Source organism: Lactuca serriola, chromosome 2, assembly GCF_051521515.1.
Source record: "Lactuca serriola cultivar US96UC23 chromosome 2, Lser_US96UC23_V15, whole genome shotgun sequence".
Lineage (NCBI taxonomy): Eukaryota > Viridiplantae > Streptophyta > Magnoliopsida > Asterales > Asteraceae > Lactuca > Lactuca serriola.
The window spans coordinates 9,353,962-9,498,140 of record NC_136409.1 but is presented as its reverse complement, the minus strand read 5'-3'; the positions used below and the strand labels follow the sequence as shown (position 1 = coordinate 9,498,140).

The following is a 144,179-nucleotide window of genomic DNA, read 5'->3' as shown; positions in this document are numbered from 1 at the left end:
AATCGGTCTTTTCTAGCCGAGATTTTGGGGATGTCACAAGCCGGCCTTGGTGCCTTAGACCCCTTAGTATAGTGAGGATAACTCACCTCGCAACTATCATCTGAAACTAGAAAGCTCAACTCCCGGATCACCACCACAAACTCCACCAGCTATATCCGACACATCACAAAGTTCGTAGGTTTCCAAGATACTTCCAGAAGTCCAATAGTCAACCCTTGCCCAAAGTCCAAGTCAACTTTCAAGGTCAACAGTCCATGTTAACCTCAACTCATCGAGTACACTTAGCTACTCGTCGAGTTCCTGGCATGACTCGCCTAGTCACTTGAGTGACTCGTCGAGTTCCTTGTATCCGTGGACGTAACCCCTCGGCCAACCCATCGAGTTTTCACTTTACAGCTCGCCGAGTTCATACGTGTCCGAAGGTTAGGAAAACTCTAACTGACTCGTTGATTCCAAGGTAAATCTTCATCGGACTCGCCGAGTTGTTCATCCAACTCATCGAGTACAGGACCATCTTCATGTGGCTCGTCGAGTTGACTATGCAACTCGCCGAGTCTCTTCAGACCTTCATTCATACAGGTACTTTTTAAGCCATCTAGCCGCTCCATATTGCAGATCCAAGCTTCTAAGGCATGTTTATCACGTAAAGTTGTAAACTTTACGTGCATGCAAGGCCCTAGAGACTCTAAATGACCAATCTAAGCTTCTAATGGTGCTTTACACCTTAGGAGAGTCTCATTCTTGCAAAATCTAGAAACTTTACGGACTTAAAGACCCAAGAGAGTTCAGATCTGAGGTTGCAACCTTAGCTCAAACATAAGAAAGGCTTCCTAATTATTTAGAAAAGCCCTAAAATCCACCCAAAATAGATCTAGAATGAAAAGAGGTCAAGGTACCAACTTGATACCTTCTAAAAGATGCTAACTGAGGTAGATATCAGATCCCCACATGTTCCTTTCTTCTAGCCTCTTGCCCTCCAAGCTCTTCTTACAAAGATCCACTTTCCAAAGCTTAAAACACACAAGAATGAAGCACCACATGGATTAGGGTTTTCTGGACTCTCAAGAGACTGTAAAGAGGCTGAAGGATGCTTATGATTCTTTAAATAGGGTGCAAAACCCTGGGATTTAGGGTTCCATCTGCCAGCTCCTACTTGTCGTGTTCCTTCTTGGACTCGGCGAGTAGGTCACTAAAATATGTGGACCAACCCGCTGCTACTCGACGAGTAGGCCAATCAACTCGTCGAGTAGACCTCGAAAACAAAGAAATTCTTATTTAAATCAATACCTGAGAATTGGGGCTTTACAATTCTCCCCTACTTAAACTAGACTTCGTCCTCGAAGTCTGCCGTGACGAACAGTTTCGGATAGTGCTCCCGCATCTCTGTCTCTGGCTCCCACGTCCACTCGGACCCCCTACGATGCTCCCACTGTACCTTCACCAAAGGTATCTCCTTGTTCCTCAGAACTTTCGTCTTCCTCTCTAGTATGGCCACAGGCGTCTCCACATAATTCAGGGGTTCATCAACCTGAATATCATCCAGCGACACCACTGCCTCCTGATCCATAATGCACTTTTGCAACTGCAAAACGCAGAAAGTGTTGTGGATCCGAATAAGCTCCTCCAGTAGCTCTAGCCTGTAAGCCACCTTACTAACCCTAGAAATGATCCTAAACGACCCAATGTAACGGGGACCCAATTTCCCCCTCTTCCTGAAGCGAATCACACCCTTCAAAGGTGAGACCTTCAGGAGAACCATATCACCACCTGAAATTCTAACTCAGATCGATGTCTGTCGGCGTAACTCTTCTACCGACTCTGAGCGGTCTGCAATCGCTGCCTAATCTGCTGAATTTTCTCAGTAGTCTACAAGACTACTTCCGTCCGCCCCATCACCCTGTGTCCCACCTCACCCCAACAAACTGGGGTACGACATCTCCGTCCATACAATAGCTCGAAAGACGAGGCGCCAATGCTGGAATGATAGCTGTTGTTGTAGGCGAACTCTGATGGGTTTATGGCAACATATCATTCCTATGGTGTACATGCAAACCCTAATAGCTTTTGGATCTAGTTTGTCTAATGAACATGCAATTGAATATCCAAAGCTATAAACCCTAGATCTAGCATACAATTAATCATATTAACATAAGATTGGGGTTTAGATCTTACCTTGATTGTTATGTAGCAATAACAATCTCAAATCCTCCTTTGAATTGGCTTTAGAAAGCTTAAAGTCACAAGTGTCACTCCTCTAATGGCTCACAAACACCAAGAGCAAGAGGATGAAGAATGATAAGAGAGGGGGCACCCAAAAACGTGTAGAAACCCTAAGGAAACTCTTTACCACGTTTTTGGTGCTCTAGGGATCCTTAAATAGTGAGGCTATTAGGGTTATCTAACAAGGAACCCCTAATTTGATTGCTTAGGCCCTAAGCAACCCATGGACTCCCTCCTTAGAGGTCTTGGACGATTTTTAATGGGTTTCCCCATAAAATTCGTCCACTCCATCCTTTATGGAGTCCATTAGCCCAATATTTAACTATCACACAATTGACAGTTCTAGTCCCCTTTATTTAATGAATATCTTTTAACCACAAAATCAATTCTTATTAATTATTGACTAATACTAATTAAACAATATGATTTCTCCTTTAATATATTATTCTTATAATATTTTAATAAATCATAATTACTCCTCTCTCTCTCTCCATAATTCATCCTATCAAGTTGCTTTGGTGAAGGCAACCCAAAAGGACCATGCACCATCGGGTCAAGTACATACCAAAATAGTTATGGGCTTAGACACTAATCCAATAGTCTCCCACTTGGATAAGTCTAATAACTATTTTGCGTATGACTTCAGATCCTGATCTACAATCGTAGCTTTCAAAAACCGCTGTCAACTCTGATCCTATCAGAAGTGTGTCCTTTAGATAAGGGATCATATATTCCTCCATTCTAGATATCATATAGATATGAGACATGGATTTCAATCATTCTCTTTATACTGTTTCCTGATTTCCGATTTATGACGACTGAGAATAGACTATAATTGTGCTGGGTCAAAATATGGTTTATACTTTACTTTTCTGGGCAATTGTATTTTTCTGTAATATTTATGAATTTATGGTGTAGTTTACGGCTGAGTTTACGGCCATAAACACCTTACGGCCGTAAACTCATTTACGGGTCGTGTGTTATCCGGCCCATATTCCAAGTATAAATAGAGGTGTTAGGGTGAGGAGTAGAGATTGATGAACCCTAGAGAGTTTACGGCCAGAGAGACAGAAGAACTATTGTGTGTTAGTGTGTGTGTGAATCTCTTGTATCCGGATCATCATTCTATTCATTAATACACTGAGATTCATCTTATTCCTCTTCTTCTTCTCTTCTATTTTATCTGACATCATCCGTTTGATTGGGATTCCGCACCATCAAACGGATCTGATTGATACACAGGCAGATTAGGGACTTACAATTGGTATCAGAGCCAAGTTGTATCAGACAATTTTGTCAGATTTGGGGCATTATTTGATCTTATTTTAGAAATATTCTTGCGTTTTTGGATAGATCTCTGAAAAATAAGGGGGGTTTGTTCTTCGTGTTTTTCATAAAAAAAAGGTTTTTGATCGAGCTTTGGAGCTTCAAAGTCGAAAAATTGGTGTTTTTGGTCGGAGTTTGCTGCCGGCGGCTACAGTTTCTGAGTTCACGGCCGGAGTTTACGGCTAGAAACTGTTCACGGCCGAAGTTTACGACCAGAAATTGTTCACGGTCGCCGGAGGTTTGCGGCCTCGGCTCGGACGTTGCGGCTTGCGACTTGCGGCTCGGCTTGGTGAGATAAGCTCGGTGATCGCGCTTCATTAAAAAAAAAAAAAAGGAGGAGCGAAACTGTCGACGCCAGGAATCGAACCCACGGTCTCAAGTTCAACAACCAGCGCGTTAACCAACTCCTCTAGCCGATTACTTGTTCCTTTCCTCCGAATTTTAAAATATAACCCGTCTTTTTCGCTTCAAGTTTCGCATTTTTTACACTTTCAGCCCAAAATTCAATTCCTTTTAATTTAAATTTTATTTTCCAAAATTAAAAATAATAATAATAATAATAATAAATAAATTAATTAAATTAAATTAAAATTAATAAATAAAATTATATTTTAATTTTTGACTTTTATTTTTTAACTTTTGACCTTAAATTTTGACTTTGACTTCCAAGTTTGACCTTTGACTTTAAACTTTGACTTTTTTTGTTTAACTTTTAAATATTCAAATTTAACTTTTCGGTTTGACTTTTAAGTTTGACTTTTGAGTTTAACTTTTTAAATTTGACTTTTAAGGTTAACTTTTATAATCAAAGGGTTTGACTTTTAAGTTTGATTTTGGCTTCTAGTTGTGCTTTTTAATTGATTTTAAGGTCTACGAGGGAGTTGAACATGAAAGAGAGTCGTCAGGATATGTTAAGACAAAATTTCAACATTTTCGATTATATCCCTGGAGAAACCATCGAAACTCAGTTGTAGCGATTTATTACACTTACTACTGAGATGAATATAGCTGGGATCTTCTTGTCTAAATCTGAGATAAACAAAAATCTATTGAATTCACTCCAAAATCATGGGATATGGACGTGGCTATCATCAAGAAGACAAAAGATCTCAATCGTCTTAGTCTTGCTGGTGTAATTGAAGAACTTGATGCTTTGAAGTGTGGAAATACAATGAGATCTGCAAACCTTCTGGTCAATGAAGAGTCATGTTCTCATTCATGTGAAGTTTCATGTTCTCAATCATGTGAAGATATGATTAAATTTCTTCGGGAACAAATTGATTTATTAAAAAGAGAAGTTGAGGACCTGAGATATGAAGGATATCAGCTCAGGAAAGGACAGAAACCCTTGAAGGCTGAATTAGAGGCAAAAACCAAGGACTTTAGGAAGCTTCAGGAAGAGTATAGTAACAAGTGTGAAAATTATGACTATATTAAGAGACAACTTGCTACTGTAACTGAAGAACTTGACGCTTTAAAAATTAAGTGTGGAAAAACTGATGTCAGTTTCAAAAATTATATTGCGTCAAGTCAGACAGTTGAGTCCTTATATGAAACCCAATTAAAATTCAAAGAAAATCAAAAAAGGGTCTAGGGTATGATAGTGTACCTCCTCCTTATAATCATAACTACACATCCATACCTATGACATAGGACGAAACTTACAGGGAGCCACATCTTCGATATGGCAAACGAGCTGGATTTGTGTCAGGAGGAGTTATTAATGTTGAAAATACTGATGCTTCTGTTACATGTGCAGGTAAAGTAGCAGATGATGAGAACAAGGAGAGTTCTTCTGAACAAACAAACGACCCCTTGAACTCTAAATCTGTTGCTTCTAATCAACTTGCCGTTGGTAAATACAGGCCACCATTTCAAGCTAAACAGAGTGCCTGTTGCAACTGTGCGTGTGGGAAAAGTAAGAGACAAGGCAAGGTTACGCCACCAGGGGCAGGAAGAAATAACTTCACAGTGAAGAAAAAGACTTGTTTTCACTGTGGAACACCTGGACACATTGCCCGAAACTGTCCAAATCGCACTTACGTTCCCTACAACGCACAAGGATGGAAAAACGCACCAAGTGGGAGATACTTCAAAAGAAACCCTTCCAGGTCATGTTCAGACAATGGTGACTGGAATGCGCAGAAGGCTAAGAATCAATCCCACAAGGCCAAGAATCTAAATCCCAAGGGCAAGAAGGAAATGTCAGCCAACAAGCCCAATCCTAGAGATCCTCCCGTAAAGCCAAAGTCAAAGTCATCTCAACGGCCGACATCAAGATCAAAAGCAAGCACTGAGCCACCCATCAGATCGAAAAAGAAATGGGTTAAACCCAACTACAAATGGGTTTCAAAGGCTTAATCTCCTAATGCTTCTAACGTTTCTACATCTTCTATTTGTGATAAGCAGGATATGTCATGGGAGAGAGTATCGTGCGTTGATGACAAAGGTCGACCCAGTTTCAAAATGGACTGGGTTCCAAAGACCAACTGATCCCGCTCTGTGTCAGAGCAGCTATGGAGGCATATCATCATACTTCAGTTTGTTGGTAGTGGTTGTTCCAGGCACATGATAGGAGACATCTCTCAACTGTACAACATTCAGAACTTTGTTCGAGAGTATTTGTCCTTTGCGGGAAAGGAAAGAAGGGAAGAAAGGAAGGGATCACTCATGGGGTTAGTGCTTAATAATATGAAGAATTTTCGGATCTGTTCTGAGATTACGCGTGCTGTTCTCAGACCTTCTGGATGCAATTTCAGTCGGTGACTTACGGTTTGAGTTTTCTTCTCTATACTCCTGAGTTTATTTCTTAAGCTGATTCGCTTTAAAGACAAATTTTTGTTTTAGGATAGTTTAAATTTGCGCATTTACTTTCGTTTCTCTCCTATGCACAAATTTAAGGGGAGAAATAAAAACAAAACAAAAAAATTAGAAAATTTTAATTTAAAAAAAATCCAAAAACATTAGAAAATCAAAAAATCAAAAAAAAAATTGGTTATGAAATGTGCCTGAGGGAGATGTTTTGGGAAGTGATATTATCAAGTGATAACAGGCAACCTGAGTCTGCGTAACATACCCGAAGTTGAAGGGTCTATGCTCTGGTTTGATGCGTCGGTAGGCACGAAAGATTCTAAATGGACATGACTAGGCAGAGCTGAACTTAGGAAATTTATAGACTTGACAAATTTTGACCTAGTTAGATCCATTCAGCCTGACAATACGACGCTCGGAAAGGTTGAGCAGGGAGATATATATGGGAATCCACTCGCCACATTAAATGAACCCGTACTTGGAACCGTGGTTTAACTTTTCCTTGATGTGCGGATTCTATCCTTAATTCCGGTTGGATGGGGCGACTGGTAAATTCCGATAAATTAGGTCTGTAGAATATCATTTTCTTTCTTTCCGTCTGTTAGTCATATGTTGTCTCCTTTGCATGACTTCCAATCCGACCTGGTACATAACATTTGCAACTCTATTTCTCTGCAGGTTATATAGGTGAAATACTTCTTATCTGTTAGCCATATGTTGTCTCCTCTGCGTGACTTCTAATCCGACCTGGTACACAGCATATGCAATCTTCTTCTTCTCAACCCCTCTGAAGTAATAAGTAATAGAATTCTGAATCTATCCTCTCTCTGAATGGTTGTCTGCTCACCCGGTGTAAGGAGTACTCTGGAAGTTCTTGATGGCTGGGGCATATCAGGAAGCGGGAAACACGTTCCAGTACACTTAAAATTGAACTCATACAGATTGTCTATAGATCTCGCTGCTCAATTTAGGTGGACAACAATATCCCTGGTCGTCGTCAGATGAATGGTCCTTAAGATATAGTATCTAAGGAATTAGGATCAGATATAATTTTTAGGAACTTAAGTTCACCTTGACTTGTATCAAATAGTATGTCCTAAATCAGTCACAATTTTTCGTGTTTAAGTGGACAACAATACTGGCGATCGACCAGACAAAGACGTGAAGATAGAAGGTACCAACAAGTGGATAAAGGCAGTCTAAAAACTTTGATCCCAAATCACTCTTAAAGTTAGATATCATTTTTATTTTTGTTAAATTTGTCATAGTTTCTTCTAATTTAAATATTAGGGGAGAATTAAAAATTAAAAACAATATTAAAAAAAAATCAAAAATTAAAAATCCAAAAAATAGTGTTATTTCTGTTTTTTTTTTTTCTTGTTCAGAAAAATCAAAAATCCAAAAATATTTTTGTTTCTGTTTTAATTTGTGTGCTAAGTTTTCTTTTAGCGTTGTTTTGTTTTGAAAAGTGATTTCAGGTATAGATAAGACTCATGAAGTTTGTGTTGAAGATTTCTGAGCCAAAGCCTCGTCCGTAAGCATCGAAGAATTCTTATTGGAAGGAGCAAGAAATGAAGATTATTCTTTTAAATTCAATCTTTCAATCCCCAGAAGCAAGGTGAAGCTGAAATTGAAGATTATGTGACGGATTGAATTGAAACCTCATCAATCAGTCTGCTGCTATCTTAAACATGCTGAAGTGATCCAGAAGATTTGTTCTCTCTGAAGATTCTCAAGCTGAAAGCGCCATCTTTCAAGAATCAGTACGTCAAGCCTCCTCACCCAATGTGCGTTCAATGCCAAATTCTGAAGAAAACCTCAAGTGCTCAAGATAAAGTCATTCATTGAAGATTCATATGTTCATCCTGATGCTGTGAAGAAATCGAAGGTTAAAGCTGAAGCCAAGCTCCCATTGAAGATTAACAAGAAGAGCCAGCTACTTTTTAGGGGGAGCTTGTTGGGTCATTAAGAAAAGAAACCTATAAACCAAGGGGGAGATTGTTGGGTCAAAATATGGTTTATACTTTACTTTTCTGGGCAATTGTATTTTTCTGTAATATTTATGAATTTATGGTCTAGTTTACGGCTGAGTTTACGGCCGTAAACACCTTACGGCCGTAAACTCATTTACGGCCCATGTGTTATCCGGCCCATATTCCAAGTATAAATAGAGGTGTTAGGGTGAGGAGTAAAGATTGATGAACCCTAGAGAGTTTACGGCCGGAGAGACAGAAGAACTATTGTGTGTTAGTGTGTGTGTGTGTGTGTGTGAATCTCTTGTATCCGGATCATCATTCTATTCTACACTGAGATTCATCTTATTCCTCTTCTTCTTCTCTTCTATTTTATCTGACATCATCCGTTTGATTGGGATTCCGCACCATCAAACAGATCTGATTGATACACAGACAGATTAGAGACTTACAAATTGAACACATCTGTTGGGCTGAAGATTATTTTGATGTTGCGTCTTTTGGGCTCGATAGTTTAGCCATGTACACTCCGGTTTGGGCCTGTCCAACCGAGAGCCTTTTATGTATTGTATATAAGTTAATGCTTGCATGCATATTAGGGCAACGAGATAGAGGTTTACGATTTTAGAGATTTTACGATTAGCGATTCATCTAGAGTAAAGCAGGTTTCTTTAATCGTTCTTGTAATCTTTCAATCCTCTACAGTTGATGTTCTTAATCGAGCTCTTCTGAGGATTTTGTTTAAATCATTCGACACGTTTGATTCCATCTTGTCTTGTTCTTATTATTGCATTCTTACTGTTTTATATTCATATACTTGTTCAAAATCTATTCGATCTTTATAGATTAATAGTTATTTTAATCCCATCAATTGGTATCAGAGAAGGAGGCTGTGTAATCGATACACATCTTTTCTGTGAAAAAGATTTCCATTAGGGTTTTTCCGCAGTCATCGATATTTATTGAGTCGTCATCTTAATTGACGTATCTTGATATTTATTGTTTTGCCCTAATCTGCTTTATTACAAGTCTGATCTTTGAACAGGTTTTTACGATCATAATGGACGCGACGCAATCAAACCCTATTAATATTTCCAACAGCATCGGTTCGACGACAAAGATTCCAATCTTATACACCCATGACTATGAAGTATGGGCGCATCATTTTGAAGACTACGTGATTGGATCGGAGGACAATGGTTACCTCATATGGGAAGCCATCATCAATGGACCGTTTTCTCATTCTGCAACATCCAGAATCATTAAGACACAAAAAGAGTACAACGATCTACTTAAGGACGTGAAGGATATTGCACAAGATGAAAAGGACAAATTCCAGTGCAATATTAAGGCGTTAAGGTTGATCAGATTCGCCCTTCAGTCCGACACATTCAGACTGGTCAGCTCATGCACAACGGCGAAGGAAGTATGGGATAGACTTCGCAAACTGTATTCTACAGACGAAGATCTTGAACATTCTATCCAAACCTTGCTTCTATCTGAGTTTGGAGAATTCAGGCAAGGGGCCGAAGAAACGGTGACCCAGACGTTTGATCGCTTCAATCATCTTCTCAGCAAGATGATCAAACACAACATTGAAAGGAAGCTTATCGAACAGAAGGTTACTTTCTTGAACAGACTGAGGTCTGAATGGAGAGCAGTGGTTTCCACAGTCAAAGCCCATGAGCAGTTTAAATCATATTCATTGGCGAAACTGGTGGGTATTCTAAAGTCCCAAGAGAAAATTGTGGTGCAAGAGAAGAGCGTCGTTTCTAGTCTTGGTTCGTTGGCCCTCCTATCTAAAAGTAAAGCTGTAATGGAGGATGAAGAGCTCAATTGGGAGGAATATGACCTCACGTCTGAGGATTATGCCATGATGGTGTCCAATCCCAAGAGGTTCATAAAGAAGAGATTCCCCAGCAACAAAAACCGAAACTGGCAGGGGAGTTACAGCTCTGAAAAGGTGAACAATGAACCGAAGGCTGAGGAGCCCAAGAAGGAACTGAAGGCAGATGGCGATTCCGGAGTAAGCTGTTTCTACTGTGGTGGCAAAAACCACTATGCTAAGGACTGTGTTCTTAAGAAGATGGCTGAAAAGGACGATGTAAATGATGAGGAAGCCATGCTGCAGAAGAGACTGGATGAGTTGAGAAAGAAGAAGTCTACCGCTAACCCTTCTATTAATGCTCTTATTGTGCAGGGTTCGGTTAATGATGACGAGTTTGGTAGCACGGAAGTTTGGTCTACCGACTCAGAAGACGAAGAAGTGAGGAAGCCTACCCATGGAAAGGCTTATGTGTCTAAGGAGGAAAGCAGTGATGGAAAATGCTTCATCGTGACTGACGTATCTCAAATGAGGGGATACAACACCGATGGAGGAAGCGATGGACCGAAGGTACAGGAGGATATGTGCTTTACGGCCAAACCACTCAGCCAGCAGTTCAATGAGCTCGATGAACTGATAAAGAAGGTACAATCTGTTTTTGTTTCATCTAAAGTACCACCATCCTCATATGAGAAAGATCTAAAAAACGTTAATACAAGAATTTCTCATCTTGATAGTAGCTTAACTCAAACTCGAGTCACCAATTCTAACCTGACTGATCAAATAAGCAGGGTGGCGTCGAAGAGTGAGGAGCGGCGAATGTGGATTGAGTTAAAGGAGTCGGAATTAGTTAAAGTTAAAGACGAAAACATTTATTTGCAGAGAGACAATTTAAAATTGTTAAAACAGCGAAATGTTTTTTGTTTAATTGCTAAATGTTTATACTCTAATATTACTCAACTTCACTTGGATTGTGAGATAGGCCAAAGGATCCATCGCATGATTTTGCCCTTCCTAGAGTTTAAGGAGGATGAAATCGATGCCGAAGCCTACAATTGTGAGAGTGTGATATCGTCTGATGATGTCAATCCGACCTACATGTATGGACTGGACAAAATTGAGTCCTTCATTAAATCCAAAGACCACAAGGACATGCTCAAAAATCTTTTGGATGAAAATGACAGACTTAAACTGAGAACCGAAACCATGCAAAAATTTGACTCTTTAAACGCCAACGTAAGTTCAGAAAACAAAATCGATGTTGAAAATTCATCTGAGCTTAACGAGGACGAAAACATGAGTGAAATTTCTGTAGAGGACACGGTTGACTGCTCAGAATTTGTTAAAAGCAAAACTGAAAACCACAAAAATCTAATTTCTGAAAATTCTGTGGAGTTCGCTCGATTGTCCCAACAAAAGTCCCCGAAATTAGTAGAGAAAGCTGTTGTGTATCAAAAGGTCAGGACCACTCCGAATCAAGTATACAAGGTGACTGGAGTAACCGAACATCAAACAGCTGAACTCACAGCTATTGTTAACGAAGACAATGCTGATGGCTGTGATGAGTACTTCTGGGAAGCTCCAATTGATAATGCAAACGAAACCGTTGGATTGTCTGAAAGAACCTCCTGGATGAGCAAAGGAAGATACATCCCCGAACCATTGAACAAGCCGGATAATTTCAATGAGCCAAGTACCAGTGGTACGAAAGATATTCCTCAGGAGGATGATCGTTCGGCAAAAGAAGACATTCCCTCTACTCCCTCAGCTCAAAGTGGAACTTCCTCAGATATTCCTTCTACTCCCTCAGTGCAAACTGGATCTTCTTCAGATATTCCATCTGATCCCTCGGCTCAAAGTAAAACTCCTGAAGTTCAAAAGGAACCAGCCAAGGAGACAACGAAAACGAAAGCGAACGTTCATCATCAACCTAAGCAGATGAGGAATAAGAAGATAGAAAGGAACCAAAGATACAGCAAAAACCTTTCTGAAAGGAAACAATTCTGGCACTCCCAGAATGCATACTACTCACACCAAGACAAGAATCTGAAGTATGAAAACAATCCTGTAAGAAAGCCTGAATGTTCCAACAACCGAAAGCTAAGGTTCGGTTCACAAGAAAATACCAACCGAAGGCAAAGGTTCGGTTCTGAAAAAGACTTCAACCGAAACCAAAGGTTCGGTTCCAAGAACAACTCCAACCGAACGCAGAGGTTCGGTTCTGAAGTCAAAAGAGAACAAGACTCTAAGGTCAGTCCCTCCAATGATCAAAAGCAAAAGGGTCACCTAGAGTCACCAGCCAGGAAGTCCTCTCAATCCAAATCCTTTCTTTCTAATTCATCTCGTTCTTCTAATTCCTCTACTTCCACCGATTCATCTCCATCTTGCTCTAAAGCTAATTCCGCTTGTTCTCAAAAATCTCATTCATCAGCTGAACAAAAGGGAAAGCAGAAGGTCAATGAATCCAAACCAGAGTCTGAAACGAACTCACCCAATCTTAACAAAATAAAAGTCTTTACCATTAAAAAGAAAGATGAAACAAATCTCATAAAACGAACATATCTAGTTGACATCTCTCTTACAATTCCCGTTCCCATGAAAAGCTCACATGGACCCAAGAAACTTTGGGTTCCTAAATCTGCTTGATTTTTGTAGGTTATAAGTGGCGAGCAGTTTGACGAAGAATGGTACATCGATAGTGGCTGCTCGCGTCACATGACTGGGAGGAAAGAGGAGCTCAGGGAATACAGATCTCTTGCAAATGGTGGCAACGTCAAGTTTGGAAATAACTCTTTCGGCACCATAAAGGGATATGGAATGATAACAAATGGAGACTTCACTATAAGGAAGGTGGCTTATGTGGAAGGACTCCAACACAACCTCATCAGTGTATCTCAGCTTGTTGGAGGTACAGGTCTCAAAGTCTCATTCGATGATGAAGGTTCTGAAATCATAGAGAAAAAGACAAAGAAAGTGATTCTCAAGTCAGAGCGAAAGGGTGAAATGTTTCCTCTAAACATGAAACCCATCAAAGGAAACCCAGCCATATGCCTCTTATCAAAAGCTCAATCCGATGAAAGCTGGTTGTGACACCGAAGACTCTCTCATCTCAATTTTAAAGATATCAACCGACTTGTCACTGGAGGTCATGTTAGGGGTCTTCCATTGCTCAAGTTCGACAGAGAACATTTGTGTGCTGCATGCGAAATGGGGAAGCAGAGTCGTCAAAGTCACCCATCTGTAATCAACACAAAAGTTGTTGAACCACTTGAATTGCTTCATATCGATTTGTGTGGTCCTTCATCTATCGAAAGCATCGGTGGTAGCAAGTATATTCTTGTTATTGTTGATGACTTTTCACGATTTACATGGGTGTTCTTTCTAAAGCTCAACTCTGAAGCGACTCAAAAGCTGAAAGTGTTTATCAAGCAAATTGAAGTCCAGCTCAAGAAGGTCGTTCGCAACATCAGGAGCGACAATGGTCTTGAATTCAAGAACAGGGAGTTTGAAGAGTTTCTTGCAGAAAAGGGAATTAGTCACAATTTCTCAGCTCCCTACACACCACAACAGAACGGAATAGTCGAAAGGCGAAACCGGTCTTTGTGTGAAGCTGCCCGAACTATGCTAAGTTTCGCCTCCTTACCTCTTTATTTTTGGGCTGACGCTATTTCTGCTGCTTGTTTTACACAGAACAGGTCCTATCTCAACAAGCGATTCACGATCACACCATATGAGATATTAAACAATAGAAAGCCCAATGTGAAATTTTTCCATGTGTTTGGCTCAAGGTGTTTCATCTTTAACTCTAAAGAACACCGCAACAAGTTTGATGTCAAAGCCGACGAGGGAATTTTTCTGGGTTACTCGCTCACATCCAAGGCGTACAGGGTCCTAAACAAGCGTTCGAGAAGGATTGAAGAGACATACTATGTGACCTTTGACGATAGCTATGTCAAGAAGCTACAGGCCAAAGAAGACACTGCCAGGGAAATCTTTCCTCAAACTGGCCAAGTCACAGTTTCGATCGCCAATTTATACGAGAAATTTCTGGAGCTCTTTGACGAACCGGAAAAAGCTTCTCTCTCAGAAGAAGGTGCAGCTGATAATAAAGTTGATCATATGAAGCAGATTGTCGACGATGCTGCAAGAAGAATGCATGAAGGAGAATCGCCCACTGATGAATCTCCATCCAACAATGCTTCAGTCGAGGGGGAGCCAAGTTCTCATGTCGAGGGGGAGCCAAGCTCACAAGTCCAGGGGGAGCCAAGCTCTACAACTTCAACTGAAGGTCCTTCACCAACCGAAGGTGCTTCTCCAACCGAAGATACCCCTCCAAACGAAGGTGCTTCAACGCCTGAAAGTCCAGCACCACAAGAAACCCCTGAACCTCATGTTTCTCAAGACTCGTCAATTGAGGGGGAGCATGATGATATGACGCTTGATTACGATAGCCAATCTGAGCCAGAAGAAATGATCAACGTTGAACTAGACCCAGCCTTTGATCCGAATTACCCTCCTCTTACCAAATGGACCAGAGATCATCCTATCTCTCAAGTAGTTGGTGATGTATCTGAAAAGGTTCTGACCCGATCTCAACTGAAGGCAAAACAGACATCCTTATTTTCAAAAGTTGAGTTTTGTATGTTTAATTCATTCGTATCAAAAGTTGAACCGAAGACAGTGAACACTGCCCTCGATCACTCTGATTGGGTTCAAGCAATGCAAGACGAACTGAACGAATTTGAAAGGAACAAAGTTTGGCGCCTAATTGCAACTCCTCCAGATGCTTCGGTTGTTGGTCTCAAATGGGTTTTTAGGAACAAAATGGACAAGGAAGGTAATGTCATAAGGAACAAGGCTTGTCTGGTTGTTAAGGGATACTGTCAGGAGGAAGGGATAGACTATGAAGAGACTTTCGCTCCAGTAGCTAGGCTAGAATCTATTAGAATATTCCTGGCCTATGCTGCTCACAAAAACTTTGAGGTTTTCCAAATGGATGTCAAGTGTGCATTTCTCAATGGAGAACTCGAAGAAACTGTGTATGTGGAGCAACCTCCAGGGTTCGTGAACGAAAAGTATCCAAATCATTGCTATATTCTGGATAAAGCTGTGTACGGTCTCAAACAAGCTCCAAGAGCCTAGTATGAAACGCTTACAAAATTTTTAAAGATGTCTAAATTTAAACAAGGTTCGGTTGACCCAACCTTCTTTCGCAAAAAGGAAGGTAACCACCTTATGATAGTTCAAATTTATGTCGATGACATCATCTTTGGCTCCACGAATCCCAGCTTAACAGCTGAATTCCGAAAGCTGATGGAGACTAACTTTGAAATGAGCTCAATGGGTCCTATTAACTTTTTCCTTGGTTTAAACATAAGACAGGGACCCGAAGGCATCTTTATTAATCAGGAAGCTTACACAAAGACTCTCCTAGCGAAGTTTGGCATGATGGGAGACTCAAAAGTCAAAGTCCCAATGGCATTCGGCACCAAGCTTACCCCATCTCTAGACAAACCGGCTGTCGATATCACGCTCTATCGTCAAATGATAGGCTCACTGATGTATCTAACTGCTAGCAGGCCTGATATCATGTTTTCTGTGTGTTATTGTGCTCGATTTCAGGCAAACCCACGCGAACCTCACATGCTTGCAATGAAGAACATCTTACGCTATCTCAAGCGAACCACCTCCTTAGGTCTATGGTATCCATCCAACTCCGGCTTCTTCGTTCAAGCCTATTCTGATGCTGACCTTGGAGGATGTGGACTCGACCGTAAAAGCACAACTGGTGGCTGTCAATTCCTTGACGGGAAGTTGGTCAGCTGGCAATCTAAGAAACAAACGTGTGTGTCGTTGTCTACTGCTGAAGCGGAATACATTGCTGCTGCATCCTGCACATCCCAAGTGATTTGGATCCAGAGTCAACTTCAAGACTATGGACTCAATATGAAGAAGATCCCACTATATTGTGACTCTGAAAGTGCAATTAGGATCTGTCATAACCCAGTGCAACATTCTAAAACCAAACACATAGCACTGAGGTATCACTTCATCAAAGATCACGTGGAAGATGGAAACGTCGAAGTTCACTTCGTAAGAACCACTGATCAACTGGCTGACGTCTTTACCAAAGCTCTTCCTGAAGCATCATTCAATAAAATTTTGCAAGGGCTAGGTATGATGGAATCAGAGTCAGTACCTCACACTACCTCTCAACCTCAAACGTAAGAAGCGAAACCAACCGAACGTTCGGGTTCGGTTCAACCATCTGACTCGCTCATTACTTCAAAGGTAGTTTTTCTGTATTGTATATTTCTTGTACAATTTTGTTTTTCTTCGTGTTAAAAGTATTTATCTCTTGTATGTATAAATTCCTTAGTTTCTCAAAATTTTCCAAAACCGAAACCTACCGAAGGTTCGGGTTCGGTTTTCCAAAATTTTGTGGAACCGAAACCAACCGAAGGTTCGGGTTCGGTTTTCCAAAATTTTGTGGAACCGAAACAAACCAAAGGTTCGGGTTCGGTTTTTCAAAATTTTCCTAAACCGAAACCAACCGAAGGTTCGAGTTCGGTTTTTTTTTTTTTTTCCCACAGTTTTTTTTTAGTCTTATTTTTTTTCTAACTAATTTTTTTTATTTTTTATACATTTCAAAAACTCCAAAAATCTTTTATTTTTTTTGTGTGGTCTTTCGTTTGTGAGGATATATTTGCTGAATTACTTAAGCGTCCCTAGAAGCATGCTGCTGTATGTGTCCCAAGCCTCATAAGATTTTGAATAATAGCCTTCATGACCTGGTATACACAAACCTTGTCTTCCCAATAAGGCTAACACATTTATTCACATCGTGAGCTACCTCACTCTTTTCTCACATGAGTTAAGAGTTTCCTGCTTGGTCCTTATTTTCGCAGCAGAGGTACTATATTTTCTTACACCATCTCCATAACTTTTCTCCACTACATTCGTTTCATTATCGTAACCCTTGAGACTCTCAAAAACTACCACTGAGGTTTATGGTTACACAACATCTGTGTTTATGATCTTAGTTTCGTGCCACTACGAGCTGAGTAAAACCCAAAATTCAACACCAACGAATTGACGGTGACCAATTAATTTGCTCAAGTTTTCACCAATGAATTGACGAATGTACCTTCATGATATCTCAATTTTTCTTTTGCGTGATTCCCATGAAATTGTTACACACCATAACATTTCTTCCCAAGGGATCCAGTTTTAAATTTTTATCTGAGATTTTATATTCATTTTCTTTCTTATATCAAGAATAGAATTGATGCATCAAAGCGAAACCACCCTTAAATAGCCTAATTAAAAGAAGCCTTTCAACATTTATTAATAAGTGTTTGATCGTAATTCAACGGGATTCCACACTAACACTTTGAGGTCTCTCTTGACCTTGAAGGAAGAGATTCGTGCCCGGGATCATCAATTTCGTGTCATTATTGACATCACAGAATATCCTTAAAAGAGTTGCTTTGTTTCTTTTTCTTTTACACTCTTTGCACGAAAATCCTAGATTTTCCAAAATTCCGTTACTAATAATTTACAGGCTGGATTATTACTGGATGGTTAATAATGAAGTTGTGGTCAAAAACTATCCACGTGGGTCATTAATTCAAAACTGCCGTTTAAAAGGGATAAGACGAAAAGTTGCTGACTCGGCGGGAGTTAAAGGGATAAAAAATCAAACGACGGTAAAAAGGAGGCGCGCGTGAATTTGAAACGGCCGCGCTTTTCCTGACACTTATGGACGCGTGTGCGATATCGAAGCGTCATCTCTCTGGCATTAAAGGCGCGTGTGGAAATGGAAACGGTTCCTCTCTCTGAACCGGCGCTTATTGGGCGGCGTAATCCTAGGAAACTGACACTCTCTCTCCTACGTGATCATCACACGCCCCAACTGTCACCAATCAGTCACTCAAAAACCCGTTTCGTATTTCCATAAGAGATTTGAAACGACTTTTCTCTCTCCTATCACCCACTATAAAAAGCCGTCTACACCACCATTTACCTTTTTACAGCCTCCAAAATTTCCAAAGCACAAATACTCCCAAACACTCTCCCGTTCATCTTCTTCTCCAAACCTGCAACAATGGCTGAATCTTCTTCTGTTCATGCAACTTCACAGATTCTTCCCATCCGACCCCAACAATGTCTGGTCATTGATCTTAACCCACTGGCGTATGATTCCTACATGTCGCCGGTCATAGAATGCCTGAAGTATTCCCAGCTTGCACCTGCCCTATCCAGAATTGAAACTGTGCCAATGGTGGCCCTATCGCAGGTCTACGCGACGGCTTACTACGACAAGGTCGTTGACAGGGTATTTTTCGAGCTTGCAGAACACAAGACCTCCGTTTCACGCCAAAGGTTCTGCACTATGCTGGGGTTTGCCGTTGACCCTTCAAGAGTTCATCCGGATACGATTCCGATCGGCCATTTGTATAACATGTTTTACAACATGGGATACACAGAGGTTCTCACCTCTGTCGCCAAGTTTAAGAAGTCTTGCCTGCCGCCCCAGTGGAATGGTCTATTTACAGTCCTTTTCAAGGGCCTGTCGGAGAGGAGCTCAGGATCTGACGGTGCAAGTCGTCTTTTCCTGTCGATAATGTATCGGGTATACAACGGGATAAACCTGGACTATGGGTTTGTCCTATGGCAACAGCTCATTCAGAGCCTCTCTTCCTCATCCCGACACTCTGAGGTGTCGTTGGCCCGGTTCTGGATCTTGATAACAAGATGGGCCATGGACAAGTTTGATGTTCCAACTGTTGATGGTGCATCGATGTCTTCTATCGGTACGTTCCATACCAAGAAGATCATCGTCTCAGATGCATCAAAATTTTCCTTCATTGGCTCCATCCCGGAGACAATGTATGGTAATGTGCCCTCCGACAGTAGACTGATCCGGACGATCAAGGAGTTTAGGCCAACTGGTCCGAGGGAACTGACACCGGACATGCTAAGGTCGATTCATGATGCCGACAAACCGGTCGGCAGGGGCAAAAAGGCAGAGAAGGGGAAGCAAGTGTCCAAATCTCCAAAGGGACCTTCTCCCAAAAAGAGGAAACAACCGAAGGCTGCTTCATCCCCACAGCCGAAGAGAAGGAAGACCCAACAGAAGCGAAAGCTAGTTATTCCCTCTTCTTCAAGCGAATCTGAGGGTGGAAGTTCGGACTCTGAAGGATCTCAAGGAGACGAATCTCCTCAACGAGGCAACACACCACCTCGGTCCCCAACCCCAGAGATGGAACTTCATCAATCTCCAGTTCCTTCACCTCCACCAACTATTCCTATTTCCATTCCCACCATAAACCCCACTATTCCTCCAACCTCTTTCCCTATACCTCCACCCATCTTTACCACATCAACCGAAACACCACCAGTTACCGAAACCCCTCCAGTAACCGAACCACCACAAACCGAAACCCATACCACCCAAACTACCCATACTCAACCACCACCCAAATTTAACCCCCCACCCACTCAACCTAAACCAACCAAACCCACAACACCCCCAGCTTCACCACCCCCACCATCTCCAGAAGACGCCTCCGATGGCGACAACCAATACCTTGGTGGTGATCACATGAACTTCGATTCGGTCTACTATAGTCCGTTTCAAGTTCAAAGTGACGAGGAGGATGATGCTCCAGTGACAAAGAAGCATCTCCGAGAGCTAAACGAGAAGGTTGATCTACTTCTCGCCTCCTCCACCAACCAGCAGTCATCTCTTTCTGAAGCTGCCCTTCAGAAGATTGTTGACGCCTTCTCAAGGGCTCAACATGATTCGGTGGCCTCAGCAACTGCTGCAATCGATGCCTCCACCCGAGCCTGTGAGGCCGCGACCGAAAAAGTCGATAAACTATTCACCGACGCTTCCGTCCTGCTGAAGTCCTTGCAGGAGAGCGCCGACGCCACCAAGACAACTCTGGAACCGATTGTTCAACAATTGGCCAAGTTTGTCTCGACGGAGCTGTCTTCGTTCGCTACACTCCGACAACATATCAGCAACGACAACTCGGCACTTCGTGCCTCCATCGATGCCAGCCTGGCAAAGCTACAAGAGGATCTTGCAGCCGAGAATTCTCTGATGGACGTCTTGGTGAGTAAAACAACCGCCCTCAAGGTCAAGAGCACGCAACTTTCCAACTCCCAACAACAATTGGAAGCTCTTCGATCCGAAAGGGAGGTAATAAAGACGTGTGTTTCGGATGTCCACGCAGCGTTATCAAACATCCTGGAAGCACACGACCCCATCCTAAACCATTCGGTGAGGCGTACCCTCGCTGAAAAGCTCTCTCCAGCCATCGACCTTTTAAGCAAGATTGAGGGCCTACCGAGTTTCGTGTCCATTCCGAAACAAGGGGGAGATGAGAAGAAGGGATCGAAACCACCTCCTTCCTCCAAAGCTACTCACGCAACCGAACCACCCTCTGCTGATCATGCTTCGGGTTCGGGTGTGAAGAACAAGGGTAAAAACATAGCTGAGGAAGATGAAGATGAAGATGAAGACAAGGAGACCATTGCCGACATGTTAAAAAGAAAGAACAGTCGCAATGCTAAAGACGATGCCAGTCGTGTGGCGCGTGAGGCTGAAGAAGCCGAACGCAAGCAAAAAGAAGCCCACGATCTCCTTGAGAGCCGAAAGCTGCTCTTCCCTGCCTGGACCAGGGAACGTATGATAAAAGAGGCCATGGAAACTCCAAGCATATTATGGCTCGAGCCAGTTATATCATTCGACTGCAACAACACTGTCGATTCGCAGTTTGATATGCCGCTGACTCGAAAGGCGTTCATCTTCCACGCCTTCTTTAACATTTTTGAAGTCCCTCATCCCAACGATGAGCTTGACAGGGAGCTCATTGACTTCTACCTGGAGGCTGCTCGTCCTCAATATCTTACCTGGAGCGCCCAGAAGATTGTAAACGTTCGGGTGCTGAAGCCTTATGCCGTGGGGAGATTCACAAACGTTAAGTTCAAGCTCATTCGAGGATCTGCAAGAACTGCTCACATTATCTCCCTGGTGGATCTGCCCAATCTAAATCCTCATGATTGGATTGTCTTATACAATATCCTTTTGACTGATGAAACCGAATATGGTCCTATCATAGACCATGTCAAAAGGATGTTGGCCTGCTATATCATGGAGGTTGCCCTAATGGATCAGGAGGTCGCCACAGTTTTCAAAAGGAAACCGAAGATAGCACCTGTGGGATCGGCCAGTGATCTAAACCAAATGCAAATGGGCAAGATTGATCCGAGGCGTAACTCAGTAATGTTCACTAGAGCCGAAGGACAGAAATGTCTCTTCGCTTTAGCTGAAAAACACCTTTACACCACAGCTTGCTTGGAGCACGTCTTATCAATTATCAAGCGGTGTAAAGAGAATTCGGCTGATGACATCAAGTACTTCAATGATATGATCAATTGGTACATCCGGTTTAGACAGACCATCCTCTCCATAACCAAGTGTCTGTTTAGCACCGTGAAGAAGAAGGTACCAGCTTCAGCTGCCGGCCCAAGTAAAAAGTGAAGGTCTCGCTCCAAATTGACGCAAAGGGGGAGATTGTTGGGCTGAAGATTATTTTGATGTTGCGTCTTTTGGGCTCGATAGTTTAGCCATGTACACTCCGGTTTGGGCCTGTCCAACCGAGAGCCTTTTATGTATTGTATATAAGTTAATGCTTGCATGCATATTAGGGCAACGAGATAGAGGTTTACGATTTTAGAGATTTTACGATTAGCGATTCATCTAGAGTAAAGCAGGTTTCTTTAATCGTTCTTGTAACCTTTCAATCCTCTACAGTTGATGTTCTTAATCGAGCTCTTCTGAGGATTTTGTTTAAATCATTCGACACGTTTGATTCCATCTTGTCTTGTTCTTATTATTGCATTCTTACTGTTTTATATTCATATACTTGTTCAAAATCTATTCGATCTTCATAGATTAATAGTTATTTTAATCCCATCAACATCAAATTATTCCTGGCTTGGCCAAGCGCTTAGGTGTCATCACTAAATCATCGAGGGGCCCACAGATATCGCTTTCAACCCACTTTGGATAAAAGGAGCAGATAAACTTTGATTCAATGCTTGCTTGCACTCACTCATCGAATCACACACAACAATATGTTTTATGACACCAAGTTACTAGTGCGTTTACATATTATCAATGTGTAACCAACTCGCAAGATACAACTCACACATCTCGGTTTCAAGAATATAAGATATTATCGTCTCACCAATCACTCGTGATAAAATCCATGAAGTGATCCAAGTGAGCGTGGGTTTAATCCAATGCTCAAATCATATTCATAAGCACTCATGAACGTTGCAGCAAACATTTGCTTATGTCTAATACACTTTAGACAATCCACACACCAATTCACGATAGTCTTCATTCATACCTACTTCCAACATATGAACGACTGTGGTCTGTTCGAATAAGTTGATTGTTCTGAACCAATGTAATTATTCAGGAAGTCAAAACATGCAAAGTGAAACACAAGAATAATACTAATCCCATATGGCCCCAAACTCTGGGTATAAATAAAACATTTTATTTAATCACCATATTGATTACTCATTATTTGTTGTTTCGGGTAATCAACTTCTTACTTGAATTATAACTACCCTTGTCCCATGCTCTCAGCATGCACACAATGTTTATCTACGGTCCTTACTTTGTGAAATAGATCAAATGAACACATTTCTAATCATACTCATTTCACAACTCCCAATCCTTATCATAAGTATAAGAATATCAAATTCTTGTTACTTATTCTAGATTCCAACATTTTATGCAATGATTCTTTCGTTAAGTCATAGCTCAAAATCATCAAGACTTGGCCAATCTCTATCAGAAACAATTCTATAGATATGATGTCTCTCACTCAAAGTACATTCCTTTGAACATCCTTCTTGCATAAAAGTTTCTAATCTAGACATAGATTCTCAATATCCAACTCCCAATATGGAAATATTTCCATATTTTGCCATACAACAACTTATTCTTAATAGAATCTTATCTATTCATAATAATGTCGATATGGTCCATCCAATACCATACTTCCAACTACTCACAAGCGACCAATCCTCAATGAGCTTTTGATCGTCCTTTGATAGTTGTTTAATTATTTTAGTCAAAACCGATTCTTGTCCTTTTTCCCTCAAAATGCGCTAGACACTTGGAAAATTTTAGAATGGTCAAATATAATAGCACTGGCAATCAATCCTATACCCGAAGCGTATGGGACACGATGCATAATGTCTTACATAAAGATATGATACTTTATCAATCTTTTGTCATAATATTTTATGTGTCTTGTTCTTACAATTCGAACTATGAAGAGGAATACTGAAATCATAATCGAAATTTAAGAACACACTATGTATCCTTTGACTAAATTTATTAAAATTTCTCAATCTAAGCTTTAGATTTTGAAACGAAGTATAATATTCTCTCCCTTAATTATAGCAAAACAACTTTTCAATCCTTACGACTTTGCAAAGTATAACTCTTGTTTTCTATAATTAATACTACTAACTTGCAATACTTGCCTTAATAATCATACAAGCACAACATTTATGCTCCTACTATCATGATGATTATTATCATATAAGCATAACACTTATGCTCCCACTAGCTTTGACATGTATTCAGTAAACAACTAAACTTCCAGAAAACAATACCTATTGAATTTCTTAAGTTCATATTTCTAATACTTAATGCTTGGATAATCTTTTATCTAAGCTTCTTAATCTTATACACATTTGCCTTAGATAGCTCATATGTGTGTCTAAACAATTCAGACTAATTGCCAAATCTCACAATTCAGATTATGGAAAGGGATACCGTAACCATAATCGAATTTGAGAATAAAAATTCACAATCACTATCTTCTTAAAATCTCTCTTAGTGAAAGCATTTCCTCACAGTCATCTTCATGAAGGAGGGAATCTTATGACACTTATATTTTAATGGTGTATGTGTTCCTATCCATGCGAATTTGTCAAAACCAAAGTTTGCGACAAATCCAAACTCATATGGACCGAACCTTCTCAATCTTGATCTCTTGCCTTATAGTAACACGGCTACCCGCCATGTCTTCCAAGTAGTTAAGCAGTTCACCCTTTCCTATCAATGTACTTTTCATTGATCAAAGTGCTTGCCTTTTATGCGTTCAAATGAGAACTCATAGAACTCACATGCATAATTAACTAAATTGGAACCACAGAGAAACAAGATAGTGTCAACACGATAGGTTGTAAACCTCAAGTCGTGTGCTAGTGATGATCGATAAGGTTTATTCTTGATTAGTTCTTGAAACTTTTCAAGACCATTAAGACTCCCACTGGCTCCTTGACATATAAGATTCTTTTGTCAATAAACATTTCTCGACAAACAAATATTCAAGAGTTAGTGTAGCTTTTATCAAGACAAAATACTTCACAAAATTGGTCCTAGTTGGTCTTTGTCTTATCCAAGACATCACAACTTTCCAATTTCAAATGTGCAAGAATAAGAAAACCTTTTCAAATTCTACATTTGATGAATGTTATAAACCTTATTAAGACTTGTCACTCAATGTTACAATCTTAACTCTAAAACTTGTTTTTGGAACGAAGTATGATTGGCTTCTTGATTTAACTATTTCTTCAATTCTCGATTCCTCTTCTTAGAGGATCAATTGAGATATGGTTCTTAATCATTAAGACCTATCATAAAACATAATAAAAGGTACTCTCCCTTCTTCTTAGAATAGAGAAACTTTTATCTTTCTGCCTACTTGATTCTTCTTATTCATTCGGCGATTGATTGAAACTCTTTCAATCAACTGAGAATTACACTTAATCTCATAAGTATAATCATATTTACATAACCTTAGTAATCATGACGAATATCTTTGTTACTCTTGTGGTGGACTTGATCAACACACAACCTTGTGTACTCGATCTCCTAGTCCTTCACTTGACGCTTTGTCAACGAATTAGTTTAATTTCCAAATATGAAATTTCTCATTCATCATGCAACCAAGTTGTATGATTCCAAGTTTCTGTCCAATTGAAACTTGGGCGATGAGAAACTTTCCCTATTTGGTAAATTCTTGACCTTTCCACAAATAACACAATTAAGAATCAAATCCATTATTGCTAATAATAGACACTTACAACCATCAATTATTCATACACGCCATTGCAAGGATAAATAAATAATATAAAATCAAATTTTATTTTATTGCGGAAAAATTTGTCCTTACAATGCAATTCAATTGAAAAACTTTGTTAATACATATTTCTTAGCAATCTATTCTAACTCCAAGTAGTAGCTCAAAATCTAATCTTCAAACAATGCGATCGAAAACCATTTCTTCACGATTAGATTCCGCTCACTTCTTCCCTTAAGCTTCCTCTCTTTTCTATGATCCTACAAAACACCAAATGTAATCTTATCACATCATGTATTAAGAATCTAGAATGGGAAATTAAAAGAGTTAGTTAATGGATTTTACCTAAAATAGAGCCATACGTTTTGACTCTCCCATCTCTTAGATCTCTTAGGTAAATAGGGCAGCTTCGTCTCCAATGCCCTTTCTCTTGGCAATAAAAGCAAATTGACTCTTTTGGAACAGCACATGGAACTACTTCAGACTTTGTCTTTCTCTTATGATCAAACTTTTTGATCATGGCATGCCTTTCGTTGTTATTGCCTATATCCATAGAGGTCTGGAAGGCGGATTCACCAATCAACTTTGCTTTTCCAGTACGTCAAACCATTGCTGATTCAGCAACAATGAGCATATAGGTGAGATCGATGAGGGTCACATCGTGGTTCATCATATAGTACTCTCTTACGAACTTACTATATGAGTCAGTAAGCGACTGAAGAACCAGTCAACAGCCAGCTCCACAAAGACGATGGATCCCAACATTCTTAACCTATCAACGTGTGACTTCATCTCTAGGACGTTTGCACACACTGACTTTCCTTCTTCATGTTTACTTGCCAAAAGGTAATCACCCCTCCAGTGTCGTTGAAAGTCCGGGGTTTAGCGTTCGCAAAGTCCTTGTAGGTGCACGTTTTAGTGGGTCCTTGATTCGTCCCGTTGTTTGAACTTCCGGAGCCTTGCCCATTGCCTCCTCCGTTGTTCCCTCGGTGAAGTTGTGCCATAGCTGCGGTGACCGCAGCGGACACGGCTGCCTGGAAAGCAGTGGTGTCGACTTCGGGCGAAGTTGGCTCGGGATTTCCGCGAGTAGCTCGGCGAGGCATCTTTCTGTCATGAAACGGAGAGATGTTGAGTGTATGTGGTCTCTGTGAGGTCGTGATCCTACTAACTAGACGTATGGTACGAACCTAAACATTACTATCATCAAGCATACAATCATAACTTCTCAACACATAACAACTTGTAATATCATAGCAAAACACATAAAAGTTTATTAATATTATCCGCGTTTAGTACAAGAAAATTTGCTCGTAAGAGCATACATAAGTGACACTAATCCGACAGCATAACGGCTCCATGAGTAGTGTAGTCACTTAAACATAGAGCCGGAGTACACAATATAGTTCCTAATGTCCTACCATGATAAGTCCATCCCTAATCGCGATGTGTTGCGTCTGGAGGTGGTGCCGAAGATGTGGATGCTCCCTGAAGACGAGCCACTAGGCGTTCTGCGTCCTGAAGTCGAGACTCCCACCTTACCTGCCTCATGTGAAACTCCCGGAGGACGTCACGCGTCTCCTGCTCCGCACGCTCGACCCTAGTCCACAACTGGCGCACTTGATCAGCAGTGCCCTGAGCAAGGTCGCCGGTGTCCCGTAATCGTCTCACCATGACCGGTAGGGCTCGGTCGGCCGGTCCTCCGTCCCTCAGATCAAAGAACTCCCGTGACATGCCAAACGGGGGTCGCTGTCCCTGATGTCTGCTCCATCTCCAAAGATCGATGCCCCAAGGAGGGGTAGGTCCAGTGGGACCCACACGATAAGCAAGCACCCTGATCGGGTAAGGGGGGTCGATGACCTCGGACTCTGCGTCCGAATCACCCCCTTCGCTATCATCGAGCTCCTCTTCGAAATGCTCTTCGTCTTCTTCGGGTTCGGCAGGCTCGCCCTCGACTTCTGCCTCCGGTTCCCCGTCAGATTCTTCGTCGGGGTCTTCCTCAGGTTCCTCTTCAGGCTCTTCCTCAGGCTCCTCCTCCTCTAGCCACCTGTTGTTTCCCTGATTAGGGAAATAGGGGTCTCCAGGGTGATGAAAACCAGCCATGCTGTCTGCGCGAGTACGTAAATATGCTAACACTATTCCTAGGTTCTATGACTATTGTACAGGCCAAGCAAACGTTCTCTTGTTGATGATAAAGGGTATAGTTTTAGGTTCCCTAGCTATCCCGATCTCATCAAGACGTGTGTTAGTTTTACTTTGGAGAGAATGTAGTTGATCAGGCTACATTCACTCCTTGGTATCACCAAGAACAGTCCCGAGTTAACGAGATACCAGCATTATTGTGTTTGATTCGGCGTTAGGTCCTTATCCCTAATGCAAGCAAGCGTGTTTTATTTACTTGTTTTGTTCAGAGTTATGTTAGTCCCTCTTTTTGGTTTATAGTTGCATATCAATGTGTGGCTCGACATGCTAGCTCACTATAAACAAAGCTCTGATACCAACCTGTCACACCCCCAAACCAAGCGGCGGAAACGTTCGGGGGCTGTCGTGACTCAATTGAATACCATAACATTGAATATATATGAAACGTAACAACATTCGTCACCATGCATTAATATTGTACAACCAGTAAAGTTTACATGAAGCACATTGTTTAACCATTACATTCCCAAAATAAATTGTTCGATTCGTACATAAATAAACGGCAAGCCATCACTGAATATGATTTCCTTTGATTCACTGGTTCCCTGAGAATACAAGTATTTTGAAAAACGTCAACATATGAAATGTTGGTGAGTTCATAAGTTTTATTTGAAAAGCAATGTTTCGTATCATTTGAAAACCACCAGAAAATCCGATATTTTCTGAAAAGAGAAGCTTTTGAAAACGTTTGTGAAGATCCATAAGTATGCTTGTTTGTTTCTATACTTGTAAAAAAAAAAGGTTGTTTATTGAAATTGTAGGTATATCGAATCTGTATGTATTGAAAACCCTAGGAAAACCCGATGTTTTCCTAATTTTTTTGAATTCCATGAATTTACATTGAAACCATTGCAACGCATGAAGTTATCATTACCAGGCGACATTGGATTATTTTTGAGCATGATTATCTGCTACAAACACGCGTTACACAAACGACTAGTCTATAGCAATACTAACGATCCCGTAGGCGTCGTCCGTACTAATCACGTTATCCAACCGCCCTGACTACGTGTAGTCCCACATCCGAAGAGAAAGAGGACACGAAGGCCTCGATGACTCCATTAGCCGGTTGGGGATAAAAAGGTACGAGGGGTCCCAGACCCGCCTCGCATAAAAGGTAGACTCTACTAGCGACACCAAAGGACCCTTGGGGACCAGTAGTATACAAGCCATTGAAAGTCCGGTTACGTCGTGTCGGATCGGTAAGACCCAACACTTCGTAAGATAGAAGTCTTCGGGCCTTAAGATCAGGTCGTTGGGCTAGCTAGGCTCAACAAACAAGATTTTACACTTGTGGGGCCCAAAGATGGTGCGTAGACGTCTATGCACACTCACATGTATAATGAATTCCCAATCGTTATTTGTATGAATCGTAGTGTTGAAGTATCATAGTGTCGTCGTGTTAGTAGTTTCGGATTTTTATTGGTTCGAGACCGAACCAATTCGTTTAACAACGACTTTTGGTGTTGTAATGTATTGTATTTTGTCGATAGTCGTGGTACCATTATTTGGTCAAATTGCATGTATTGAATTAGTCTTGAAAATTTTCTGTTTTCAGTCCCTCCTTGTTTGTAAAATTTACTTTTTGAACCCTTTATTTAAATACTTTCCGGTTTGGTCCTTAAATCAATTTTCTTGACATTTTAACACCAAAAATTATTGAAATAAATATTTTCCAGCATATTTTTCATAGAAAACAGCTTAAGTCCCTGAAATTTTAGTTTTCTCGGTTATAACCCTTCTTTTTCGCAAGTTTGACAATTTTGGCCCAAATTGTAAAATTTTTGCAACTTTGGTCCTTTTTAAATTTAAAAAGCATTTTAAACCTTTGAAAAGGACTTGGATCACTTATGGTCCACTGTTTTACAAAAAAAACACAGTTTTGGCCCTCCAAAACAGAAAATTTCGCATAATGGGCCTCATTGGGCCAAAAATGTCATTTTTAGCCCATTAAGCTTGAAATTTATGTTTTTAATCCTCTAAATGAGTATATTTCCAGAAATTGTTTTATTGAAACTGTTTTGACACACTTCATCCATCAGAATTCGTGATTTGTCAATTTGGGCCCTTAAATTTTGTATTTTTCACATTTTAAGTCCAAAATTTGTGTTTTTAGCCCAAAGAAATTATTACTAAGCCATGTAGCTATTTTTCTAGAAACACATTGTATGTAGAAATATATTTGATGCTAAAATCATTTAACATGAGGTATATCACGGTTTTGAGGGATTTTATGGCTAGATCCAACATTATAACACACACAAAAGCACACATATAAGCATGGAAATCATACAAAGCATACAAAACGCATATAGATCTACACTTTCACTTGTATTCCCCCCCCCCCCCCAAAAAAAAAAAAAACTCATAAAAACAGAAAATAGGGGGTATGAAGCTCACCTTAGGATGTAGTTTCGGTTTTTGAAGAGAATATGGAAGAACACTTGGTGATTTTTGGCCTTAGCACTCTTTCCTTGAAGATCTCGAGTTTGAGTGTTTCTAGGGTGTAAGATCATGATTTTTACATGGATTAGGAAAAGATTTTGATAATAAAAAGAATCTAAATCATAGATCCAAGCATAATCTTACCTTAGATGAAGAATTTGTGGAAATTTCTTCTTGAATGCTTCCTAATTTTCGAGATTTTGAGTGGAGAGGAAGGGATGTTCTTGAGAGAGCTTGAGAGATTTTTGTGAGTGTGTGTGTGTGTGAGTATGGCCAAGAGTGAGAGAGAGAGGAGAGGATAGAAGTGATTTTGAAGTGATGTTGCATGGAAATATGGACTAAATTGCATGGATATCTAAGGGACAATAATGAGGTGGCATACTAAAGTCAACTCTCTTCTTATCTTCTTGGATTTGGGCCTTGGGCCGAGATTTTTGGGAGGGAAAGAAAAAAAATTGGGCCTTTGCCCCTAAGACCACTATTAGAGTTAATCTTGGGTATTTATTGGCCTTATAAAATAAAATTGTGATTTTTATGCTTTAATAAGCTAGATTAGGTTAATCATGGATCAAAGCTTTCAATTTATTTCATTCTAGGCCCAATATGGCCCATAATATTGAAATAAATGAATGTGGGTCCAATTAGAGCCCAATTAGGGTTCTAAGCCCATGATAGTCTAATTGGAAGCTTATTGGTCCATTTGGATCCAATAAGGAAGTCCTAGTCCAAAATGGTCTTAAACTAGGACTTCTAGGGTCTCCAATTGTTTGATGACTATTTGTAGTACTTGTATAATGTATTTGATTGAAGTTTTTGAAGTCATAATCATAGGTGTTACACATGTTCTTAAGTTTTTGATTCGCATTAGCTTGAATGTATAGATTACATGACACAAAATTTCCAGTTGTGACAACACCCCTTATAGACCAGCTTCATGAATGAGGCCTACTAACGGTAAGACTGACTGTTTACTCATACATATATAATACTAGACTTTTAATGTTATATATAGTATAGGGTGTATTTTACACTTTTAAAATACTAGGTGGTCTAATTTAATAAATTATACTTTTAATTTAATTAAATGTGAACCAAAACTTTATGGATTTATTAAATCTCTTTTAATTATACACCTTAATTAATTAATAAAACCATAAGGGTGTGATTTGAACTTTTCAAAACAATACTAGGGTTTTAGAATTTAACATTTCTAAATTAAATTTTTAATCAACTTTTAAATTCCAAAACTTGAGGGCAAGTTTTTGAAACATTTCAAAACATTAGGGTTTAACTTATTTAAATTTCAAAAACAAAACTTTTAAGTTCAAATTTAAACTATAAAACCTAAAGGGATTAATTTGAAACTTTTCCAAACTTTGTCAAGAATATTCTAGATCACAAAATTCAAACAAGGCAATTAACAATTAATTGGTGGTTATCTAATTTGACCTAGTCCAAATTCTAGCAAGATAATTCATCAAATAATCCAAATAATTAAATCTAATCATATAAGGAAATAATTATCTAACTAATATGAATTTATCTTTAATTTTGGCAAAGATAATCACCCAATATCATAAAAATCTGATTTATAACAGTATAAAACGTTTTGGTAACTATCCCACAGCCAAATAAGCACAAAATCCCGATTTTCCCTCTTTCTGACCAGCTGACTCGTCGAGTCAGGCATGGACTCGGCGAGTTCATCTATGGACTCGGCGAGTTCAGCCCCCAGAAACCCTAAATTTCGATCTTAAGCAAGGGTAATTCACAATAGCATCAAATACATCAAACAAACAGTCATGGCTCTGATACCAATGATGGGTTTATAGCAAAACATCATTCCTATGGTGTACATGCAAACCCTAATAGCTTTTGGATCTAGTTTGTCTAATGAACATGTAATTGAATATCCAAAGCTATAAACCCTAGATCTAGCATACAATTAATCATATTAACATAAGATTGGGGTTTAGATCTTACCTTGATTGTTATGTAGCAATAACAATCTCAAATCCTCCTTTGAATTGGCTTTAGAAAGCTTTGAGTCACAAGTGTCACTCCTCTAATGGCTCACAAACACCAAGAGCAAGAGGATGAAGAATGATAAGAGAGAAGGCACCCAAAAACGTGTAGAAACCCTAAGGAAACTCTTCACCACGTTTTTGGTGCTCTAGGGATCCTTAAATAGTGAGGCTATTAGGGTTATCTAACAAGGAAACCCTAATTTGATTGCTTAGGCCCTAAGCAACCCGTGGGCTCCCTCCTTAGAGGCCTTGGACGATTTCTAATGGGTTTCCCCATATAATTCGTCCACTCCATCCTTTGTGGAGTCCATTAGCCCAATATTCAACTATCATACAATTGACAGTTCTAGTCCCCTTTATTTAATTAATATCTTTTAGCCATAAAATCAATTCTTATTAATTATTGACTAATATTAATTAAACAATATGATTTCTCCTTTAATATATTATTCTTATAATATTTTAATAAATCATAATTACTCCTCTCTCTCCATAATTCATCCTATCAAGTTGCTTTGGTGAAGGCAACCCAAAAGGACCATGCACCATCGGGTCAAGTACATACCAAAATAGTTATGGGCTTAGACACTAATCCAACAAACTCTACAAGCGGTAGGTGGGAATCCCAACTCCCACTGAAATCAATGACACACGCCCTCTACATATCCTCAAGGGTCTGAATGGTCCGCTCGCTCTGACCGTCAGTCTGTGGATGGAATGTTGTGCTAAAGTGCAACCGCGTGCCCAGTTCCTCGTGGAACTTCTGCCAGAAATGGGAGGTAAACCTAACATCTCGGTCAGAAACAATGGAGACGGGAACCCCATGGCGGGACACGATCTCGCGAACGTACATGTCGGCCAACTTCTCAGCCAACAAACTCTCCCGAATAGCCAACAAATGGGCACTCTTGGTCAATCGATCCACGATGACCCATATAACATCAAATCCCTTCGCCGTCCTCGACAACTTGGTAATGAAATCCATCGTGATCTGTTCCCATTTCCACATAGGAATCTCTAAAGGCTGCAGCTTACCATGCGGCCTCTGATGTTCGGCCTTGACCATCCTGCAGGTCAAGCACCTCTCGACATACCAAGCAATTTCTCACTTCATACATGGCCACTAGTAACTCAAACTCGGGTCTCTGTACATCTTGGTGGCCCCCAGGTGAATAGAAAAATGAGACTTATGAGTCTCCTCCATGACCATCTGCCTGACCCCACCAGACATCGGAACCCAGACCCGACCGCATCGGGTCAATAATCCACAGCTATCCTGCACAAACCGGGTATTCTCACCCTTGATCCTCTCCAGCTTCCAATTCTCTGGTCGCATGCCCTTAACCTGGGCATCTCTGATCAAACTCACAAGCGGAGAATCCACCGCTATCCTCATACATACCGCTGGGGTGGAAGACCCAGCTGACTTGCAGCTCAAAGCATCCGCAACCACATTCGATTTACCAGGGTGGTAAAGGATCCCGTAATCGTAGTCCTTGACTACATCCAGCCACCTGCGCTGCCTCATGTTCAGGTTTGACGGATCCATGATATTTCTCAAGCTCTTGTGATCCGTGTATATGGTACAACGTACCCCATAAAGGTAATGCCTCCATATCTTGAGGGTGAACACCACCAGTCCCAGTCAAATCAAGCGTAGGGTATCGCGTCTTATGCAACTTCAACTGTCGCGACGCATAAGCTATCACTTGTCCCCTCTGCATGAGGACTGCCTGTAAACCTGTGATGGATGCATCACAGAACACCACGAAGTCCTCAACTCCCTCCGGGAGTGTCAAAACTAGAGCCTCACACAACCGCTGACGGAGGGTCTCAAACGCCCTCTGCTGCACAGGGCCCCATCGGAAATCCACCCCTTCCTCGTCAGATGAGTGATGGGTACTGCAATCTTGCAGAAATCATGTATGAATCTCTAGTAGTACCCTGGCAATACCAGGAAACTCCTAATATCTGAGGGAGATTTCGGAACCTCCCACTACATAACTGCCTCGATTTTGGCCGGGTCGACCAAAATCCCATCCTGGTTAACGAGGTGCCCCTGGTTAACGAGGTGCCCCAGGAACTGGACCTCTCGTAACCAAAACTCGCATTTCGAGAACTTGGCATAAAGTCGTTATCACCTCAGAACTCCCAATAACTCCCGCAGATGCTCCTCATGCTGCTCTCGGGTCTTGGAATACACCAAGATATCGTCGATAAATACTATGACCGAGCGATCGAGCATTGGTCTGCAGACCCGATTCATCAGGTCCATGAATACTGTTGGCGCGCTGGTGAGCCCAAACGGCATCACTACGAACTAGTAATGTCCATAACGAGTTCAGAACGCGGTCCTCTCCATGTCCTCCTTTCTGACCCTGACTTGATGATACCCATACCTCAAGTCTATCTTGGAAAACCAAGACGCACCCTGCAATTGATCGAAAAGATCATATATCCTCGGGAGTGGATAATGGTTTTTCACTGTTAACTTGTTCAACTCCAATAATCAATGCACATCTAGTGCGATCCATCCTTTTTCCTGACGAAGAGTATCGGTTCTCCCCACGGGGAACTGCTAGGTCGAATGAACTGCTTCCCCAGCAGTTCCTGTATCTGTGAAGATAGCTCCTACATCTCTGGTGGTGCCAATCAGTACGACGCCTTAGCGATAGGGGCCGTACCTGGCACTAGGTCAATCCTGAACTCGACCTGCCTCTCCGGAGGTACTCCGGGTAATTCCTCCGGGAATACATCAGTAAACTCTCTAACCACGGGGACCTCTGGAACTGGAGTCTGATCCCTATCCCGCATATCCATCACATATGCTAAATAACCTGCACACCCATGTTGAATGTACTGTCAAGCCCTGGCAGCCGAACAAAATCCTGATCCTACTCTGGTGCCCTCGCCATAAACAATCAGTTCTCCCCCACTTGGGGTTCGAACTACCACTCTTTAGCCCTCGCAATCTATCATGGCACCAAAATGGCTAAGCCAATCCATCCCTACGATCACGCACACCTCCCCCATAGGAATCAGTATCAAATCTATCGGAAAGGACACTCCGAAGATCTCCAACTCGCAACCTCGATAGATCGAGGAAGCAAAAACTCTGTGTTCGTTGGCGATAGAGACTCGCAACGGACACTCTAGCTCGCTCACTGGCACACCAAACTCCATACTAAAGGTCTGAGATACGAAATATCGACTCGCCCCTGAGTCAAATAAAACCAAAGCATGCAAGGAATTCACTAAAAATGTACCTAATCACAGGTACAACAGATAAGCATAAAACAGATATAATAAATGAGATAGAGGATAGAAACGTACCAGCAACCACATCTGGTGCTGCTCTGGCCTCCTCCGCTATAAGCTGGAAGGCATGCCCCTGAGCCTTTGGAGGCTCTGCCTTAGCTGGCCTCCCATCTATAATCCTCAAGGTAGCTGGAGCGGGTGTCTGCGCCGACTTAGCGACAAGCAACAGACAGTTGGCCTTAACGTGGCTAACCTGGTCGCAGTGATAACATAACCTCATACCCTGAATTGGGACAGCCTGGCGACAGTCCTTCGCGTAATGCCCCTCATTGCCACACTTGTGGCACCCACTACTAGCTCGATACACACCAGAATGACCCTTGTCACACTTCCCACAAGTGCGGCTCTGCTGACCCCCGGTCCTAGTATTAGTAGTCTTAGACCGCTTTGGCACTGACTGAGACTGTACCGAGGCTTGCCACTGCTCTCTCAACTATAGCTCAATCTCCAACTCACGCCATCTGGTGGCCTCCTGCAACTCTAGAAGAGTATTACATCGTTGGGTAGACACAAGCTGACGGATATCTGTCTTGAGTATGCTCAGATAATGGGTCATCTGGGCCTGCTCGGAAGCAAACTCTGGGTAAAACATCGCCCTCTCTGTGAACATATGGGTGATCTCCATCACCGATTCCCCATCCTGTCTCAAAATCAGAAACTCTTGTGCCAAACGTTCCCACTCGACCCGCGGAATGTAACGGGAGCGGAACATGTCCCTGAACTGCTCCCAAGTAACAACAGCTCTCTGATCATCAGTGTACGACCCAGTCGCAAGTCTCCACCAGTCCTTGACCCCGGACCTTATCAGGTTCAGAGCACACCTGACCTTCTGGTCAGTAGGACACGAGCAGGTGAAGAAACACCCTTCCACATCTGAGATCCACCTCATAGCCTTGATGGGATCCTGCGTCCCATCAAAAGTAGGGGGCTTCGTGTTATCGAAGTCCCTGTACTGAAAGCCCCTACCAACTCCTCCCCTTGTCACGGATACAACTAATGCAACTGCTGCGGCAGCTGTCTCTGCAAGGGCTGCGTAGCGCTCATCAAAGTACTCTACCATGGCGGTCTTAATCGACCTGAACATCTCAGGCAGTTGTGCCCGGAACGCAGCAGCAACCTCATCATGCAGGATCTCTCGAATCCTGATATCCAACTCCTCTGTACCCATCTGCACCACTGGCTCAGTGCTGTTGGCCCCTCCGTGCCTCGGTCTCCTGATCCTGATCCCGAACCGGATCCAGCCACAAAGCATCTCGTCATCACCATTCTGAAACATACCACAAGATATTAGATAATGAACATAAGTAACTGGGAGCCAACTCCCGACTAACCCTAGGAGTTGTGACTCCCTTGATACGCATATGGGTCCTGTGCTTTCAGTAGTACAAGCCCATACTACCTTCCACACCTACCCATATTTGTCTCAAGTATCACCACAACGCCCTAACTGCATACACAACATGGAGACTGCTTAATCCTAACTCCTAGAGGAATGCTAAATATCTCATAACTAGCCTCCCGGCCTCACACAACTCACCCATCCATGAAACTTCCACCAAACCTGCAATACTAGTGTATGCTAGCCATATATAACGCTGGACCCTATAGAATTTCAAATATCCAATCCTACCCTAAGCCCCAATCAATAAGAACAGAACATAGGGCTAAATCAAACATTCTCAGGCTATATGATCTTAATTATGTACGACCGTGATGCATACACTAAGCAACTACAGTAATGATGTCAATTTCATATAAGGAGAACCCCAGGTTATGAGGCATCATACAATCAGGCAATTCTATCATGCAATTCTTGAAGATCCCTAGCTTAGTACTATCATGTTGTTTTAATCACATTGCAACATCAAATAACTGTATGGTATTTTGGGATCTACTTACTGGCTCCGGCTGATCGTACACCCTGCATCCTCCTTTACTTATTTTGAAAACCTTTTGAAAAAATCATTTTTGAAAGTCCTTTCCTTGATTTGAGACTGTAGTTACACAAGTGTTCCACTAATTCACTCAAACCAAGGCTCTGATACCAACTTGTAACACCCAAAAGTTCAAGCCAATTTAAAATTGTTTAAGCAACCCAAAACCATTAGTTATTACAAACTTGTTTTCAAAATGTATAATATCAGAGTATCCCAGAAACAAAAACATAAATATGAGGAGCTATACGATCATGCCTTCGCCTTGCCGTGATCCCCTGATGTACCTGAAACAATAAACTGAAACTGTAGGCCCGAGAGCTTAGTAAGTTCCCCTAAAATACCGATACACTGCACATAACACATATATAAACAACAACATGTACTGGGTCCACAACTTTACAGACTGGATTAACCCCCTGGGCCCACAATATGAGTTTGGATTGCCTTACAGGCCCACAGCTCACATTTGGCTTGCCATTGAGCCTGCAATACGAGTCTTCCTCAGCTCGTAACTGGAATTCCCTCGAGCCCACAACATGAGTCTCCCTTAGCTCACATCTTGAATGCTCTTGGGTTTGTTGGTTACCGCACAGAGCTGTATCACCTCAACCCATACCACATAACATGTCCGCATATAAACATAACCACTGTGCATGCAAATAATCATATAACAACACAGGTAGTCCTACAGATCTACCTAACTGACATAACCACTAACATGCAACACTAACTCATATTCAACATCTAATACCACTAAAATAACATAACCAATGGGCCGGCATTGGTGCCTTAGACCCCTTAGTATAGTGAGGATAACTCACCTCACAACTGTCGTCTGAAACTAGAAAGCTTAACTCCCGGATCACCACCACAAACTCCACCACCTATATCCGACACATCACAAAGTTCGTAGGTTTCCAAGATACTTCCAGAAGTCCAATAGTCAACCCTTTCCCAAAGTCTAAGTCAACTTTCAAGGTCAACATTCCATGTTGACCTCAACTCGTCGAGTACCCTTAGCTACTCGCCGAGTTCCTGGCATGACTCGCCAACTTGTCGAGTCACTTGAGTGACTCGTCGAGTTCCTAGTGTCCGTGGCCGTAACCCCTCGGCCAACCCACCGAGTTTTCCATTTACAGCTCGTCGAGTTCATACGTGTCCGAAGGTTGGAAAAACTCTAACCGACTCGCTGATTCCAAGGTAAATCTTCATCGGACTCGCCGAGTTGTTCATCCAACTCATCGAGTACAGGACCATCTTCATGTGGCTCGTCGAGTTGACTAAGCAACTCACCGAGTCTCTTCAGACCTTCATTCATACAGGTACTTTTTAAGCCATCCAGCGGCTCCATATTGCAGATCCAAGCTTCTAAGGCATGTTTATCACGTAAAGTTGCAAACTTTACGTGCATGCAAGGCCCTAGAGACTCTAAATGACTAATCTAAGCTTCTAATGGAGCTTTACACCTTAGGAGAGTCTCATTCTTGCAAAATCTAGAAACTTTATGGACTTAGAGACCCAAGAGAGTTCAGATCTAAGGTTGCAACCTTAGCTCAAACATAAGAAAGGCTTCCTAATTAGTTAGAAAAGCCCTAAACTCCACCTAAAATAGATCTAGAATGAAAAGAGGTCAAGGTAACAACTTGATACCTTCTAAAAGATGCTAACTGAGGTAGATATCAGATCCCCACATGTTCCTTTCTTCTAGCCTCTTGCCCTCCAAGCTCTTCTTACAAAGATCCACTTGCCAAAGCTTAAAACACACAAGAATGAAGCACCACACGGATTAGGGTTTTCTGGACTCTCAAGAGACTGTAAAGAGGCTGAAGGATGCTTATGATTCTTTAAATAGGGTGCAAAACCCCGGGATTTAGGGTTTCATCTTCCAGTTCCTACTCGTCGAGTTCCTTCTTGGACTCGGTGAGTAGGTCACTAAAATACGTGGACCAACCCGCTGCTACTCGACGAGTAGGACAACTAACTCGTCGAGTAGACCTCGAAAACAAAGAAATTCTTATTTAAATCAATACCCGAGAATCGGGGTGTTACAAAAAGTGTCATTTTATTTAAAAATGGGCTGAAAATGTAAATCCTTACAACAATGAGCCAAAAATAATATTTTATATATATTTGGGCCATAAATGTAAATTTTGTGACATTGGGCCTAATATATCCACGACATGTCCATTTGGGCCTTTGTGTCCCATTTACATGTTTTTTGGGCCTAATGTGTTTATTACATGTTAATTTGGGCCTTTGTGACCCATTAACAGGCTTAATGGGCCCAGTCTATACATCACATGCTTAGTGGGCCATAAATGCTCCCTTACATGTATGTTGGGCCTTATACATTCATATACCTATTTTCTGGGCTTTGCAAATCTTAATTGTATATACAAAAACATTATACATAGCGTAATTCAATACTCGTGTGAAAACAATTAATGATCTAGTGAGACATGTTAGTTGACACCTCTAGAGTGTATGATCGTAGTCTGTAGTTATAACCAGAGTCTCCTGGAGGGAGAGCGAGAGTTTGTGTATAGATTTATACGGTGTAACACCCCACACCTGAGCTGTTCGCTACAGTTAGACTAGGCCAGTCTAGGGTGACAAACCTTACCGTAAATCAAATCGGCGCCTAAGAACGCCACGATAGGCGAACTCGTCAAAAATCAAGTATGGTTAAAACGGCTCACTTAGAAATCCTCTCCAACATAATTTAATAGAATACCTATAAAATATTGTGGATACAAAAACATACATATACTGTTATTCGATCTTATGGTTGAGACCATAACACTTTTATAAATAGAAAATATCGGATTTTCTGGGGTACCCGTTAAACAATATCTTTTATGTACTACAGAAAATACATGGTTTTATCTGGATCACATTTTTTTATACATTCCATATACAGAAAACACACATGTATTAATACTTGATTTTGATACATCACGTTCAAACCATTTTCAGAAAATATCAGATTTTCTGGTGTTTACAAATAAGTCAAAACTTTTCATTCAAATATGCTTATGAACTCACCAACTTTATATATGTTGACATTTTTCAAAATAACTTGTATTCTCAGAGAATCGTTAAGCAGAAAGGTCAGCAGGAAATAGTGGAATTTGTTATGTTTGTTATCATCATACATTAAATATTTTGAACATGTAATTTATGATATTGTACTTGATGTAAACAATGCTGGTTGTATCTTGATATGTATGATGATGGTGTTGTCTTGTTTCAGTTATATACATATGTGATGATATTAAAAGATGAAGTCACGTGCAAGCCCCCGGACGTTTCCGCCGTCTGGTTCGGGGGTGTGACAACAAAAAATACCTGTTCCAAACATTCAAATTCTCGGCCAAAAAAACCAGTCTTGCGACACCCGGTCATTTATTTCTTTTCCCAAAAATCCTTCACACAAAACGTATATAAGATAGGCTCTAACCGCATCATCGTCAGTAGCTTTTAAGAAGGGATGATTTAAAATAAAACTTTTCAAGTCACAGATTATCACCGAACTATTTGTATGGTTCGGAAATAGACGTTCACGCAATAAACATCTTTTTTTACTACTAACTTTTTTTTTCTGAGACTTTTTTGTCAATCATTTTGGGATACACGCCAAAATTAAACCCGGTTATCAAACAAAACTCTTCCGAGCCATAAACTATTTTCGTATCCCCCAATCTAAAATATACTGTTTTATGCCATCTGGGATAAAACGGCGCCTGACCGTATTTGATGAAGAAACATTTTATGAAACATCAATCTGTCCCCTTGTAATTGAGGGACGTCTAACAAGTAACCAAACACTGTTTGTCTAAAACTATCGCATCGTACACCATGTAGCACCTCCAATACTTCCTAAATGTTGCACTCCGATCATTTTAAGTTGACAATAGTTTTAACATTTAAATTTTTATTATCATGTTGAAAAAACAACAACATATTAGAAAACTAAACAACTATTTTCTTTAAAAATATTCGGATATTAAATGAAATAAATGATCCAACATTCAAATTACAAACATAAACAATGCATAAACCAACATTCAAACACTAATTTCTATATTCTTGCTGAAAAACAAAAATACCACATCAATCAAGTAAACAAACGTTAATTTAAAAAACTAAACCGCAAGTACATTAAAAAATGCAAATGTAATACCACATCAATCAAGAAAGAATCATTGTCAACTTATCAACAAAAATTTACTAAATGTACAACAACCCAATGTACACTTTACGCAATGTATACTTGTATATTCATACAACCACTAACCAAATAGCATCAAAACTTCAAGGCTACTAATAAATACTAGTCTATTTGTCAAATACAACACAATTACCCAATAGCATACAATATAACATGTTTTTTTTTTTTTCAAAAACTAATATAATAAATCCTAAATAAACAAAACCTACACTTGATAAATGTTGATTAAAACACAAAATGAGTTAAGATCTTACATTTTTTCGGGATTGTTAAAGAAATCGTCCATGATAGCTCTAAGGAAATTGCAAAGAGAAAGAGTTTCTCCAAGAAAAAGAATGAAAAATGAAGGAAAAAAAACGTTTTTATAATGCCAACCATAAAATCGGAGATGGACATCACAAAATCGTAGATGAACTTTTTCCATTTGCGAACATATAAGTGCGTAAAACACAACTATGCTTTAGGCATTTGTATGTTTGCAGATGGGAAGTGCAAAATCGCAGATGGACTTTGTCATCTGTAATTTTAGTGGCTAATTTTGTAATTTTAATTTTAATTTTTATTTTGCTACTTTCCGCAAAATGTAATTGGCTAAATTTACAATTTTCTCTTAATATAATAGTACTATAGTAACGTTTTTTGCTGGTAATTATGATTTTTAGCCGAGTCAAAGTGGTTTTTGACTTTTAAAAATGATTTTTTGAGGCTAGTTTCGAGTGTGAATAACATCAGTCTAAGGACCATTCTCTTAATAAAATGACAATAAATAGAAAAAAAAATGTCAGAGTTCCAATAAACACCCACGTTTTCCAATTTTTTTTTTAATACAAAACCCTGTTATCCTCTTTCTTTTTCCTCTTTACATTTTACAAGTCTGGAAAATATCGACTCGTTCTGTTCGAGCGAAAGATAGCAGGAAATTGAAAGCAAAGAGTAGCAGCAGGTATTCTCTTTTATCATGTATCTACGAGCATTTTCTACACGATTCGTGTTCTTCTGCGCTTTTTTTTTTTCAAACTAAACCTAGATTATGACATCCGCACTTCGTGATTCATAAAATATTGTATGAATTTGGGTTTCTGTAAGATTATTGGATGAACAGAAGAAGAAAATGTATGTGGTTTCCGAATTAAACCAATGTATGGTAATACTGGTCGCAAATAGAACCAAATTACCATTTGTTAATAGAGAGATGTTAAAAGGGGTTAAATGAAAATAATGACTACAAACTTTGTTTTCATTTATGATTTGATCTTTGAAGTTTGAAGAATACGAACAAATTGGTCGTCGTTCTAGATTATTGTCCAATCTAATCATTTTAGTGTTTTGTAATCAATGAACGGGAAACCATTTTTCTTGATTTAGGTTGTTATCTTCATGTTTAAAACTGTCAAGAGATTATCTTTAAATTCATTTCACACGTTACATAATTGGTCCATGGGCCAAAGGTATTAATGAACTTAATCAAATCCAGGATGCATGTAATTGCACAACTATAAAATTTCATAATATCCACTTTGTTAAATTGTTGACTACTATACTATGTAAGTTCTACCACAAGTAAGACTAAGATCCATTTGCCAAATCAGGGTGCTGATTTCAGGTCTTGTTGCCATGACAAAATAGAGATGTTTGCCTTATGATGGGAGCTGAAGCTACTTCAATTTTCAATCTAAAAGTCTTAACAGAAAGCAATAACACAAAGTTTCTTGTGCTATCAATTCATGACCTGTAATAGTATAATTGTTTTCAATTCTAGATGTTGAACTACCCAACTAAATCTACTATCACTCCCATAAAAATGTCAACATGCATACAAGTATACAATTGCAGTAGCACGATCTCAGAGTTTTTTTTTTTTTTCTTTTAGTGTGTTTGGCTTTCTTTACTCGCATATGTTGTTCATCATCAGTTAATGAAGTTGTATATACATTGAGCATTTTGTCTTTTCTCAAACTGTAACACCAGTGATTCATGATGCAAATAGGTTAGGAGGTATTTTACTTTGACTCGGAGGCGTTAAACTTATTGATATTATGAGGATAATTCATTGTTGAGGTTGAATTATTTGAAGAATAGAAAGTACAATGCTATTATTGAGAAAATTGTGTTGTGATATTTAACTCATCTTATTTGTCATTTTGACCTTAGTTGGAGTATTATTGGGGATTAAAATTAGAAGAGCCTTGGAGTGCTAAAAGTGGAGTTTTAGCTAAAGATTCAGCAAACATACCCCAAATTACATTCTTTGTCCATGAGTCATGTAATCAAAATCAAACTTCAAAAATTTTCTAATCATCCAAATATGAATGACAATCAGAAAATGAAACAAGAAAATTGAAAAATGCACAACTTACATTAATGAAAGACCCTTGGTTTTTGCATAAGTTACACTTTCTAGCCAAGCTAACTTCCCTCAAATTTTAAATAAAGATGCCATCAAATCAGTAGCGAAAATCCCTAAGTCAGATATATTTCTGAATAAATGCGTAGTACAAGAGAGAGTGAGGGTCTTAAATGTAATGAAATGAAAACAAATAAAGAATTAGAAAAAAATCTCACCAAAATCTTTTTAATATTTCTTGAGCAATGAACCACTATCACTGTGGTCTAGTGGTGATCCTTTGGTATGAAATACTTCAAAAGGCAATGAACCAAGTTCGAATCATACATACTTCAACTTTGAGATGACATTTGGTTAAAAAAATTATATCCAAGTCTCCAACAATGGAATGTCTTAGTGGCATCATAAACAACCCTAATTTTGCATAATTCATAGGAATTCATAAATTGTTTTTGGAAACCAAACACAATTTTGTAAATTAAATTAAGTCGTAAAGTCTGTATTACGATTTTACAAAATGTATAGCTATATATGATATCTTCTAAAAGAGTACTTGTTTTGGGATAATAAACATCACATTTGGTCGTTGTTTCTGTGATCAATCATGTTTAGGCCATGTGATATTAAAGGTGGTGCCATTCAACTTCTAAAAAGAATCCTTAATATTCCTTTAGCATTCTATTCAATTTCACGTATAAAAACACTAAGCAAAATAATTAAATTTCAATGGTATTTCAGAAACTTATATACGTACATTACTAAAATTTAATTTTAGTTTTACAATTAAATTCATATAATCACAACATATATGGTACAATAATTAAGCAACACATACCTGCTACCTACCCACAACCCACCCCTCAATTCGTTGTCTTCTTATTTATTTCATGACAAGTCTATATCAAAATTTAAGAAGGTTTTTTTTTCACACTTCAATCACGTCAGTATATGGTACAATTATTTTCTCTTGCTTGTTGGTGATTTTGATCATCAATGTTATTTAAGTGTAATGAGATTACTTTGTGTTGACCAAAAATGATCTTGATAAATATTAAACAAGTAAGGAAGGTGTGGAGTACACACTTGTTTAAGTTTGATCAAGTTTCAAAATACACTGTTATTTAGGGGCGAAGCCCCTGAACGAACGGGGTCCGGGGGCAGCGCCCCTGGGAGCGGGGTCCAAGGGGCGGCAGCCCCTGGCGGGGTCCAAGGGGCAGAGCCCCTGGCTGGCGGGGTCCAAAGGGTTTTTATATAGGGTATGTTACTATATTAAAAAAATGAATCAGAAAATTGATTTTCCAGATAATTGACCATTGGTTTGACCCTTATCCATATATCCGTTTTATGACAGTTTTTATGGTTTTATGACAGTTTAAAACTGTCATATGACAGTTTTCAGACAAAGTTGTTAAAAGTTGGTTTTGGTCTCATTTTCTGGTACATACGAAAATATCATCAAACATTCTTTGTTCTTGTCTCTCTGAGTCTTATCCAATTGAAGATTTGGGAGTACCACCAAATACTTCGATTTGAAAGTGATAATTATAATTCTCAGAATTTCCAAGCCTTTCTAAACCCAAATTTCTAACATTGCTGTCCTTTTTTATGCTCTGCTTTTTATCTTTGACAAACAAAAACCCTTTGCCAGGCTTTTAGTAAATAAAGGAGAATACCTTTGTGTGAATGTCGATATATATTTGGGGATATTTACCGAGATAACCAAAATAAGATCCGTCATCACCAAATAGTAATCACACTTTTGTAAAATTACTATAATTTGTGAAATTGTTTTTACTGGACATCTCAGTAAACATTGAATATTTTTGCAAACTAATGTAATTTGGCTAAATTTTATATTTTGTAAAGATCACTATTTAATTATGTTGCCATCATGGGTAAAAATTGAAGTACATTGCTCAAATTGGTAAAACTCCTTTACACATATATACATACCCACCCGACCACCCCTACATGAAACAAACGTATGTCTTTGAAGTTCCAAGTTCACAACTCTTTTCAACTATCAATTAGCGTGTGATATAATAAAAAATGCATTATCTTTTGGAAAGAAAATAAAAAATTATGTAACACATTTTCTAAAGATTTTCTTTTAAACGTCACATGAAAAAAATATTGTATTTGATTTGAATCAAATTCATAATATATGTTACTATATGGCTACAAAAAAGTTTATATCATTATATTCTTAATATATTTTTTTAATACTTATAATCCGATTGAATTTTTCTTATATAAATAGAATTTTCTTAAATTTTAATCAAAAGTCAGACAAATAAATAATTAATAGGAATCACCAAAACCTTTTGTGATATTTCTTGAACAGAAAAAAAAAATAGAATAAATACCAAAACCCTTTCAATTATTAAGCAACACATGCCTATTAGCCTATACCTACCCACAACCCCACATGGGCCCCACCTCTCATGACAAGTCTATATCAAAATATATGAAACTATTTTCTTCACCGTCTCAATTATGTCAATATATGGTACAATTGTGTTTTTTATCATTGACAAATATCATTGACATATTTTTAGTCTATATTATCATTGTTGTTCTTTAGAAAATTTATGTCGATATATAGTTGAAGATATTTACTAAGATAACAAAAATAAGATTTGTTCTCACAAAATAATTAATAATCACAGTTTTGCAAAATTGCTTTAATTTGCGAATTTTCTTATCTGGCCATCTTAGTAAACATTGACTACTTCTGCAAATTAATGTAATTTGCCAAAATTTTAGGTTCGGCACAACATTGCAAAATTCACTACTTAATTAGGAATTTCGTAAATGTAATTGTTATATTACGAATACACATTACTTTGCAAAATATGAGTTCTCTAGAAGTTTTGTACCAAGTATAGTTTATAAATAATTTTTTTATATAAAACTTGAAGCATTTTGCATCTAAATGGGGTAAATATTGATAAAATGAACTCCTACTCCCCAATATGTTTGTATTCAAAAGGGGTGTGTTACCATCCCACATTGGCCGAAAGCAATGACTTATAAGTCTAGGTGTTTAAGCTGCCTTTTTGTCATGGAAAATATTTTGGAAGTGATAATTATATCATGGAAAATATTGAAATACTAGGTATGGACTTCTCAAATTTTATGTGTGGGATATCTCAAAAGTTAGGTATGGACACCTTCAAATTACCATCGGGCCCTTTCCCTCACAAAAGACCTATATAATTTGCTTTTTGTCATACTTTTTATCTTTCTCAATAAGCAGTATCATCCTCCAAAAATTTTAATTCTTGTCTTTACAAGGAATAAGAAAAGAGAAGCATTCACTTAGAGGTATTCTCCTTTATTCACCGATTCACATACACGTACACATATGGGATTGTCTTGTTTGATACAATCAGTGGTTTCGTTAGTCCAAAAACACTTAACCCACAATGTCTCTTCAGTTTTCTCCTTTGATTTTCGAAATATTATATTGGTTTGTGTATGAACATTAAGTGATGGGAAGAAACACGCACTCACTAAAAACTCATATTTCTTGATCAAGATTGGAAAATGGAGAAACCCGATTGATCCTTTTGATTTTTTTCTAATGTAGGTTCTGATTGTTGTTAGTATGTTAATTTTTTGGTTCAATTTTTTTACAAAGTAATATTTTTTGATTTAATGTTTTTTTAGAAGAAATAAGTATTATATATATATATATATATATATATATATATATATATATATATATATATATATATATATATATATATATATTATTTCCTATTTCATCTATATATACAACCAATACCATCCGAACCAAACTCAATATTTCATCATTTATCAACAATCTATTTAAGTAAAAAGATACTTTATTTAATAGCTTCAAATATATACTTAAATATATCCATATTATAGTCAATTGGTATCAAATCAAAAAATAAAAATATAAAAATATTATTTATCTTCTTTGTAATAAATCTAATATCAATTAGAAGATCTATTTTATCACATGTCAACCTCTCATAAGTTTAATACTTGTCATTTTGTGATATTTTTTAAATAAATAGTATCTACATGTCAATTCTTAGATTTTTTTTTAAATTTAAAAATTAAAAAGCCACATAATATATATATATATATATATATATATATATATATATATATATATTAAATGTCATAAATATGATACAAAATCGCAGTTAATACGTTTTTTTATTTCTTATTTTAAAATTTTATTTTAAAAAATATTTATTGTTTACATTTTAATATTTAATTTTTTAATCAACCAATGTATTACAGGTTTTACACCTACTATAATATTATATTTTAAAAGTTTGAAACAAAAATAAAAATAAAGGACTAATGGCAACGGACCATGTGGCAGCTTACACCAGAAAAGGCGGGTGTGGTTTTTGGATTTTCAGCGATTCAAGTTGCAACCAGTTGAAGGTATTTATGTGTATTTTTATTTTTTTTAGAATACATGCAACAACTTACCATTTCTAGCAATAAAAAAATCTTAATGAGTTATCATGAATTAAAGGGGTGTTTGTTTTAACTTTAAAAAAATCTTTTAGTTTTTAGAAAAAGATAAAAAGTTAAAAGATGTTTGATAATCTTGTAAAAGTTATTTTTTAATACAAGGAAGTTAACTTTTTGGAAAAGTCAGTTAAACTTGACTTTTTACAATCTTTCCTAAAATGACTTTTGTCCTTTTAAAAGGTAAGTCAAACACCTCTTGAATGCGGTTAAAAATATTTTGGATCAAAAATGAAAAAAATAAAAACTTAGACCATTATGGATTAAACTTGAAATTTCCAGAATAATATAATAACACGTAACAATCTTTTCGATATTTATTACATAATAATTATCTATTTTATGGACAATAATTATAATGTACAAGATTTTTTTAAAGCGTATGGAAAGACCTATCTTCTGCTAAAAAGATACTTTGTGATATTATTTCATAAAAATTAAATTGCAAATTCTATTTTCTTATTAAATTTTTACGCATTCGTTTAGTGATATCCCAAAAGAAAAATGTTATCTTTTTGTAGCCCAGAGGTGTCGGACACTATAAATCATTTTATCTCTCCTTTTTTTTTTGTAATCTTTTATATATATATATATATATATATATATATATATATATATATATATATATATATATATATATATATATATATATATATATATATATATGGGTAAAGGGAATATGTGGTTGTTAGGTATGGAATGTTGGATATAAAACCCTCAATGAATCGTTTTGGAAGATCTTCTTTAGAATTGCATCCCAAATTTTTCGTTTTTCTCACCTGGTTGTGCCATATATCTATAATCTATTAAATTTTAATAAAATATGAGTACTAAATCCTTATTCTTTATCACCACTGCTCTGTTAATCGTTTTATTCTGCAAATTGTGCTTGAAACCCATAGTCATGAATCGTTAATTCTTAAATTTAAATCAAGTGTGTAAAGGTATGTGATTCGTTATTCAAAATTTAATGATAGAAATTTAAATAGCTAAATATCCTTTGAAATTAGTAATGAAATTTGCACATGACATAACAACACATATGTTAGCCATAAATGAAGAATGTGTCGAGGTGTTATCGAAGTAAAAAAGTTAGCATTTATCTTTTATTGAGATTTAATATGATGATAGTTTACATATATATTAGACACGATCTTGAAATTTTTGGTAAAAGATTTAATAGAATTTCCTTCAAAATGACGTAGTATCCAAGGTTCCACACCTAAGCTTACATGCATAACAGCCACATATTCCCTTTACCCTATATATATATATATATATATATATATATATATATATATATATATATATACACACACACACACAAAAGGTTGTTAAATCGCGGCTACGATCATACTATGCCACCTAAGTAAACCGATCCCTTATTTAGGTAACATCAAAGTAGGATTATAGGATCAAATCATTAGTATTTTAGTTTAATTTTTTAAATTCTAATTAAGGTCATTCGTAATACCCAACACTAATCAATATAATGGTAAATATCACATCATCACTACATCCAATCATTAAACACATGAGATACCTATCACTAACACAAAAAGTCTACATTACTTTTAATTAATTTTAATTCAAAAATACAATAAAAACTTAGAATTTTTTAACTACTTTTTCATTCAATGAAAAAAACATTACATTACTTAAAAATGAGAATAAAAAAAGACAAACAAACATAAGAATTCAAAACATTAAAAAAAAAAAAAAAAAAAAAAAAAAAAAAAAAAAAAAACTATTCTTCATTTATATTTCGTTGGTACAAATGTTCTGTGATATCATCTCGAAGATTGAAACACGTTTTACTATTATGAGTGTCAACTACTTGAGTTAAAAATTCAGTCGTTCCGGCTTTCCGGGTACAAATTATTCAATCGGGACAACTGCATCGTTTGGATCATACATGCAAATCGTTATATCTTGATTTTCAATAATCATATTATGCATTATAATACATGTACTTATCATTCGTTTAGTTTTATCCATATCACAAAGTTATGTAGCGCATTTAATTACATGTCACGTTTGTTTGAGGACTCCAAATCCTTATCGATATCCTTTCTAGTTGATTCTTGACTTTTTGTGAACAACTTTACATTTTCAGTTCAAGGTACTGAGTATGCCTTCATAATGGAGAATAATCATGTTATATCTCATCTCAAATGTAGTAACCATATTTGTACGGATGATCGTTCACCATAAACGACATTTCAGTTGTTTTGTATGTCCATATATCGTTGAAAATAGGGGACTGGCCAATAAAATTAGGGTCATTGTTAGACCCCGCAACTCTAAAGAACGAATGTCATATCCAAAAATCATTAACAACTTCTATTATTATAGTTGGATGACCTATATCACCTCTTATAATTGACCGCGCCACACAGTTGGACATTTTTCCACATAACTGATGGGTTTTGAGCATTCTAACACTCCTATGGTGTACATGCAACCCTAGAAACCTTGGATCTATGTTTTCTCTATATACATGCAAATTTGATTTTCTAAGGTTCACTTCCCAACTAGCATAGCATGGGGTATATGTAATATAAAAACTAGTAGGAATACATACCTTTATTTTTGCTTAGATTCCTTGATGACTTTGTGAGCCTAGCACCCCAAATATGATACCTCAAATGCTTCACACAACACCACAAATACTTAGAATAACTTGAGAGAGTATAACACTTATGCAATTTCGGCTAGCCCTCTTCTTCTCTTTCTAGTGGCCGGAAATGCTCCATAAAAGGTTCCTTTATAGTGTGTCATAAGTAGGGATACACCATGTAAACCCTAAATGACATGGCTTTTCATTTCTTATAATCCATGGGTTTATTATGCCCATGGACTATCCATGAAGCACCACATAGGTTTAAATCCAATTCCATAAACCATGGATCATTAGCTCACTATATAAGAATGGATGATTTACATAATCAACCTCATATATTTAATTAGTCTCCTTTTGATCACTAAATTAATTCCAAATTAATTCTAGACCAATACTAATTGAATAATAATATTAATATATTAGAAGTTATAATATATTAATAACCTTTAAGTGTCCTTTCTCTCATTATAGTCTACCCAAGTATTGCAATGTCATGCAACCCAAATGGAACATGCTGGGTCGGGTCAAGTACATACCAAATAAAGTTATGGACTTAGACACTACATCCAACAGTCTCCCACTTGGATAAGTCTAATAACTTTATTTGCATATATGCCTTCAGAATCCGACTAGCAATCGTATCTCTTTCAAAGTCTCTCGAAACTGAGATGATGATGATACGCCATTTAAGATAAGTGATCATATAATCCTCTGTTCTCAAGATATCAGCCGGACAAATACATGAAATATAGTCTTGCTCATTGTCCAGCATTTGTTTCTCGATTTTCGATTTGTTTCGACATAGAACTAAATTGAACACATCAATTAGGTTCTGACCGGGCTCGGTACATAAGTCAAAACCAAATCATCGAGGGGCCCAGATATCGCTTCTAATCATATAAGGAACAGATAAACTTCAAATCATATGCTTGTACTAACTACTTGTTGAATTATGCACAAAAGCACATTTTATAACATCGAGTTACCAATGTGTTTTCGTACAATCAATGTATAATCAACTCATATCTCTAGGTTTGAAGAGTTATATGATATTATCGTCTCACGATCACTCGAGATAAATTCCATGAAGTGATACAAGTGAGTGTAGGTTGATTCCAATAATCAGAACTTATGAGCACTCATGAATGTTGCAGCAACCATTTCTATGTCTAATGCACCTTAAACAATCTACAAACCCAATTCATGACAGTCTTGATACATATTTACTTCCAACATATGACCGACTGTGGAGATTTTGAATAAGACACACACACAGACACACACACACACACACACACACACACACATATATATATATATATATATATATATATATATATATATATATATATAATTATTCTGGAAGTCAAAACATGCAAAATTGAAACAATAGTAAACGATCAACATAAGATAGTAACACTTTACTCATAAATAAATAACAACTTTTATTTAATCATTAAATGTCAATTACATTTTACAAGTTTCAGAAAACTATCTAATTATTAAAACTAATATCATCCTTCATCCCGATGCGTCTTGCATGCTGCAAATGCTTAACCCTAGTCAGTCCCTTCGTGAGGGGATATGCTGGGTTCTCATCTGATGATACCCTCTTTGCCACGAGGATTCCTTCTTCTATTCAATTTCTAACGAAATGGTATTTTCTATCAATGTGTCTGGATCTGTCGTGATCCCTTGGTTCCTTGGCTAAGGCAACCGCACTTTCAATGTCACAAAAAATTTCCATCGGCTCCTTTATAGCTGGTACAACTCCAAGGTCTCCAATGAAGTTCTTTAGCTATATCGCCTCCTTTGCTGCCTCGCTTGCTGCAATGTACTCTGATTCACAAGTTGAATCAACTAATGTCTCCTGCTTGGAACTTTTACAAGTAATTGTTCCTCCATTTAGGATAAAAGACCTGGCCTGACTGAGATCGGAAATTATCCCTATCAGTCTGAAAGCTAGCATCGCTATACCCTACCACTTTCAATTCATCACTTCCACTAAGGGTAGGGACCCAGTCCTTAGTCCTTCGCAGATACTTGAGAATGTTCTTTACCGCAGCCCAGTGAGCCTTGCCAGGGTTCCCTTGATATCTGCTGACCATGCTCAAAGCAAAAGCCACATCAGGGCGAGTACAAGTCATAGCATACATGATTGAGCCCACAGTGGAAGCATATGGTACATGACTCATTTAAGCTATCTCAGCCTCTATACTCGGACTCTGAGTCTTACTCAGTTTGGCGTTACTCTGGATCAGTAATTCACCTTTCCTGGAATCCTGCATACTGAACCTCTTAAGTACCTTATCCAAGTAAGTACTCTGACTAAGTCCACTTAGTCTCTTACTCCTGTCTCTCAATATCCTTATCCCTAGGATATAGGTAGCTTCCCCAAGGTCCTTCATAGCGAAACACTTCCCAAGCCAGGACTTAACCTCCTACTAGGTTGGGATGTTATTTCCTATGAGTAGTATGTCATCCACATACAACACCAAAAAGCTAACTACTCTCCCACTATCCCTAACATATACACATGACTCCAAACTCTTTGACTTTCTCATCGAAGCAAAGATTCCATCTGCGAGATGCTTGTTTCAACCCATAAATGGATTTCTCAAGCTTACACACCCTATTAGGGTACTTTGCATCAATAAAACCCTCTGGTTGAGCCATGTAAACATTCTCAGCCAACTTTCCATTAAGGAAAGCGGTTTTGACATCCATTTGCCATATTTCATAATCATGAAATGCAACAATGGCTAGCATAACCATAATAGACTTAATCTTGGCTATTGGAGAGAAGGTCTCATCATAGTCAACTCCCGGAGTTTGAGTAAAGCCCTTCGCAACCAGTCGCGCCTTATAAGTGTGTACCTTACCATCCATGTCGGTCTTGTTCTTGAAGATCCATTTGCACCCAACTGTCTTACGACCTGGTACATTGTCAACCAAGTTCCAAACTTGATTGTCATACATGGACTGAATCTTGATGTCTATAGCCTCCTTCCATTTAGCAGACTTAGGGCCTGCCATGGCTTCCCTGTAATTATTAGGTTCATCCAAATCTATCAGTGTACTATCACTGATAAATGTATCACCTTCAGTAGTGATGTGATAACCATAATAAATATCAGGTTTGTTCCTTACTCTAGTGGAACGCCTTGGATGTACAGATTCATCTATGGGCTCAACAAGAGTTTCCTCCTCAGTTTGGTCCATAATGTTTGAGGTTCCTTCACCACTTGACTCTTGAAGCTCTTCAAGGTCAATTTGCCTCCTACTGTTTCCTTGGCCTATGAATTCTTTCTCACTAAAGACTCCTCTTTTTGCTACAAAGACCACATTATCACTGGGTCTGTAGAAGAGGTAACCAAAGGATCTTTATGGGTAGCCGATGAAAATACACCTCTCACTTCTAGGTTCAAGCTTGTCGTGAGTCTCACGTCTCACAAAAGCTTCACAACCCAAAATCTTGATGTGGTCTAAGTTGGGAACTTTCCCAGTCCACATCTCGTGAGGTGTTTTGGAAACCTTCTTAGTAGGGACTAGATTAAGGATATGGGCAGTTGTCTCTAAGGCATACCCCCAGAATGAGATAGGTAATGAAGCTCGAATCATCATGGAACGAACCATGTCCAACAAGGTTCGATTCTGCCTCTCAGCTACACCATTCAATTGTGGTGTCCTAGGAGGTGTCAATTGTGAGACAATCCCACATTCCTTAAGATAGTCAAGATAATCTAAACTAAGATACTCTCCTCCCCGATCAGATCGGAGCATCTTGATGTTCCTGCCCAGTTGATTCTCCACTTCCTACTTAAACTCTTTGAACTTTTCAAAGGTTTCTGACTTATGCTTGATTAAGTAGATATATCCATATCGGTTGTAATCATTAGTAAAAGTCACATAATAGCGATTAGCATCCCTTGTGGCAACTTTGAAGGGTCTACACACATCTATGTGTATGAGGTCCAACAAATCCTCACCCCTCTTACAAGTACCAGTGAAGGGTGATTTTGTCATTTTTCCAAGTAAACAAGATTCGCAACTATCATCTGATTTTAGGTCAAATGATTCCAAAACTCCAGCCTTTTGGAGTTGGCCTATGCGCTTCTTGTTGACATGTCCAAGACGACAATGCCACAAGGATGCTTTATCCAAACTATTTGAAGAATCAATACACAACACATTATTTCCTAGATTATCTACAACATTCACAACTTCATATACACCATCACAAGGTAATGCTTTAAAGTAAAATACATTATTGTAATAAACATTAATAGCACCATTATTATTATCAAAAGAAAAGGTAAAACTTTGTTTGTACAAGCCATGGAAGGAAATAATATTTCTCGCCATTTCAGACGAGTAACAACATTTATTCAAATCTAACATTAACCCATTATTTAGCAATAAATAATAAACTCCTATCTGGGTAACATGTGATGCTTTCCTATTTCCCATGACTCAGTTTATCTTCCCGTGCTCCACTTTCTCACTTCTTCTTAGGCCCTACAAATCAGTACAAATGTGAATATCACAACCTGTATCAAGCACCCAAGAGTTAATATTTAATGAGTTATTAGACAATATAATGTAAATACCTCCATGGGTGGGTTTAACTTTCCCATCCTTTACATCCTGCAAGTACTTGGGGTAGCTTCATTTCCAATGTCCCTTATCCTGGCAGTAGAAGCACATTGCTTCCTTTGGGTTTGAAGAAGGAGGAATGGAAGCTTTCTTGGTTCCACTTGAAGAGGAGCCTTCTGATGGGTTTTGAATATTCTAACACTTCCTAAGTGTACATGCAACCCTAATAAACCTTGGATCTATGTTTGTCTAAGATACATGCAAATAATTATTTTTCCAAGGCTTATATCCTAACTAGCATGGCATGGGGAACTTGAATCAAATAAAGCTAGTAGAAACACTTACCTTGTAGTTGTAGTTGATTCCTTGGAGTTTTAGAGCCTAGCACCAATAATGTGGATGCCTCAAATGAAAGTCACAAATCACCACAAACTTGGAAATTTGAGAGAATAGTCACACTTCTCTTGAAATCGGCCCTCACCTCAACATGTGTCAACTAGTATTCACTAGCTTGATTTCAAGAGCCAAAGCCTCCTTTATATAGTGTGGTGGATTAGGGTTACATCCATGTGAACCCTAATACCCATGTCTCTTCATTTCCATGAGATCCATGGGTTAAAGCTCCATGGAGTATCCATGGACTTCTCCATCCAAGCCTAGCCCATTCCAAATAAGCATAAGCCCACACTATATAAATATAGAAGCCCATATTTAATTAGTAATATCTTTGATCACTAAATTAATCCTAGATTAATTATAGATCACTACTAATTAAATAATATGATCTTATATTAATATATTAGAACTTATAATATATTAATAAATCATAACTTGTACTATTCTCAAATATTATCCATAAATTGTTCGGGTGAAGTGCAACCCAAATGGACCATGCCGGGTCGGGTCAAGTATATACCAAATATAGTTATGGGCTTAGACACTATATTCAATAGTCTCCCACTTGGATAAGTCTAGTAACTATATTTGCAAGTATAACTTCAGGAACCAATCCGCAATCGTAGCTCTTTAAACTCTGTTGAACTAGAACGCGCCATTTAGATAAGTGATCATATAATCCTCTGTTCTAGATATCAGCCGGACAAATACATGGAACATTGTCTTGCTTATTGTCCAGCATTTGTTTCCCGATTTCCGATTTGTTTGACATAGAACTCAACTGAACACATCAATTTAGTTCTGACCGGGCCCGGTACATAGGTCAAAACAAAATCATCGAGGGGCCCAGATATCAGCTTCTAATCCAAGAAGGAACAGATAAACTTCGACTCATATGTTTGTTCTACCACTCATCGAATTACACACAAAAGCACGTTTTATAACATCGAGTTACCAATGCGTTTACGTACAATCAATGCATAACCAACTCGTAAGTAACAAATCATATCTCTAGGTTTGAAGACTTATATGATATTACCGTCTCACGATCACTCGAGATAAAATTCCATGAAGTGATTCCAGTGAGCGTGGGTTGAGTCCAATGCTCAGAACTTATGAGCACTCATGATTGTTGTAGCCATGTCCAACACCTTAGACCTCTGCAACCAATCATGACAGTCTTGATTCATACCTACTTCCGACATATGACAGACTGTGGAGGTTTGAATAATATGATATACCAAACATAATTATTCTGGAAGTCAAAACATGCAAAAGAAATATAGTAAAAGATCGACAAGAGATAGCAACACTTTACTCATAAATAAAACACCTTTTATTCATCATCAAATGTCAATTACACTTTACAAATTTATGGGTTATCTAACTACTAAAACTTATATCATCCTTCAGCCCTATGCTCCGAGCATGCTGGAGATGCTTAACCCTGCTCAGTCCCTTCGTGAGGGGATCTGCCGGGTTCTCATCCGATGATACCCTCTTCGCCATGAGGAGTCCTTCTTCAATCCGATGTCTGATAAAATGGTATTTTATGTCGATGTGTCTGGATCTCCCGTGATCCCTTGGTTCCTTGGCTAAGGCAACCGCACTATTGCTGTCACAGAAAATCTCCATTGGCTCTTTTATAGCTGGTACAACTCCAAGGTCTCCAATGAAGTTCTTTAGCCATATCGTCTCCTTTGCTGCCTCGCTTGCTGCTATATACTCTTATTCACAAGTGGAATCAACCACTGTTTCCTGCTCCGTTTAGGGTAAAGACCCATCCTGACTGAGAGCGGAAATTATCCCTATCAGTCTGGAAGCTAGCATCACTATACCCTACAACTCTCAAGTCATCACTCCCACCGAAGGTAAGGACCCAGTCCTTAGTCCTTCGCAGGTACTTGAGGATATTCTTTACCGCAGTCCAGTGTTCCTTGCCAGGGTTCGCCTGATACCTGCTAACCATGCTCAAAGCAAAAGCTACATTAGGTCGAGTACACGTCAAGGCATACATGATCGATCCTACAGCTGAAGCATAAGGAAATCGGCTCATTTCTACTATCTCAGCCTCACTACTAGGGCTTTGTGTCTTACTCAATCTGGCGTTACACTGAATAGGTAACTCACCTTTCTTGGAGTTATGCATGTTGAATCTTTTCAACACTTTGTCCAAGTAGGTACTTTGGCTAAGTCCAATTAGCCTTTTACTCCTGTTTCTCAAAATCTTTATCCCTAGGATATAGGCAGCTTCACCAAGGTCCTTCATAGCGAAACACTTCCCAAGCCAGCACTTTACTTCCTGCAGGGTTGGAATGTCATTTCCTATGAGTAGTATGTCATCCACATACAGTACCAAAAAACTGACTATGCTCCCACTAGCCTTGATATAGACGCAAGATTCATCTTCACTCCTCGAAAAGCCAAATTCCTTGACTTTCTCATCAAAGCAAAGATTCCACCTACGAGGTGCCTGTTTCTATCCATAAATGGACTTGTCGAGCTTACACACTCTATTAGGGTACTCGTTGCTGACAAAACCCTCTGGCTGACTCATGTAAACATCTTCAGCCAACTTTCCATTAAGGAAAGCGGTTTTGACATCCATTTGACATATTTCATAGTCATGAAATGCAGCTATGGCCAATAAAACCCGAATAGACTTAATCTTGGCTACTGGAGAAAAGGTCTCATCATAGTCCACTCCAGGAATTTGAGAGAAGCCCTTTGCAACTAGTCTAGCCTTATAAGTGTGTACTTTACCATCCATGTCGGTCTTCTTCTTGAAGACCCATTTGCACCCTACAGTCTTACGACCAGGTACATTCTCAACCAAGTTCCAAACTTGATTGTCATACATGGATTGTATCTCGCTATCCATGGCCTCTTTCCATTTAGCAGCCTCAGGGCCTGCCATGGCTTCCGTGTAGCTGTTAGGTTCATCCAGACCTACTAGTGTCTCATCACTAATAAGTGTCTCACCTTCCGCAGTAATATGGAAACCATAGTAATGCTCAGGTGCATTCCTAACTCTCGTGGAACACCTCAGAGGTACAGGCTCATCAACTGGCTCAACAAGAGTTTCCTCCTCAAGTTGAGGGCTAGTGTTTGAAGTTCCTTCACCGCTTGATTCTTGAATTTCTTCAAGATCAATTTGCCTCCCACTGTCTCCTTGGCTTATAAATTCTCTCTCTCGAAAGACTCCTCTTCTTGCTACAAAGACCACATTGTCACTAGGTCTGTAGAAGAGGTAACCAAAGGATTGCTGTGGGTAGCCGATGAAAATACACCTCTCGCTTCGAGGTTCGAGCTTATCATGAGTCTCGCGTCTCACGAAAGCCTCACAACCCCAAATCTTGATGTGGTCTAGCTTAGGTACTTTGCTAGTCCACATCTCGTGAGGAGTTTTGGCAACTTTCTTTGTAGGGACAAGATTAAGAATATGGGCGGCAGTCTCTAAGGCATACCCCCAGAATGAGATTGGTAGCGTAGCTCAACTCATCATGGAACGAACCATATCCAACAAGGTTCGATTACGCCTCTCAGCCACACCATTCAATTGTGGTGTCCTGGGAGGTGTCAATTGTGAGACAATCCCACATTCCCTAAGATAGTCGAGGAACTCTGAACTAAGATACTCACCTCCTCGATCGGATCGAAGCATCCTAATGTTCCTGCCCAATTGATTCTCGACTTCCTGTTTAAATTCCTTAAACCTCTCGAAAGTCTCTGACTTATGCTTGATTAAGTAGACATATCCATATCTACTGTAATCATCAGTAAAAGTCAAATAATAACGATTAGCATCCCTTGTGGCATGTTTAACGGTCCACACACATCCGTGTGTATAAGGTCCAACAAACCTTCACCCCTCTCACACGAGCCTATGAAGGGTGACTTTGTCATTTTTCCAAGTAAGCATGATTCACAACTATCATCTGACTTTAGGTCAAACGACTCTAAGACTCCATCCTTTTGGAGTTGGCCTATGCGTTTCTTGCTTATATGTCCAAGACGACAATGCCATAATGATGCTTTATCCAAGTTATTATTATTAGTAGAATCAATACACAAAACATTATTTCCTAAGTTATCTACAACAGATACAGCTTCATACACACCATCACAAGGTAATGCTTTAAAATAAAAAACATTATTATAGAAAACATCTATAGAACCAACTTCATTATTAAATGAAAAGGTAAACCCTTGTTTGTACAAAGCATGAAAGGAAATAATATTTCTTGCCATTCCTGGCGAATAACAACATTTATTCAAATCTAAATTAAACCCACTTCTTAGCGATAAAGTATAAACTCCAATCTTGGTAACAGGTAAAGCTTTCCTATTCCCCATGATCAAGTTTATTCTTCCTTGCTCCACATTCTCACTTCTTCTTAGTCCCTGCAAGTCACAACAAATATGAATACCACAACCGGTATCAAGGACCCAAGATTTAGAATGGGGTGAGTCATTAGAAATGATAGTGTAAGTACCTGCATGGTTGGGTTTGACTTTCCCATCCTTCACATCCTGCTGGTACTTTGGGCAGTTCCGCTTCCAATGAGACTTTTCATGACAATAGAAGCATTCAGCCTCTTTTGGGTCAGAAGAAGGAGTGACGAAACCTTTCTTGGTTCCACTTGAAGAAGAGCCATCAAGGGTCCGAGCCTTGGTACCCTTCGAGGATCTCTTTCTCTTCCTCCATCGACTTTTCCCAATTGCCAAAACCGGAGTTGAGTTTGGAGTAGGAGTAATAGCAACCGACTTCCCCTTAAGACCTGATTCTGCGGTCTTGAGAAGTCCCTGAAGTTTGCTGAGTGTGACCTCTTCCTTATTCATGTGATATGTCATGCGGAATTGATCATAACACGATGGTAAGGAGTGCAAAATGATATCTATTGCAAGATCCTCAGGGAAGTTCACATTAAGCTTCAACAAACGATCCACATATCTTTGCATTTTCTGCATGTGGCTCGTGACGGATTCCCCATCCTTCATCATGGTTGTTATCATGGAGCAGATGATTTCATACCTCTCTTGTCTTGCACTCTGATGGTATCTTTCCATCAAATCTTGGTGCATTTCATAAGGGTAGAAATCCTCATAAGACTTTTGGAGTTCCGCTGTCATCGTGGCCATCATGATGCAAGCCACTTTCATAGCATCCCTTTCATGTGCCCGAAATTCAGCGATCTCCTGAGGAGTTGCAGTGGCCTCATCAATCTCCTTAAGCTCCTTGTCAAGGACATATTCTTTGTCCTCGTAGCGGGTAATCATCCTGATGTTTCTGATCCACTCATTGAAGTTGGATCCATCAAAGTTGACTTTCCCAAACAAGTTCATAAGGGTAAAGGAGCCATTAGGATTAGAGCCAGAAGCAGCATTGTTTGAAGACATCTAAAAAGAAGAGAACAAGATTAGTTTAGATACAAGAGAGTCCTTAATAAAACATCCAAATGTAATATCAAGGCTAGGATCCAATCACAATATAATATAACTTAGAAGAGGTATGCCGTAATCTAAGCTATACCATATTTGAAAGGTAGGTGAATGACGATTCACCAATTTCCACCACGAAAACCGAAATATTTAAGTATTAGGTTTTTGATTGGTTCTTAGAAATTCCTAGATTCTTTGAGATTCAATGAAATTTTCAAAGGCATGTTTCAATCTCGAGTGTGCCCTCCAAGTTTTGTGACTGGGATGCCGAGGATCACAAAACGAGGTGTGAAGTAACCATGCAAATCACTTGGTACCCTTTAAAGTTTATCACTCAATCGATGTGCCAGTAAACCGCACACGCTCCATCGATACTATAATAAACCTTTAAGTCACCCTTTACCTACCTTGTTAAGTCCAAGTTAGTGTGCCGGTTAACCACACACGCTCCACCAACGAATTAAACAAAGTGTAAAGTGTAATTTCATGGATTAGCACCTTATTCACATTTTTCCTAAAGTAACTAAGACTGGGAATTTAATAAAACATTTAGTTACTTTATAATATTCATCATACTTTGAATGAGAATTTATAAGTCCTTGTCTTACCCGTTCGGCTAACGACCCTCCACCAGTCAAGCAAGCGGTGGGTGAGAGTGGACACCCATTAAGTCACCATTTTATAGGCAACAACCTTATACCCACCTTATAGACCGGCTTCGTGAATGAGGCGTACTAGCGGTAAGACGACTTTGTTCTTATACATATATATAATTATTAAATCATAATAATATAAGTATAAGGGTTGAATTTTAACTTTTAAAATTCTAAGGGTTCGAACTAAAGTTTTAACTTGACTTTACTTGTTCCAAAACTTGAGGGCAAGTTTTGTAAACTTTCAAAACTTTTCATATCTTGTAACTTATGAGTTTAATAGAGTAATAAAATGAAGACTCTTCATTTTTCTAACTCTTGTGTTCTTTTAATGGTTTTCAATCCAAGAGACTTTTGGTTTTCCATAACTTGAGGACAAGTTATGGACTCCATTAAATAACATTATGATCAAGAATTAATCTACCACATAGGTTACAAATAATTCCTATGATCATCTAAACATCATAAGAACAAGATCATGAACATGAACACTTTCATATATCAAAATCACACTTTAATCTTTGTAATTTTGATAACTAGTTGTTGTAAATGAGTTAGAAAAGACATTACACCTTCTAAAACAAGTTTTCAAGTACCAAAACAGTTTAGGGTAATGTTTCTAATCCATTTCCAGCAACTAAAGTCGAAAAACTGCACTCTGTCGACCCTACTCGTCGAGTGCATGAACCTACTCGGCGAGTAGGTTGAAGATACAAGTGGACTTGGCGAGTCCCCCCATGGACTCGGCGAGTCCATCAGTCAGACAGCAAGATTTCGACTTTTTCAAGCATATTGCAACAAGTATCAAACAAACAAGCATAGGCTCTGACACCACTGATGGGTTTTGAGCATTCTAACACTTCCTAAGTGTACATGCAACCCTAATAAACCTTGGATCTATGTTTGTCTAAGATACATGCAAATAATTATTTTTCCAAGGCTTATATCCTAACTAGCATGGCATGGGGAACTTGAATCAAATAAAGCTAGTAGAAACACTTACCTTGTAGTTGTAGTTGATTCCTTGGAGTTTTAGAGCCTAGCACCAATAATGTGGATGCCTCAAATGAAAGTCACAAATCACCACAAACTTGGAACTTTGAGAGAATAGTCACACTTCTCTTGAAATCGGCCCTCACCTCAACATGTGTCAACTAGTATTCACTAGCTTGATTTCAAGAGCCAAAGCCTCCTTTATATAGTGTGGTGGATTAGGGTTACATCCATGTGAACCCTAATACCCATGTCTCTTCATTTCCATGAGATCCATGGGTTAAAGCTCCATGGAGTATCCATGGACTTCTCCATCCAATCCTAGCCCATTCCAAATAAGCATAAGCCCACACTATATAAATATAGAAGCCCATATTTAATTAGTAATATCTTTGATCACTAAATTAATCCTAGATTAATTATAGATCACTACTAATTAAATAATATGATCTTATATTAATATATTAGAACTTATAATATATTAATAAATCATAACTTGTACTATTCTCAAATATTATCCATAAATTGTTCGGGTGAAGTGCAACCCAAATGGACCATGCCGGGTCGGGTCAAGTATATACCAAATATAGTTATGGGCTTAGACACTATATCTAACACCTTCAAGGGACTTTCCCTTGGTACCCTTCGAAGGGGTTTTCCTCTTCTTCCCCTTTCCCTACCCAATTGCCAAAACAGGGGCTGCAGTAGGAGTAGAAGTAACAACTGATTTAAGGCCACTCTCAGCGATACTTATAAGTCCTTGGAGCTTACTTAGTGTTACTTCCTCCTTATTCATATGATAAGTCATACGAAATTGATCATAACTTGGAGGTAAGGAATGGAGAATGATGTCAATCGCCATGTCCTCAGGAAAATCCACATTAAGCTTCAATAGCCGGTCCACGAACCTTTGCATTTTCTGCAAATGACCGGTGAGGGACTCTCCCTCCTTCATGCGAGTTGTTATCATGGAGGATATGATTTCATATCTCTCTTGACGTGCACTCTGATGGTACCTATCCATCAGGTCTTGGTGCATTTCAAAAGGATAGAAATCTTCATAGGATTTCTGGATATCTGCTGTCATGGTGGCCAAAATGATACAAGACACCTTAGTGGCATCTTTCTCATGGGTAGTGTACTCAGCAAACTCCTCAGGAGTAGCAGTCGACTCATTAGGGAAAAGGAGCCTGTAGGGTTAGAGCCGGTAGCGTTGTTGGAAGACATCTGAAAAGAAAGAAGAACAAATTTTATTAGATAAAGTGTCCTTAATAAGTCACCCAAATGACATATCAAGGCTAAGACCATACAACCTACTTATAACTGGAAGAGGGATGCCGTAATCCAAGTTATAAAATAGTTGAAGGTAGGTAAATGACGATTTACCAATTTCCACCACCAGAACGAAATTATTATTAGGTTTTATTTGGATTTGAAATTCCTAGATCTTTTCAGATACATTGAACTTTTCAATGGCATGTTTGAACCTGGATTGTGCCCTCTTCAAGTTTGTGACTGGGATGCCGAGGATCACAAACAAGGTGTGAATAACCATGCAAATTGACTTGGTACCCTTAACTTTATCACCTAATCGATGTGCCAATTAACCACACACGCTCCACCGATCTATAATAAAGTCAAGTTACCCTTTGCCACTCTTACTAGTCCTTATTAGTGTGTCGGTTAACCACACACACTCCACTAACGAATTGGTAAGGTACAAAATGTAATTTCATGGGTTAGCACCATTTTCACATTTTTCCTAAAGTAACTAAGATTGAGAATTATTAAGTATAGTTACTTTATAATTTCATTATACTTTTAATGAGGATTAAGGTACTATCCTACCTTTTCGGCTAACGACCCTCCACCAGTCAAGGAAGCGGTGGGTGAGAGTGTACACCCATTAAACTACCATTTTATAGGCAGTAACCTTATACCCCCTTATAGACCGGCTTCGTGAATGAGACCTACTAATGGTAAGACTGACTTATTCTTATACATATATATAATAATTAAACTTTTAATATTATAAAAGTATAAGGGTTGAATTTTAAACTTTTTAAAAATCTAAGGTTTAATTTGGAATTAAAGTGTTATGATGTAAGACTTTACAAATTCCAAAACTTGAGGGCAAGAATTGAAACTATTCAAGACATTTCATTTTATAACTTATGAGTTTTAACGGTTCATAAAATGAAGACTCTTCATTTTTATGTAACCACCTTTCGTTAATAACATTTTAAAGAAGTGAATTTTGGTTACCCATAACTTGAGGACAAATTATGGACACCATCATTAGGCATTAGGATCATGAATTAATCAACCATGCAAGTTACAAATAATTTCATATGGTCTTTTAAAACTCATAAGAACAAGTGTTCACATCAAACAATTTCAAGAACTCATTTTAACACATATTAAACTTGAAATTTGATAATAGCCTTTGGAAATGGATTAACATAATCATTACAACATTAAAAAACATATTTTACATGTCCAGAATAGTTTGGGGTAATGATTCTAGCCCATTTCTAGCAACAAAGTTTGAGAAAATGCTCAGACCACTCCTACTCGTCGAGTGCATGATACTACTCGACGAGTAGTATGAATTTTACCTTGGACTCGTCGAGTCCCCCCATGGACTCGGCGAGTTCAGATGAACAGTGAGCAGATTTTCGATTTTTCATACAATTTGCATCAAGTATACAGAAAGCAAACCTGGCTTTGATACCACTGATGGGATTTGAGCATTCTAACACTCCTATGGTGTACATGCAACCCTAGAAACCTTGGATCTATGTTTTCTCTATATACATGCAAATTTGATTTTCCAAGGTTCACTTCCTAACTAGCATAGCATGGAGTATATGTAATATAAAAACTAGTAGGAATACATATCTTTATTGTTGCTTAGATTCCTTGATGACTTTGTGAGCCTAGCACCCCAAATGTGATGCCACAAATGCTTTACACAACACCACAAATACTTAGAATAACTTGAGAGAGTATAACACTTATGCAATTTCGGCTAGCCATCTTCTTCTCTTTCTAGTGGCCGAAAATGCTCCATAAGAGGTTCCTTTTATAGTTTGTCATAAGTAGGGTTACACCATGTAAACCCTAAATGACATGGCTTTTCATTTCTTATGATCCATGGGTTTATTATGCCCATGGACTATCCATGAAGCACCACATGGGTTTAAACCTAATTCCATTAACCATGGATCATTAGCCCACTATTTAAGAATGGAAGATTTACGTAATCAACCCCATATATTTAATTAGTCTCCTTTTGATCACTAAATTAATTCCAATTTAATTCTATACCAATACTAATTAAATAATAATATTAATATATTAGAACTTATAATATATTAATAGCCTTTAAGTGTCCTTTCTCTCATTATAGTCTACCCAAGTATTGCAATGCCATGCAACCCAAATGGACCATTCCGGGTCGGGTCAAGTACATACCAAATAAAGTTATGGACTTAGACACTATATCCAAAAATAACATAAGATGGGCTGGCCTTGGTGCCTTAGACCCATTGGTATGGTGAGAAGACTCACCTCTGATGAATGTTGAACTGGAACTATAGTCAAATATGTCCCACATGCTGCTCTAACTCAACCACCTAAAAGCATCATAAGATAAGCTTGTCATAAACCCAACCTAGTCTCATAGTCAACCCTAGTCAACCTTGGTCAGGGTCAAGGTCAATAGTCAAAGTCAACAGTCCATGTTGACTTCAACTCGTCGAGCGCATCTAGCGACTCATCGAGTTTCCTCCGAGTCCAGAAGACCCAGTCAAACCCTAGAAAACTTGTCGAGTTTTCTTGATATACAGAAAACGGGGAAATCCATCTCGACTCGTCGAGTTGCTACGGAAACTCGCCGAGTCCCCTTTCCTGTTTGCTTGCTGTGATAATACATCGAATACATGGATTCCAGGCCTTAGATCTGAAGCCCTAAGGTGCCTAGAAGGATAAAGTTTCCAACTTTACCTTCTAAAACCGTTCCAAATGCTCTAAGGTCCTTAGTAAAGGTTGGAAAGCTCCAAAGCCTTGTCATTTGGTCCAAGACCCATGGGATCTGAAATCCCTCCTTTCCAGAAAGGTTCCTAGTCCTAAAAATGTTCTAAAGATGGAGGCTTTATGGACATGCATGTCCAATGCATGTCCCTAGGTCAAAATGGCCAAAAAGAGGGAAATACGCCCTAAAACCCTTGCATTGGTATCCTTTCTTGACCAAAGGCCAGATCTAGCACACCTTGGGACCATTTTGCTCTGGAGATTCATAAAGTTGCAAACTTTATGAATCCCATGCATGCATTCAACAAGAAGGGTAGGAAATAGAGAGTAAAATCGAGATCTAGCCATATTCTTTGATAAAAATCGAGTCTCGAAGACTTACAACAGCTCACAAGATGATTAAGCTCAAGGATGGTTGCTTGGTTTGTTGGATCTCCTCACTATCTCCTTCTTCTTAAACTTCAAAGGCCACTATAGTTCACAAAAATGGAAGAGAATGGGGACTAGGTTAGCACTAACGTTCTTAGGGTTTGGAGGCTAATGAGAGGTTAAGCTCAAGGCTCATAAGGATATTATATAGGGTGCAAGCCCTAAAATTAGGGTTTTGTATTTATAGCACCTACTCGTAGAGTCGGCCTTCCAACTCGTCGAGTAGGGTGTAGATTCTACGTTCCTGAAATGACTTCTACTCGACGAGTTGGATTCCCAACTCGCCGAGTCCACACCAAAACCTTAGATTTTATATAAATTAAGTAATATTTGGAACAGGTGTTACATCCTTATCGAATACGGACTCTATCCTCTTGATGTCTATCTTCTAGAATAATTATACTCATCTTTTGGCTGAAATCTTCTCCTTTAAACTCCAAACCTCCAAAGTTCCGACCCTTGTCGCTTTTGGTCCTTTTTCTTCAAGAATGCTTATTTTGACTGCAATATAATTCACGCTTATAAGTCTCATAAATCTTTGCAAATAACCAAAATATTAATAAAATTATATTAAAATATTGCCTAAAAATGTGTAAAGTATAACATAAAATTATTATTGTTAAAAGGGTTAGAATGTTGGTGATTTTAGATCACTTGCAATTAAATATAATTGGAATTTATTTTAGTTTCAAATAAGAGCAAAATACTCCAAGTGCACATTTGCGTAGTACGTGTTTGAACCTGAGCACAACTAAATACGATCAAGGGCTTGTTTCTTGAGTGGTCTAAGGGCCATCCCCTTGGTGGTGGAAAACATGTTTAGAAGTGGTGAGTTAGACTATAGGGTATGGTGCGGTTTGGGACCGCACCTTGGTGCCACATCAGCAGGGAACACCGCCCCCAGGGTGCGGTTTCCTGCCATTGAGACCGCAGTGCGGTCCTTGAAGACCGCGATATTTGATTAGTTGGTACCGTTGAACGCAATTTCCCCCTTTTTTTTTTGTTTTTTTTTTTTTGTTTTTTTTTTCTTTCCTTCCTATATATATACACATATCAAACTCAATTTTTTTCACAATACAATCTTTTCTCTCTCAAAAAAAATTTTTTTTTTTTAAATCACCACTCTCCAAGTTTCCCCTTTATGTTTTTTAAGTTTATAGGGTTATTTAAATGTCATGTATGTGGTTTTTTTTTTTTAGTAACGCAATGTACTGTTTTTTTTATTTATTTTCAAGTAATGAAGAATTATGTTTTTTTTTATTAAAATAGAAGGTATATTAAATTAAATTAGTTAAAAAAAAAAAAAGTTTTATTAAATTAAAATACTTAAAAAAAAACAAAAAAAAAAAGAAATGCAAAGTGTGGCACCACACCCTTGGTGTAGCAAGAAACCACACTTAAGTGGTAAAATGTGATGTGGCGCTTACGTGGCGCTTACATGGCGAGGGAGGGAGTGCGGTTTCGGTGGCACCACTCCCTCCAGCCTTAGTGTAAAAGTTAAAACTTACACTAATACTAATAGTTGCACTCTTGACGGAGCGTGTTGTGCTCGGGTGACTATTGTGTGTAAAGTTGCGGTTTTCGGTTCACAGACTTGTAGACATATGAACCCACATACCTGTTAGACTAGTGGGGACCCACTGAAACCCTACAAAATTTTTAGAAAAACAGTTATAACTTTCTCATTACCGCAAATAATTTATGACTTATTTTAGAAAAATGGTTACAACTTTCTCTTAACCACATATAACTTTCTAAAATCGTACTTTGTCATACTTATCCTTTTTCACGAGTATAAATAAAGGTTATGCTCTAGTTTTAAAAAACTAATGAATATAATATAACTCTAAATATGCATTTGGTTCTTGTTAATTTATTGTTCCTAAGAACAAAAATGTTTTGTAATCATCTTTATCATGAGAAAATATTTATGAACCCCACAGATAAGGTACAAATAGTTGTCAAAGAAAACAATAAACACAATTAGATCACTATAGATGCAATCTACTTCTGCAAACACCATAATCTTAAATTCCACCAACAAATGAAAAAGTGATATATATTTTTTAATTTTTCTAAAACAGTTAAGAAACATTGTTTATTCCCTTTTCAGTTATATTAAACTTTGATATGGAGGATATCTACACTAATCAATAAAAAATCTTTTTTTCTACATGTTTCACTCCCATTTATTTTTTTCATATGTTATTTTATGATTTTTTTTTCTATTTTATTAAATTTTACATAGTATTTAAATGTAATAATAAATGGATATAAATTTTGTTAATGCAACATTCCTTATAATTTCAAAATTCATAAATTAAAGCCCAATTCTTTCATTTGTTTATTTACTTAAATTATTTGTTTAATTTTGAAAGAGAAATAAACACTTCAATTTCAATAATTCAATATTTTTCTTATTTTTCTTATAAATTCAACTTCCTAAATGATTAAATCCTCGTATTTAACTTTTTTTTTTAATAAATTTGTGTATTATACGAATCTCATTACTAGTTTATGATATTAGTTATTTAAATTAATGGTTATTAGTATTTTCCTAATTTTTTCATTGTATGGAAATTACATAGTTCATAACTTCGTATTTCATTTTCACCTTTTCTTTTTAAATTAAGAAAAGGAAATTCTAGTCATTTAGACGGGTTAAATGAAAAGGTTAGGGTTTAATGGTTTATGTTAAATGTTAGGGATAATGACTTAAAAGAGTAAAATACTTTTCGATTTACACATTTAGGCACTAATATATACTTTTCGATTTGTACACATTTAGTCACTGAGTTTTTTTTTCATCCATATTACTACTTAAACTTGTTTAATTGTATACATTTAGCCCTTATGACCGACTATTTCAAGTAAGCCGGAAAAAATGACTTCAAAAGGGTAATATATTTCTCATTTTGTACACATTTAATCCTTAATATTTTTTTGCACGGTTAGTATTTAATATTTTTTTTTGTTTGAAAATACGTCATTGTTTTTTTTGTACACATTCAGAAATGATGATCATTTTTTAGGTTTTTCCACAACATCCTATGCGGGAAAATCAATAATAAGGTGTCGGAGAATGTTCATGCTTATGGCCACCATTGCCTCAGCTACTTGGTTGCTTAGTTCTTGTGGTTTGATTTAGGTCTTGTGTTCTGAACGTCGAAACTTTTTCAAACGATCATGAATTTTAACAATCTTTATCTCCACACATTCGTATTTGAGTATACTACAACTTTTATTTAGATTACTCTCTTTAAAAATTAATATATTTTTACTTATGATCTTTATATCCATGCATTTTTGATGAATGTATGTAAGAACGCTTTTCTTATATAAAATCATAATTAAAAATATGTTGTTTTTTAATGAGAATAATATAAACGAAAGTTGTAGTAGACTCAAACGAATGCATGGATATAAAGATCGTTAAAATTAGTGGTCATATGAAGAAGTTATGATGTTCAGAACACAACACCTAAACCAAACCGCAAGAACTAAGCAACCAAACAACCGATGTCGCAGTGACCATAAACATGAACAACCCTAAACACCTTATAAATAATTGTCCCGCATAATGTCATGAGAAAAACATAAAAAACGGTCACAACAATGACTTATTTTGCAACAATAAAAATTTGAAGGACTAAATATGCAAAAAAATATTAAGGGTTAAATGCGGACAAATCAAGAAATATATTACCCTTTTAAGTCGTTTTTTCCGACTTATCTGAGCCGGTCATAAGAACTTAATGTGTACAGTTAAACAAGTTGAAACGATAAATATGAACGGAAAAAACTCAGTGATTAAATATGTACGAATCAAAAAGTATATTATCAAGTCATTATCAATAATGTGGTCACTATTACCTATTTGCCCTCTTATCGTCTGTCTCAATACAATTACCTATCTGCCCTTTTATCGTCGTCTCCCGGCGGCACGGCCTCTCCCCCCTTCGTCGCCACCGCTGTTCATCGGCATACCCACCCAGTCGCACCCTCTTCTCCCACCTCCTGACCACCGCCATTCATCAACGTCGCCATCCAGCCGCACCTCCTTCTCCTTACTCGTTCACGAATGTAATTCAAATATAAATGACTAACATTCAAGGAAACTGCTAATTCCAAGTTTGTCGAATTTAACATCAGGGATCAACAGACAACATGGTAAAAGTGACAGAAAGAGTCTCCATCCCAAATACGGTGGAGAAGCAAGTATTTTATAATAAGAATAATTTACATATACAACCCTTAGAGAATAAGGAAAAGTACAAGAAGATGAAAAATCACATTAAAGAATGGAAACGTATGAGAGACCTATGAGTGTCTAACATCCCCCCTCAAGCGAAATGGTGGCGGTTTGATGCACAACATGTCGCAGAAGAACTCAAATTGATGTCGGGGAAGACTCTTTGTAAAGATATCCGCCACTTGAAGCTTGGTAGGAACAAATTTGGTGTGAAGTTTCCCAGAAGAAACAAGTTCACGAATGAAATGATAATCCAACTCAATATGCTTAGCTCGTTTGTGAGAGACCGGATTTTGCGTGAGAAATAAGGCACTTTTATTATCACACAAAAGCGTTGGTCGATCCGGAGGTAGAGCATGCAGCTCCTGCAGTAAATGAGTGATCCATATTATTTCCGCAACAGTGTTTGCTAAGCGATAGATGGTGGGTTGTTTCTTAGCACTCCACGATACAAGGTTGCCGCCTAGAAAAATAGAGTAGCCATAAGTAGAATGACGTGTCTCAAGACACCGAGCCCAGTCCGCATCAGAATAACCAAGAAGTCCAGGGGAGTTATGGCGAGAAAATGTGAGGCCAAAGGACATAGTGCCCTTGACATATCAGAGAATGCGCTTGACACTCTGAAAATGAGAACGCGTAGGACTCTGAAGAAACTGACTAACTTGATTTACCGCATATGAAATGTCAGGACGTGTGATGGTCAAATATTGCAGCGCACCAACAAGAGACTGATTGTGAGTCGGGTCATCAAATAGCTCACCACTCGTGACAAAGGCAGCATTGGAAGCAAGCGGGGTGGTAGCTGGTTTGGCGTCAAGAAGAGCCGCTCGCTGAAGAATGTCATGAGCATGCTTAGATTGACTGAGAAATAAGCCAGTATCATTATAGGTAACTTCAATCCCGAGGAAGAAATTAAGGCGGTCGAGATCCTTGATAGCAAACGTATCGTGTAATTTGGTGATAAAAGACCGGATGACAGCCTCTTGATTTCCAGTCAAAATTAAATCATCGACATAGACAAGCAAGTACAAGATGCATGAGTCCCGTTTGAATACAAACAGAGAAGTATCCGCCTTGCTACAAACAAACCCACTAGCAATAAGAAAGGTTCTTAGCCGATGAAACCAAGCCCACGGATCCTGTTTAAGCCCATAGAGAGCTTTGTTTAGATGACACACATGATGAGGAAAAGTTGGATCCTGAAAGCCCGGTGGTTGCTCCTTGTATACCAGCTCATGCAGCTCACCATTAAGAAAAGCGTTGTTAACATCAAGTTGGTGGAGTTTCCAGTTGTTAAGAACCGCCAGTGAGAGCACAGTTCGAACAGTAGAGGCCTTAACCACCGGACTGAAAGTTTGAGAATAATCAATCCCCGGGACTTGACTGAACCCCTGAGCAACAAGACGAGCTTTGTGTCTTTCAATTGAACCATCGGCATGATATTTGGTACGGAATAGCCAACGACAACCCACTATGTTATGATGTTCACGTCGGGGAATCAATGTCCAAGTATTATTCCGGTGAAGAGCTTCCATTTCTTGATGCATGACAGTCAACCAATGTGGATGTTTTACAGCGGACTTGAACCCTTTTGGATCCGTGGAAGCAAAAAGCGCTGAATATAGCGCATGGGAAGAAGTGTGGGACAAATCGGCCCAATGCTTTGGTCTGAAAATCCCAGCCTTGGCTCGTGTGGTCATTGGATGTCCCGTGGGTGGAGGAACAGGGGTCGGAGTATCAACGGATGAATCTGACTGCAAAGGCATAGCATGTTCGTCAGAAACAATCGTGGGCTCGGGTGTAGCATGCTCGTTATGGAAGGTAGTGGGCTGAGTAAACACATAGTCTCCCAGAGATTCAGAGGAGACAGGTAGGCATTGTGTCTCATCACAAAGGTCGCAGGCAGGCAATGGCGAAGAAGAGGCCGGAGTTGACGGCGATGCTGGCGAAACAATCGGTGCAACAGGGGAACATGGGTGATCATCCAAGAAATTTGTCAAGGTTAACATGGTTGCCGGAAGTTGAGACGTAGCACCAGAAAAAGGAAAGCATTGTTCATCAAATTTGGCATGCCGAGTGATATAAATACGTGATGTCGCAGGATCAGGACATTGATAACCTTTGTAACGAGAGCAGTAACCAAGGAAAATGCGCGGGAGGCTTCATGGAGAGAGTTTGTGAGCGGCATAGTCTCGTAAGTACGGGTAAACACGACAACCAAATGGCCGAAGGTGATCATAAGTTGGAGCCCGATTAAATACAAGCTCAAAGGGGGATTTATTTTGCAACACCGAAGTAGGTAAGCGATTAATTAGATAGATTGCAGAACTAAATGCGTGAACCTAATACGATGGAGGGACGTGCGCATTAAATAACATTGCCAGACCCATTTCAACAATGTGTCTGTGTTTGCGTTCGACCCGAGCATTCTGTTGAGGAGTGTATGGACAAGAAACCTGGTGAAATGTGCCATTATCATTAAGTAATTTGCAAACACGATGATTCAAGAATTCGGTGCCGCCATCACTCTGAAAAACCTTTACTTTGCGAGTGAATTGTGTTTGAACAAACTTGAGAAATACATCCAAGATTGCATAGAAATCAGATTTGGTTTTAAGAGAATAAAACCACGTAAATCTAGAATGATCATCCATAAACACAACATAATATCGGTAAGCATCAACAGAACATTCAGGTGAGGTTCTCCACAAATCACAGTGCACCAAATCTAATATGTTTTCATTTATAACAAAAGGTAATCGATGTGCCTTAGCAAGTTGACAAGGAGAGCATACAACCGGGTTTGGTAAAAGAGAAGTAACCAACAAACGACCCTGTTTATTTAAAAGTAAAATGGTGTCAACGGACACATGTCCTAACCGAGAGTGCCACAATTCAAAGGACGCCTTCAACTTTGACTTGGTGGAGGCAAAGAACGACCGAGGACTGGTAGAGAGAACATATAAGCCACGTTCACATTGACCTTGAGCGAGAACTTGTCGCATTGATCGATCCTGAATGTAGAAATAAGGTTGAGAAAACAAAACATCCAGATTATTATCGATGGTTAATTTACTAACGGATAAAAGATTTTTGGTAATCTTAGGAATGACCAATACATCCCGAAGCCTAATATTATTATTAAAAGAGGAGTCGCCAACATGTAAGATGGGAAGAACCTGACCATTCCCAAAGGTAACCTGGTTGGTGCCCGAATAGGGTGCAGGTTGAGTCACCGACGAAGAACTAGATGTCATATGGTCCGTCGCACCGGAATCAACATACCAATCTGGTCTGGCGGAAGAAACATGACATTGGGCATGAAAAGCTTTGGCGAGATTAGCATCAGAGGCGGGATCATGGGTGATATAGGTGGCAAGACGAGGGCATGCATTAGCATAATGACCGTTTGTACGACACAATTGACAGTGCGGAGGACGGCGACCACGTCCCTAACCGCCACGGGAGGATCGACCACCACGACCCCAGTTAGAGATAGTATCACGAGACAGAGCGGTAAACGCAACAGGTGGGGCGATGGGCCCATGAATGGACTTGAGAAACAATTCGTGCCCCTCTGCCTGTGCAAGAAGATCCCGAAAGAGAAGGGGTGACCGAGAGGCTCGAGTAGTAGTTGAAAAAGTTTCAAAGGATCCACCAAGGCCACACAAAAACCAATGAACCTTATCAGATTCTTCAACGGGATAACCAATCGCCGATAACTGATCACAAATGGTCTTAAATTTACGACCATAATCAGTAACAGAAGAGGCGCCTTTAGACAGTTGGCGGAGCTGATCGCGTAGGTTTTGAATGCGCTTGACAGAAGAGTTGTTGTAGGTGGTCTCAAGGGCAACCCATATTTGTCAAGCTGTGTCCAGCCCAATAATTTTAGAGAAGGCCTCTTCAGTGAGAGAGGCATGGAGGATGATAACGATGCGCTGATCAGCAGCAAGCCATACCGAGAACGCCAGATTTGGTGAAGATTTGTCATCAACGAGGAGTTCTGTGGGTACAGGAGGTGCCGTCAATGTGACCCATCAGATTTTGATGTGTGAGGAGAGGAATAAGTTGACTCTTCCATAACAAATAGTTTGAGGGGGAAAGGCGAATAGTAATGAGATGCATAAGAGTGTTAATAGGGAGGAGAGTATCAGCGGAGGTGGAACCTGCCATGGATTAGAAGACAGAAAAAGAACACGTACAGAGAAGGAAATGAGAAAAAATAGGATCTTTAGACAAATGATACCATGACAGAAAGAGTCTCCATCCCAAATACGGTGGAGAAGCAAGCATTTTATAATAAGAATAATTTACATATACAACCCTTAGAGAATAAGGAAAAGTACAAGAAGATGAAAAATCACATTAAAGAATGGAAACGTATGAGAGACCTATGAGTGTCTAACAAAAAGTATTTGACATGAGGGAAGTGATCTTCAGTTTGGTAAAATCATTTGACATCGGGTTTCTTATATATATATATATATATATATATATATATATATATATATATATATATATATATATATATATATATATATATATATATATTTTCGTTTTTCGTTTTTCGGTTTCACAGGGATCAACAAACAACCTTGTTTTTCAATCTTGAAATGGATGCTCTCTTGTTTGGTTTGATTGGTTGGACGCATTTGTTCATTCGATGTTGGGCTTGCTAAATTAATTTCTATTAATTTTGCTTTGATTTTGAACCCTAGTACTTTCTTTGATTCACATATCTACAATTTGTATTTATTTTGTGTTGTTTATGCTTATGCTTTTGCTAAATACAAAGTATTCGTTTGCGTGACTTGAGTGGGACTGTGTGCGGTTGATTCTCAACCGGTTGTTTTTTTTGTCATTGTCTTTCCCTCCTATCACTCAAGAAGATGAAAATCATTGTATTACTGTTGATTTGGTAACATAGTGAAATCAAAATCAGAGTTATTTATTTTGTTATTATTGCATCATTATTTTTATAAAAAAGTTATTCTAAGTATTTTAATTTTTGTATATTTAGAACTTCATTTAATAGAAGTTATCAAATAATTTTTGTATAACATGGGTCATTCACTCTTTTTAATCAGATGGTTCAAAGATATGGTTGCAAATCAATAATCATGATGATCTCTAATAATATAATTACTAAAAGTATAGAACCAAAATAATCATCTTAGATTTCTAACCAGTTGGAAAGTTGTAAAGATTTGAATATATTTTGTTCAAATTCATCCTATTTAACAGGTTCTATGTTTGGGTTATTAGCAAAAAGAAATACAAGATATTTTCAACATTTTATCAATTCATTTCATGCAGCATGTTCTTTTAATCTCTAGTGTAACCAACTACTATTTTCTAGCATTTAATGTAACAAGCATACAATTCTTTTATCATTTTATTTGATGTTTTATATTAAATGTTCAAAACATTTTTGTTACCTGAGATACTTAAATTATGTTGCAAAAATTGGTTGAATGGTGAAGTTTTGTATCTTTTTGCAATTAGGATTTAGGACTACATATTTACCTAAGGATTTAAATATTAAAATAACCAAATTGGTTTCTAAACGGATGAAAACTACGACCTCTGCCGTCATGTTTAAAATGTCAAAACATTGTATTTATATCATTTTACATTATTAGACTAATTCTTTTTACATTGTAGATCATCAATATATGCTAACAACCTTACAAATTGCTCAGTGATAGATTTCCATTAATTTGCTAATTCGGTTGCTTCTAAATATGTAGGAGCTACTAAAAGCAAAAATATCGAGCAATGTCGGACCCAACGGGGATTGCTGGTGCCATTATTAACCCAATTGCTCAGACGGCCTTGGTTCCCGTTACGGAGCATGTAGGCTACATAATTTCCTGCAGAAAATATGTGAGGGTCATGCAGATGAAAATGAGAGAGTTGAATACCTCAAGAATCAGTGTAGAGGAACACATTAGCCGGAACACAAGAAATCATCTTCAGATTCCATCTCAAATTAAGGATTGGTTGGACCAAGTAGAAGGGATCAAAGCAAATGTTGCAAACTTTCCGATTGACGTCATCAGTTGTTGTAGTCTCAGGATCAGACACAAGCTTGGACAGAAAGCCTTCAAAATAACTGAGCAGATTGAAAGTCTAACGAGACAAAACTCACTGATTATCTGGACTGATGAACCTGTTCCCCTGGGAAGAGTTGGTTCCATGATTGCATCCACCTCTGCAGCATCAAGTGATCATCACGATGTCTTCCCTTCAAGAGAGCAAATTTTTAGGAAAGCACTAGAAGCACTTGAACCCGTCCAAAAATCCCACATGATAGCCTTATGGGGGATGGGCGGAGTGGGGAAGACCATGATGATGAAGAAGCTGAAGGAGGTTGTGGAACAAAAGAAAACGTTCAATATTATTGTTCAAGTGGTCATAGGAGAGAAGACAAACCCTATTGCTATTCAGCAAGCTGTAGCAGATTCCCTCTCTATAGAGCTGAAAGAAAACACTAAAGAAGCAAGAGCTGATAAGCTTCGTAAATGGTTCGAGGCTGATGGAGGAAAGAATAAGTTCCTCGTAATACTTGACGATGTATGGCAGTTTGTTGATCTTGAAGATATTGGTTTAAGTCCTCAGCCAAATAAAGGTGTCAACTTCAAGGTCTTGTTGACGTCAAGAGATTCACATGTTTGCACTCTGATGGGAGCTGAAGCCAATTCAATTCTCAATATAAAAGTTTTAAAAGATGTAGAAGGAAAAAGTTTGTTCCGCCAGTTTGCTAAAAATGCGGGTGATGATGACCTGGATCCTGCTTTCATTGGGATAGCAGATAGTATTGCAAGTAGATGTCAAGGTTTGCCCATTGCCATCAAAACCATTGCCTTAAGTCTTAAAGGTAGAAGCAAGTCTGCATGGGACGTTGCACTTTCTCGTCTGGAGAATCATAAGATTGGTAGTGAAGAAGTTGTGCGTGAAGTTTTTAAAATTAGCTATGACAATCTCCAAGATGAGGTTACTAAATCTATTTTTTTACTTTGTGCTTTATTTCCTGAAGATTTTGATATTCCTACTGAGGAGTTGGTGAGGTATGGGTGGGGCTTGAAATTATTTATAGAAGCAAAAACTATAAGAGAAGCAAGAAACAGGCTCAACACCTGCACTGAGCGGCTTAGGGAGACAAATTTGTTATTTGGAAGTGATGACATTGGATGCGTCAAGATGCACGATGTGGTGCGTGATTTTGTTTTGCATATATTCTCAGAAGTCCAGCACGCTTCAATTGTCAACCATGGTAATGTGTCAGAGTGGCTAGAGGAAAATCATAGCATCTACTCTTGTAAAAGAATTTCATTAACATGCAAGGGTATGTCTGAGTTTCCCAAAGACCTCAAATTTCCAAACCTTTCAATTTTGAAACTTATGCATGGAGATAAGTCGCTGAGCTTTCCTGAAAACTTTTATGGAAAGATGGAAAAGGTTCAGGTAATATCATATGATAAATTGATGTATCCATTGCTTCCCTCATCACTTGAATGCTCCACCAACCTTCGAGTGCTTCATCTCCATGAATGTTCATTAAGGATGTTTGATTGCTCTTCAATTGGTAATCTTCTCAACATGGAAGTGCTCAGCTTTGCTAATTCTGGCATTGAATGGTTACCATCTACAATTGGAAATTTGAAGAAGCTAAGGCTACTGGATCTGACAGATTGTGGAGGTCTTCATATAGATAATGGCGTCTTAAAAAATTTGGTCAAACTTGAAGAGCTTTATATGGGTGCTAATCGTCTGTTTGGAAATGCCATTAGCTTGACAGATGAAAACTGCAATGAAATGGCAGAACGCTCAAAAAATCTTCTTGCACTAGAATCTGAGTTGTTTAAAAGCAATGCTCAACTGAAGAATCTATCCTTTGAGAATCTTGAACGATTCAAGATCTCAGTGGGACATTTTTCAGGTGGATATTTCAGTAAAAGCAGGCACTCATATGAAAACACTTTGAAGTTGGTCGTTAACAAAGGCGAACTATTGGAATCACGAATGAACGGGTTGTTTGAGAAAACGGAGGTGCTTTGTTTAAGTGTGGGGGATATGAATGATCTTTCAGATGTTATGGTGAAGTCCTCTTCGTTCTACAATTTAAGAGTCCTTGTCGTTTCAGAGTGTGCAGAGTTGAAACACCTCTTCAAACTTGGTGTTGCAAACACTTTGTCAAAGCTTGAGCATCTTGAAGTCTACAAATGCGATAATATGGAAGAACTCATACATACCGGGGGTAGTGAAGGAGATACAATTACATTCCCCAAGCTGAAGCTTTTATATTTGCATGGGCTGCCAAACCTATTGGGTTTGTGTCTTAATGTCAACACAATTGAGCTACCAGAACTTGTGCAAATGAAGCTTTACAGCATTCCGGGTTTCACAAGCATTTATCCGCGGAACAAGTTGGAAACATCTACTTTGTTGAAGGAAGAGGTACATATATATGGTTTATGTTAATACATTTTAAACAATCTTTTCAACTAAAAGTTTCAGAATATATCTGTAATCTGATTGTATGAATTGTTAGTGTTTGGATGTGGCTATTAAAGGATGATTATTTGGCAGGTTGTGATTCCTAAGTTGGACATACTTGAAATTGATGACATGGAGAATTTAAAGGAAATATGGCCTAGTGAGCTTAGTAGAGGTGAGAAAGTTAAGTTGAGAGAGATTAAAGTGAGAAATTGTGATAAACTTGTGAATCTATTTCCACACAATCCCATGTCTCTGCTGCATCATCTTGAAGAGCTTATAGTCGAGAAATGTGGTTCCATTGAAGAGTTGTTCAACATCAACTTGGATTGTGCCGGTGTAATTGGAGAAGAAGACAACAACAGCAGCTTAAGAAACATCAAAGTGGAGAATTCAGTGAAGCTAAGAGAGGTGTGGAGGATAAAAGGTGCAGATAACTCTTGTCCCCTCTTTCGTGGCTTTCAAGCTGTTGAAAGCATAAGCATAAGATGGTGTGATAGGTTTAGAAATGTATTCACACCTATCACCACCAATTTTGATCTGGGGGCACTTTTGGAGATTTCAGTTGATTGTATAAGAAATGATGAATCGGACGAGAGTAACCAAGAGCAAGAGCAGGTATGGATTTCAATTTCACTCTCTTACTTAATTAATGATTAAGCCCTTGCTTTTTTAATAAAAAAGGGACAAACCATTTCTTGACGTAATGTTGCAATACAAGTCATGTATAAGAGTGACTAACTTTTTTTTATTTATAAAATAACTACAAAACATGTTTTTTTCATTATAGATCATGTGTAATTAATGATAAATCATTAGAAATGTCACTAATTACTTTTTAGTATTTATAAAATAAATACAAAACATGTTTTTTCATTATAGATCATGTATAAATCATTAGAAATGTCACTAATTACTATTTAGTAAATAATAACAAATTTAATAAATTATCAACTAAAAATGTCATTCCCTAACCCAAAAAAAAAAAAAAAAAAAAAAAAAAAAAAAAAAAAAAAAAAAAAACTATTTGGTCGAAAAAGCCCGTATTTCGAAATAACTAAAATGAAAATATTTGACATTCACTAAGAGCAATTTTTTTCTAAACAAGATTGCAAATGATTAAAACTAAAAAGAATTTTATATATGTTATACAAAATTAAAATTTGAAATTAAGTTTATAATTCTTGTATCACAAAGGGATATATATAGTACAATATTATTTTTTTGCAGTCATGTATAGTTGTATCTGTAAATGATTTGTTAAGATGGTAGGAGTGAAAACCACTCAATCTAATAGACTCATTGTCACATCAGCTTTACATCTCTTTTTCTTTCTCCTCTTTTTTTCATCTTTTCAAACTCATAACACATAAAAATAACATCTTTTCCAACACACTCAACTCACTGTCACATTATTATTTTTAATTTAATTAAATTAGAAAATATAAAAGTAAATAAAACATAACATTTTTTAATTAAAAAAACATTAATACAAATAAAAAGTACACGATAAAAAAAGATAATTAGAAAAAAACATAATAAAAAAAAAGAAGACAACAACATTAAAAATAAAAAAGCGACGATTAAAATTGAATAATAATCAAGAAAATTTTAAAACTCCTAACCATATTTTTATGTAATTTGTCGTTTCCGTTCAAACACCATTCGTAGAATCCCTACTGTCAAGTGATCATGCGGGTTGAGAAAAAACTACATCTCTCTTTCATGTATCTTCAGGTCCAACAATTTAGCTTTCCTTTCTTCATTTTTTTCGTGTAAGACGCAATCTTTCATCCCTATATCGTTTTCTCTCTTTCACCTCTACTTTGTTCACAATGTGGATGCCAATAATTTCGTTGACCAGATCAACGATTTAATTTGGTGTTGATGCTTCAGATGCTGCTTTCTTTCCTTTTCGTTGTCTCCGAGGCGGTGAGCTTGTTTTTAAATAGCGTAAAGCGCCCCAAAGCGCTTTAGGCTTTGGGAGCAAAAGCGCTAAGCGCTAAGCGAAAACGTCCGCTTAGAGCACACGAAGCGTCCGTTATTAAAATTTTGAAAATTATGGAAATTATAGATATATAAAAATAGCCTATACCGCGTATTGCATAAGGCATCAATTTCAAAACTGGCATCATGCATGGTGATAAAAAAAAAAAGGATGAAGTATTTTCTTAAATCTTAAATTTCTAATCCTTAATCATAATTTATAAAAACTGAAAAGTAGCAAAATGATCGTCATCATTGCCAACTTGGACAACATCATCTCCTCTACCATCACTTCCGGTAAATTCTTAACTGGGTCATTTGATCCACTCTTTATAGAACCCATTCTGTAAAATAAGATTATATCATAATAGATTAGTATACTACAATACATCACTACACAAGTCAATGGAATTAGATAATCAATCAGATTGTGCACAACTACAGATTTAGTGATTACAGAAAAATGATAGTCATGCATGTATTGTTTCGTTTCTAGTTTCTACACATGCAACATATCAGTTAAGACATAAGAGTACATCAAGATCAAGTGATTAACATAACATAATAGATGTTAGATAACTTGATTAAGTGTCAAACATCTAGCATAATTAATTAATTGATTACAGAAGAAGAGTAGAATAGTAGATCACTAAAAGTTATAGAATCGGTGAAGAAGAGATGGAGAAGCATAAAAGATTTAAGAAATTGTACCTTGTTTCGATCTTGATTGTTGATTCCAACAGTTCAGAGGATGAAGATGAAAATGGAGAAGAAGAAGCGTTTTCCCGCTACTAATGTTGTCTTTATTGAGCAACGTATGGAGTTTCACTTTAATAACCCAATGTATCTAATTAAAAATAGACTAAATCTGGCCCAACTAATTAAATAAGCCCATTATGCCTAAAGCGTGCGTAAGCACCACTTTACCTAATCAGAAAAAGCAGCAAAAGCGCCGATTTTAAGAGTCTGAGCGCATGAGTAATACAAAAGTGTTTTAGTTTTTCCGCCATGCACTTAGCGCTTTAAGCGGCCTGAAGCGGCGCTTTTTAAAACCAAGGCGGTGAGTTCAATTTTTAGTGTTGTTGGTCGAACCCTGGTGGAAATTGTGCATCTGACGATGTTGTATATGCATTGGATGAAGAAGTTTTGGTTCGTTTTGAAGAAGGAGGCGGGGATTCTTTCTCGGTTCTTTTTACTTGCAACCATTTTACATGGTATTTCAAAACATCCTAAGCTTTTTCCTGAGAAAAAGCTTTCTGGTTACTAAGCCTCTAATACTTGCTTTGTGCATCTTTTAGAGCATCTACCTCGGATCTCCCGCTAGCAAGACTGTTCATCTTACGATTAAAGATGCATTTGAAATCGTTGCATTTTTTAAAGATGTTTCCAATTTGAATTTACTTGATGTCATGTTCGATCCATACCACCCAACTGAACATTAAGATGTTCTAAAACCCGCTCCTAAAATACATCCAAACTTTGGTGATTTTTACGCTTTTTATCTTCAAAAACATCAACATAAACCCTAGCCGAAGCCACCTCTTCCTTTTCCACCCATTTTTTTTACTTTTGGCGCTATGTGTAGTTGCGTTTGTGCCCGATAACTAGTTCTGCACCTCGATATATTGTCTAGGAGCGGGATCGTCACTAGAATCTAATGATTCTAAGCTTTGAGTATCACGATAATAGGACACCTCGAGCGGAGAACTTTGGAATCTAGTTTCAGGAATCCCTTGATGATACTGCATGTATTATTGAGTAAAACGCATATTAACATGTGTAAGACGAAATGAGTTATAGCTTTGTTGCACTGGGTTTTGTTTGATTTGGATTTTGTTGATAGTGTTGGTATTGTTGATAGTTTGGGTGGTGTTGTAGTTTGGGTTTTGTTGGTAGTTTTGGGATTCTGGAGAATAAAATGGAATTTCTTGACTTGAACCGCCTTGCTTCGATTTGTGTTTTTGACAGGATCGTCTTTTTTGATTTTCCTATGGAATCCATTGAACGGAATTGAGGAGGTGCGTAATGGAATAAGATATATGAATTAAGAAAATATAAGAATTGATGAAATTAGATTGACGAATTGAGAGAAATATATAGGTAAAAAGCTAAAAAAAAGAAATTTATTTAACTCTTGACCTATCAATAGATCAAAGAGGACAATTGATATAACCCTTCATTGAGATTCTTCACCAAACTCACGGGCTACATAACCTGCCAAAGAGATAACTCGTTGTCCCATTTTTTTTGCTCGATACAAGCACCTGACGGTACTGTCAATACCGCCTACCTATTTTTCGTCTTCCTGAGCTACTTTTCCACCCTTATAGGTTTGTAGTCCACCCATCCTTTATTCCTTGTACCAATATGGGATGGAAACATTATTCATTAAGCCAAAAAAATAACATATAAGGGGTGAGTGACAAAGGTAAGTACTAAAGAGGACCAATCCATTTTTCTTGTACACACAACACACACAGGGGCAAATGTAGGATTTCATAGTAGGTGTTGCTGGTGGCACATAGGTGCTGCCTGTAACACCCCAAAATTATAGGGTAAAAGTTTCATTTTTAAATTGACCATAAACACCATTTATCCTTTTCAATCGTTTAAAAGTATAACAGAGTAAGAATAGTTATCAGAGTACAATCCCAAAATCATAAATTTGCAGAAACATGGGTGGATACGCTGCGATCAAGTCGGGCCCTTCCTTTTCGAGCCGGAAGTACATGAAACCATAACTATAAAACTGTAAGCACAAATATTAGTGAGTTCCCTAAAATACCACATATCATACATACAATGGGCCCCGCCCGACACAGATCTGTCAGTAACATGCGATGTGCCCCGCCCAACACACTCTTGAGTCCTCGTCTGGCATCATCAGGCCCCGCCCAGTATACATACAAACACATACAATACATCCAAGAATTATTAAGATATACATCACAGAGTACACTCATCAAGCCCCGTCTGGCATCGTACCATGCTCGGAATACATACCACATACCGCACATGCAATAGTCACACGGACAACTAGCATCCTAATCATAATAAAACATAGGCCGACATTGGTGCCCCCGACCCGTCAAACATAGTGAGGAGACTCACCTTAATCCAAGATAACCGAGATGCATGCTCTGCTGCTACCGGAAGCCTCATTGAACATAACCAATTATCTTTAATCAACAATTAAGATAAATTCTCAAAATCAAAGGCCTAAACAATATTCTATCTTCCTAAAGGGTAAAAGACCATTTTACTCTTTCCATAGTTGGTCCAACACCTCATGACCCAACTCCTAAAATGCCGAACGCCCAAAATGAATTTCTCAGGAGTGCGCCCCGCGTACAGCCCGTCACAGCACAATGTACAAGTCGTCGATGCCTGATCCATGCATTACGCTGAGCATACTTCTATATACACCCAACGTCCTCATCAGAGGGCCAAAACTCAAAATAAGCTCTTAATGGTTAAGACAAAAGCGTCGAAACACAGTTCTGACCCTTAAGGGGTGTGTTAAGTCTAAGGGCGGAACACAAACATAAAACATAAGGGGGCCGAAACTAAAACTTGAAAAAAATGTTATTTAATTCTCTAGTTAATGAAATATTTGACAAAGGAATTATGTTGACATTAGTAAGATTGGTTTACAAAAAAATTAATTGTATTTATTGACAGTAATAATGATGACTAACACCAAAAGTCAAATCTTTTTTTATGGTTGGGGTTTTTAACCATCTTATAGTCAGCATGTATAAAATAACACCACATAATTAGAAATTGTTAACAAATATATTGATTCTAAATTTTATTTAACTGTAACATCCCAAAAATACAGGCCAAAAAATTTATTTTTAAATACGTAATTATAAAACCAACAGTGTAATAAAACATTTGTAATATCATGTCATGTCAAAACCAAAGTAGAAATAATCAAACATGTTATCATAAAACAATATCAGAGTGTAATCCCAAGGATCTCATGTGCGGAAAACCATAGTGTGATGCGCTGCGATCAAGCCGGCTCCTTTCCTTTAAACATGAAGTACCTGAAACCAAAACTGAAAACCGTAAGCACGAAGCTTAGTGAGTTCCCCAGAGCATACCCCACACAATCCACATAACCATATAATCCTCATTAGCTATAACAGCTACATAAACCATATCAATCAGATAACTATATCAAACACATATACATATCAATCACATAGCCATGCATATAAACATATACGGATGTCGTGGGCTCCCCCCAAGGTCTTACTCCAAGATGCCATGGGCTCCCCCCATGGTCTTACACCTAAGTGCCATGGGCTCCCCCCATGGTTTTTAATAGGAAAGCCATGGGCACCCCCACATTGTCTTACATCCCTGTGCCATGGGATCCCCCCATGGTCTTTGCCTGAAAAGCCATGGGCTCCCCCACATGGTCTTAAATCCAAGTGTCATGGGCTCCCCCCATGGTCTTTCATGCAAATATCACATAAACAAATAACATAGCACATAACATATAACCAACTAGCATCCCACATATCGCTACAACTGGTGTACTACGTATCATAAAATGGGTCGGCCTTGGTGCCTTAGACCTATTGGTATGGTGAGGAGACTCACCTGGCACTGCTGAAGTCCCGCAGACTCAATCACACACTGTTGGAATCCCGTAGACTCAACCCCAACTGTTGGATGACAGAGTCTCGAACTGTCAACATCAAACAATATCCAATTAATAATTGGGCTCCACTACATAACCATAAGTACCTACTTTGGATAATTACTACATTACCCCCAATCTTGGCTTATATAAGCCCAAGGCCCAATCCATAGGCCCAAAGTCAACTAGGAATCAAAGCCCAACATATAGCCCAATTTTCCAAATTGGGCCAAGGCCTATACATGGTCTTATTCTAAGGCCCAACATCATATAATCATTAAGGACCAACTATGGCCCAATTTTCCAAATTGGGCCCAACCCCTTACATGGGCCTTACCCTAGGCCCATTAAATTATTTTAGTCCATATGGTTATTCTTGGATGACCCATTAATAATCCAATCATCAAGGCCCAAAACAAAGGCCCAACAATAAACCCAAGTGAAATTAGGGTTTCACATAAAATGATGATTAGGGTTAAGTTTCCTACTTAACCCATTAAGGACTTAATCCATTAAGACCAATATTGTTTAGATTAATCTTTTCCAATGATTATTATTTAATATCTAAAGTTATTAAATAATTCTCGTGTGTGTGACCCGATTAATTCTTAAAGTTAGGTTTTCATTGGCATTAGGGTGTTCCAATCCAAATATTAGCCCATTTATCAATTTGTTGGCCTTTTATGACAATTGGGGCTTTATTGGGCCTAATAAGCCCATTAAAATCTTATTAAGCCCATATGGGTTTTATTGGATCCATTAGAGTCCATTAAGCTTCATTGGGCCCATTAGAGCTCCTTTGATCCCATTAGGGTTTCTAGAACCCCAAACGAATCTATCACAAGAGGCAAAGCGCACCGCCACCCGACACGACGGCTAGTGGTGGTATGAGGCGGCAGCCACCACCCTACGGTGGTGGTTTTGAAATTTCATTTCATTATTCTGACACTATTACAATTACAAAGTACAATATCCAATACCACACACTCACACTAATGCTAACACACACACAACCACCTAATGGTGGCCGGCGGTGGCGCACGGCGGCAGAGAAGCTACAACCGGCGGCAACCACCATGGTTGGCTGCCATGGTGGTGCACATGCTCGGCGATACAACATCCCAAACACACTTAAACAAGCACTTAAAACACAATCACCCACTCACACAACTCACAACCACTAAATGACACATGGCGGCGACGACAGAAGCACAAAACAACGGCAGCGGCGGCTAAGGGCCACTTCCGGCGACAACAGTAGCATGAACGACGTCGAACACTTGAGATGGTCGTTCACAGCTTGACATTCTTCTTCGATCACGGCCCACGCTTGGTCTCGGTGGGGGTTTCCCAGTCGCACACGGCATTACCGCGACATCAGGCGGCGGAGAGACCATTCTTGTCGACGCGATAGCAGGTGGAGCAATAGCGCTACAACGGAGTGACTACATCCACCGGAAACAGCAATAGCGACACCCGCAGGTGTGTTCCCTCCATCCGTCAACTGTCATGGCAGTCCAAGGCGGCCTTCGTCTTCAGCAGCAGTGGTTCACGCCTCCAACGGAGTAGAACGACACTGGTCATCTTGGTTCTTCGTCTTCACCGTTAATAGAGAGGATGGGGGCTTCCGGCTTCAATCGGTGGAGGAATGGCGGCTAGAGAAGAAGGGGTGATAAGGTGGCAGCTGATGAATATGTGGAGTGTTAGGGTTAGGGTTCAATGATTGCAAGGCTATATACCCGGCTCATATGAAACATATTCCCATATTGACATAATCGGCCCCTCCTCCTCCCATTCCTTACAAAATGAGTCCTGATTTTTACCCTTTAAACCCTGCCCTCTAAAACCTTTACAATTTAGGTACAAAATTTACCAAACAGCCCCCAATATCTTAATCATGACATATTCAGCCCTTCCACCTCATTTCCTTTTAAATTAAATTCAAATAATTACCACGGAGCCCCTGTCTTCATAAATATTTATAAAATGAGTCCCAAAGTCATGCTTTTAATCCCCGACTTCTAAAAATGTGGCAATTCACTCCTCGAACCCAACACCCTGCATAAATAATTATTTATTTTAGGCTACCATTCGTTCATTAACTTATTTATTTAACTAATAAATAAACGGGTGTTACATTAACTTTTTGTTATATATTCATTATAGGAAATAAAATAAGGTGTGCCTTCAATTTATAAAAAAGATGAATAGGAAAACAAATAATAAACACACAAAAGTTGTCAAAAGAGCTTTTAACCTTTTCAGAATTCATGTTCACGTGTCTATGTTTAGATCTCATTAACCTTTACTAGTGAGAGTCTATTCTTATCTTCATTGGAGAGAGAGAGAGAGAGAGAGAGAGAGATAGGAAATGGAGTCACGTATAAGTCCACCGAAGAGGAGATTGAGATGTGCACGAAGGTCGACGGTCGGCGATGGTGAGCAGTTCGGCAAGGGGCGGAGACTGCATGAAGGTAAGCAGTAAGGCAGAGAATAGAGAGAGCAGGCACAAAGGTCTCTAGTTTGGTTAACAACGGATGTGTGTACTTTGCCATCGAAGATATCTAATCGTGGTAGGGATAATTGTAACATTCATAAAATTTAAACTTTTCAAAACAACCCTTTTTCTAATGAAGTGTTTACAAAAAACATTGTATCCAAAACGTTATTAAAAATCAGAATCGTGTTCGACATAGGTTCCAAAACATTGACATTATCAGAGTTTCCCATAAATCATAAGTAAAAAACGCGAGGATATGTACGGTCACGCCTTCACCTTGCCACAATCCACTTGAGTACCTAAAAACATAAAGCAAAACTGTATGCACGAAGCTTAGTGAGTTTTCCCAAAGTATCAACACACAACACAAAACCAGAATAATACAATAAAGAACATGTATACAGAGCCTTCAGCATGGCTGGAACACCCTACCGGCCTACAGTCCATCTGGTACGCCCACAGCGCCTTCAATCTGACTCGAGTGCCCCACCGGCCTACAGTTTATCGGGTACGCTCTTCGGCATATACAAAGCCTTCAATCTGACTGGAACGCCCCACCGGCAAACAGTCTATCTGGCACGCTCACAGAACCTACAACATGACTGGTACGCCTCGTTGGGCCTTCAGCCTATCTGGAACGTTCTCCTGGCCTTCGGTCTAGTATGCCCCACTGGCCTTCAGTCTATCCGAGACGCCCTGGGTTTGTTTTCCTTCAGCACAAAGCAGGACCACCTCAACCTAACCACACATAAACTGTGTCGAAACATACATAACAAATAAGCATACATATAGTCAACCAATAAACAAATAGATAGATCTCGTAGATCACTAAGCATAGCATCATCCTATATACCAGGATATCGCTCTAACATATCACTACATCATAGCAACATCCTATCTACCAGGATACCGATCTAACAAATCACCAAAACATACAAGCATACGATAAACCACTATAACAATCCAAGGGGCTAGCCTTGGTGCCTTCGACCCATAAGTATAGTGAGGAAAACTCACCTCGACAGTTGAACCCACGAATAATCTCTGATTGTAGATGCGCTAGAAACCATGCGCTATCAAACAAACAAGACCCAATTAACAATTGAGTTTCAAACCAAATCAATTAATCCATAAATGGTCCAACTAATCAGGCCCCTTAATAGCCCAAGGCCATTGGGCCCACTAAGGCCCAATAAGGAAAGCCCAATAAATAAATACAACTCTAATGAAAGTCCTCAGCCCAACCAATAAAGCCCAGAACTCAACCAAAACCCAAAAATCAAAGCCCAAAGGTCTAATGATCCAAAAAGCCAAAATCCCATCTGATTAGATGTACGCACGGCGTACTTCGTTGGTCCAAAAACGGGCATCATAGCTGGAACACACAACGTTCACAGTGGTATGCACAACGTTCCCGGCAGTCACCCAAAAGTCATTCCAATGACTTAATCCTTTAAGCCAAACATCCAAAACCTCAGAATAGCTAAATATAAGTGACTTTATCCATAAAGTCGAAGGCTTTCAAGGGAATTCTTAACTCATAAAGTTTCCAACTTTATGACTTAACATAACTCAATAGGACCCAAATCAAAACTCGAAGCCCCAAAATTCATCAAATGACTACCAAATCATGCATGGAAGGTTCATACCCATCAAGATCCAAACTTTATGACTCCATAACCTCAACAAGGACCAAATATGAATCTCAAAGGTTCTAGAGTAACTTCTACTCACAAAAACCACCTTAAAGGTACCAAAACCATAAAAAACAAATACCACTTAGCTAGATCTATATGAAAGAGTTGTCAATGTTGAGACTTTATACCTCCAAAAGATAGATCTAGGTGCACAAAGCCTGGATCCACAAGCTTCATGTCAAGCAATGACTCTTTAAGAAGTTCCTTCTTCCTCTTCAAGCACAAAAAAACACACAAAATCACCATGAAGCTCAAGAAGTACTCAAATGGAGGCTAGGGTTTTGTTCTTAGTGGTTAGAGAGGATAGAGGCCAGAGGAAATGAGGGTTGGAGGTGAGTTAAGGTCTTTAAATAGGGTCAAACACCCTAAAGTAGGGTTTTAATCTGGCCTGACGAATGCAACCCGTTCCCTTAGGGAACGCAGGGCATTCCCAAATGCACCCACATCAAAATTCCTGTATGCGCCATGTGTACCTCCCTTGTACGTCATGCGTTCCCGGTTTGGTCTAAACCCTTATAACTTCAAATGATCATAACTTTTGCATCCCTTATCCGTTTTTTACGTTCTTTATATCCACAGAAAGGTAACGAGAATCCCTACACTTCTATAAACTTTATTTAGTCTGGAAACCAACCAAATTAAATCCAAAGTTCATAAAAGGCCTGAACCAATGCGTTTACTGATACCATTGGGCTCCAAAACACAAACCGAAAACCTGGATAATCCAAACTACACCATCCACCTCCAAATGAGCCCAAAATCAATTATTCAAGGGTTCTCATCCTGCTAATACCTACTCCTAGATCACCACCCCGCAACGGAAAGCTCAGATAATCCTTTGAGTAGAAGACTTGACGCTGCAACGGTTAGACTCAAACGACAGCTACACAACAGGGTCAAATCTGTTAATCTGAGATCATTTAATCCAAACTGCAAGTGACTTAGCATTTCCCGAACAACAAGGTACTCCACCCACACGAATCCCAAATCACTAATACTGCCCAAAACATTGTGCTGCCTCCTAGCTGCTTTCCAAAAGCAGCCGACGCCTCCTTGGTCCCAACTTGTCTACCAACTATCTGAAATGCAGGATTCCTGCCCAACTACTGAGTCAAAAGGAATGACACTTATCCATCAAAATATCTCTTCAACTCCTAATGATGACGATTCCATGAACACAACGAGATACAAAATACTGACTTCCTCAACTTTCAGACCGATACACTGCTGCTATGAGCCTGAAACCTCATCAATTGACCGACCTTCACCAAGGTAGAACCATTCTGGATCACAGACACATAAGCTAAATCTTGAACCCTCCAGTGGATGCTTTTGAGATACTGATTTCTTAACCTATCTCATTCTGAATACAGACCTTGCACGGATACACTCGCGATCGCGAGTTTCCACCAAGAGCCCACTCGAAAATGGCAACTCATAAAACCTTCTCGCAGAACCTTCCCTAAAACTGATGAGTATCCATTTGAATCTACCCCTCAGTCCCTAACTGGGGCACTACCAGAAACACACAGAATGATCCTCAAAACACACCGACCGCGTACTTTAACCAAAAACCAAACCATTTGATGAACCAAAACCTTAAAAACCCTTGACTCTTTGCTATGCCATTACCAACCACTGCTCCCTTTATCTAACCAACAAATTTGTGACTCGTCCGACTCCCATCAGCGCGTCAAAATCGAAAGTGCTACAAGTAGAAGAAATGAATCACCATGATCACTAGGCCCACAGCCTATGACTGGAATGCCCCCGTTAACACACCAACCTTGTCGACACTCACACAACACTGATTGAGCACAACATAGCTGCTACCAAAGCAAAACCTTATGAAAACAAAGTCGCGCACGACCTGCGGATAGGATAACGGTTGCACTCTTGGTCCAATTCGAAAGCTAAAACCCAAAAGAACCATGCACATAATTCGAACCAAGAGCCCTAATGCCATCTTGCCCAAATCAAATGGAACACCCCTATACATATACTCAGGAAACCCATAATCTCATCCATGGAGAAAAGAAACACCATAAATAATCAAACTGTCACCTTAATCAAAACAGAAAACATCATCATGATCGGTCAAAACAAGACCCCATACTTAATTGAGATTGAATAGATTCCATCACTATATAACTAGCTCAAGAAGACTTCAAAGATGATCCTGCATGTTACCAAAACCTGGGTCTGCTATGAACCGAGTTCCCATTCCACCATTGAGGGTAAACATACCTGAAGACCGAAGGAACATGGAATATACTGAACTTGATGACAAGTTGGCCCGACCACTGAATCTCGGCTGACACAACTAAACTTTCAAGGGAACCTCCGCTGAATAATGAACTCCATGACTAGTGGTCAAGGACAAACTGACACTCAAACCAGAGAATCAAGACCCACATGGAACTCAACATAAAGGATCCATCGATCAACATCTGCCTAACTAATCCTAAGACAACGATCCAAAACAACGAACTGGAAGATCCCTCAACGAATAAAATACTCGACATGAGAATCCCAGTTCTCCCTTACTTAGGGCTTGAACTACCACTCACTAGTGCTGAAACCAAAACATAAATCAAACCAGCGTAAGCAGGTACTATCCTTTCTAACTTTGGAAGTTACGAGCCTACTCACTCTTCTCCGGACTTGGAAAAACTGAAAGGGCATAACCCTGGCCACAGATAACAACATTCCAATCCATCAATCAACTATCCCACTCCTAACTGCAAATACTTAAGCCGATCATAAACATCGCCCCCCTCTTGAGTCCCACGACTTGAATACCTGACCTCGAACAAAACCTCCGAGGCCTCAAAAGTCAAACCTATAAGCCCACTAGATTTGCACGAAACAACCCATAACGATAACACTGTTGGGGCTCAAAACAATTACTAGGACCATCCTCATGTTTGAGCAGCCACAACAAAAAGATCGACATGAATGGAAACACTGCCACGAATCATGGTATCCAACCATGCAACCTTCCCCGACTAGCCCTTAGAATCCCCAAAACCTTCCTTGATTCGAGTATGGATCATATGCTTCAGTACTACGGGCCCAATACTACCTTCCACACCTATCTATACTTTCCTCAACAATCATCTCGGGTCCTCTAAAAGCTAGTCACAAGATACTCCTGAAACCTGCTCAACTGCGAATTAACCGCACTAAAATACACCCTAGGCTATCCTAGAATTCCACACTTCTAGGCCATCAGTTGTTGAAGAACTCCTCACAATGTCAATTAGCTATCTCATGAATACAATCACATGTAACAAAGCTCAGATAATCCTTCGAGTAACAGACTCATCCCTACAACGGTTAAGACTCAAACGAGTTGCACAATAGGGTCAATTATGTCACTCTGAGATTATCTAACCTTTTTTACATGTGACTTGACATATTCACTTAATGGCTAACTCACACCACTCATGAGTTCCAAAAAGCACAAAGCAAGCAACATTCATGCATAGGATCCAATTGGCACTAAAATGCAATAAAATCTAACTGATCCTCCTACCAAATCCTCGATCTCAAACTCCCAACACCACGGGTGCACCTTCGCCCTGCTCTCACTCTCTCAAGAGTGGCTGATCATTACTTGCGCTGACCGCTAATAACTGAACCCATTCTGAAGAAACTATCGCCTCCTAATCCAATAACGAAACTGGCCGGCTAACCCCATACGACTCACCATACCACTAATCGTCACACGACTCTCCATTGGTGCCAGATGACTATCGCATGAATACAATCACATGCCCCACGGTTCAAACAATCTTAGGCTAAAAGATTCAATCCCATAACGATTGGACTTAGACAAGAGCTGCGCAATAGGACCAAACCCCTTAGCCTAAGATCCTTTAAACCATGTAGCATGTGACTTAGTGTATTCACTCAATAGCCAGTACACATGCAAAAGAGTCACACAACAGCCAAACAAGAGAACTCTAAGGCACCACATAATCAGGCAATTCTATCATGTAATTCTTGAAGATCCGTAGCCTATTACTAGTATGTTGTTCTAACATAACATAACATAACATAATCTCAAATAATTGTGTGGTAATGTGGGGTCTACTTACTAACTCCGGTTGATCGTACACATCACATCCTCCTTGATTATTTTGAACCATTTGAAAATTGTTTTATAAATCTTTTTCCTTAGTTTGAGACTGTATTCACACGAGTGCTCCTCCAATTCACTCAAACCAAGGCTCTGATACCAACTTGTAACATCCATAAAATTTAAAGTTTCCAAAACAAACCTTTTTCCAAAGAAGTGTTTACAAAAAACATTGTATCCAAAACATTATTAAAAATTAGAATCGTTTTCAACATAGATTCGAAAACATTCACACTATCAGAGTTTCCCAGAAATCATAAGTCCAAAATGCAAGGATGTGTGCGGTCACGCCTTAACCTTGCCACAATCCACTAAAGTACCTGAAACCATAAACCAAAACTGTAAGCACGAAGCTTAGTGGGTTCCCCTAAAGTATCAACACACAACACAAAACCAGAATAATACAATAAACAACATGCATACATAGCCTTCAGCATGCCTGGAACGTCCCACCGGCCTACTCTCCATCTTATACGCCCGTAGAGCCTTTAGTCTGACTAGAACACCCCACCGGCCTACGGTCTATCTGGTACGCTCTCGGGCATATGCAAAGCCTTCAGTCTGACTAGACCCCCGCCGACCTACAATCTATCTAACACGCTCACATAACGAGGGTTGTTCACTATTTGGATAAAACCGAATTTTCTAATTGGATTGGACAATTTGGTTCGGATATTCGGATTTTTGGATTGGTTTTCAGCAAAACCGAATTATTATTTTGGATTTCGGATTGGTTTTGGTTTATAAACTAAGGAACGAATAGTCCAAAAAACCCGAATAACAACTTATTATCTATTTCTCATATGTATCTTTAACTATTTATAAATTTACTAAATTATTATTTTTAGTTATTCGAAAATTTCATCGAATATAATACTTTAAAATTACTTCCTATCAAAAGTTTTTTGTCAATGAAATATTAACTATAATATATTTCTTAGTATTTTTTCATAAATTATAATTTATAAAAAAAAAAAGTTTCTTTATAGATTTTGCTAATATTCAAGTTATATATTTTTCAAAATGCCTTACCTCTTGAAAACCGAATTGTAAAAACCGATCCAACTGAATTGCAATTTGGTTGGATCGGATCGGATTTAAATTTAGTTTGGACTATTCGAATCAATGTTTTGAAAACCGAAATCTATTCGGATTTACTTGATTAGATCGGATCAAACCGATCCATTCAAACGAACACCCCTAGACAGAACCTACAACATGACTTGTAACGAACGAAAATACAACCAATTTAAAAATTTTCAAAAACAGCTCGATTCCATTAAATCTTTACAAAAAGGTTTTCAATACAAAACACTTAACGTATTCCCAGAATCACATTACTACAAAATCATGAGGAGCGGTACGATCACGCCTTCGCCTTGCCACGGTCTCCTGAAGAACCTGAAAAACATAAAACCACAACTGTAAGCCCGAAAGCTTAGTGAGATATCCCCAAAATACCAACCACATACACCACACACGCATATCATGCCACAACATATATGATCACAGAACAGTCATGCACTTCGGGTCTACTGTGTGACTGGTCCGCCGCACCGGCCTACAGTCCACCTGGTCCACCCTCTGAGTCTAGCCATAAACCTCGAGTCTACAGTATGATTGGTCCGCCCGCACCAGGCCTTCAATCCACCTGGTCCACTCTCCACATACATCGAGTCTGCAGTGTGATTCGTCCGCCCGCACCGGGCCTTCAATCCACCTGGTCCACTCTCTGAGTCTACAGTATGACTGGTCCGCCCACACCGGGCCTTCAGTCTGCCTGGTCCACTCTCCGAGCCTCGGCACGTCTGGTTCCCCCTCTTGGGGCCTACAGCCTATCCAGACCACTCGCTGGGCCTTCGGAACAACCGGTCCGCTCTGGGTATCTTGGCCTACAGCACAAAGCAGGACCCGCCTCAACCCAACTCCAGTCCAACAACCATGTGCACATATACATACAATCATATAGCAATTCACAGTCAACAAGCAGATCAAACAGATCACATAACATATCATCATCCTAACCAGGATACTGACCTAACAGGTCACTAGCATAGCATCTCCCTATCTCTCAGGATACCGATCTCAATCAGGTCTCTAACATATACCATCCTAGCTCTCAGGATGCAAACATATCACAACAACAACATAACAACAACTACCCGGATCTCAATCCGATAAGGGTCGGCCTTGGTGCCTTAGACCCTGTTGATATAGTGAGGATAACTCACCTCGAAACTGTCGGATGAAAGGATAAGATCCCGCTGCTCGAAGCTCCGACACGAACTCCTCCACTGAACACCAACACACTCAACTCAATAAATACCCTTAATTACTAAAATACCCCTGAAAGACAACTGGTCAACCCTTGGACAAAGTCAAGGTCAACCCCTGACTGACTCTACTCGCCGAGTCAACCCGATGACTCGCCGAGTCCCCATACTCAGAACTTCCCACAATCCACGACCTAACTCGCCGAGTCACTCCGAGACTCGTCGAGTCCAACAACTCTGAGTCCACTCGCCCACAACTCACCGAGTCATCCCTTGACTCGCCGATTCTCGACTCAACCAGAAAATATTGGGACTCTTTGACAAGACTCGCCGAGTCCAAGAACAGACTTGCCGGGTCTAAGGCTATCTTCAACCTACTCGCCAAGTTGTTCATACAACTCGCCGAGTTCAAGGCCATCTTCATCCAACTCGCCGAGTTGTTCTTCCAACTCGTCGAGTTCCGGCTCATCTTCAAGCAACTTGTCGAGTCCACCCATGTGACTCGCCGAGTACCACCGGTCTGAATCCATTCAGAAGCACTCCAGGCCATGAAATTGATCCAAAACATAGATCTAGCCTCCTACAACCCATCCATCACGTAAAGTGGCAATCTTTACATGAATCCAAGGATATCTAGGCCTTAACACTTTAGGGCTAGGGTTTGGGACATGATAGCTTCACTACACACTCAAACACAGGGACTTTCAGGCATTCCAACCCTTCTCCATTATAGATCTGAGGTAGCAACCTCAGATCTAACCTCTAAACTCCAAAACACCAAAAGATAAGCTCCCCACAAACCCTAAAATGATGAATCCAAGAGTAACAGCCCAAGGACGAGATATTACCTCCAAAAGAATGCCCCAACTGCAATGGAATTCGAATCCAAGCAAAGCCCCTTGCTCCAAGCCTCTTCTTCTTCAAGATCTCTTCAACAACCACCTCTCCAAGCTCCAATTCACTCAACAATGGGGTTTCTCCACGAAATTAGGGTTTCTGGGACTCAAGGGGTGATAAGGAGGCTTGGGAGGAAACATAATGTTCCTTATATAGGGCTCAACTTCCGGATTTAGGGTTTTCTCCATTCAGATCCTACTCGCTAAGTCCAATATACTAACTCGCCGAGTCGGCCACTTAACACGCGACCAAGTCGCGACTCTACTCGCCGAGTCCACCCATGGACTCGTCGAGTCTATCTTTCCCAATTTACCCTTTTAGCCCTTCAACTCTAATCTTGATATTTCGGGATGTTACATGACTGGTATGCCTCGCTGTGCCTTCCGCCTATCTGGGACGTTCTTCGGGCCTTCCGCCTGATTGATACACCTTACTGACCTTCAGTCTATCCGAGACGCCCTAGATTTGTTGGTCTTCAGCACAAAGCAAGACCGCCTCAACCCAACCACACATAAACCGTGTCTAAGCATACATATAGTCAGCTAATAAACAAACAGACAGATCTCGTAGATCCTTAAGCATATCATCAGCCTATCTAACAGGATACCGATCTTGTAGATCACTACAACATAACAACATCCTATCTACCAGGATACTGATCTAACAAATCACTGCATCATAACAACATCCTATCTACCAGGATACTGATCTAATAGATCACTACAACATACAAGCATACGATACACCAAGATAACAATCAATAGGGCCGGTCTTGGTGCCTTCGACCCGTAAGTATAGTGAGGAAAACTCTCCTCGACAACTAAACCCACAAATAATCTCTTACTGCATATCCGCTAGAAACCACGCGTTATCAAACGTACAACACCCAATTAACAATTGAGTTTCAAACCAAATATATTAATCCACAAACGGTCAAACTAATCATGCCCCCTAATAGGCCAATCCCATTGGGCCCACTAAGACCCAACAAGGCAAGCTCAATAAATAAATACAACTCTAATGAAAGTCCTCAACCCAACTAATAAAGCCTAGAACTCAACCAAAACCCAAAATCAAAGATCCAAGGTCCAATGATCCAAAAAGCCCAAATCCCATCTTATCATACGTACGCACGACATACATTGCATGTATGCACGACGAACGTCGCTGGTCCAAAAACGGGGATCATAGCCGGAACACGCGACGTTCCCCAGCGGTACGCACGACGTTCCCGATGGCCACCCAAAAGTCATTCCAATGACTTAATCCTTTAAACTAAACATCCAAAACCTTAGAATAGCTAAATATAAGTGACTTTATCCATAAAGTCGAAGGCTTTAAGCCTTTGCATGGCTTAATGAGGCTCAATCACCAAAGATGAACTCCAAAGGTTAAAATCAATCCAAAAATGTCTTAAAACTTCTTAATACCTTAAGACCTCAATCCAAACTTCCATATCTGATTTCAAAGGACTTCTTAAGTCATAAAGTTTCCAACTTTATGACTTAGCATAACTCAATCGGACCCAAATCAAAACCTTAAGCCCCGAAGTTCATCAAATCACTACCAAATCATGCATGGAAGGTTCATACCCATCAAGATCCAAACTTTATGACTCTATAACCTTAACAAGGACCAAATATGAAACTCAAAGGTTCTAGAGTAACTTCTACTCACAAGAACCACCTCAAAGGGACCAAAACCATAACAAAATACCACTGAGCTAGATCTACATGAAAGAGTTATCTAGGTTGATGTAACATCCCAAAAATCGAGACCAATTTTTTTTAAATTATGTTACTTATAAAATAGTTCACATAAAAACATCAGCGATATCATATCAAACCATAAAATCACAGTCACATGTCTCAAAAATCATATCATCAAATACTAATAATGTCAGAGTACAATCCTAGGGATCTCAAATGCGGAAATCATGTATGTACAATGTCCTGCTACCCTGCCGGCTCCTTCCCCTTTGACGAAGAGGTACTTGAAACCAAAACTGAAAACCGTAAGCACAAAGCTTAGTGAGTTCCCCCATCATACCACATACCATACAACATACATACTGTCGGGCGATTCTTGGGTGCCCAACCTACCAATGTCAAGAACTTCTATCCTACTCATCGAGTCTTTCAAGAACTCGTTGAGTTTCCCTTACACAGAATCGGGACCTTTTGCTTATGACTCGCCAAGTTCATCCTTGAACTCGTCGAGTCCAGCTTCATACGAGTTGGAGTGTTTAGTCCTTGACTCGTCGAGTTCTTCCTTGAACTCACCGAGTGCATTATCATATAGTTGGGACATTGCCTTGAACTCGTCGAGTTCATCCTTGAACTCGTCGATTCCTTCGATCTTCAAGTCCATAATCACGTCTATCTTGTTGAGTCCTCTTCTAGACTCAACCAGATTCCTCTGAAACAGAAAAGGTTAAGGAACCATTACCTGGCTCGCTGAGTCCCCCAAAGTCCATGACCATACATTCGATTTCCATTAGGCTCATTGCATCCAAAGCATAGATCTGACCTCCTAGGGTCCATATTACACGTAAAGCTACGAACTTGACGTCCATGCCTAGTGGATTTGGCTCAAATGACCTTAAAATGGGGTTATATGATGCATGGGACTCCCATGGCCCTAAAGTTGGCACCTTTATGCCATGGGAACCCTCAATGGTTCCAGATCTGAAGTTAACACTCCATAATATGTTCTAAACCCGAAGGTGGCTTAGAAATGCCCCAAAAATGGCAATATTCAAGCCTTAAAGGAGATCTGCCAAATGATAAGTCAAGGTTCAAGCATTTTACCTTGAATAAGCCGGAAATGAAGCAAAATCTCTGGATCCACTTGCTTCTTCAAGAACCCCTAGGCTTCCACTTCTTCTTTCAAGCTTCAAACAACTTTAAGCACTCAAAAATGGGTCAAGAACACTCAAAAAGCTTTAGGGTTTCGAGTTAGGGCTTTCTAGAAGTGAGAGGGATGATGGAGGCTGAAATGAGGCTAGAAAAAATGTTTAAATAGGGGGCAAACCCTAAATATTAGAATTTCATCCAAGCAGCCCTACTCGTCGAGTCGGGCTCCCGAATCGTTGAGTAGGTCACTTAAAACCCACGTCCATAATCTAGTCTACTCGACGAGTTGGGCCTCCAACTCCCCAAGTCCAAGTGCAAAACATGAAATTACTTAAATTGAAATACATACCAGGAACCGGGTGTTATAAATCTCCCCTACTTATTTTAGACTTCGTCTTCAAAGTCTGCTGCTAAATCCGGTAAAAGCTCGGGGTAGTGCTCTCTCATCTCATCCTTCGGCTCCTAAGTCCATTCCGAGCCCTTACGGTGCTGCCATTGCACCTTCACCAATTCCACCTTCTTGTTCCTCAAATCCCCCGACTTCCTGTCGAGGATAGCTACTGGCCGTTCGATGTAGTTCAGATTGTCATCCACCTGAATATCCTCTAGAGGCACCACTGCTGAATCGTCTGTCAGACACTTCCGCAGCTGGGAGACTAGAAAAGTATTGTGAGTCTAACTGATTTCGGCTGGCAAATCCAACCTATATGCCACCCTGCCCACCCGGGCTACAACCCTGAAAGGTCCAATGTACCTGGGGCCCAACTTGACCCACTTCTTGAACCAGATGACACCTTTCCAAGGTGACACCTTCAGGAGGACCATATCCCTGACATGGAACTCCAGGTCCGAACGACGCTTGTCGGCATAACTTTTCTACCGAATCTGAGCAGTCTGAAGCCTACTCCAACCTGTTGGATCCTCTCTGTTATCTTGAGTACCACTTCGGTACTCCCCATGATCCTCTGCCTAACCTCACCCCAACATATCGGGGTCCTGCACTTCCTCTCGTACAACATCTCGAAGGGAGGACGATCAATACTCGCGTGATAGCCATTGTTGTAGGAAAACTCTGCCAAAGGAAGGTAGGTATCCAAACTACCACCGAAGTCTAAAACATATGCCCGTAGCATATCCTCCAAAGTCTGGATGGTCCGCTCGCTCTGACCGTCCGTCTGCGGGTGAAAAGCGGTGTTAAAGTGCAGACGAGTACCCAACTCGTCGTGAAACCTCTTCTAGAACCTGGAAGTGAACCGCACATCTCTGTCGGAAACCACCGAGACTAGCACCCCGTGTCGAGCCACTACCTCTCTGATGTAGATGTCGGCCAACTTATCGGCCGAAATGCTCTCCTGAATAGGAATAAAATGGGCGCTCTTGGCTAATCGATCCATGATCACCCAAATCGAATCCACTCCCCGTGCAGTCATGGGAAGTTTGGTGATGAAATCCATAGTGATATCTTCCCATTTCCACATCGGGATATCCAACGGCTGGGTATTGCGATGAGGCCTTTGGTGCTCGGCCTTGACCTTCCTACAGGCCATGCATCTCTCAACATACCAAGCTACACCCCGCTTCATACAGGGCCACCAATAATCAGGACGAAGATCTTTGTACATCTTTGTCGCCCCGGAATGGATGGACAACCTGGATTTTTTTGCCTCCTCCATCAATACCTAGCGCACACCTCCATGATATAGGTGATGGGTTTTGGTCATAAGACATCCTATGTGCTCATACAAACCCTAATGCTTGGATCTAGGTTACTCTATTGTACATGCTTTGAATCCAAGACTATAAACCCTAATTCTAACATATGGAAATCAATATTAACATATAATTAGATTTAAGATATTACCTTGATTGTTATGTAGCAATAACAATCCCAATTCCTCCTTGAATTGACTTTGGAAGGCTTAGAGTCACAAGTGTCACTCCTCTAATGGCTTACAAACACCAAGAGCAAATGGAGAAAGTATAAAGAGAGAGGAGAGAGGTAGGAATTCGTCCTTAGGACTTCTTGGGAAGGCTTAGACGAATTCATGAGCCTTAGGGGGTTTATATAGGTGTAAAGATTAGGGTTTTAGTCCTTATCCTTATCTAGTTGCTTGCCCACCAAGCAACCATAAGATAAGTCTTAGAAAACCCCTATCTCTTGGACCTTGGACGATTTTAAGGATATCCTTATCCTTGAATTCGTCCATCCTTTAACAAGGATAACCATTGCCCTATTTTGCAACTATCACATAATTACAATTCAGCCCCTCTAGTTTAATTAATTACATTTGATCACAAAATTAATTCTTAATTAATTATTGACCAATATTAATTAAACAAATATGATGTCTCCTTTAATATATTATTCTTATAACATATTAATAAATCATAATAACCTCTCTCTCTCTCTCTCTTTATTTATTTCTCCAATCAAGTTGCTTTGGTGAAGGCAACCCAAAAGGACCATGCACCATCGGGTCAAGTACATACCAAAATAGTTATGGACTTAGACACTAATCCAACAGTCTCCCACTTAGATAAGTCTAACAACTATTTTGCGTATGACTTCAGATCCTGATCTGCAATCGTAGCTTTCCAAAGCCGCTGTCAACTCTGATCCTATCAGATACGCGTGTCCTTAGATAAGGGATCATATATTCCTCCATTCTAGATATCATATGAGATATGATTTCAAATCATTCTCTTTGTACTACTTCTCGATTTCTGATTTATGAAGACTGACTAATTGAACAAATCAAATTAGCCCTAGCCCGACCGAGTATTTACGTTTGTCATCACTAAATCATCGAGGGGCCCAAAAGATATTGCTTTTATCCTACCTTGGATAAAAGGAACGGATAAACTTTGATACAATGCTTGCTTGCACTCACTAACCAAATCACACACAACAATATGTTTTATAACACCAAGTTACTAGTGTGTTTACATATTATCAATGTGCAACTGATTCGCAAGATACAACTCACACATCTCGATTTCAAGAATATAAGATGCTATCGTCTCACCAATCACTCGTGATACAATTCATGGAGTGATCCAAGTGAGCGTGGGTTTGATCCAATGCTCAAAATCATATTCATAAGCATTCATGAACGTTGCAGCAAACATTTGCTTATGTCTAATGCTCTTTAGACAATCCACACACCAATTCACGACAATCTTTATTCATACCTACTTCCAACATATGAACGACTGTGGCCCGTTTGAATAATTCGATTATTCTTAATAAACTCAATTATTTTGGAAGTCAAAACATGCAAAGGTGAAACACATGAATAATACTAATCCCATATGGCCTCAAACCTTTGAGTATAAATAAAACACCTTTTATTTATCACCATATTGATTACTCATTATTTGTCGTTTCGGTTAATCAACTTCTTACTTGAATTACAACACTTGTCCCATGCTCCTATCATGCACACAATGTTTACTTATGGTTCTTACTTTGTGAAATAGATCACATTGGACACATTTCCAATCATTCTCAATTCACAACTCCAAATCCTTTTTCCCTAAGCAAAAGAATATCAAATTCTTGCTACTTATAGAATATGCTAGATTCTAACGTTCTATGCAACTTATCCTTTCGTAATGTCACTGCACCAAAGTCACAAAGACTATTGCCAATGATATTACAAAGTATTCTATCGGAGATTGTTGCAAGACAATTCCTTAGATATGATGTTTCTCACTCAAAGTACATTCCTTCGAACATCCTTTTGCATAAAGGTTTCTAATCTAGTCATAGATTTTTCAATATTCAATTCCCAATATGGATACATTTCCATATTTTCCATATGACAACTTATTCTTAATAGAATCTTATCTATTCGTAATAATGTCGATATGTTCCATCCAATATGGAAACATTTCCATATTTTCCAATACTATACTTCCAACTACTCACAAGCGACCAATCCTCGTCGAACTTTGGATTGTCCTTTGATAGTTGTTTAATTATTTTAGTCAAAACCAATTCTAGTCCCTTTTCCCTCTAAATGCGCTCGACATTTGGAAAATTTTAGAATGGTGTAACATTAAAGCATTTGCAATCGATCCTATACCCGAAGCGTATGGGACACGACGCATAATGTTCTATTTGCTATGTTCTCAAAATTCGAATTGTGAAGAGGAATGCCGTAATCATAATCGGAATTTTAAGAACACACTATGTACCTTTGACTAAATTTATTAACATTCCACAACCTAAGCCTTTAGATTTGAAATGAAACATAATATTCTCTCCCTTAATTATAGCAAAACAACTTTACAACCCTTACTACTTCGCAAGGTATAACTCTTGTTTTCTATAATTAATATTGCAAACTTGCAATACATGCCTTAATAATCATACAATCATAACATTTATGCTCCCACTATCATGATGATTACTATAAAACATAACACTTATGCTCCCATTAGCTTCGACATGTATTCTTAAAGGCGAAATGCACTGGAATACTGATGTGTACCATGCACCTGAATTTACATATGGTAATATTCATCTCTTACCAAAAACAAGTCATTTAACATCTTAACTTCCAGAAAGACAATACCTATTGAATATCTTAAGTCCATGTTTCTAATACTTAGTGTTTTGATAATCTTTTATCAAGGCTTCTTGAACTTATACACCTTTGCCTTCGATAGTTCATATGTGTGTCTAAACACTTAAGACTAATTGTCAAACCTCACAATTCAAATTATGGAAAGGGATACCGTAACCATAATCGAATCCGAGAATGCAATTTTACAATCACTATTTTCTTAAAATCATTCTTAGTGAAAGCATCTCCTCACAATCATTTTCATGAAGGAGGAAATCTTATGACACTTAGATTTAAACGGTGTATGTGTTCCTATCCATGTGAATTTGTTAAAACCAAAGTTTACGACAAATTCAAACTCATATGGACCGAACTTTCTTAATCTTGATTTCTTGCCTTATGGTAGCACAGCTGCCGACCATGTCTTCCAAGTAGTTAAGCAGCTCGCCCTTTCCTATCAATGTACCTTTCATTGATTAAGGTGCTTTGCCTTTTATGCGTTCAAAATGAGAACTCATAGAACTCTCATGCATAATTAACTCGATTGGATTGGCATAGAACCAAAATAATGTCATCATGATAGGTTGTAAACCTTAACTCGTGTGCTAGTGATGATCGATAAGTTTATTTGATTTGTTCTTGAAACCTTTCATGACTATTAAGACTCCCACTGACTCCTTGACATATAAGATTCTCTTGTCAATAACCATTTCTTGACAAACAAATATTCAAGAGTTAGTGTAGCTTTTATCAAAACACTTCATAAATTGGTCCTAGTTGGTCTTTGTCTTATCCAAGACATCACAACTTACCACATTTAATGAATGTTATAAGCCTTCTTAATACTTTTTCACTCATTGTCACAATCTTAAACTTTAAGACTTGTTTTGGAACGAAGTATGATTGACTTTTTTATTTAATCATTTTTTCAATTGTTGATTCCTCTTCTTAAACATACAATTGTACTTAGAGGATCAATTGAAACATGGTTCTTAATCATTAAGACCTATCATAAAGCATAAAAGGTATTATCCCTTCTTGTTAGAATGGAGAAACTTTTATCTTTTTGCCTACTTGATTCTTGTTATTCGTTCTACTATTGATTTAAACTTTTTCAATCAATTCAGAATTACACTTAATCTTATAAGTATAATCATATTTACTAAACCTTTAGTAAATCATGACGAATATCTTGTTACTCTTATGGTGGACTTTGATCGACACACAACTTTGTGTACTTAATCTCCTAGTCCTTCACTTGACACTTTGTCAATGAATTAGTCTAATTTCCAAATACGAAATTTTTCATTCATCGTGCATCCACGTTGCATGATTCCAAGTTTCTGTCCAATTGAAACTTGGGCGATGAGAAACTCTCCCTATTTGGTAATTCTCGACTTTTCCATAAACACCATAAATAAGAATCATATCCATTTGTTGTAGAAATATGCAAACACCAATTTTCATAACGATTTCATTGCAAGGAAATAAATAAATAAATAAATAAGTCAAACGAAAATTTATTTTATTTATAAAAGCAGCGGAAAACATTTGTCCTTACAATGCAAAATCCATTGAAAACTATGTATTTCAAAAGAAAAAATTTCTAACAACTCTATCATAACTATCTAAGCTCAAAATCTAATCTTCAAGTCCATGCGATCAAGATCCATTCCTTGTGATTAGATTCATCTTGCTCTTTCACCAAGCTTCCTTTCTTTTCACCGATCCTGTAAAACATTCAAATGCAATCTTATCACATTATGTATCAATGAATAGGAACTTAATGGAGTTAGATAGTGGATTTTACCTAAAGCGCAGCCATACTCTTTGACTCTCCCATCTTCTGGACTCTTCAGGCTCTTTGGGCAGACTTGTATCCAACGCCCTTTCTTTTGGCAGCAAACGCAGGTCGGTTCTCCTAGAACGTCCTCGGAAGCATGGTTGGTTGACTATCCCAACAAATACGCTCCATTGCTTCGTGAAATCATTTCTGATTTAGCAGCAATGAGCATATAAGTTAGGTCAATGAGGTTGTCGTCATGATCCATCATATAATACTTTCTTTTGAACTCATTATATGATTCAGGAAGTGACTACAAAACCCAATTCACAGCCAACTTATCTGGGAATGACACACCCAACATTATCAACCTATCAATGTGTGATTTCATTCCTAGAACGTGGGCACACACGGGTTTACCATCTTCATGTTTCATTTCCAATAGGGCTTTAGTGATATTGAACCTTTCAATTCTTCGATCTTGTGGGTTAGGGAGAACAATAGGAGGAGGAGGAGGAAGTGAAGCATGATTTCTCGTTCCTCGATTGAATCGTAGAATATCATCTTCATGTGGAATGCTTGTTCCACGGGATTTGGGAAGACCATAGTTTTCGAACTTTGACATCTACAAAACGGGAGAAAAACAAATTCAAGTTAGTTGATAGATTGAGTCCTTAGTAAATCACCTAAATGAAATACTAAGGCTAGGACCCAACACAATATTCTACAACTCGGGAGAGGGATGCCGTAACCCTAATTGAAGAATATTTGAAGGTAAGTGAATGACGATACACTAATTTCCACCACGAAAAACGAAAAAGAAATTTAAGTTTTAAATCTATGAAAACTCCTAGATCCTTTGAGATTCATTGAACTTTAAATGGCATGTTTAAATCTCGATATGCCCCTCTTGTTTGTGACTGGGATGCCGAGGATCACAAAGCGGGTGTGAATAACCATGCAAACTTACATGGTGCCCTCACATGTTACGGTCACCTATTCGATGTGCCGGTAAACCACACACCCTCCACCGAACCATGACAAACATTGAGTCACCCTTTGCTACCTTTGATTAGAACCATTTAGTGTGCCGGTGAACCACACACGCTCCACTAACGTCTTCGCAAGGGCACAAAGTGTAATTTCATGGAATTGCATCAATTCACTTTTGCCTAAGTAACTAAGATTGGGAATTTTATGAAACATTTAGTTACTTTCATACTTCATTATACTTATAATGGAAGGTTTTGTCCCATCGTACCCGTTCGGCTAACGACCATCCACTAGTCAAGAGTGCGGTGGGTAAGAGTGGATACCCATTCAATCGCCATTTTATAGGCAATTTCCTTAAACACCCCTTATAGACCAACTTCGTGAATGAGGCCTACTAACGGTAAGACTGACTTTTACTCATACATATATATATATATATATATATATATATATATATATATATATATATATATATATATATATAATGCTAGACTTTTAATGTTAAATATAGTATAGGGTGTATTTTACACTTTTAAAATATTAGGTGGTCAAATTTAACAATTATACCTTTAATTCAATTAAATTGTAAACCTAAACTTTTATGGATTTATTAAACCTCTTTTAATTATACACCTTAATTAATTAATAAAACCATAAGGGTGTGATTTGAACTTTTTCAAAACTATACTAGAGTTTTAGAATTTAACATTCCTAATTAAACTTTTAATCAACTTTTAAATTCCAAAACTTGAGGGCAATTTTTGAAACATTTCAACACATTAGGGTTTAGAATTTAAATATACATCAAAATTAAACCATTTAATCAAAATTTAAATTCCAAAACTTGAGGGCAAGTTTTGAAACCTTTTTTCAAAACATTAGGGTTTCAACTATTTAAATTTCAAAACAACAAAACTTTTGGGTTCAAATTTAAACTATAAAACCTAAAGGGGAAAAATATGAAACATTTCATAACATAAGGATCAAATAACAAATAATCTAAATCACATAATTATCCATATTTGATTTATTTAATGATTTCTTGCAAAACAATTTATCAATTTACTAAAAATAATTAATCAATTATCTTATAAGGAAACAATTATCTTATTAATTGATAAATATCTTCAATTAGATCAAAAATATTGTCAAATATATCATATAATCAGATTAATATTGATCTAACATGATAAGGTAACTATCCCAATGCAAAAACAGCAAGAAATCCCGAGATAAGCTCTATCTGACGAGTTGACTCGTCGAGTCAAGCCTGGACTCGGCGAGTTCAGCTATGGACTCGGCGAGTCCAGCCTCCAAAACACCAAAAATCGAATTTTTTAGATATACAATGCATCAATACAATTGAAACCAAGCTAGGCTCTGATACCACTGATGGGTTTTGGTCATAAGACATCCTATGTGCTCATACAAACCCTAATGTTTGGATCTAGGTTTCTCTATTGTACATGCTTTGAATCCAAGACTATAAACCCTAATTCTAACATATGGAAATCAATATTAACATATAATTAGGTTTAAGATATTACCTTGATTGTTATGTAGCAATAATAACCCCAATTCCTCCTTGAATTGACTTTGGAAGGCTTAGAGTCACAAGTGTCACTCCTCTAATGGCTTACAAACACCAAGAGCAAATGGAGAAAGTATAAAGAGAGAGGAGAGAGGTAGGAATTCGTCCTTAGGACTTCTTGGGAAGGCTTAGACGAATTCATGAGCCTTAGGGGGTTTATATAGGTGTAAAGATTAGGGTTTTAGTCCTTATCCTTATCTAGTTGCTTGCCCACCAAGCAACCATAAGATAAGTCTTAGAAAACCCCTATCTCTTGGACCTTGGACGATTTTAAGGATATCCTTATCCTTGAATTCGTCCATCCTTTAACAAGGATAACCATTGCCCTATTTTGCAACTATCACATAATTACAATTCAGCCCCTCTCGTTTAATTAATTACATTTGATCACAAAATTAATTCTTAATTAATTATTGACCAATATTAATTAAACAAATATGATGTCTCCTTTAATATATTATTCTTATAACATATTAATAAATCATAATAACCTCTCTCTCTCTCTCTTTATTTATTTCTCCAATCAAGTTGCTTTGGTGAAGGCAACCCAAAAGGACCATGCACCATCGGGTCAAGTACATACCAAAATAGTTATGGACTTAGACACTAATCCAACAATAGGACCCACACCCTACGGTGTAGCATCAACAATCTGCGGCTATCATAATCGAAAGAGGAAACCTGACCCACAATACGCTCACTCTTATGATGCTCCTCCTTCATAGCCTCCCGTCGGGCCTCTCGGATCCGCTCCAATAGTGAAGCCACCACTGTCATCGTCAAGTAAATATCTCTGATCGGGGATGCCTTGAGGCTAAGCACATCGACCACGATATTGGCCTTCCCTGGGTGGTAGAAGATCTCACACTCGTAATCATTCACCACATCTAGCCATCGACGTTGCCTCATATTCAGATTCGGCTGATCCATGAGGTACCTAAACTCTTGTGGTCTGTGTAAATGGTACAATGGACCCCATAAAAGTAATGCCGCCAAATCTTAAGGGCGAAAAAACCTGCCCCCAACTCCAGATCATGCGTTAGATAGTTCACCTCATGAGGCTTCAGCTGCCTCGAGGCGTAGGCGATAACATGCCCCTTCTGCATCAATACCACGCCCAAGCCCGAGATGGAAGCATCGCAATATACCACAAAATCCTCCACGCCCTCTGGAAGGGCTAAGATCGGCGCCTCGCACGATCTCTGTCTCAGTGTCTCAACTGTGGCCTGCTACTCAGGCCCCCAGCGAAAGACCACGACTTTCCTTGTCAACCGGGTCAAGGGTACGACTATCTTAGAGAAGTCATGAATGAATCTCCGATAATAGCCTGCTAATCCCAGGAAACTCCAAATCTCAGATGGAGACCTCGGAACCTCCCATCTCATCACGGCCTCTACTTTGGCCGGGTTGACCAAAATCTCGTTCTGCTTGAAAAGGTGCCTAAGAAACTACACCTCGTGCAACCAGAACTCACACTTGGAGAACCTGGTGTACAACCTCTCCCTCCTCAGAGTATCCAACACCTCTCGCAAATGCTCCTCATGGTGCTCATGCGTCTTGGAATAGACCAATATGTTATTAATGAAAACTATCACAGACCGATCCAACATCGATCTGCACACATGGTTCATGAGGTCCATGAATGCGGCAAGAACATTGTTGAGCCCGAAGGGCATCACCACAAACTCATAGTGGCCATAGCGAGTCTGAAAAGAAATCTTCTGCACATCCTCCTCTTTGACCCTCATCTGATGGTAGCCTGAACGCATATCAATCTTGGAGAACCAAGATGCCCCCTATAGTTGGTCAAAGAGATCATCAATCCTCGGGTGTAGGTAACAACTCTTCACCATTACCTTATTCAGCTCTCAGTAATCTATACACATCCGATGTGACCACTCCTTCTTCTTCATGAATAGAATCGGGGCTCCCCAGGGCGAACTAGTCGGTCTGATGAACCCTTTGTCTAATAGCTCCTGCAGCTGTGTAGACAACTCCTCCATCTTAGGAGGAGCCAAACCGATATGGTGCTTTGGCTATCGGAGCCGCACCACAGACCAGGTCGATCCTGAACTCTACTTGCCTCTCTGAAGGTATCCCAGACAGCTCCTCTGGGAATACATCCGCATACTCTCACACCACTGGTACATCACTCACCGTCGCCTTACCCGCCTCCCGGGTATCCAAGACATAGGAAACATACCCTGCTGGAGATAGCACCTAGCTCTCACTGCTGAACATAAAGTTGTTCCACGTTGTACCTCTCGCCTTGAATCACCAGCTCTCCCCCACTTGGGGTCCTGACCCAGACCAACTGTTGCGCGCATTCGATCACTACCCCATTGGCGCTCAACCAATCTATGCCTATAATAACCTTGTTCCCCCGTAATGGTATGGTAACCAAATCTACCAAGTAGCGTTGCCCGTACAGCCTCAATACACAATCTCTGAAAACCTTTGATGCTCGCATTGATCGGTTGTCCACAATCTCGACCTCTAGAGGGCAATCCAACATGCCCGAAGACTCAGGGAACCTCTTGCTAAGTGCAAGAGAGACAAATGATCAGGTAGCACCCAAATCGAACAACACCTGAACTGGGATACCGTTCACATGGAACGATCCTAAACAAAACATATAACATGGCACATCAATATCACAAGCGACATATAATAAGAGTTAGGGAAAAGAAATCATACCCATCACCACAGCGGGTGCGGTGCGTGCCTCCTCGGCAGTCAATTAGAAGGCTCGGCTCCTCACCACTAGAGCCTCTGACTTGACCTTCCGGCCATCCGTAATCCGCATGGTCACTGGAGCTGGCGCCGCTGCTGCTGATGACAATCTAGGGCAGTTAACCTTTTTATGGCCCTTCTGATTGCAATGAAAGCGAATCAGGTATGATGTCTGAACGATGGGGGTAGGGGCAGTACAATCCCTGCCAAGTGCCTAGTCTTGCCGCACTTGTAGCAGCTACAAGCTCCCTCATGCGACCTGTCGCATTTCCTGCATCGGCTCTGGTCCGGCTGGCGCTTCGACCTAGTGTCGAATCCCTTGGGTTTCTTCCCCAAAACCATAGTAACCTGCTCCGTCTCTGCCTTCCTCTTCCTGATGTGCTCTAAGTCAATATCCCTCTCCCTTTCCCTGGCAATCATGGAATCCAGGGTCGGACATGCTGAGTAGCTGACATGCTCCCGAATATCAACCCTCAACTTGTCATGATAGCGGGTCTTCTGCATCTCCTCATCTCCTACATACCGAGGCACCAATAAGGCCTTCTCTCGGAACTTGGCAGAAATCTCCGCCACCGACTTAGTAGTCTGTCTCATGTCAAGAAACTCCCTGGCCAGCTGGTGAAGCTCTACGGCTGGCGCAAACTCAGCCCTAAACCTGGTCACAAAGTCTGACCAAGTCATAACCTCAATGGTTGGGGCTCCCAGCGAGTCACCAACCGACTCCCACCAATCTCTAGCTCTGTCTCTCAAACAACCGGCAACATAGCAGACCTTCGACCCCTCCGAGCAGAAACTCGTCAATTGTGCAGACTTGATGTCTGCAATCCATCTCCTGGCAGTAATGGGGTCCTTCACCCCGTGAAAGTCTGGTGCACCACTTCCCCTGAAGTCCTTGAAGGATAGTGTGCGCATCCCTAACTGGTTGGACACCATGTTACTGCTGAACACCCTGAGGCGGTCCTTCATCAGCTCAATAATCCCCTCCTTGATCGACCTGAAAATCATCAGGGTCACCTCAAGGATGCCCCTTATAATCTCTGACGCAATGAACTCATATAGTCCGTCATCAACCTGCTCGGATTCCGCACCCGAGCCTGAACCTGATCCTGATCTAGAACCTAAACCTCCTGCCCCGTGACGCATAATCATCACCATTCTAAAACAAAATACATAAATTTCAGGGTCATTCATAATCTCGAGAGGTCTCACACACTCTCCAATTTCCCTGGTTCTATCTTAGCCCTCCTTGACTCGAGTACAGATCCTCTACTTTCAGTAGTACGAGCCCATACTACCTTCCACATCTATTCGTACTTTCCTCAAGGATTTCTTCGACTTCACTAAGTCCCTTATACTAATACTGCTCTCCAAGCTAATCTCATCCTAGGCTTGTCCTAGGGTACTTTCCGACCTACTCTCCGCCATCAGCTGCACAAGGAGTTCCCGCCATCCTTCGATAACTAGATTGCAAATACAATTATATATTCGTTTACTAGTTAGTTAAAGCTAGCTAGAACCCTTATAAGCACAAAGCAAGCAACATTCGTGCATCGAGTAACCATAACCAAGCATAACCTAATCAGGCTATCATACTGCTGACTAAACAGCCCTAGCATGCAACTCAAAAAGCTCATACAGTAGGCATATAAGGCATCCTTCCTAGATCCTTAGCCCTAATCTAGCATGCAGTTCTCATAATCATACAATATAATATAACATAACATAACATGTATGGGTATCTTGGGGAAAACTTACTTGAGCTCGACCAGTCGCACGCATCACACATTTTGTTCTTTCTCGAAACTCCTTATTTTTAAATTTTAGAAAACTATTTTCTCGTTAAAATCTTTCAAGCCCTCGATTTGAGTCCAGATGCCCCCGAAGGTGTGTTCGAATCCCTCAAACCAAGGCTCTGATACCACCTTGTAACATCCCAAAAATCGAGACTGAAAATTTTGTTTTTAATTATATTACTTAAAAAATAGTTCACGGAAAAACATCAATGATATCATATCACACCATAAAATCACAGTCACATGTCTCAAAATCATATCATCAAATAGTAATAATGTCAGAGTACAACCCCAGAGATCTCAAATGAGGAAATCATGTGTGTGCGATGCGCTGCTACCCTGCCGACTCCTTCCCCTTTGACGAAGAAGTACCTGAAACCAAAACTAAAAACCATAAGCACAAGCTTAGTGAGTTCCTCCATCATACCACATACCATACAACATACATACTGTCGGGCGATTCTGGGGTGCCCAACCTACCCATGTCAAGCAGTTCTGGGGTGCTGACCAACCCATGTCAAGCAGTTCTGGGGTGTTGACCTACCCATGTCAAGCAGTTATGGGGTGCTGACCTACCCATGTTAGGCCATTCTGGGGTGCCGACCTACCCTCCAGTCTATCTCAACCAGCTACGGGGACTGTTTCACCCCTACTACTACCACACAATAACATATCATAATCATACTGTTAGACATATCTGGGGTGCCCGACCTACCCTTCGATCCTAACAGCGGAACTTGGGGACTATTCCCCTCTTACTACCACTATCACATATAACATATCATGCTAGCACATAAGAAACATCAGGTAGTAGCAAACCTAGATAATTATCACAAAGACAATCATCTATAACCACTCCTACTGGTGGGCCGTCGTTGTGGTCGTAGACCCACCTCTACTGGAATGTAACTCACCTCAATGTCGTGTAGTATCTGCATTGTCCTCGGTACTGGGATCAACTCTTCTCAACTCCTCAAACTCTTACACAACAAATTTTCTCAATTACCATTTCATACTCATAACCCTTTCAAGGGTCAACTCAAGTCCAAGTCAAAGTCAAGGTCAAAACCATGGTGAAAGTCAACATTTGGTTGACTTAACTCGCCGAGTTGGTCCACCAACTCGTTGAGTCCCTTAATCCACAAACTTCAAGAACTTCTATCCTAATCGTCGAGTCTTTCAAGAACTCGTTGAGTTTCCCTTACACAGAATCGGAACCTTGTGCTTATGACTCGCCGAGTTCATCCTTGAACTCGTCGAGTCCAGCTTCATACGAGTTGGAGTGTTTAGTCCTTGACTCGTCAAGTTCTTCCTTGAACTCACCGAGTGCATTATCATATAGTTGGGACATTGCCCTGAACTCGTCGAGTTCATCCTTGAACTCATCGATTCCTTCGATCTTCAAGTCCATAATCACGTCCATCTTGTTGAGTCCTCTTCTAGACTCAACCAGATTCCTTAGAAACAGAAAAGGTGAAGGAACCATTACCCGGCTCGCTGAGTCCCCCAAAGTACATGACCATACATTCGATTTCCGTTGGGCTCATTGCATCCAAAGCATAGATCTGACCTCCTAGGGTCCATATTACATGTAAAGCTACGAACTTGACGTCCATGCCTGGTGGATTTGGCTCAAATGGCCTTAAAATGGGGTTTATATGATGCATGGGACTCCCATGGCCATAAAGTTGGCACCTTTATGCCATGGGAACCCTCAATGGTTCCAGATCTGAAGTTAACACTCCATAATATGTTCTAAACCCGAAGGTGGCTTAGAAATGCCCCAAAAATGGCAATATTCAAGCCTTAAAGGAGATCTGCCAAATGATAAGTCAAGGTTCAAGCATTTTACCTTGAATAAGCCGGAAATGAAGCAAAATCTCTGGATCCACTTGCTTCTTCAAGAACCCCTAGGCTTCCACTTCTTCCTTCAAGCTTCAAACAACTTTAAGCACTCAAAAATGGGTCAAGAACACTCAAAAAACTTTAGGGTTTCGAGTTAGGGCTTTCTAGAAGTGAGAGGGACGATGGAGGCTAAAATGAGGCTAGAAAAAAATGTTTAAATAGGGAGCAAACCCTAAATATTAGGGTTTCATCCAGGCAGCCCTACTCGTCGAGTCGGGCTCCCGACTCGCTGAGTCTCAATGCAAAACATGTAATTACTTAAATTTGAATACGTACCAGGAACCAGGTGTTACAAATCTCCCCCACTACTGAAGTCATAAAGTTCCTGACTTTGTGACTTTGCATGACTTAATGGGGTCCAAACCATAATCTAAGCTTCCTAGTCCACACACTTCTATCAACTCACTCTTTCCATAAAACTTTTCGAACTTTTCGAACTATCACTTTACGGTTATATCCTTGGGCTCTAAAACTCTAACCAAACTCTTGGATCACCTAATCTATATTATCCACACCCAAAGGGTGTCTAAATCTCTCCTTCACCAAGGCCCAAAACATTATTATAACTGATCTTCGGGTCACGACTCCGAATTAGGAAATGATTCGAAACAGGATGTTACATTGCCGATGACACATTTTTTTCTACGTAGTGGCACAATAGTACAAAAAACAAAAAAAAAAAAATTTGCGTCCGAAAAAAACAGGGGTTGCCGGTGCTACTATGGACACTATAGTGGAACCGCCCCTGCGCGCACACACATACACACACACACACATATATATATATATATATATATATATATATATATAGAGAGAGAGAGAGAGAGAGAGAGAGAGAGAGAGAGAGAGATATGTGATACTTCTTTTGGGAAAATGGGACATTGTCTTTAATATTGTATTTTTTTAATGTAATTTATATATTTAATCATTTTGATTTATAAGTCTTATATATTTTTGATATGAAAAAAAAAAGTCTTTTATATATTGGATTTAAAATAAAAATCTAGCAATATTAATCAACTGACAAAAAATATGGAGAATTTGTATCACATTATATCAAAATTTAGAGTAGAACGGTAAAGTAAAAGAATGACAACGAAACCAGGGTTAATGTAATTTATTTTTTTATTTTGATAATTTTTAATATTTTGTTGTGATCTACGCATTTAAAATTAAATAACAAACAAAGAACATAATCCAAGACCCTAAATTGCAAGCCTCACCCAATTTCTCTCTCACTAGTCCTCACTTACGATGGCGTTACATCGCTCTCTCACTGCCTACGATCTGCTGCTCATTACAATAACGAAAAGTTGAATATCCATATATTTGTAATTTATCGATCACTTCAAAGTTTTTGATCAAAAGGGTGAGTATTTGGAAGTGAAATCGAACGAATCTTGTCAAATTTTTGATTTTGTTGATGGATTTGAGTGGAGGTTTGGGCAGAACGGGAGTGTTGGTCTGCAAGTGGTTATAAACATGGTTGAAGATAAAATGGAGGTGTCACCGTTGTATTATATATCTCTTAGGTTCTTGAGTATGATTTATTACTATAATGCTTGGAATTACAATCCATCCATATACGTAGCCTCTTTACAACGGCCAACGGCCAAGGTTTCTTCCAGGTACCATTTGATCTTTTAGAATCCAGTTGTGTGAAACACCCTGATTTGGATCAAATATTGACCAACAACTCCTAAGTTCTGGATTAATCAATTGTTTTCTTTTTCTTGATCTTGATAACAAGTGGAATGATTTTCTACTTCAAATTGATAAAAATCTACTACATTATAATTAGATTAGCTTGAAAAAAAAGGTCCAGGTGCGTTTGGTGGATCTGTTCATGATGGTTTAATTTGTGGGGTGGATAAGTTACACCTGGGAGCGATGGGAAGGGGTATGTGATTTACAAAGGAGGTGACTTGGTTTATGGTTGGCCGAGTTTGATTTATATAAACAAATAAATATATAAAACAAGGGGTAAAATGGTCATCTTATATGTATTTAAGCGACCTCTTTTAATGGTGACCAGTTTTACAGTTTACTCTCTTTGTTTTTTAATTGTGATGCCCAAGACCGAACTCATTCATCTTCTTTTTTTTTGTTATTATTTTTTTATTTTATAATTTTAGAAGGGTACCACCATACTAGTGTCAGCTTCTTATTCCCAACCAGTCAAATAGGGACTTAGGTTGTATGGAAACAGTTCCGTGACTTGGATGGCAGATAAATTTAGTAAACTTAACCCTTCAATTAACCTACCTTTTTCTTATTAACTCAATTTCAAGCTAAATTCTGATTCTTGTTTGAAAATAAGTTGCATTTTTATGTTTGTATTATCCTGTTGCATAGGATCCTTAGCATCTTTTAATAATTTATTTGAAGGTGAAAGATCCAACTATTTTTTAGCTGTTGGCATTTTCCATCATTTGCAACTGTTTCTTGAAAAAAAAATACCTAAAATCAAAATAACCATTTTCAAATCCAAAATTATAAGAGAGAATTGTAAATGGACATGGAATCATAAATCATTAACACAGTTCAGTAAACAAGTTGCTAATTACATTTCTTGCTGTGCAGATTGAAATTCTATCAGAGAAAGAGACATTACAAGAAGCCACTGGCAGTATTTCAAATCTTGTATTCCCATCCTGTCTCATGCACTCTTTTCATAACCTCCATAAACTTAACTTGAACAGAGTTGAAGGAGTGGAGGTGGTGTTTGAGATAGAGAGTGAGAGTCCAACAAGTAGAGAATTGGTAACAACTCACCATAACCAACAACAGCCTTTTATACTTCCCAACCTCCAGAAATTAGTTCTAAGGGAAATGGACAACATGAGTCATGTGTGGAAGTGCAAGAATTGGAATAAATTCTTCACTCTTCGAAAACAACAATCAGAATCACCATTCCACAACCTCACAACCATAAATATTGAGTTTTGCAGAAGCATTAAGTACTTGTTTTCACCTCTCATGGCAGAACTTCTTTCCAACCTAAAGACAATCAGGATATATAGCTGTAGTGGTATTGAAGAAGTTGTTTCAAACAGAGATGATGAGGATGAGGAAATGACTACATTTACATCTACCCACACAACCACCAACTTGTTCCCTCATCTTGAATCTCTCACTCTAATAGCACTGTACAATCTGAAGTGTATTGGTGGAGGTGGTGCCAAGGATGAGGGGAGCAATGAAATATCTTTCAATAATACCACTGCAACTACTGCTGTTCTTGATCAATTTGAGGTATGCTTTGAACATATTCAATTATTTATTTAATTTCCTTGTTAATTTCCTTTTTTCTTTGCAATATTCTATAAATAATACATTTTATACCCACTATACTAAGATAATAATTACCTAGAGGGATGGATGCTATGACACAGCTGCTACACTTCAGAAACTCTAGTAAGGGCAGTTATGGAAGTTCAATAAAATGATAATGGCATCTTTTGATGGGTAATATAGGCAATTTAAGTTTTATTTCTGTTAAAGCAGTATTTAGCAAGTACTGGCCAGTAGGAGAGGAGAATATCACCTTTTGTGAAAATCTGGTCATTGTACCCAGAATTTAGTTAAATGTAACATTTTAGATATCAGGGGTCATCAGGTGACAGATATTGTAGAATAGAACAATATATAATATCACCCAAAACTATTTTTTCTAAGGTTATTCTGTTAAATATGTGCTTTCTTGTTTTCATTGAATTTGCATTCGTATATTTTAGGTGTTAAAGTGATTTTCTCTTCAATAAATCCCGAAATTAATTAAAAAAAAAACAAAAGTACATTTTTGATGTGGAGAGCACTGGTATCATTTAGTATATAAAAAGCTAGATTTTGAATTAACTTTCTTATACAAAAGCTGTGTATATAGTTTAATTAGTTTTACATCATTTTTCCATGTGGTGTTGCAGTTGTCTGAAGCAGGTGGTGTTTCTTGGAGCTTATGCCAATACGCTAGAGAGATAAAAATAGGCAACTGCCATGCATTGTCAAGTGTGATTCCATGTTATGCAGCAGGACAAATGCAAAAGCTTCAAGTGCTGTCAGTCAGTTCTTGTAATGGTCTGAAGGAGGTATTTGAAACTCAATTAGGGACGAGCAGCAACAAAAACGAGAAGAGTGGTTGTGAGGAAGGAATTCCAAGAGTAAATAACAATGTTATTATGCTTCCCAATCTAAAGATATTAAGTATTGGAAATTGTGGGGGTTTGGAACATATATTCACATTCTCTGCACTTGAAAGCCTGACACAGCTCCAAGTGTTAACGATAATGAATTGCTGGTCAATGAAAGTGATTGTGAAGAAGGAAGAAGATGAATATGGAGAGCAGCAAACAACAACAACAACAACGAAGGGGGCATCTTCTTCTTCTTCTTCTTCTTCTTCTTCTAAGAAGGTTGTGGTCTTTCCTTGTCTAAAGTCCATTGTATTGGTCAATCTACCAGAGCTGGTAGGATTCTTCTTGGGGATGAATGAGTTCCGGTTGCCTTCATTAGATAAACTTATCATCGAGAAATGCCCAAAAATGATGGTGTTTGCAGCTGGTGGGTCCACAGCTCCCCAACTCAAGTATATACACACAAGATTAGGCAAACATACTCTTGATCAAGAATCTGGCCTTAACTTTCATCAGGTATATATATATTTCTTTAATTGGCATCATCTAATTAAGAAAGATATCATTCCTGCCAAGTAAATTTACTTCAAACACATTCACACTGGTTTCGGTCTAAGTTTATGTTGTTCTAAGAAGGCCAAAATGGGAAAGCAAGATAGGGTAAAATAGTGTATTTCAGTGGAAAGGGTATTTTAGGTATTTTCTGTCAAAAGTTGTTATTGCAGGCTTTTTAGTACCTGGAAGAGCATGATTATTCTCGATTTGCTTGTTTCTTTATCATTTTTCTTAGCCTAGCATGATTTTCAATGAAATCTTTCGCTGTTACTCCATTTGATTGTTGTTCTTCATGGCTCTAAGTGAGTTAGTGGCTCATCTGTTACTTCTTTTGATTGTTATTTTCATAGCATGTTGTCACTTGAATCAAGCTTTTCCATTTTCAACAAGGACAAAAGGTCAAAACTAACCTACTTTATGAGATCAAAAATAGCAACCCATCGGATAACTTTTAGTTGGAGTTAATACTTACAATTACCATTGTGATTAATAATTATAATATCTTGTATTAATTCATAAAAATTGGTACAGCACATATATGACATTTCAAAGGTTTTTGTTTGACATATATATGCCTCTGGCGTTTTCTTTATTGGACTTGCAGACCTCATTCCAAAGTTTATACGGTGACACCTTGGGCCCTGCTACTTCAGAAGGGACAACTTGGTCTTTTCATAACTTGATCGAATTAGATGTGGAATCTAATCATGATGTTAAAAAGATTATTCCATCCAGTGAGTTGCTGCAACTGCAAAGGCTGGAAAAGATTCATATAGACTCATGTTCTAAGGTAGAGGAGGTATTTGAAACTGCATTGGAAGCAGCAGGGAGAAATGGAAATAGCGGAATTGGTTTTGATGAATCGTCACAAACAACTACCACTACTCTTGTCAATCTTCCAAACCTCAGAGAAATGAAGTTAGATGATCTAGATTGTCTAAGGTGTATATGGAAGAGCAATCGGTGGACAGCATTTGAGTTTCCAAGCCTAACAAGAGTTGATATTAATGGATGTGAATGGTTAGAACATGTATTTACTAGTTCCATGGTTGGTAGTCTATTGCAACTCCAAGAGCTAGATATTAGTTGGTGCAACCATATGGAGGAGGTGATTGTTAAGGATGCAGATGTTTCTGTAGAAGAAGACAAAGAGAAAGAATCTGATGGCAAGACGACGAATAAGGAGATACTTGTGTTACCTCGTCTAAAGTCCTTGATATTAAATGGCCTTCCATGTCTTAAGGGGTTTAGCTTGGGGAAGGAGGATTTTTCATTCCCATTATTGGATACTTTAAGAATTGAGGAATGCCCAGCAATAACCACCTTCACCAAGGGAAATTCCGCTACTCCACAGCTAAAAGAAATTGAAACACATTTTGGCTCGTTTTATGCTGCAGGGGAAAAAGACATCAACTCTCTTATAAAGATCAAACAACAGGTAAATCAGATCATTGTTGGTTTAATAATTCTTAAACTACATTTGAAAAGTTTCATGTAAGTTTTTTATTATTGTCAAAAGCCGCAACCTATATTTTCAACTTTATATTTATGTACTTTATGCAGGATTTCAAAAAAGCCCAGGACTCTATTTAATGTGAAGTAAATACTAGAAGAGGTAAATTCTATTTACATGTCTCCTGATTGCCTATTAATTAATGGCCTTTCAGTTCATGATTTTTGGATGTATTCTTCATGATGACGTGAATGTTTAAATACCCCATTAATTAATTGTTAGGTTGAATGTTGATGACCAAAGGACTATATGTCGGGAAGAATATTCAAGGAAAGAATTGTTCATCATATGAAGGGCATTAAATTAAGAAGAACATGGATGCTCTGAAGATGTTGGGAAAATATATGAATCAAATAACAAGCTACTCACTTATCTAAGTTTGTTGGTTGAGGATGTTGATTTTAATATTTCAAATTCATTGGTATCATTATATGGGTTTATCAGTAGTGTTAATGGGATAATGAGCAACTTAACCTTAAATTATGCTGTTGGTAAATGTTGGACTCAAGTATGGAAAATTAGGAATAACTTGTGAAAAATATATGCAAAAGTAGGATTGAGATTTTCAATGAAAAAAATTATGAAACTATACTACTATAGTATATAAATAAATTCAACTTACTGTTGGGTATATTGGAAGCACATATCATGAAAGTAACTAGAAGCAGAATTTGTTCCCATCTTCATCTACTTATAGTTTCCATTTCTTACTTGTAAAAATCTGATTAAACTTTAGAGTTATTTCTATTTTTTACCAACCAAAATTTTCATATAAAGGCCACAAGTAACTATAAGTAAAGAGATCATGGTTATATAAGAAAATGAGGTTAGCTCAGTAGCTTTGGAAAAGTAAATTCAAAAGATTTGAATGAGTTTCAGATGGTGAACAACTATGTTTCAGTTGAGAAATACAAAAGTGTGCTAAGATTTAACTTGTTGTAATTAATCAAACTTAATAACAAGTTAGAATACAGAGAATTATTGGATTCAACACTTCATATTACTGGTAATCAAAAGATTGCATAAATAGATAGGAACTCTGGCAGTTCGAGATGCTAGGGGTCTCCCAAAGAAAGTAAACTACAACTTAACTGAACGATCCCCTCACAACTGCTCTTGAACTGTATAAAGAACATAACTGAAAAAAGTAAATTACTTAATTGCCCCTGCTTCTCACGACTTGCTTATTCACATTTACTTTCCTTTCTTGCCCATTCTTGAATAAATAGATAGGATTTTTCATTCCCATTATTGGATACTTTGGAAATCAGTTACTGCCCAGCAATAACCACCTTCACCAACGGAAATTCTGTTACTCCACAGCTAAAAGAAATAGTCACAGATTCTGGCTCGTTTTATGCTGCAGGGGAAAAAGACATCAACTCCTCTATTATAAAGATCAAACAACAGGTAAACCAGATCTTTGTTGCTTTAATAATTCTTAAACTGCATTTGAAAAGTTTCATGTAAGTTTTTTTGTTATATTGTCAAAAACCGCTACCTACATTTTCAGCTTTATATTTATGTACTTTATGCAGGATTTCAAACAAGACTCTGGTTAATGTGAAGTAAATATTAAAGGTAAATTATATTTTCATGTTCCTAGTTGCCTATTAATTAAAGACCTTTTAGTTCGTGATTTTTGGATGTATTCTTCATGATGATGTCAATCTTCTAATACCCCATTCATTGTTTGGTTGAATGTTGACTCTATGTCAGGATGAATATTCAAGGGAAGAATTGTTCATCATATGAAGGACATTAAAGAAGAACATGGATGCTATGAAGATGTTGGGAAAACATATGTATCAAGTAGTAAGCTGCTTAATGATCTAAGTTTGTTGGTTGAGGATGTTGATTTTAATATTTCAAATTCATTGGTATCATTATATGGGCTTATCAATAGTGTTAATGGGATAATGAGTGACTTAACCTAAATTATGTTGTTGGTAAATGTTGGACAAGTATGGAAAATTAGGAATGACTTGTGAAAAATATATGGAAAAGTAGGATTGAAATTTTCAATGAAAATATTATGAAACTATAGTATATAAATAAATGCAACATACTTTTTGGGTGTAGAAGTATATAAATAAATGCAACATACTCTTGGAAGCACATATCATGAGAGTAACTAGAAGTAGAGTTTATTCCAAGGGTGTAGAAAACGTTAGACGTTAGCTAATCGGTGGACTGGGGTCTAGGGATTAACCGGTTAGGCGGGGATTAATCGGGGACTATTAATTATTAATGAAATTATTCAATAATTTATAAATCTAACTTTAATCATAAGAATATTAATAAATAAGCATAAAAGTTTAATAATAAGTTTAACAAACACAACAATTTATCATCCAATTAATAAGAAAAATTATTCAAATTTTAATATATCTTAAGAAAAGAAGTAAATTTAGGTATTTGCATATTAGAAAACATAGAAATTTTGACAATTTTGAAGAAAAACTTTAAAATTTAATTTTTAATTTTTTTTATATATTAGTTGAATACTAAAATACTATGAACTTTTGAACTTTTGAAAATTTTGGTTTAATATTTAAAAATTTGAAAATTTGGCCAATTAGGCCGCCTAGGACCGATTAGAACCTCTAGTTCCGACTTTGACCAAAATCGATTAAGCCGACCGATTAGCCTTAATCCTATTCAGTTGAAGACAGCCTAATGATTAATCACCAATTAATCGGCCGTCTAGACCGATTTTTACAACAATGGTTTATTCCCATCTTCAACTACTTATAGTTTCCATTTCTTACCTGCAAAAATCTAATTAAACTTTAGAGTCATTTCAATTTTTTGCTAACCAAGAAAAAAGATTGGTTCAAATTTTCATATAAAGGCCACAAGTAACTGTAAGTATAAAAACGATCACTAAATAGTGACTACAATATAGTGATCATTAAATATGTGATAAACTTTTTCGTCATTTAATGTTGTCACTAATCAATGAAATGTTTTACCTAATTAGTGACAACTAAAAGTTATCACTATCTTATCCAATTAGTGACCATAGAAAATTATCACTGGTTTATCCGACTTGTGACTAAAAAAGTCGTCATTGATTTATCCAATTAGTTACAAAAAAAACTCGTCATTGATTTTTGTTGTTTTTTGTATTTAACCAATTTAAGTAACAAGCATGGAACTTGGTAAATGGTAAAGATATTTCTTGAGCAATTTAAAAATATAAAACTTGTCCTCAAATTATAAAAACGAAAGGTTGGGGGTTAATTATTTTCCCTTTGGCATTGTCTCAATTATGCAAACTTACATCATGTTCTCAATAAAACCTTAACACAACTTTCCAGCAAATTACATAAACAGAAAACAAAAAAAAAAAGATTCAACTCTTCGGGTTATTCAAACATGTTTGCTTCAAGACGGTTTTTTTTTTTCTGCAATAACTGTCTCATCTGTTTGCAGCCTCTATAAGCAATCCCCCCAAGTCAATCTAAAATCTATATAAGATAATTCACATGTATTTGATACCCTACCACAAGCTAAAAGCATCATCACAAATAACTAATATCAAAATAATATTCAAATGGAGAATCATGTTGCCTATACACTCTCAAACACGGAACACCTAAATAAGGTTATGACAAATAATATTTTTTTAGTTTATAAAAAATTAAAAATTATAGTTTTGCTAAAAGAATTAATTTTCTTTTACAAATATTTAAATCACTAAAAATTACACGGTTAAAACTGGTTATATTGCAATTTTTCATTCCATTCAATGATGGAATGAAAAGAAATCACCCCCTCTAATAAGGATTGAGAAATAACAAAAAGGAAGGAATCACATTTCCTCTATAATGCTCACATTCCATTCCGTCAGCCAATTCAAAATGGTTTTTTCATTCAAAAAGTTTTTTTCATTAAAATGGAATGAACCATTTCCTTTTTTTCTAATTAAGTAAATTTAGAATCTTACATGATTAAGTGGATTATCCTCTAGTGGGCTTGAATAAGCTTTTTCAGCCTCAACCCATGCCTTTTGCTTTAAGTAACATTTCTTCTAACCTTCCTGCAATAATCAACTGGTTATTTTTTTTTAAAGCACAACACCTTAATAAAAAAGAAAGTAGAAAGTAAAGTAATGATTAATTTCTGAGCAGGGGCAAAATGGTTATAAAAATAATTGGAAGTGCAATGCATTTTCACCCAAAAAATATCTTTTATAAACTTTTCTTATGTCAATTGTCAAACTCAACAAATTTGTAAACTGTAAGGATACCCTTTTTTCTAATGAAACCAATCCCCATCAAAGTGCATCCAAAATCAAAATTAACACAACTAGAGGATTAGAATTATAGTTACACCAGGTCTTAGATCCATTAAACTCCAAAAAAAGGACCAAAATACCCCTTGGAATTTTTATTGTACCAGATCTTTAGAACATAAACCAACTCTTTCTAATCCCTTTCCAACCATAGTCACAGTGTTTTATACAGTCTTGAATATACATGTTACATTTAACAGTAACCTACAAAAGACAACAATGCCCTTTGTTTTTATTTTCGCACCAAGTCATTCATCAGTATTGTACTTTGTTCCAGTAAACCTAAACCCCACAAAATTGCACCAAAGAACAAGGATGACTGATAGGCCCAAAGACACATTTGTCTACAACAAAAGGAGAAACAGGCCCAAATCCAATCCAGTATAATAAAGGCTTGTCCTGGTGCCCGTTTTCTTTTTATATCCGTTATCAAGTTGTTATTGCTTTTCTGTTTTGTAATGCTCTCCCCACGATTATGGTAGTGGAATGGAAAATTCTTCCAGGGGAGGGTAGTGTCAGCTTTTTGTCTTTTGTTCCAGGCTTCTTATATAAGTCCTGATGTCTTTTTGTTTTGGGGTTATGTTGAAATTTAATGAAAAGTTCTCTATGAACTCGGGAGAGCCCTCACCTCTATAATTGTGAGAACCTATCCTTTTATAATTTCTGTGTGATTTCTAGTATATTGCAAGTATAAGTTATCATTTGGTATCAGAGCACCCAAACCGATTCCATGGGAGGAGCGTCTAGGGAAGCAGCAGCCGTGAAGAAGGTGGAGGAACAGGTGGGGTTGATGCAAGTTTAGCTCCAATCACATGGGACTGAAATCTAGGGGATGAGAGCAAGGATTGACGATATCCTCCAAGGTCAAAGCCAGACAAACCAGAGATAGGATGAGATGCAAACAACCCTGGACAAGGTTTTGGAGAAACTGGATGTCATGGCTGGAGCACCAGGAGGAAGAAACCAAACCCCTCACAATCCATCAAGCCACTCAACACCCACAGGTCCATCGATGAACAAAAATAAGGGACCGGCAAGCTCAGTGATCATCGGTTCAGGGCCAGGCGACTCGAATCCAAGCGGAGGAGGAGCACCGAGTGGACCCGGAGGAAACGGTATTGTTTTTAGCTCTCTCTTCCAAACAAACAACAACACGGGGGGTAGAAGATACGAGTTCCAACACAGGAAGATTGACATGCCACAATTTGATGGAACAGATCCAGACGGATGGATTCTTCAAGCGGAGCGTTACTTTGCCATTTACTAATTGTTGGATGAAGAAAAGATAATGGCGGTGGTTCTTAGCTTGAGCGGGGATGCTCTAGCCTGGTTCCGGTGGACCAATCAACGGGCGATAATGAACTCGTGGGAGGAAATGAAGGAAGTCTTCTTGAAAAGGTTTCGTCCCATCCATGGGGGGGGGGGGATTTATACGAACAATGGGCAGCTCTGAGGCAAACAGGGACGGCGGAGGAGTATGTTCGAAGGTTCATCGACTTGTCGGCCACGTTGGAAGGGGTAACGGAACGCATCGCCATGGGAAATTTTATTGATGGGCTTCAAGACCACATCAAGACGGAGCTCAGATTATGGACCCCAGACAACTTGGGCCGCGCCATCGACTTAGCCCAACATATCGAAGAGAGGAGCAGGTCGCTTTTGCTAGCGGATTCGAGTCGTTCGTCAATCTGGGTAACACCAGAAAGGTTAGTGGGGCAAACCCGAATCATTCCATTTCCTTCTCACAACCTGATCGATCGATGGGGAAACCACGACTCTAACGCTACCTCACAGAAGCTCAGATACAAGATAAGAGGAATCGAGGAGTGTGCTTCCGTTGTGACGAACGCTGGTTCAAGGGTCATGTGTGTAAATCCCAGGTGAATGTGATCCTCGTAGATGAAGAGGAACCGCTCATCGAAGACCCTCAGGAAGCAACCGACCCTGCCACCTTGGTATCTACATAGGTTCGACCAGAAATCGAGGTGTCACTTAACTCAGTAGCGGGGTTGTCGTCTCCAAAAACGATGAAGGTCCGGGGAGCCATTGGGTCCCAACCGGTGGTAACCCTAATCGATCTCGGGGCCACTCATAACTTCATTGCATCTCACTTGGTAGCTTCTATGGGCATTTCGATTGACGAGACTGAACCCTACGGGGTAAGGATGGGAACAGGAGACAGTGAGCGCGAAACTAGTGTCTGTAAGGGAGTGGTTTTGCACCTTAAGGAATTAGACATCACAGAAGACTTCCTCCCCTTGAGGTTAGGCAGCTCTGACGTGATACTGGGGATGCAATGGCTTGAAACTTTGGGCGTGACTAAAACCAACTGGAAGGAACAAACAATGGAGTTTGAGGTGAATGGGAGAATAGCCCGGATCGAAGGGGACAAGTCGCTCGGTAAGTCCCTGGTTTCTTTGAAGGCCATGGCAAGAACCTTGAGCAAAGATCCTTATGGATACCTAATTGAACTCAGCAACACCGAGTACCAGGTTATACCACCGGACCCTGTGCCCTTATTCTTACAAGACATCTTGAGCCAATTCGAATGCATATTCCAAGAACCCACAGGATTACCACCACGACGAGCCATGGAATACAAAATCATAACCAAGGAGGGTACTACCCCAGTGAGTGTCCGCCCTTACCGGTACCCCCATTATCAGAAGGGGGAAAGAAGAATGATCAAAGAGATGCTTCAAGCCAAGGTGATACAGCCCAGTAATAGCCCTTACTCCAGTCCCGTGATTTTGGTTAAAAAAAAAGATGGCTCTTGGCGTTTCTACATAGATTATCGAGCACTAAACAGGGTTACAGTGCCCGACAAGTTTCCCATTCCTGTAATTGATGAGTTGTTGGATGAGTTACATGGTTCAACTATCTTCACCAAATTGGACCTCAATTTCGGGTACCATCAAATAAGGGTACGGGTAGCAGACGTGCCAAAAACGGCTTTCCGGACACATGATGGCCATTACGAATTTCGGGTAATGCCATTCGGCCTCATGAACGCCCCGACAACATTTCAAGCCTTGATGAACGACATATTCCGTCCCTTCCTCCGTAAATTCATCTTGGTATTCTTCGATGACATTTTGATCTACAGCCCCGATGAGAAGCTACATCGCATCCATGTCACAACAGCCTTGGAGAAACTGAAAGAGCATCGGCTGTTTGTTAACTACAAAAAGTGCGAGTTTGGGAAACAACGACTATCCTATTTGGGGCATGAAGTGTCGGCTGACGGGGTGTCGGCAGAAGCAAACAAGATTCAAGCAATGCAAGATTGGCCCACCCCAACAAATCTCAGAGGGCTGCGAGGGTTCTTGGGGCTCACTGGATATTACAGAAAATTCGTCAAGGGATATGCCCATATCGCCAAGCTTCTCACAGAGCAACTGAAAAAAGACAAATTTGGATGGAACCCCGACGCCGAAGAGGCTTTCCACCTCCTCAAAAAGGCCATGACTACCGTTCCAGTGCTGGCACTGCCCGACTTCAACAAGACCTTCGTGGTGGAAACTGATGCATCAGGGTATGGACTGGGGGCGGTCTTGATGCAAGATGAACGCCCCATCGCTTACTACAACTCTACCTTGGGAGCGAAGGCCCAATTGAAATCGATATACGAAAAGGAGCTCATGGCAATCGTGATGGCAGTCCTCAAATGGCGACCTTATCTGCTGGGACGAAGGTTCATTGTTCGTACAGATCAATTAAGTCTCAAATTTATTTTAGAACAACGGGTAGTCGGAAGTGAATATCAAAGGTGGGCCTCTAAACTTATGGGGTTCGACTTCGGAATCCAATACCACCCGGGAGCGAGCAATCGAGTAGCTGGCGCCCTCTCTCGTAAGGAAATTTCGACCGATTGTAACAACATCAACACTGGAATTTGGATCTTTTGGGACCAATTAAAGGCAAAACTAACACAGGAAGAGTTCATACAAAAGATCAAGGCAGATTTGGAAGGTGAGGCCAACAGCCACAAAGGGTTCTCCATCTTTCAAGGGAACCTGTTGTACAAAGGAAGGTTAGTCATTTCACCCACCTCAGCCTTCTTGACCCAAATAATGGTCGTTTTTCATGATTCCCCAATTGGAGGACACCTAGGTGAGAAGAAGACGTATTTTAGAGCAGCTGCCGAAGTGTACTGGCCGGGCATGCGCTCTTCCATCATAGAGTATGTGAGAAACTATCAAATCTGTCAAACTCATAAGTCTCTCAATACGTCCCCAGCAGGTCTTCTCCAGCCCATTCCCATACCCACCCAAACATGGGAAGAAGTAACCATGGACTTCATCGAAGGCTTGCCCAAATCTGGAAATTGGGATACGATATGGGCAGTAGTAGACAGGCTTACGAAATATGCCCACTTCATACCACTGAAACATCCCTTCACAGCAACTAAGGTCGTAGAGATGTTCATCTAAGAAGTTGTAAGGTTGCATGGGTTCACCTCATCCATAATTAGTGATAGAGACAGGATCTTTATCAGTCAATTTTGGAAGGAATTGTTCCGATTGCACGGTGTTCAATTAAAACGGAGCACCACCTACCACCCCCAAACGGATGGTCAATCGGAGGTGGTGAACCGTGACTTGGAGACTTACTTACGGTGCTTTTGTTCAAAAAAACCTAGATGTTGGTTAAAATGGTTAGCATGGGCGGAATTATACTACAACACCTATCATCACTCAACCACCAATTGCACTCCCTTCAAAGCCATGTATGGACGAGACCCTCCTCCCTTCATTCACTATGAAGGGCAACAAACCAACATGGATGCAGTTGATAAGCTTTTGGAGGACCGGGATGCAGTGTTGGATGACCTTCGCATCAATCTGATCAGGGCACAACAGAAAATGGCAGCACATGCTAACAAACATAGACGGGATGTGGAGTTTAAGGAAGGAGATAAGGTCTTCCTAAAATTGAGACCATACAGGCAGCAGAGCACAGCATCAAGGAAATTTGAGAAATTAGCCCCGAGATTTTATGGCCCTTTCACAATTTGTCAAAAGATTGGTAAAGTTGCATACAAGTTGGAACTGCCTCCTACTGCCAGCATCCATCCAGTTTTCCATGTATCACAACTCCGGACAGCCCATGGAACAACAGCCACCAACACGGAGTTGCCCCGACAGCTCAATGCTGAATTGGAGCTAATTATGCAACCACTTCTGTTGCGAGGGGTAAGACCTAGGAAGAGTAAGGAACCAGGCAGGGAAGTCGTCATTCAATGGAAAGGGTTCACAGAAGGAGAGGCGACGTGGGAAGACTTTGACAAAATGAAGATCTAATTTCCAGAATTTAACCTTGAGGGCAAGGTTCAAGTTTGGGAGGCAGGTATTAATAGGCCCAAAGACACATTTGTCTACAACAAAAGGAGAAACAGGCCCAAATCCAATCCAGTCTAATAAAGGCTTGTCCTGGTGGTCGTTTTCTTTTTATATCCGTTATCAAGTTGTTATTGCTTTTCTGTTTTGTAATGATCTCCCCACGATTATGGTAATGGAATGGAAGATTCTTCCAGGGGAGGGTAGTGTCAGCTTTTTGTCTTTTGTTCCAGGCTTCTTATATAAGTCCTGATGTCTTTTTGTTTTGGGGTTACGTTGAAATTTAATGAAAAGTTCTCTATGAACTCGGGAGAGCCCTCACCTCTATAATCGTGAGAACCTATCCTTTTATAATTTCTGTGTGATTTCTAGTATATTGCAAGTATAAGCTATCAATGACACAAATAGAACAAGTTTCCTTCATTTAACTCAAGTTTTATACACTACACTACATCCTAAATCCACATTATATCATATAGCTATATTGATTTGGATGATCTAGCATATACAAATTTCCAATAAGTAAAATACCCTAGAAATAATTCAAAGTGCAAGTAACTTTTAAATTTTATAAGATAGACTTACTTACTTCATCACGAAGGGAAGATGCCTCATGTTGACCTCCCATATCTTTATATACACGTCCAATATCCTTTGCAAACTTAAAAATGTAAACTCATATAAAGACTATTGCCAATGATATTACAAAGTCCTCTATCGGAGATTGTTACAAGACAATTCCTTAGATATGATGTCTCTCTCTCAAAGTACATTCCTTTGAACATCCTTTTGCATAAAAGTTTCTAATCTAGACATAGATTTTCAATATTTACTTCCCAATATGGACACGCTTCCATATTTTCCATATGACAACTAATTTCTTAATATAATCTTATCTATTCGTAATGATGTCGATATTGTCCATCCAATATGGAAACATTTCCATAATTTCCAATACTATACTTCCAACTACTCACAAGCGACCAATCCTCGTCGAACTTTGGATTGTCCTTTGATAGTTGTTTAATTATTTTAGTCAAAACCGATTCTAGTCCCTTTTCCCTCTAAATGTGCTAGACATTTGGAAAATCTTAGAATGGTCAAACATTAAAGCATTTGCAATCGATCCTATACCCGAAGCGTATGGGACACGACGCACAATGTTTTATTTTCTATGTTCTCAAAATTTGAATTGTGAAGAGGAATGTCGTAATCATAATCGAAATTTTAAGAACACACTATGTACCCTTGACTAAGTTTATTAACATTTCTCAACCTAATCCTTTAGATTTGAAACGAAGCATAATATTCTCTCCCTTAATTATAGCAAAACAACCTTTCAACTCTTACAACTTTGCAAAGTATGACTCTTGTTTTCTATAATTAATATTGCCAACTATGCAATACGTGCCTTAATAATCATAAAATCATAACATTTATGATCCCACTATCATGATGATTATTATAAAACATAACACTTATGCTCCCACTAGCTTCGACATGTATTCATAAACATCTTAACTTTCAGAAAGACAATACCTATTGAATTTCTTAAGTCCATGTTTCTAATACTTAATACTTTGATAATCTTTTATCAAGGCTTCTTGAACTTATACACCTTTGCCTTTAGATAGTTCATATGTGTGTCTCAACAATTAAGACTAATTGTCAAACCTCACAATTCAGATTATGGAAAGGGATGACGTAACCATGATCGAATTCGAGAATGCAATTTTTACAATCACTATCTTTTAAAATCTTTCTTAGTGAAAACATTTCCTCACAATCATTTTCATGAATGAGGAAATCTTATGACACTTAGATTTAAATGGTGTATTTGTTCCTATCCATGTAAATTTGTTAAAATAAAGTTTACAACAAATTCAGACTCATATGGACCGAACTTTCTTAATTTTGATTTCTTGCCTTATGGTAGCACAGCTTCCCACCACGTCTTCCAAGTAGTTAAGCATCTCACCTTTTCCTATCAATGTACTTTCCATTGATCAAGGCCCTTGCCTTTTATGCATTCAAATGAGAACTCATAGGACTCACATGCATAATTAACTCGACTGGATTGGCACAGAAACAAAATAATGTCTTCACGATAGGTTGTAAACCTCAACTCGTGTGCTAGTGATGATCGATAAGGTTTATTTGATTTGTTCTTGAAACCTTTCAAGACCATTAAGACTCCCACTGACTCCTTGACATATACGATTCTCTTATCAAAACATTTCTTGACAAACAAATATTCAAGAGTTAGTGTAGCTTTTATCAAAACATTTCATAAATTGGTCCTAGTCGGTCTTTGTCTTATTCAAGACATCACAACTTTCCACATTTGATGAATGTTATAAACCTTTAATACTTTTCACTCATTGTCACAATCTTAACTTTAAGACTTGTTATTGGAACGAATTATGATAGACTTCTTGATTTAACCATTTCTACAATCTTTGATTCCTCTTCTTGGACATACAGTTGTACCAAGACTCACTTAGAGGATCAATTGAGATATGGTTCTTAATCATTAAGACTCATTATAAAGCATAAAAGCTACTCTCCCTTCTTCTTAGAATGGAGAAACTTTTATCTTTCTGCCTACTTGATTCTTCTTATTCGTTCTACTATTGATCTAAGCCCTTTAATCAATTCAGAATTACACTTAATCCTGTAAGTATAATCATATTTACTAAGCCTTTAGTAAATCATGACGAATATCTTTGTTACTCTTATGGTGAACTTGATCAACACACAACTTTGTGTACTAGATCTCCCAGTCCTTCATTTGACACTTTGTCAATGAATTAGTCTAATTTCCAAATATGCATTTTCTCATTCATCGTGCAACCAGGTTGTATGATTCCAAGTTTCTGTCCAATTGAAACTTGGGCGATGAGAAACTCTCCCTATTTGGTAAATTCTTGACATTTCCATAAATAACATAACTAAGAATCATATCCATTCGTTGTAGAAATATGCAAACATCAATTTTCATAACAATTTCATTGCAAGGAAGTAAACAAATAAATAAGTTAAACAAAATTTGTTTTATTTATAAAAGCAGAGGAAAAACATTTGTCCTTACAATGCAAAATCTATTGAAAACTATGTAAAAAGAAAATTTCTAACAACTCTATCATAACTATCTAAGCTCAAAATCCAATCTTCACGTCCATGCGATCGAGATCCATCACTTGTGATTAGATTCATCTTGCTCTCTTATCAAGCTTCCTTTCTTTTCACTGATCCTTCAAAACATTCAAATGCAATCTTATCACATCATGTATTAAGAAACAATGAATAGGAACTTAATGGAGATAGATAGTGGATTCTTACCTAAAGCGTAGTCATACTTTTGACTCTCCCATCTCTTAGATCTGTTAGGTAAATAGGGCAACTTCGTCTCCAATGCCCCTTCTCTTGGCAAATTGACTCCTTTGGAACAACACATGGAACTACTTCAGACATCGCCTTTCACTTATGATCAAACTTTTCGATCATTGCATGTCTTTCATTGCCATTGTCTATATCCATAGAGGTCTTGAAGGCAGATTCACCAATCAACTTTGCTTTTCTATTGCGCCAAACCATTGTTGATTCAGCAGCAATAAGCATGTAGGTGAGATCTATAAGTGTCACGTCGTGGTTCATCATATAGTACTCTCTTACGAACTCACTATACGAGTTAGGAAGTGACTGAAGAACCCAATCAACAGCCATCGCTTCACCGACAATGGATCCCATCATTCTTAATCTATCAATGTGTGACTTCATCCCTAAGACGTGTGCACACACCGACTTGCCCTCTTTATGTTTACTTGCCAAAAGGGCTTGAGTGATATTGAACCTTTCAATTTAACAATCTTATGGGTTAGGGAGAATAATTGGAGGAGGAGGAGGAAGTGAAGCATGATTTCTTGTTCCTCGATCGAATCGTAGAATATCATCTTCATGTGGAATGCTTATTCCACGGGATTTGAGAAGACCATAGTTGTCGAACTTTGACATCGGGAGAAAAACGAATTCAAGTTAGTTGATTGATTGAGTCCTTGGTAAATCACCCAAATGAAATTCCAAGGCTAGGACCCAACACAATATCCTACAACTCGGGAGAGGGATGCCGTAACCCAAATTGCAGAACATTTGAAGGTAAGTGAATGATGATTCACTAATTTCCACCATGAAAAACGAAAAAGAAATTTAAGTTTTAAATCTATAAAAACTCCTAGATCCTTTGAGATTCATTGAACATTTCAATGACATGTTTAAATCTCGATATGCCCCTCTTGTTTGTGACTGGGATGCCGAGGATCACAAAGCGGGTGTGAATAACCATGCAAACTACATGGTGCCCTCACATGTTACAATCACCTATTCGATGTGCCGGTAAACCACACACGCTCCACCGAACTATGACAAACATTGAGTCACCCTTTGCTACCTTTGCTTAGAACCCTTTAGTGTGCCGGTAAACCACACACGCTCCACTAACGTCTTTGCAAGGGCACAAAGTGTAATTTCATGGAATTGCATCAATTCACTTTTTGCCTAAGTAACTAAGATTGGGAATTTGAAAAACATTTAGTTACTTGGTATTTCATTATACTTATAATGGAAGGTTTCGTCCTATCCTACTCGTTCGGCTAACGACCCTCCACTAGTCAAGAGTGCGGTGGGTAAGAGTGGATACCCATTCAATCGCCATTTTATAGGCAATTTCCTTAAACACCCCTTATAGACCAGCTTCGTGAATGAGGCCTACTAACGGTAAGACTGACTTTTACTCATACATATATATAATGTTAGACTTTTAATTTTATATATAGTATAGGGCGTATTTTATACTTTTAAAATACTATATGGTTAACTTTAACAATTACACTTTTAATTCAATTAAATGGTTAACCTAAACTTTTATGGATTTATTAAACCTCTTTAAATTATACTCCTTAATTAATTAATAAAACCATAAGGGTGTGATTTGAACTTTTCAAAACATTACTAGGGTTTTAGAATTTAACATTTCTAATTAAACTTTTAATCAACTTTTAAATTCCAAAACTTGAGGGCAAGTTTCGAAACCTTTTTCAAAACATTAGGGTTTTAACTATTTAAATTTCAAAACTTCAAAACTTTTGGGTTCAAATTTAAACTATAAAACCTAAAGGGGAAAATATGAAGCCTTTCATAACAACAAGGATCAAATAACAAATAATTTTAAATTAACATTTAATCACATAATTATCCATATTTGATTTATTTAATGATTTCTTGCAAAACAATTTATCAATTTACTCAAAATAATTAGGGTAAATGGCACAAAAAACACTATTTTTACACAGAAATTCGATTTTGACACCGTGTTATTTTTTGTGTCAATTTTGACACTGTGTTTTCCAATTCGTTACAATTCTGACCACTTGACCGGTTAACCAGGTTACATGCTGACGTGGCATGATGATGTGTCAGTTTTGATGACGTGGCATGCTGACATGATATGCTGACGTGTCAAAATTGAATTTTTTTCTCACAAAAAACACTAAGTTTTCATTTTTTTTCGATTTTGACACTATGTTTAATTTTTTCTTTCAACTTTGACACTATGTTTTTTTGTTCCAAATCGAACATCATTTTTTTCCAATTTTGTTCAATGTTGACAATTTTCTATTTGAAACCGTATAAATATTTTTTTAATACATTTAAACCGTATAAATATGTTTTTTTTTATTTAAAAACCATAGTTTTGTATAAATACATTTTTTTTACACTCAAACCATATTTTTATGTATAAATATGTATTAACTATATAAAAATTGTATTTTATATTAATATGCAACTTTAAAATGTGTTTGAAGGTTTATAGGCGTGTAGTTGATCAAAATTTGGATATCAAGTTTGCAACCCATCAAATTTTTACATCTTATTAGAAGCTTATGGTTAGTTTGATTCTCATGATATAACTAATGCTTTGAATGTAAGAAAAAAAACACCTTGTATTTAAATAAAAATATGGTTTTTAAACGAAAAGAATATGTTATACGGTTTAAAATGTAATAAAAAAAATATATTTATACGGTTTCAAATGGAAAATAGACAAAATTGAACAAAATTCGATAAATGATGTTCGATTGGAACAAAAAAAACATAGTGTCAAAATTGAAATAAAAAATTAAACTTAGTGTCAAAATAAAAAAAAAGTGAAAACTTAGTGTTTTTTGTGGAAAAAAAATCAATTTTGACACGTCAGCATATCATGTCAGCATGCCACGTCATCAAAACTGACACGTCATCATGCCACGTCAGCATGTAACCTGGTTAACCGGTCAAGTGGTCAGAATTGTAACGAATTGGAAAACACAGTGTCAAAATTGACACAAAAAATAACACGGTGTCAAAATCGAATTTCTGTGTAAAAATAGTGTTTTTTGTGCCATTTACCCAAATAATTAATCAATTATCTTATAAGGAAACAATTATCTTATAAATTGATAATTATCTTTAATTAGATCAAGAATATAGTCATATATATATATATATATATATATATATATATATATATATCATAAAATCGGATTTATATTGATCTAAAATGATAAGGTAACTATCCATATGCAAAAATAGCAAGAAATCCCGAGATAAGCATTATCTGACGAGTTGACTCGTCGAGTCAGGCATGGACTCGTCGAGTCTGCATGGACTCGGCGAGTTCAGCCATGGACTCGGCGAGTCCAGCCTCCACAATCCAAAAAATCGAAGTTTCCAGTTATACAAAGCATCAATACAATTGAAACCAAGCTAGGCTCTAATACCACTGATGGGTTTTGGTCATAAGACATCCTATGTGCTCATACAAACCCTAATGCTTGGATCTAGGTTTCTCTATTGTACATGCTTTGAATCCAAGACTATAAACCCTAATTCTAACATACATGTAATCATATTAACATAAGAATGAGTTTATAATGTTACCTTGATTGTTATGTAGCAATAACAATCCCAATTCTCCTTGTATTGACTTTTGGAAGGCTTAGAGTCACAAGTGTCACTCCTCTAATGGTTCACAAACACCATAAGCAAGAGGATGAAGAGGAGAGAGGATGGAGGCTAGCAAAAACGTGTAGAAACCCTAGCAAGATCATTAGCCACGTTTTTGAGCCTTAAGGGGTCTTTATATAGTTGGGCTATTAGGGTTATCTAACAAGGAAACCCTAATTTGGATGCTTAAGCCCTAAGCAACCCATAGACTCCTTTTATCAAGCCCATGGACGATTTCCTTATGGGTTTCCCATTAGAATTCGTCCATCCCTTAATATAAGGCAATCCATGGCCCAAATTATAATTATCTTATAATTACAATTCCAGTCCCTTAAGTTTAATTAATCTCTTTTAGTCACAAAACTAATTACCAATTAATTATTGACTAACATTAATTAAACAATATGATTTCTCCTTTAATATATTATTCCCATAATATATTAATAAATCATATTTAATCCTTACTCTCCATAATTCATCCTATCAAGTTGCTTTGGTGAAGGCAACCCAAAAGGACCATGCACCATCGGGTCAAGTACATACCAAAATAGTTATGGACTTAGACACTAATCCAACAATCTCCCACTTGGATAAGTCTAACAACTATTCTGCGTATGACTTCAGATCCTGATCTGCAATCGTAGCTTTCCAAAGCCGCTGTCAACTCTGATCATATCAGATACGCGTGTCCTTAGATAAGGGATCATATATTCCTCCATTCTAGATATCATATGAGATATGATTTCTAATCATTCTCTTTGTACTATATCTCGATTTCCGATTTATGACGACAGACTAATTGAACAAATCAAATTAGCCCTAGCCCGGCCGAGCATTTACGTATGTCATCACTAAACCATCGAGGGGCCCAAAGATATCGCTTTTATCCTTCTTTGAATAAAAGGAACGGATAAAATTTGATACAATGCTTGCTTGCACTCACTAACCAAATCACACACAATAATATGTTTTATAACACCAAGTTACTGGTGCGTTTACATATTATCAATGTGCAACCGATTCACAAGATACAACTCACACATCTCGGTTTCAAGAATATAAGATGTTATCATCTCACTAATCACTCGTAATACAATTCATGGAGTGATCCAAGTGAGCGTGGGTTTAATCCAATGCTCAAATCATATTCATAAGCACTCATGAACGTTGCAGCAAACATTTGCTTATGTCTAATACTCTTCTAGACAATCCACACACCAATTCACGACAGTCTTCATTCATATCTACTTCCAACATATGAACGACTGTGGCCCGTTTGAATAATTCGATTATTCTTAATAAACTCAATTATTCTGGAAGTCAAAACATGCAAGGTGAAACACAAGAATAATACTAATCCCATATGGCCTCAAACCTTTGAGTATAAACAAAACACGTTTTATTTATCACCATACCGATTACTCATTATTTGTTGTTTCGGGTAATCAACTTCTTACTTGAATTCCAACACTTGTCCCATGCTCCTAGCATGCACACAATGTTTACCTATGGTTCTTACTTTTGTGAAATAGACAAATTGAACACATTTCCAATCATTCTCATTTTACAACTCCAAATCCATTTTCTTAAGTGTAAGAATACCAAATTCTTGTTACTTATAGAATATACTAGATTCTAACACTTTATGCAACGATCATTTCGTAATGTCACTGCACCAAAGTCACAAAGACTATTGCCAATGATATTACAAAGTCCTCTATCGGAGATTGTTACAAGACAATTCCTTAGATATGATGTCTCTCTCTCAAAGTACATTCCTTTGAACATCCTTTTGCATAAAAGTTTCTAATCTAGACATAGATTTTCAATATTTACTTCCCAATATGGACACGCTTCCATATTTTCCATATGACAACTAATTTCTTAATATAATCTTATCTATTCGTAATGATGTCGATATTGTCCATCCAATATGGAAACATTTCCATAATTTCCAATACTATACTTCCAACTACTCACAAGCGACCAATCCTCGTCGAACTTTGGATTGTCCTTTGATAGTTGTTTAATTATTTTAGTCAAAACCGATTCTAGTCCCTTTTCCCTCTAAATGTGCTAGACATTTGGAAAATCTTAGAATGGTCAAACATTAAAGCATTTGCAATCGATCCTATACCCGAAGCGTATGGGACACGACGCACAATGTTTTATTTTCTATGTTCTCAAAATTTGAATTGTGAAGAGGAATGTCGTAATCATAATCGAAATTTTAAGAACACACTATGTACCCTTGACTAAGTTTATTAACATTTCTCAACCTAATCCTTTAGATTTGAAACGAAGCATAATATTCTCTCCCTTAATTATAGCAAAACAACCTTTCAACTCTTACAACTTTGCAAAGTATGACTCTTGTTTTCTATAATTAATATTGCCAACTATGCAATACGTGCCTTAATAATCATAAAATCATAACATTTATGATCCCACTATCATGATGATTATTATAAAACATAACACTTATGCTCCCACTAGCTTCGACATGTATTCATAAACATCTTAACTTTCAGAAAGACAATACCTATTGAATTTCTTAAGTCCATGTTTCTAATACTTAATACTTTGATAATCTTTTATCAAGGCTTCTTGAACTTATACACCTTTGCCTTTAGATAGTTCATATGTGTGTCTCAACAATTAAGACTAATTGTCAAACCTCACAATTCAGATTATGGAAAGGGATGACGTAACCATGATCGAATTCGAGAATGCAATTTTTACAATCACTATCTTTTAAAATCTTTCTTAGTGAAAGCATTTCCTCACAATCATTTTCATGAATGAGGAAATCTTATGACACTTAGATTTAAATGGTGTATTTGTTCCTATCCATGTAAATTTGTTAAAATAAAGTTTACAACAAATTCAGACTCATATGGACCGAACTTTCTTAATTTTGATTTCTTGCCTTATGGTAGCACAGCTTCCCACCACGTCTTCCAAGTAGTTAAGCATCTCACCTTTTCCTATCAATGTACTTTCCATTGATCAAGGCCCTTGCCTTTTATGCATTCAAATGAGAACTCATAGGACTCACATGCATAATTAACTCGACTGGATTGGCACAGAAACAAAATAATGTCTTCACGATAGGTTGTAAACCTCAACTCGTGTGCTAGTGATGATCGATAAGGTTTATTTGATTTGTTCTTGAAACCTTTCAAGACCATTAAGACTCCCACTGACTCCTTGACATATACGATTCTCTTATCAAAACATTTCTTGACAAACAAATATTCAAGAGTTAGTGTAGCTTTTATCAAAACATTTCATAAATTGGTCCTAGTCGGTCTTTGTCTTATTCAAGACATCACAACTTTCCACATTTGATGAATGTTATAAACCTTTAATACTTTTCACTCATTGTCACAATCTTAACTTTAAGACTTGTTATTGGAACGAATTATGATAGACTTCTTGATTTAACCATTTCTACAATCTTTGATTCCTCTTCTTGGACATACAGTTGTACCAAGACTCACTTAGAGGATCAATTGAGATATGGTTCTTAATCATTAAGACTCATTATAAAGCATAAAAGCTACTCTCCCTTCTTCTTAGAATGGAGAAACTTTTATCTTTCTGCCTACTTGATTCTTCTTATTCGTTCTACTATTGATCTAAGCCCTTTAATCAATTCAGAATTACACTTAATCCTGTAAGTATAATCATATTTACTAAGCCTTTAGTAAATCATGATGAATATCTTTGTTACTCTTATGGTGAACTTGATCAACACACAACTTTGTGTACTAGATCTCCCAGTCCTTCATTTGACACTTTGTCAATGAATTAGTCTAATTTCCAAATATGCATTTTCTCATTCATCGTGCAACCAGGTTGTATGATTCCAAGTTTCTGTCCAATTGAAACTTGGGCGATGAGAAACTCTCCCTATTTGGTAAATTCTTGACATTTCCATAAATAACATAACTAAGAATCATATCCATTCGTTGTAGAAATATGCAAACATCAATTTTCATAACAATTTCATTGCAAGGAAGTAAACAAATAAATAAGTTAAACAAAATTTGTTTTATTTATAAAAGCAGAGGAAAAACATTTGTCCTTACAATGCAAAATCTATTGAAAACTATGTAAAAAGAAAATTTCTAACAACTCTATCATAACTATCTAAGCTCAAAATCCAATCTTCACGTCCATGCGATCGAGATCCATCACTTGTGATTAGATTCATCTTGCTCTCTTATCAAGCTTCCTTTCTTTTCACTGATCCTTCAAAACATTCAAATGCAATCTTATCACATCATGTATTAAGAAACAATGAATAGGAACTTAATGGAGATAGATAGTGGATTCTTACCTAAAGCGTAGTCATACTTTTGACTCTCCCATCTCTTAGATCTGTTAGGTAAATAGGGCAACTTCGTCTCCAATGCCCCTTCTCTTGGCAAATTGACTCCTTTGGAACAACACATGGAACTACTTCAGACATCGCCTTTCACTTATGATCAAACTTTTCGATCATTGCATGTCTTTCATTGCCATTGTCTATATCCATAGAGGTCTTGAAGGCAGATTCACCAATCAACTTTGCTTTTCTATTGCGCCAAACCATTGTTGATTCAGCAGCAATAAGCATGTAGGTGAGATCT

The 144,179-nt window shown here is 38.4% G+C and overlaps 2 protein-coding genes and 1 long non-coding RNA gene across 6 annotated transcripts; all 3 read left to right on the top strand.

Annotated features, from left to right (window-relative positions):
- The first annotated feature begins 42,285 nt into the window (after positions 1 to 42,285).
- On the top strand, positions 42,286 to 43,567 carry LOC145085957 (uncharacterized). Its single transcript, XR_013700253.1, has 2 exons — positions 42,286 to 42,443; positions 43,090 to 43,567. It is a non-coding gene; the product is annotated as an uncharacterized LOC145085957 (long non-coding RNA).
- Positions 43,568 to 47,079: 3,512 nt separating this feature from the next.
- On the top strand, positions 47,080 to 124,871 carry LOC145085952 (uncharacterized). Of its 4 annotated transcripts, XR_013700251.1 has the most exons (11): positions 47,081 to 47,171; positions 48,211 to 48,275; positions 77,538 to 80,247; positions 80,380 to 80,904; positions 119,245 to 119,916; positions 120,588 to 121,310; positions 121,954 to 122,787; positions 122,913 to 122,964; positions 124,092 to 124,272; positions 124,401 to 124,443; positions 124,582 to 124,871. XR_013700251.1 is itself a non-coding variant. In XM_079023652.1 (9 exons), the coding sequence occupies exons 3-8, from the start codon at positions 77,566 to 77,568 to the stop codon at positions 124,422 to 124,424; spliced, it is 5,460 nt and encodes a 1,819-aa protein (XP_078879778.1). In that variant the 5' UTR covers positions 47,080 to 47,171; positions 48,211 to 48,275; positions 77,538 to 77,565; the 3' UTR covers positions 124,425 to 124,443; positions 124,582 to 124,871. The 4 variants fall into 4 exon arrangements, 3 of the variants coding, with proteins under 3 accessions (XP_078879778.1, XP_078879775.1, XP_078879777.1); XM_079023652.1 differs by lacking the exons at positions 122,913 to 122,964; positions 124,092 to 124,272 and having other exon boundaries at positions 47,080 to 47,171; XM_079023649.1 differs by lacking the exons at positions 124,092 to 124,272; positions 124,401 to 124,443; positions 124,582 to 124,871 and adding an exon at positions 123,085 to 123,289.
- A 7,018-nt stretch (positions 124,872 to 131,889) lies between these two features.
- Positions 131,890 to 132,465, top strand: LOC145089009 (uncharacterized). Its single transcript, XM_079027514.1, has one exon. The coding sequence runs from the start codon at positions 131,890 to 131,892 to the stop codon at positions 132,463 to 132,465; it is 576 nt and encodes a 191-aa protein (XP_078883640.1).
- The last annotated feature ends 11,714 nt before the right edge of the window (positions 132,466 to 144,179 follow it).

What these genes read in the sequence shown, in the direction of transcription:
- LOC145085952 (XM_079023649.1), top strand. Translation starts at nt 77,566, where the DNA reads ATGTCGGACCCAACGGGGATTGCTGGTGCCATTATTAACCCAATTGCT. An exon ending in CTACTTTGTTGAAGGAAGAG is followed by an intron (nt 80,248 to 80,379) that starts GTACATATATAT and finishes ATTATTTGGCAG; the next exon opens with GTTGTGATTCCTAAGTTGGA. An exon ending in CTGTTCTTGATCAATTTGAG is followed by an intron (nt 119,917 to 120,587) that starts GTATGCTTTGAA and finishes GTGGTGTTGCAG; the next exon opens with TTGTCTGAAGCAGGTGGTGT.
- LOC145089009 (XM_079027514.1), top strand. Translation starts at nt 131,890, where the DNA reads ATGTATGGACGAGACCCTCCTCCCTTCATTCACTATGAAGGGCAACAA.